General features: G+C 43.0%; 1 non-coding gene across 1 annotated transcript; it reads left to right on the top strand.

Moving 5' to 3' along the window:
- The first annotated feature begins 139,979 nt into the window (after nt 1-139,979).
- Nucleotides 139,980-140,051, top strand: TRNAA-AGC. The gene has a single exon. It is a non-coding gene; the product is annotated as a tRNA-Ala (tRNA).
- Nucleotides 140,052-144,179: the final 4,128 nt, after the last annotated feature.

Below are 144,179 nucleotides of genomic sequence, written 5' to 3'. Positions count from 1 at the left end.
AATTGCAATCAGATATAGTATCATTCTAATCCTAAGTATGAGCTCGTAATAAAAAAGAACCAAGTAGAAAGTCTGCAGAAACCAAAATAGCCTACAAAGCAAACATTACAGTTATCTTTAAAAAGGTCCTAAGACTACAATGCAAAAAAGAGATACTTGTATTTTCAAAATAGGCCTGTGCATTAAGACATGCATAAGAAATGAAGGCAGTCTTATTAGATGTGCAGGAAGCTATAAAAGTGATTTAAGTATTTTCTTACCTGAGCTTTAAAGAGACTTCAAATGGCAGAAGGTATGCATTGTTCATGCAAAACAAATTACTAACCTTTTCTGGGCATCAGTTAAAGCTACTGATTTTGCATTCATGTTAAGCAGGTAAAGATCACTCGAGGTTTACAGAACTAAAGATTAATAACAACATTGATCCATGTTGGGCAGGAGAACATCCATTGAATATTCTAGGAGTCAACTTAGGGCTTTTTGTAAAATGGATACTGTACTAATGTTCTGTTGATCTGTACTAATGTTTGATCTAATTCTTCTGCCTGTCTTTGTTGTAGTCAAATGAAAGTATAGAGAAGAGCTGGTTTTATACCCCACTTTTCTCTTCCTTAAGGAGTCTCAAAGCTTTCCCCACAACAGGCACCATCTGAGGTAAGTGTGTCTGAGAGAACTGTGACTAGCAGACTTCATGTGGGGAAGTGGGGAATCAAACCCAATTCTATGGATTAGGGTCGACTGCACTTTATCCCACTGGCTCTCAGATATGTAATACCAATTTCCTTCTCAACATATGCATTTTGCCATAGAGATAAAGTCTTAATTGGTTTGAATCCTGTTCAATGTGTACAGTTTCTGATATTGTCATCCATAATTTTCATAGCACCATTATTTTTTCAGCACCAACTTTCCCCCGCCATGATTGCTTTTTCTGTAACCTTGTTACAGAATGTCATAAGGAAAAAGTGAATGCACAATTAGGTCTCAAGGTGGATCAAACTAAACCAAGAGGCAATGATGATCCCCACCTACTGCAATGCTGATGTGTGGGCTGGGGGCACTTGCAAGGGAAAATGGTAAGCAGGAAGGGGGTACTAAATCAGGGGAAATGGCCTATGGGAGTTGCTTAGGGGGTTGATGGCATGAGAGGAGCTAATTCCTTCCTCTGTGAAGATAGTTTCAGAAAGCTGCCATATTGGCCTGTGGTAGAGCAGTAGATTTGTGTCCTGTAGCTAGCACCTTAGGAACCAAGATGATTTCTGAGGTATGAGCTTTGGAGAGTCCCTTCTGACAAAGAGAGCTTTGGTTCTTGAAAGCTCATACTCTACCCCCCCCCCCCCAAATCTTGTTGGTTTCTCTTCTTTTGTTCACTGCAAGTTCCCTCCCTCCAGTGCACCAGCTTATCTCAACAATGCACCCTTATGGTTAGAGAATCTAAGTGGACTGTAGAATCTAAGAATCTAAGTGGACTGGTATGTATCATAGGCAGAAAGTAATGGAGTACTCATAAGTTGTTGCTGTGTGCATTTCCTTGAGTCCTCAAACCACATTCAGTGTAAAAGTTAAAAACAAATTGCTTGTTTATCTGAGTTTTATAGAAAAATGAGTATACTGTAGGCTGATACATGATTACTATATATGTGCTAGTGCCATTCAAAAATTTCTAGAAGGGTGAAGCTTTTAAATAAGAAAGTTCATGAGATCAAACCTTTGAAATAAAATGAAGATCTAAACTGAGCAAACAGGAGAAGGCATGATTGTGTGGGTTTCATCTCTGTGTGTGTGTGTGTGCGAGAGAGAGAGAGAGAGAGAGAGGAGAGCCCTCCAGCTGAAAATTGCATAATTATGTTTCTTTTACCTAAGGCAAGTTCTGCCAGTGAACCATCATCAAAGGTATGCATTTAAGTAGGAAACCAGCATTTCTGGCTGGAAAGAAAGGCAGTATTATCTTGAGCTTGTTTACTTTAAGCTGCCCCAGTGAAGTTTTAGCACGAACATTGGAGTTTGTCTCCTGCATGTTAGAGAATGAAAATGAGATGAGGGTGGAGGGGAAGAGATGAAGTCCATATGCCAGCTCTGGAGTGAATGTGTATATCTTCATGATTGGCTTAGAAGGTTTAACATTCATCACTGAGCAATGCTGAAAGATATTATCTCTGGGCCAATAAATCTACAGCTTTTTTTTGTTTGGATGGAAATTAACCTCCTTTTTTGGAATAGCAAGACATTTAAACAGAACAGAACATGAGGCTTAGCTATCATGGTGGGAGACTATGCTTGGCACTAGAGTGTACACTAGAGATGTTAAGTTGACACCAGCCATCACCTACAGAAAAAATTTCAGGCACATTTGGGATACTTCTGCTCAGGCACAGTATGTAAGGAATTTTACTGAGGAAAAAAATATAGCAAAATGTATCAAATAGTTTTCATTCATTCTTCAATTGCAACTGAATTCCGCCTTAGACAAAATCTAAGGCAACCTTGAAGGTTCTTCCTTGAATAAAATGTAGGGAGGAATTTTGAGGGTCTTAGAATCTCCATTGTTTGTCAGTTAATGATAAACAGACAGTAACATAGAATTCCTCCATAATATTTTCCTTTGAATGGTGGGGAGATTTTTAGTGGATTAAGGCTTTCTCACATAATGTATACATTTTAGAGTATGAACAGTTGGTAGGAATTTTGTCTGTATGCATGTGTGTTCATACAGAGCCATTTATGAGTTTTGAAGGCACTCAGTAAAACTGTCCCCAGTAGAAATTCTCCCAGACCCTTTTATGAAACAGAAAGGGCAACAATGGAAATGTTTCCTAGCCTATGAAATGGGAGAGCTTTTCCACACCTGCCTGAATTTTGATAGAAAGGCTTTCTTGGCTGAGGAGGAGTGTGTTTACTATTCGCAGTTCAGGCTTAAAAATGGCCTGATGGGAACTGTACTTCCCAGGAATCCTTGTGAGCCCCAAGGTCTCCTGGGAACTGTAGTTCCTCAGGCCATTTTTAGCCTGTACTGTGAATAGGCCTTTTTTCCAGCCTGAAAAAGTTCTAGGAAAAGGAAAGGAACTAAGGTAAGTGTGGGAAGGGGGGTGGGGGGCGCCATGGGGGTCGGGGGAGGGGGAGGGGCCTGGGGGTGATTTTCCACGCCCACCAGGCATGCGCCCAGTGCATGCACACCCTCTGTCCCCTTGTAGCTTTGCCACTGCACTGGTGGGAACAATATTAGCAGGAGGGATGACTGAAGTGTGGCCCAGGGCCAGTTTTCCTCTCCTTTTAAACTTTAAACTAGCATAGCAAACTAGCATAGTGTGTTTCTGCTACAGAAACCATGGAGACAAAGACCCATAGAAGCATCTACTTCAGGGCAAATATAGCAGGTCCCTTTTGTCTAATTTCAATTAAACTTGGGGTGGATCTTTACTATAGAGGGAGGACTATTCTCAGTGAAAAATTGGTGCCATTAGCTTTAAATACCTTCCCCAGACTCCTGAGTTGATTAGCCCATAGCAAACAATGGTCTGAAATTCCAGAATCTATAAGAACAAAACAAGGAATGGAATGAAAACCTGGTAGGCGGATTCCACATGGGCCAAAAACAGCTCTGTGAAAATGGTGTAAAATGGTTTAAAACAGTGTAAAAGGGTTTATACCATTTTCACACCATTTCACACCACTCTTTTGTCCCATGAGGAATCCACCCTAGAAATCTGGGATTTAAAAAAATGGTCCTCTGAATCTTGAATGTAAATAGAATTTCAGTGTAATATAAATGACACTGAAACATACTAATGATCATGAACATCTGATAAAAAGTCTTAGCATTATTATACAAACATGTTTATGAGAAAAATGGCTCAAAATCCAAATGTAGATTTTTCACAGACAAATCTCTCCACTGGTTTCTGTTGGAGAAAGAGACCCAGCCACTGCTTTTGGTGAGTCTTGGTTGCAACTAACTTTTCCCTGGATTATGGCATTTATATTGTCATCTTTAATGGCTTTTTCTCTGACCTTTTAAGAAAATTGGGTAGTCTGGAAAGAGCAATTGTTGGGAGAAGACTGAGTATGAATCTCTGTCTAGCAATTAATTTGCTTTCCTTTGTATTAGCTTTGTATAATAAATGCAATCTTATTCTTCTTTAGAAGAAGCAATCAACACTGCTTTCAGAAACAAATCTGCTATAATTGGCTTTGGTTTTGTTTGGCTGACATATTTTTATGACATTTCCTTTGAAAAACAACATGTTAAATGAAGGGAAAGAGAATAGTGTGAAAAGGGCAACACAATGAAAGGTCCCAAATGTCCAAGGAAGCATCTTTGACAACCTGCTGCATTTGAATGGTGAATGGCCTCTCCAGGGAAAGGGTGAAAGCAATACAGCTTGAATGATTTTCCACACTGGGGAAAAGGAGTTTTGCAAGCATGACCTGGCAGAATAAGGCATGGTGGAAGTTGCCCTGATCGTCATGAAAAAGCATCTGCTGACAAGAGTTCTACTAGATGACTGAGAAGACTCTGAAGGGCAGTAGTAGAACTTGAATAGCTTGAGACATTTCAAAACTATATGCAACAAAGTATAAGAAAACATGAAGCTAGGAATTGACTAAATATATAAAAATGCCACAAAAGAATCTGCACCAAGACAATTGTATTGATCCAGCAGAAGTTTTATTCCCAGAAATGGTTTAATGTACATTACAGACCACCACTCATTTTCTTGGTATGTCTCATCAGTGACTGTATGTCCCAAAAGAGTGGCTTTTTGATAGCCTACTATGTATACAGATATATGTATGCAAGTCTATTCATAGCATATGAATTATCCCATTTGTAATGGGGGATAATACAGTGGGGAGGGTGTTCAGAAACTCCTTTCTGCAGCACAGTGAGATTACCTTTCCTTCACTGTAGTCTTCACACATTTTCCTTAGCCTCTCCCAAAGCCACGACACTGCAGATCAGAGAAGCTGAACCATTTTCAAATGCTGGCCATTTTCAAATGCTTCCCTTTCCCTGCAAAGCTAATCAGCCAATTAGTGTCACTGTTCTTCTGAATTTTGTGAACTCCCAGAATAGGTAAGCAGGAAGCAACAGGCAGACAAAATCCTGATTGGGGAGGAGGAAGCCTCACAGCAGGAGGCCCCTTTTTAAATGGAGAGCCACAGAGGAAACCCCACAGCAGTAAGTGCACAAAAGGCTAAGGTCTAGGCTTGGATATTTGTGTGCAACAAATACTGGATTCAGCCCAAATCTGAGCAAATTCGGGCATATTTGGGCAAAAATCAGCCAAATATGTCCTGCCCAAATATGAATGAATCTGAATGCAAGGTATTCAGGCTTTGGGGGGTATTTTGGGGTGTTTTTTCACATTTCAGCCTGCAGGGGATGCATTTTAAGGCTAGTGGCACCAAAATTTCAGGGTATCATTTGCAGACTGTCCTGATGATACCACCCAAGTTTGGTGAAGTTTGGTTCAGGACAGCCAGAGTTATGGATCCCCAAATGGGTGCCCCATCCCCCATTGTTTCCAATGGGAGCTAACAGGAGATGTGGGCTACCCCTTTGAGGGTCCAAAGTTATGGACCTTTGCTTCAGGGGTTGGTGGGAGATGGGCCCTACCCTTTTGGGGCCCCATAGCGTTGGGCCCCCTAAAGTAAAGGTCACCAAACCAATGGTGTCATCAAGAGACTCTCTTGAACATACCCTGAAAGTTTTGTGGCTTTACCTTGAAAAATGTGCACCGCACAGCCCTTCCCCAAGAAATTCCCCATTGACTACAATGGAGTCAAGGCATTCAGAGCACAGAATCTGGGGAAATTTCTTTGGGTGACTGTCAGGGGCACATTTTTAAAGCTACTGGCACCAATATTTCAGGGCCTCATCCAGAGCAAGCTTGAGTCAAATCTAGAAACACGGGGACACATAGAGCTGCTAACCTCCTTGGCGGGATCTGGGGATCTCCTGCTATTGCAATTGACTGCCAAGTAACAGAGATCAGTTTCCCCTGGAGACAATGGCTGCTTTGGAAGGCAGACTCTGGGCATTGTATCCTGCTGAATTTGCTTCCCCTCCCCAAACCCTGTCCTCCCCAGGCTCCACCCTCAAAATCTCCAGGTGTTTCCCCACTCAAGGCTAACAAACACAAAAACATGCATATCCACCTAGCTGCTGAAGTTTTTCACATCACTAGTACCTGTTTCTTTTAACTGGAGATGCCCAGGATGAACCTGGATCTAAATGTAAAGCAGATGTGCAACCACAGATTCATGGTTCCACTTATCAGTTCCGTTAACCAAAATTGAGCCTATCAGAGCTAGATGCATCAGTTAAGTGTCTCTCAAATTACTAATGATTCTGCAACATCAATTATTCAGGTTTCAGCACACACACTATAACTGTAAATGTCTTCAATTTAGAACTAAATTTCTAGTTCTATTTGTTTGAAATGTATATTTGGCTCAGTTATTTTGTTTGGTTAACAGAACTTAATGTGTGCATTTGATCTTACTACAACTGGATGTAACTCCTATTTGATATTGGGCAAAATAAGTGCATTCCATATTCCATGAACTCTCACACAAAATTGTACTCTTAGACCCTTATTTTTAAAAGCCTACCCTTGCAAAAAGGAGTACTTTGAGAAATATACCTTTTCTCCAGATTTACCCAAAATTCATTAAACCTTGCTTTGAAAACTTGTGATATATTTTATTATAGATCAACAAACCATTCCTAGCCCACTCAATGCCATTTGCCAGAAATGAATACAACAAGCATATGTTTAGTATTTAAGGACTGTTTTGGAAACTTAAAAAGCACAGTGTGAAGAGAAATATGAAACCTGAAACCTTCCCCCCCCCCTCCAGTTCTCAGACAAGCAGACAGCCACATCATGTGTAGCTGGCTGAACCAGACTTGCACAAACGATGAAAATGTCTGGCAAGATAAAATGTACCCACAGCTGGAGGGAAATGACTCAGGAATCACATGATGTCCCATAGCTGAAGCCTTGAAAATAAGCTGTGAGAAACCCATTCAACATATGTTGATGAAGCAGGGTATTGAAAGCATGAATTTTACAGATGGAAAAACTTAGTATCTCCATCACAGAACTAAGACAGGGTTGGCTATCTTTTGTTAGGCAAGTCACTCACTCAAAGCAGTCATGAATCAACACTAGAAGTCACATCATAATTCTGAAGTTTTGACCAGCTTCCATTTTGCAAAAGGGGAAAGATTCCTTTGGTGACAGAAAGTTATGTTCAATTTTTTTTCCTGATGTGCCAATGATTTAAATTGCTCCTCCAATGCAGCAATTAGATTTGTGAAAGGAAAAAGACAGGTCCAAGCACAGTCTTTTTCATTCTGCTAAATTAATTACAGCTTCGAAAGATCAATTTAAATTATTGAAAAGGGATAGGAAGGAAGAGGTTAACATCTCTCATGATATTTCCTGAATCTTCAAAGCAGCCTCTTCGATCTAATCATGAATCTCAGACATCACATCTGGTTTGACCTCAAATCCCTCGAGCTACTGGAAAACCAGCTGTATTTTCTTGCATCTTGAGGGAACAGAATGGAAATAAAAGGGGGATTTTTTTTGGGGGGGGGGATTTGAACTAACTATATCCCTTCATCATGACCAGCAAGCAGAACACATTTAACAGAGTTTTGTCCTCAAAAGTGTCAGTAACCATATTTCCATTATAATGTTTTGGAGAGCAGTAATATAGGAAGAATAGATGTCAATCAGGCTTGGCCTGCTGGGAGAAACTGCAAAACAAAGGAGTATAACGAGATACCTTGACCAAGAGAAATGCAAAACAATGCTGAAAATCTCATAAAAGCTTCTAGGAAACAAAGGGTTATGTTCAGAGTTATATATTTTGCTAAAGGTACAGAGACTGTTAAGAAATAAAGATGAGTGCAGCAACAATGGAACATGACCAGAATGGAAGGAAACATGGCTCCCTTTGGGATTGTTGTGAGTCAGAACATGACACTGCTTTAGACTGAGTCATTCCATTGGTCTCTCTGGCCCCATACTTTTACTACATCTGACAGCAGCTCCCCAAGGTCTTAGGTTTTTCCTAGCTCTGCTACTACTTTAGCTGGAAATATCAAAGAGTGAGCCTGAGGGCTTTGCATACAAAGCATGTGCTCCAACATGCCACAGCAGTATCACAGCTCTAAAAACAGATCTAGTTGTCCCCTAATCAGATCCGCCAAATTAGGGAAACAGCTGACTCTTTACCCTATGTTTAAGTTGATAGGTATCTGGTTAATATCTGTGCTGGAGCACTTGGTGTGGGTTTTATGTGTATGGATCTTTTTCTTATTTAATCTAAGACAGAGATCCTCAGTACGGGGTCTGTGGGCACCATAGAACTTGCCAATACTTTTCCTATGTACCCTGGGGTAGACCATTTGACCTTGGGATTCAGTAATATGCAATAGGAGTAAGAAGTGGAAAAATATTATTTTAATTCCATATAGTAATTTAAGAAAGGAATGTGTACTGGTTTTAAGAATTCTTGACAATGTTGTTGTGCCAGATTTATCAGTTCTATTTTCATTTGCCTTATGATTGAATTGGATGTTTTCCATGGAAGGGAAAATGGCAGGTTTTCCTGAGCAGATGCTTGTTCACCAAATGATATCAGAATAGCAGGAAACTTGGTTCACCCTTTCTTCTAAAGACTCCATGAATTCCAAGTGACTTGGTAAAAGGGGGCTTGATTTTACAGCCTCTTGAATAAGATGATCTCTCAACATCGTGGGAAAAGAAGTGAAAATAACTTCCAGTTTCCTGGAAAGGTATTTTTTTAATCAACCTTAGTAACTGAAACAGAAAGCAGTCCCTCCAGAGAGTCTGAGTAGTGAGGCACCCTTCCTCCCACCAATTGTATTTTTGAGAAAGAAGAGCATTTTTACATTGAGGTGAGCTTGCATCACATTGTAGTTGATTCGTTGGGAGTGAAGAAACCGTCTCTCTTTGCCAAATAACTTAAGGAAATGGAAGAAGAGTCTGTTTAGACAAACCTAAGCAATGAAAAATACAAATCACTAATTAATCTGCAACAGGTAGAAAATAGGTTACCAGAAAAGCCAACAAACCAAGCAAAGGGATGTTGTGTGGTTTCCAGGCTGTATGGCCGTGTTCTAGTAGCATTTTCTCCTCATGTTTCACCTGCATCTGTGGCTGGCATCTTCAGAGGATGCTACCGTATATACCGGCGTACAAGACAACTGGGGGTATATACCGGCGTACCGTATATACCGGCGTACAAGACAACTGGGGGTATAAGACGACACCCCCCCCCACTTTTCCAGTTAAAATATAGATTTCGGCACATACTCGCCATATAAGACTACCCCGTGGCAGAGGCAGCGGCGACACCCTGTGTGGCCTCGGCCTCAGGAGAGGCAGGCCGATGGTCGCAAAGGCGGGACAGAGCCCCGGCGGCAGCGGCACCCCGGATGGCCTTCCTTGGCCTCGGCGGAGGCTGGCTGATTGTCCTGGGGGTGGGACAGAGCAGAAGCGGCGGTACCCCAGGCGGCCTTCCTTGGCCTCGGCAGAGGCCGACCGATCGTCGCGGGGGCGGGACAGAGCAGCGGCGGCACCCCGGGTGGCCTTCCATAGGCCTCGGTGGAGGCCGGCCGATTGTTGCGGGGATGGGACACGGATGTTTCCACGGAGGCTGCCTGGCTGGCTGGGGAAGAGGGGAGATGTCCCCTCTTCCCCATCCAGCCAGGCAGCCTGAAACCAGGTGCCCCAGCCTGCAGTCCTCAGATGGAAGCTGCTAGCTGGAGCTCCTCTCTTGCCGCGGAGGCTGCCTGGCTAGCTGGGGAAGAGGGGAGATCTCCCGCCAGTCTCTTCCCGGCTCTGAATTTCTTAAAGGGGCAATTCCCCAAAGATTGCTTAAAGGGGAAACTTTCCCCTTTAAGCAGTCTTTGGGGAATTGCCCTTTTAAGAAAATCATAGACAGAGGCTCAGGCTGACTGCCTGAAGGGCAACCTGGAGCCAGCCTGAGCCGAGGGGGATGTGTGGGGCCGGTGGCGGCGGCGGCGGCGGCGGGCAGGCGGGCAAGAGCCGCACAGCAAGCAGGCGGTGGAAAGTCTGAGCAGGGGGTGGAGGGTGCCCGGCCTATAAGACGACCCCCGGCTTTTGTTAAGATTTTCCTGCGTTAAAAAGTCGTCTTATGGGCCGGTATATACAGTACTAGAACACTATTAGAACATGGCCAAACAGCCTAAAAACCACACAACACCCCAGTGATTCTGGCCGTGAAAGCCTCTGACAATACATTAAACCTAAGCAAAAATCCACAAGGAAATACAAGAAACAAACTCTTGAGAAGCAAATGAAAGGTAGAAGATTCAAATAATCCAAACATTAAACTACATAGAACTCAAAACAACAATGAAAGTACTACCTCCTCAAAGCTCCTCCAGTGTCCTAAACTTTCCCCTTTACTAACCTTCCCCCAGTGAAAAGCAACAGAATAAAGGCTAGTTCAGGAGTAGGGAACCTGCGGCTCTCCAGATGTTCAGGAACTACAATTCCCATCAGCCCCTACCAGCATGGCCAATTGGCCATCTGGAGAGCCGCAGGTTCCCTACCCCTGGGCTAGTTAGTAGCAAGCACAGCATGTATGTGGCACAAAGTGGCCACCAGTGTAATGGATGACTGGACTTTAAAATTTCCCTCCTCTCCAGTGGTGTTCCTAGGCAAACTGGAGCCCTGGGCAAAACCTGAGTTTGATGCCCCCCCATGGGTGGCCACCCTCCCCCTCCGTGGCCAAACAATGATTTTTTCCACCAGGTCGTTTCAAAGTTACCATCACATTATAGAACATGCCCCAACTCACAAATCTGAACACAGCAATGGGCCATGCCACACAGCAGAAATAATTTTTTGAAAACATTTTCAAAATGCTTTCAAAATGTTTTATTACTACTATGAAAACATTTTATGGTGTTGTATCCAGTCCGCCCAATTGGGGGAAACAGCATCACTTTCAATGTTATTTAAACTGGGGACCACAGATTCTCCCTTTAAGGTGGATTAAAAAGGAGAATCTGGGCTCCCTAGTTTAAGCAAGTAATGCTGGAATCCACCCCCAAACAGCATCACTTTTAATGGTATTTAAACTAGGGAGCCCAGATTCTCCTTTTAAATCCACCTTAAAGGGAGAATCTGGGGTCCCCAGTTTAAACAACATTGAAAGTGATGCTATTTTGGGGTGGATTCTCCTCCACCCTGAATCATCATCACTTTCAATGTTTAAAATGGGGACCTCAGATTCTCCCTTTAAATCCATGCCGAAGGGGGTGGATTTAATAATGATAATGATAATAGTAACAACAACAACAACAACAACAACAACAACAACCTTTATTAGGCATGGAGAGAATAAAAGAAAGAAAACAAGCATTGGCAGGAAGGGAGTAGATTTAAAAGGAGAATCTGGGGAAATTTAGGGGGTGCCTGCTGTCAGGGGTGCAATTATAACGATAGCAGCACCAAAATTTCAGAGTATCTTCGTGAGACCCTACTGATGATACCCCCCAGGTTTGGTGAAGTTTGGTTCAGGGGGTCCAAAGTTATGGACCCTCAAATGTGTAGCCCCCATCTCCTATTAGCTCCCATAGGAAACAATGGGGGAAGGGGCACTCCCTTTGGGAGTCCATAACTCTCAACTATGAAATGAGATGTACTTTATAGGAAAGGCATACCATTTTTCTCAGTGTACCACATGTACCACATAGGTATTACTTACCAATGTTGAATATTGTATTGAAATATATTTATTTTCAAATGCATAATAAAAAAGCAGAACAAAGCCAAGTTATCTTTTCTAGAATTCAGTCAAATCCTGATCCTAACTAATTTATGTTTTCTTTAAATCAAGCAAAATTACAAGCATTTTTATTCTAAACCATCACGTTGTATTTAACTCTTAGGAAAGGCATTTCCTTAGAACTCTAAATATAGATCCCAGTTGACTCAGATGTCAGGCTGGGTTTATTTGAGTTGAAATTTGGCCCACAATTTTATGAAAACTCTGCACAAATTCAGCAAAAATATTTGGGAAACATTGGGCACATTTGGACAAGCTTTAAGATTTGTAACAAATGTCAAAACCAGGCAATGAGGAAAGAACAACACTGATTCTCTGTAAACTTCCAGAAATATGAAATACCATGTGCCAAACATCAGAATCCATAATTTTCAATGTCCTGTCATCCATCTTTATCAGATCTTTTTTCTCCACACTTTTCTTTTATTTCAGAATAGACAAACATTCTCTTAATTTCAAGATCCCTGAGAAGCCTATGAACACATACGCCTTCTATAGATACAAGATCTTTGTCATTCACTTGAATGTTGACAATTATTCTGTGAATGCAGCATGGATGTGTGTATGGCCTTTTCTGCATGCACAGCTTACCACAGATTTTCCCAGTGATCAAACCTTGTGACTTGGAACAGTTTCTGTGAAATCATTCTGCACATCCCCCCTCCTGTTTTGAGGGGTTTTCCCCCTTGTTTCTTCAGCTGCATTTATTCCACATGCTACTAATGTTAATGGACAGGCACATATTATAATTAGAAAACAAATGCATGCATAAAATGAATAGAAATTAATTTGGATCAGATTCGCATGAATAACTTTCACATTGGTCCTAATAGACCTAGCTTTACTTTTAATACTTAATAATTTCAATGGGAGAGTTATAGCACAATCTTATTAAGGCGGTTTCCACACAGGGAAACAACAGCGCTCTAGGGATAGAAAAAAACGGTCCCTGGGGCACTGTTCACACAGGAGATGCTGCTGCAATCCCCTGAAGTGGTGCAAAGATGCCGCTTCTGAAACTCGCTTGGGGGGTGAGTTTTTTGGAATATGCCAGTTGCCACCCATTGCCAAGCGAATAGCAGTGGGTGGGAGCCGGTGTATTCCCGTGGTGGTCCCGAACAGCTACCTACCTTTTCCCTGCCTTTCGTCTCTCCAAGGAGGGAAGGGACACGCCTCCTTGCCTCTGTTGCTTCAGCTGTCGCTCTGGACAGGGGGCGTGTCCCCTTCCCTCCTCAGAGCGACGAAACTCAGGGAAAAGGTAGGTAGCTGTTCAGGGGCTGCGCAACTGTGCGGAGCGTGCTCCCCCAGCCGCGCAGCCTGTGGGGCCATTTGTGCGAATGACCCCAGGGCTTGTATCGGCATCAATCATGCTGATGCAAGCCCATGAGCCTGAATGTGCAGGAACCGCCTCAGATTTATGCCACCCCAAACACATTGACTTCAGTGTACCTTCTGGGTGTACATTTGCTTAGGATTTAGACTCAGACTTGTGGGGGGTAGCGTTTACCATGATAGCTTATCTTTGGGCAGTACATTACTAGTTTGGGATTCAAATCCATGTTTAGAAGTTTGTGACCATTTTCAATGGAAAATATGCAAAATTTCTGTGCAGAATAGCATGGCAGAAATAGCAGAATAGCATGGCATGGCTTTTGAGCAGAATAGCATGGCATAGCAGAATTGCATGGCATGGCTTTTTGGCTATACTGAGTTTAGATGAGTTACCCAAATGCTGTAAAACCTGACTGACAGAGTCTGAGGGATCCTATACAAGCTGAGGTGAATTAGGCATAGTTCAAAAGTTCAATAAGTTTTTGTGTCGGTGTTCTTTATTTGAGGGTATGGGGCAAATTCAAATCCTAAATAATTTTTTTTCAATATTCAAGCATGCCAGAGGAGCCAAGGAGTGATCATACCTCATAGCTACTTTGAACATTCAGAAAATTCCAAATAAATTTTAACCACTAATTAACTATTCCACACAAACCATTAATAAAGCTTCTGTAATGCATATCTTTACACATAACCTTATTCAAGAGAAAAACCACTTCTTTCAAAATTTGGAACTACAAAGCTGAAGCTGTCTGTGGCTTCAATTTAAGAATAACACTGATCAGCCTTACGCAGTTGTAAAAATTACTGTGACCATGAATGAAGAGTGTTTTGAACAGAAAAAGCTATACAATACCACTACATCTTCTCTCATAATCTTAAAGAAAATCCAACATGCCTGTACAGTGGGAATTACAAGGCTGAGACCATCTATGGCTTTTCCAACTGGCAAATCAGCTTGTCAGTTTCTTCTGAAATTCAAAACACTGCCAATCAGAGGCGGAGCACTCATGGGATCATGTTTTTGGTGTGGAAAACCCCATGCCCCTCCCCTTGGGCCCTTCCCACCAGGCTGCTTTTTCTGCCAGTGATACCTCCACTGGCCGATGGAGCAGCCTGGCTAAGCTGCCGCTGGGCGCCCCTCAGCCCCGCCAGGCTGCTCCTTCAGCTGGCAGAGGGACCGCTGGTTGAAAGGGCAGCCTAATGGGGCCGGGCCATGGGGTGGCCCGTGGCAGGCTCCCGACGGCTACAGTAAGTAGGGCACAGGGAGGAAGCTGGAGCAGGTGTTGCCCCAGGTGCCAATGCGCCATTCCCCCATTTGACCTGGAATCTGTGTTTCTCTCTCTTTCTCATTTCCCAACTTAGATAAGCCTCACACCACACATGTCCATTCATAACTGGCTCCACTTTACATTACATGACTATCTACGGAGTAAATGTTGATCTCCAGACATATTTGCCAAAGTTACTGTATACAATATTCTCAGATGCTGAACGGAATCTTTTTTCTAAGCATATATTTGTCCTTTATGTCTGTCTTTCATTAATTCTTTCTTTTCCCATAAGATTTACACTGCAGTTAGAGGTAATTTATACAAGCGCAAGCAAGTGTCTGCAGCCCATTCCAATCACCAAGATCCAAGCAGTGCAAGTTTTATCAACCTCATCCTGTCAAGTCAAGCAAAACAAAAATCTATCAATAAATAGCAGGAGAGGGAGCACTCAAAATGAAAAAGGAGAGTCCATTTCCTGCTAAGGGAATGGAGCTCATGAAAACTGCTGCCATTTTGAGTCTCAGAAAAAACATTATAAGGAAATGAATCCTCAATGTTACTTCCTAGAGATCTACATAGAGAATTCAGCTCTTTCTTTGGTGTTATGGTAGTCTGCTGTGATATGGTGTTGACATTTGGAAATGGGTCTTTTAAAGAAGAGTCCAGGTCAAAATCAACTGACCTTAAGAGTCACATTTCCATCTGGACTCCATCAGTAATAAATCCACACAAGGATACACTTTCAGATTTTTAAAAGGCCTTTTGTACCTGGGTTTGCCAGTTTGGAGTTCATAGTTAATCAATGTGACCAAATGTTTTCATTTGAAATGTGAAGCAGCTATAAGTATCAAAAGCATGTGCCTAATGAAAACTGTCCAACTTGGAGGATCACTTGTGGGGGGAGGGCAGGGAAAGATGGTGGTGTCTGAAAATGGTGTCTTAAAATGCAGCCTGAGACAAGCTGCAAAGCAGGGATTGTCTCCACCTCCTCTGAGTGTTAGTTGTTCAGTAGCTACATTGGAGGATTGAACCCTTCAGGTTTCATACAGTTCAGCTCTCTGCCTCACCAAGACAGGCTACCCTTGGATACAAAAGAACAGCTTGTAAGTTGCTCTTAGCTCTACAGTACAGCAGGACTTTGACACCAGTCAAAGCCCATAGCCTACCAGGTATTTGGCAGCCTTCCCTAGTTTGCAGTCCCAGCTAGGCAGAAAGAAACAAAAAGATCTGTAGATCTTTTGGTGACACAATACACAGTTGTTCTTCTGAAATCCACTTGGCCAGTAATAAACAGTTCAGGGTGTCCTAAAAATTTGACTGTCTCTGCCATTCAGAGATTTGGGAGCAAAAATAAACCCTTGTGTCAGTGATATTCTATATAAAACTGGATGCTCACATGAAGCACTCTCTGTGAAATCAAGTTGTATCAAGCTACTTTTATGGCTCATTGGAAAGACTCAGCAACTTTCACCTGCCTTCCGGTCCTACTAGCAGCTCTACCTCGAACCTTCAGCCTCCCTGAGTTTCCAACACATTGTTTTTTTCCTGCCTGGATCCTTTAATCTACCTGCATTTCCAGCATGCTGTTTTGCTTCCCGCTGATGTTCTTTCATATACTGTCTTCTTGAACTTTGAACACTGTCTGAAGTGTAGAGTGGAGCATGTTCAAAGATATGTGTGCCATTTGGACCCTACTCCTAAAAAGATTCCCTTGTTACCTCCAGATGTGCCAAAGCTGTCAACACCCCCAGCTTTCCAATAATGGCTTGATCCAGACTGACCTGGCTGTCTGAAATCATCTTTTGAGGTTGCACAAAAAAAGCTTTCTTTCAGTCCTTGTAGCAATTTCCAATAACTACTCAAACAGATATGTAGAGTCTGTGAAACCTCAGAAGATTTAGATGCTATTCAACCATAACTGGCTCCCAAAAGTCAGTATTTTCCACCAAACCACTTTGGTTAGAATTTGGACTGGAAATGTTGTAAGATCAGATGTTCTTATGATGTTTGCAGTGGTCTTCTGAATCTGCCAGCTCCAGTGGACCGTGAGAACAGACTTTTGTATAGTTCTGTGTCCAGACCTTTAGCTCCTGCTCTTGGCTGAAAAACTCACACACTAAAGAAAATCTAGCCACTTTTAAAAACCTTTCCAAAGCCCTTTCCTAATAATTACACAGCAAAGATAAACCACAATCTCATATATATGCTGAGTTACACATAAGATTAACTCATTGCAAGATTGAAACCACTTCCCCTTTTTTCTTTGTGAGACTTAAATCCCATAGAGTTTCATTTCAAAGTCAGCTTCAATCAAAATTGTATTGACTTAGAAATGAAGTTCAAGCTAATTCAACCACTACAGAGTGCCCCACCCCCCATAAATCATACATATATGATTTTAAGAGAATAAGTGTATACTTGTTTCCATACTTTTTCTTTTAGACTCTGGTCTCTCTCTCTCTCTCTGTCTCTCTCTTTCATGACATATTGAGTTTCCTCCCACAAGCATGACCTTCCAACCATTTACTCTTGGGTAAGACTACTGAAATGAACATGACTACTTTGAAGCAGCTGGTTTATGCATTATGGAATAAATCACATATGACCCTTTTGCACATAAGAACGTTCTAGGAAGAGAGTGCAGGCACAGAGACAGAGTTGGAAGCCAAAGTCTTTGTCTTGCACTTGAATTTGTCTAATGTCTGCCCTGACCACTAATAACTTTCTGATTGGAAAAAGGAATTGTGAATACATCTGAGAGAAAAGAACGATAGGAGGGCATGCATTTGGAGCACACCCAAGTAGAAAAGAACAATCTTTCAAAGAAAGATGACAGAAGAAAAACAACCGGGGAGACGTCACTGACAAAAACAAATATCATCCCAAAACACGAAACCAACAGTGTTGCTGACAGTTTGCCTGTTGAGAGCTGGGACACAAATTCTTCTGCTCTGATGAACTTGGTACCCATAACAGAATTGTGGCTTGGCAAGAAAAACCACTGAGACTGCAAGATTCATCAGTCATTTCACGGTGAATGCACAAGGCTGGGTACAAGTTTGGAAAGACACAGGGCAAGATACCCTCAATCAGTTGCCCCTTGTTAAGTTGGTGACCCATCATACCTATATAAACATGCACAAACACATACACAGGCTCCTGGAGATGGGAGCAGAATGTAATTCCTTCACACGTCTTTGGTCATGTTGGTTCTGATAGAGTTTAAAGGAGAAATGATTATTTTGTCCTCCACATGCCACAGCAATAAATGGAAAATTGTGTCTGAGGCCCTTGAAAAGGGACATTCTTCCATTTCTTGATCAGCAAAGCACCACAGGAAGTATAAGAAAATGGCTGCTTCATGCACTCCAATGTTTTCAGATGCCTTACATAGCAACATAAAAAAGCATGACTATCTGATATTATAGTGTAAAAAAGAATTCTTGATAAAACCAAACAGTACAAGAATGTCTGGTCATACATGTTTTCTTGTCAGAATTTCTCCTGGGCCAGATTCAGCCCCAGGAATGGACTTCTCATCAAAGAATGACTTGGAAAGCTTGGGGACACCTGGACCACCAGAAAGCCTTCCTTGCAGACCCAGAGAACTTCTAAAACCTTTACTGAAAGGTCTGCCACTAAAACCTCAGCTCCAGGCAATGCTGCCAACTCTCCAGAACAAAGGGCAAATAATCCTCTTCCTCAAAGGGTCAGATCCTAGCCCACCACTTCGCCAGGTTTCCCCTTCAGCCACCCATAGGACTAGACACAGTAAATCTGTGAGGAACCAGCACAATAGCAACCAAGTGCCAGACTGGTGGCCCATGGTCTTGCTACTGATCAGATCTCCTTAAACCACATATAGACCTTCATAGGATCAGGGATCAGTTAAATACTAACTGGATAAAGCCCAGAAACAAGTAGGACTGATTCAAGCAATGTGTAAGGACAGTGTTATTCTATCTGTAAACTCTGACCCAATTAAACAAGTGATTTCAACTCTACTTTGGGAATTTCTGGGAGATTTGGGGGCAGCTTCTGAGAAAGGATCTCAGTAGGCATGTGATGCCATCGAATCTAGCTGTCAAGCTGCCATTTCCTCCAGGGGAATTGATCTCTAAGGTCTGGAGATCAATTGTAATACTGGAAAAACTCCAGCTCCCAATTTGAGGTTGGTAACCCTAAATGTAACCCATATCGGGACCTTTACTTTAGTGCTCCTTTGAAGGTCATACCCACTATGCAGATACTGTGCTGTTTCTGAGGAGTCCATAGTTCACCTCAGCACCCTGTTTCTGAACTCATATTTCTTCTAGTTTGTTTTTATTCTAAAATGGAATAACCTTGCAGCCAACCATAGCCATCTGGGGAGAAAACACAGATCAATGCAGAGCCGGGCAGAATGAATACTACAGTTGTCAGCACCAGGCTGAGAAATACTTCGAGATTTTGAGAGTGGAACCAGGGGATGGTGGAGTTTGGGAAGGGGAGGAACTTCAATGGGGGTATAATGCCATAGAATCCACCTTCCAAAGAGGCAATTTTTTCCAGGTGAACTCATCTCTGTTGTCCGGAAATTAGTTCTAATAGCAGGAGATCTCCAGCCACCACCTGGAGATTGGCAACTGCAATTCACCCACAATGATTTTCTTCAATGCACTGAAAGTCTCCTTCAAGAATGCTGGAGAATGTCCAGAGCACACCCAAGCACTAAGAGAAGTTCATTCATTACTTTAATGTCACTGTAGAAAGCCTACAGCTTTTTGATTTGGAGGCCCTATTGTAAAGTTAACCTTCAGCAAATCAATATTCTTCTGCCTAAAAGGAAGGAGTGATGTGAGGCTTAAACAAATCTTTAATATTGGACCTAAAACAGGACACAAGTTTAACAAATAAATGTTAATTTGGATATTTGGATGCCAATCCCCATACCTGCCTTGGGAATACCAACCCCTCCAAGACACATTTGGGTACTTCTGAAGGCCAGACACATTTCCGCCTGCATGGGAAGGGAAGAGTTCCCTTAAGTATCTCCACCCATAACTTTCTTCCAGTTTCCTGGCAAGTCTTCAGCTCTGCCAATTCTGTTCCAGGCTTTGTTTGAACAGGAAAAGGGGTCTGAACAGCCACATCCTCTCTTCAGAATCTTAGGCAAGGAAAGGTCTTTTCTAACACCTGCTTGAAACACAAATAGCCTACCTGTGTGTGACCCGGTAGGTTAAGAGCACACAACACACATGCATCCAGGTAAAATTAAGTTACGGACCACAGCCTGTACAAACCAGGTCCAGAATTCTGCTAGTAACATGGGAATGGAGAAGTTCAGGAAATGAAGCAAATATAAAATAGAATCAGAATCTAATTTTCTTTTTAGAAATAAAGGCCAAGAAAACCAAGTGGCACTCAGACAGTGCAGGCTCTCCCTCACTCTTCTCCTCCCCAGTCTCTGGTCCTTTCTGTACAAGTCACCTAAAACAACTGCAAAACATGTTCGATTCCCCCCTTTTTCCATGATGTTTGTTTGCACTCACTCAAAATGCATCATGGCTGCCATGAGATTTTTTTTCTTTTTTTGTGGGGGAAGGTTATTTTTAGAATTGATGTTTCATTGCTTCACTGCTTTCTAGCTGTGATTATCTGTAGCTAAATGTATTCAATAGTTCAAAGATTTAACACCCCCCCCCCCCAAAAGAGAAAAACCAGAAATTATGAAAATAAAGAGGCGAGGGAGAATGGCATGAGCTCAGGGATGCAATAAAATGGCACTGAGGAGAAAGTTCAGGGAAGGCACAGAGGCATGCAAAATGGCAGCAGGAGAGATGAAACTTTTAACATATGCCCACACAGCAAGGGACGATGTCTGTGTTTTGTGCATACTGTACATGAAAAGTACATACATTCCTAAAAAGCATCCATTTTGGGTAGAGAAGACACTTTCTACTTTTGGAACTACAAGGGAGTGGAATGCAGGTTGATTTTGTGCTTGGGACTTGTGAAAAAGAACAATGTTTCTATTTTATCTAACCTGGTATGTGATTGGTTTTGCTCTCATGAGTATACTATTCTAAAAAGAACCAGTGAAATTCTTGCTTATTCAGTAGAGCTGAGGAAAGTGCCACATTACTGTCCCAGACCCTTTGGATTTTTTCCCCCTAAGGTCTCTAAAGAGTCATTTTGTAGATTAAGGAATGTATGAAAAAGAGTACCCAAGAATAGATTCTCTGATGTGACCTGTGATACTCGAATCTGATATCGTAAATCTATGAAGCCCAACGGGGGCTTCTTGCTGGTGAGGAGTCTGTCATGCTTGTGCATCCTCCCTGCGTCACCAGGAAGCCCCTTTGGGAGTGGCAGGACAGGTTGACTGCCTGACCCTTTGCATAGGGCTGCCCACTGCAATGCTGTCATTCATTTTCTTTAAGTAATCTGCCTCCTACCACGCAATCAGTTTGTCTTGTTAGCCATTTGCTGACTGGTGGCACCACTTGTAACTGCAACCCCCCCCCCCCCGATAAATATAGTAAGGATAAATACAGTAAGGCTGAAGTTGCCGCTTATGTAATTAGTGTTCGTTGACCTTTCCCTCAAGGATCTCATGGCATCTTATATTGTGTCCTCCCTTTTTATCATCACAACTCCCTTAGGTATCTGAGCATAAGATATTATGTTTGACCCAAATAAAATAAAACAAATACAAATAATCAATATTTATAACATTTGCCTCTCTCTCTTTATTCGACCGAACTTTGGACAGTTATCCTTTCATCCATTTTATGCTCACAATGCCCAAGTGAGACAAGGTAAACTGAGAGGGGGTCATTGACCCAAGATGTGCTTCATGCATGAGGACTTCAACCCCTCTCTCTCCAGTCCTAATGCAACACTCTATCCAAGGTATCACACAAACTTTTTATAAACTGTAATTTACAAACAACAGTGACTGTAAAAAACAAAACAAAAATGTGCCTCTTAAAATGTAATATACTCATTCACTCATTTGTGAGGTGCAGTTGTGGGTTTTGTGTGTGTGTGTGTGTGTTTAGCAATTTTTATAAAGCTGGACTCTTATCTGCTTAGGTGGAAGGGGGCAGAGCAAATTTAATGCAACTCCCTGTGCATATGAACGGTATGATTCGAAAATGGGTGGCAAAAATAAAAAAAGAATGAGAAATTTAGTGATACAGTGATACAGAAATTTAGTGATACAGTGAATCTAGATCAGCAGTGAAAAAACTGCCAGCAAAAAGTGCAGCTGAAAAACATGAGAAAAAACACAAAAAATAACATGTGTTGGGAAAAAACCCCCACAAAACACAAGTAGTATAATGGGAATAACATGTGCTGGAAAGGTCTCTATTACTTTTTATGGCATTCCTTCCTGTGTCTTTATTTTCTTACCAGTTTCTCTCTCATTGTGATGACTCCGAAGTTACAGTTGTATTGATTGTGTTAAATGATATAAAATGGATGAATGACATGAACATGATGTAAAAGAAACTAAAGAACCATCCATCAGTAGCAGTAACAATAGGCAATCAAGGACAATGATAACACATGAAATTACCAAAAAACAGAAATGGCCACATCAACCCACCTGTAGTCCAGGAGGACCAAGGATCCTCTAATCTAATTTATTTCTGACAGCATACTCCCATACTCTCATCCTGTCTACAGACGTTTTAAACAATTCTACAATGATTCAATTAGTGGTAAACCACAAATGGCAGGCAATGTGAAAACACAGGGGAAGTTTGTCTCAAACACCTTTTTTGGAAAGGATTCAAAGACTTTGTGTCAGGACACAGCCATCAACTTCTCCAGTTCTAAAAGCTTCAGTAGGTCTTATTGGAAGCAAAAATTTGAGCACAGCAATGTCTTTAATGAGTACTTGAGTATAAAATGGAGGTACTGCTGTTTCGGAGTCCCAAGACCAGGATTGGAAGGCAGCTGTCATACCAAAAGTATATGACTAGCCAAAATAATGTTGGAATTAATTAAGCGACTGGTATTTATTAGGAATGGCCAACTGCCAGCAGGTTGCAAAAGTGAACAGAGTGAAGCAAGCTGGCATGTCTATTTGTATCCTGTGGTGGTAATTACATTTCTAGCCACAATAGACTTTTAAAATTAAAATAATAGGGCACTGTAAAAAGTGGAAGTATACCAACGGTTATTTTATTATTATTATTAATTTAATTTAGTTTAATTTAATTTCATACCATTTTTTATCTGATGTCAGTGTAAAGAAATGACTAGTATCCTTCCAATTGTCAACCCTCCATCAATTAAAGGCTTCGCATCATTCTTTAAAGTTTTCATGGTTTTGCACTGTTCAGGGTATATATGATAGAGTCATTGAGATACATGTATAAATATTAGTATAATTAAGGACCAGTTTCATGATGCATCGCTAATCAATGAAGACATAATGACCAGGCTGTACATGCCTTAGGAAGCACAGAGATTCTATCAGAGGTGGGGGCTCTTTGCAAGTCAACTGTGCTGACTGTGCCCCTTCAAGCAGAGTATTCAAGCAGCTGAGAGCCTGGGAATGTTGCTGCACCAAGGAGTTCCCTCTGCATTCAACCACACACGAGAATGATCTTGGGAATGCCCCTTCACCTTTACATGTCTCAGGGCAACTTGCCAATTATGCCCTAGCAACTCACAGTATTGCTACTTCACAAAACAACTTATGTCTTAGTAACCCACATTATTCCTACCACACAAAGGGATCAACTTAGCTACCCTTATCCCATCTGTTAAATGCAACATCATGCAAGCTTTGATGTAGATCAGCCTGTCACAGTTCTCATCCAATAAATGAATCCTATTATTAGTTGTTGTGGGCTTTCCGGGCTGTGTGGCTGTGGTCTGGTAGATCTACCACACAGCCTGGTAGATCTGGTCTGGTAGATCAGCCACACAGCCTAGAAAGCCCACAACTACTAGTTTCCAGCCATGAAAACCTTTGACAATACATTAAATCCCATTATCCCTGCACATATGCTGCATAGCCACTTTGATTTAGAAGTAGAGGACACAAGCTTCCCCTGTCCTTCATCTGCCTTCTTCAGATTCTGATTCACCTTGCTTTTGGCCCACTCGATGTCTGCAGTCTTAAATGCATCTTTCTGCACTCTCCTTTGCAGTAACTCTGACCAAAGAAGAATAGTCGTTAGGCAAAACTCCTTAATCTGTTAAATGCTCTTTAATTCCAAATTCTTAAATTGGATTTTAAATCCTCCCGAAACAGTACTTACCATCTCTGTCCTAGAGGCCCAGCATCCACAGGGCCTAGAAGCCGCTCCTGGGCTGGTCAAACTGGCAGTGGACCTTGGGAGATGTTGCAGGCTTGGGTATGCCAGCAGTGCAGCTTGGAGCCGTGTAAGGCCCAGGGTTACTGCTGCAGTACCAGCTGGCAGCTGTGCGAGAAGGAAGAAAATCTAATCTCTGATCCCTTGCCTTATTCATTTGATGGTATTACGCTAACCAACCCAACAAGTTGCCAAACTGGCAAAACTGCAGGGGTGTGTGCCTTGGGGGGGGGGGTGCAGGAGTTTTTGCTGCCCCCCTCCACCTAGCAAAATTAGCAGCTGGGGGAACACCGGAGGAGTAATTTCTTCCCAACCAACCAATTTGAAATTATGAGGTATGAGAATTGCCATGTACCCCGCATTAAGCTGATAATAGAGGATGGGTTGGTATAAATTGGGGGCAGAAAGAAAAGGGTGTTGATGATTGAAACAGTAGGAGAGAAATAAAGTGTGTGTGAGCAGCGGAAAGGGCATGGAGCTGGTGAAGTAAAGGCAGGGTGGATGGGATGCTCCCTCCCTGCAAGATCTTTGAACATCTCTGCTTGTATATTCTAATAGTCAAGTCAGCCAAATCTGAGGATACTTAAATCCAGAGACTGAACAGACAAGACAGATTTTTCTACAAACCCAGGTTGCAGAAACATCTATTATTAAAAATAGATTGGTAGGGAGGTTTTAAAAAAGCAGCTGTAGCTTTAACAAGCAGATTCCTTCAGTGGCTGTTGCTAGGCAACCATAACAATCTTGGCTACTGTCAGAAAAAGGCAGAGGGTCTTTTCTAGGGATACTTTGGCTTTTTAGGAAAGACTCATTAGTGCTATGCCCAGCGCCAATCACTGGGTTACATGGTACCACCTTGCTTGTTTTATTTCCCCAAGGCTGGCTGTTCTATTTTTCAACAGCAATTTTTCTACACAAACTCAGGTGTTTTATTGTGGTCAGAGTTTCAGACTAGGACCTTGAATTCTCCTTCTGCTGTGTTACCTCACTGGGTTACCTTTAGTCAGTTCCACATTCTCAAGGTGATTTACCTCACAGGCAGGGGGGAATGGTGGAGCCTGTCTGAGCCCTGCACAAATTCAGACAAAACACAGCACCCAGCTAAACCCTGTGCAAGGTGAGGCATGGCAGAACTTATCTGAGCCCCATGAAAGGCAGATGACAGCCTCCACCTCAGCCAAGACAAAGGAACCCTACACAGCCAAGACCCACAGGAGTTGAGATGATAGGCGTGCCCAACCCAGCCAAATGCCATGTAAGGGCCATGTAAAGGCCATAATTTTCCTAGGTTGGGGGTGCCAGAGGTAGGGAAGGATGAAAAACTGAAGATAGGGAGGAGATACAGCTAGTTCAGTTGATGGATGGGAATAAGAGAAGGAGGCAGGAAAGGAGGAGAGGCTATTGGGGCTTTCAAGAAAAGGAAAGGGAAAATAGTGTGGGGGGGGGATAAGATTTACTTAATAAGTCCTATGTTATATTATGCTTCAGGACCATACCTTACTGTACAACATTCTACTGAATAGTTTATGTGAACAATTTGATGGTACTTATCTAACTGGTAAATGCAACAAGTAATCAGGTTGAATTAAGGCTCAGCATGGGGGTTGGATGCAGAGTGTCTGATTGACTATAGAGATGGAAATACTAGAGTAAGTGTCATGGGCAGAGGCAAAGCTACAAGGGGGCCAGGTTGCACGTGTTGCACCGGGCGTGTGCTGGGGGGAGGGGGGGCAAAAATTCAGGTTTGTGGTTTTTGTATTTTTAGTGTTTTTTCAATTTTTGGGCTGCAGGGAGCGCAGTTTTTAGGATAGCAGCACCAACATTTCAGAGTATCTTTATGAGACTCTTCTGATGATACCACCCAGGTTTGGTGATGTTTGGTTCAGGGGGTCCAAAGTTATTGACTCCCAAAGGGGGTGCCCCATCCCACATTGTTTCCAATGGGAGCTAATAGGAGATGGGGACTACACCTTTGAGGGTCCATAACTTTGGACTGTCTGAACCAAATTTCACTAAACCTGGCTGGTATCATCAGGAGAGTCTTCTAAAGATACCATGAAATGTTGGTGCTTCTAGCTTAAAAACCACACCTCCTGCAGGCCTAAAACTTTAAAAACATTAAAAATATGAAAAACACAAAAGAACATGGGGGGAGTCGCAAAACTCCACCGGGCTCCATTTCCCCTAGCTACGCCTCTGGTCACGGGCCAGCCTGGGGGCAGTTACCTGGATTCAGAGGACTCAGATGCAGAACCTGCTAATACTGAGTCCTCAGAAGTGACTCCTCCCGAGGAAGCAGATGCTGACCACAATGTTCCACCAGAGCAGGCTGCTCAGGAGGAAATTCAGCCCTTCCTCACCTGATGCCATGCAGCTAAGAGAACTTGCACAGTCCTCCATAAAGCCCTGTCATCAGCCAGCTGTGCAAAGGAGGCAGAGACAGCAGCTACACAGTCAAAGGAGGAGTTCTCATTTCTCTGCCAGGTATGGCAGAAGGCTCTGCAAGATGGAAACACTTCTTCATACGTGTGATTGGTGTTTGGAATATGCTGCCACAGGAGGTGGTGATGGCCCCTAATCTGGGTAGCTTTAAAAAGGGCTTGGACAGATTTATGGAGAAGTCGATCTATGGCTACCAATCTTGATCCTCTTTGATTTGAGATTGCAAATGCCTTAACAGACCAGGTGCTCGGGAGCAACAGCCACAGAAGGCCATTGCTTTCACATCCTGCATGTGAGCTCCCAAAGGCACCTGGTGGGCCACTGCAAGTAGCAGAGAGTTGGACTAGATGGACTCTGGTCTGATTCAACAGGCTCTTTCTTATGTTCTTAAGCATCTGCATCTGAGGGGGACTGAGTTGTTGCAGGATTGCAGCCTAAGTAACCAGAGCTTCCTATATGAACCTTGCCTTGGGTTAGCTCTGTCTGGGTACAATGAATGCATTTCCTGTGGGATCCTCCTGTGCTTGCTGTAGCTCCCAGTTTGCCTGCCTGCTTGGATTGTTGTGCTCTGGACCTGGGGCTGTCTGCCCAAGCCTGCCCTGACCTATTGGATTGTGACCTGACTAAGCCTTGCCTTCCGCCTGCCTTGACCTATTGGACTGTGACCTAAGATGAATTCCGCACAGAATAATAATAGCAGGTCAATCCATTATTTTTGAATCCAAGTCTATTTTATTTCGTTTTTGTCCTTCACATGGGTGCTCATTTTCTGTGAAGGAAACAATCCGTTTTCTTTTCTGTCCTTTCACACAAACCTGCTTTTTTTTTACAATGCAAATGCACAGGCATAAACATCCCATTTTTCCTGCAGTCTGAATGGCTGTTCCATCACCACAATCCCCCTTCTGCTTGCTCCTGCTCTCTGCTAAGGGAATGTTTCTAATTGGTGGAGAATCTACAGCAATCCCAGGAGCCCAAGCAGGACCTTTCCCTCCCATTTCTACAGTGTGGAAAAAAGTTTAGGGCTTTGAAACCATGTCACATGTAAACATGAAGCATGCAATCTACCCCTGCAATCCCCCACGTTGTGATATACAAAATAAAATCTGCCAAAAATGGAGGAAAGCAATATGCCCCATACACATCCAAAGGTGTGCATCAGCCTTTCTACATACTCTGAGCACCCAAGAAAGAAAGAAAGAAAGAAAGAAAGAAAGAAAGAAAGAAAGAAAGAAAGAAAGAAAGAAAGAAAGAAAGAAAGAAAGAAAGAAAGAAAGAAAGAAAGAAAGAAAGAAAGAAAGAAAGAAAGAAAGAAAGAAAAGGAAATGGGGGCATTGTTGTGAATCCACTGCTGTACACATTTGGGTGAAATGGCACACGCAGTCACTGGCAAGGGGAGAAAACATGCTTGAGGGATGTTTCAGAAATGATGGGCTATAAATGAAAGTGACATAACATAAGGCAAGAGAATGGGCAGCGGGACAGGAAGAACAAAGCAGTTGGGTGTCCATGCCATTCCCTCAGTAGAGAGTTCAACCTGGGATTTTTCAAAAACATTCCAATTTTGGTGTTTAAAAAAAACGGGTTGAGGGAAATACAACAGTTCAATATTGCTTTGGGGGAGGGACCCATGTGAAGTTCTTCCCCAAACTGGGATATTTCCCTTTGTCAAGCTGTTATATCTCTACCATGTGGAATCCATCTAGCACATGATCCCTGGTTTCCAGTTTAATTTGGCAAATATATTGATCTCTATTTTGATGTCCTGTTCCAAGGTCCTGCTCCCCAAAATGGCATAACATTGTGGGTTGACCTTCCTGTAATTAGTGGCATATGCTGAAAACTTACCAGTTCAAAGGCACTGCTGTTGACATTATTACTATGGGTGGTGCATCATCCTTTTTATAGGGTTGTCAGCTGTTTCTGTCAGGGATTTTTTTGTTGTTGCTTTTAAGAGTTATATGATATGAAAAGCTTCTGCCTATTTTGATACCAGAAACAGACACCTCTGCTTTACTAAAATCATCACGGATCTTTTCTCAGAGCAAATATATTTGATCCTGCTAATTAAAAATACATCTCAGATGTCTCCACAGAATAAAAAGTGATACCACAATGCCATTCTATGATAGTCATTCTATGCCATTCTATGATAGCATAATTGTACAATTATCTACAGATAGATGCAGGGAGACACAGCCCCTTCAGACTTATTGTTAGCAAAAACGAACCTGCAATAGGTAGCAATTACCTCCACATTCCATCTATTGAATACTTGTAGGACTTGTTCTTTCTGATTATGAAAATTATACCTGAATTTTGCATTGTGTCAAAGAGAAAACAAATTCAAACCCTCCCTATCTAATTTTAAAACCATTTAAACTTCCGTCAGTATTGCCAAATAGGATAGAAGTCAGCTATTTCCCCACCTTTGACAACAGGAATTATATAAGTATTGTTTTCTTTGACAGAGACTACCTAGACAAAGATGATCAGTCCCATAAGCAATTTCAAGTATGTCAAATGAGTTTGACTTGTGTATAAACAAATCCAAGGTATAAATTATAGAGTCTTTTTGACCATTGAAGGCTGTTTCAAGGGGAATGGCTGATCTAGGAGCCTTTTTAAATCTGTAATTCAGGTTTAGACCTAGTTTTTGTTAACAGTAAAGTGGTACAGGAGGAGTTGTTCAGGCTGGTACAGAATGAGTTGTTCAGGCTCAGATTACTTACTTTTAGATTACCTTCAGCTGGTCACCTCTCTACAGTGGCATGTGTGCTTCTTCAGACTCATGTGTGTCTCAAGCATGTCTGTTTTACTTTAAGAATGGTTGCTTCTCCCAGAAGGGTTGTTTCTCCCCAAGGAGACTTTCTTCTGTTCAAGAACCCCTCAAAGCCACTCTCACAGCAAATTCCCCCAGGGGGGAAACAAAAGGCTGTACTGTTTCTCACCAAGAAGATGACAGGAGATTTGTGAATTAATCTGCCATTTCCTGGACCTTCTTGTTTCAGAATGCTCTGCTTGGGTCCTATAGCTTACCTAGTTTTGTCTCCAAAGCACTAGGACTCTAGCAGAGCATTCTAGAACAAAGGAAGTCCAGAAATTATGGATTAATTCACAAATCTCCTGTTATCTTCGGTGAGAAAGAGTATAGAACTGTCTCCACGGTACCATGGACTTCTGCTAACTCTGCACTCTCCTTTATTATCATACTAATGACTGTGTGGTCATAACAGTTGGAACTGTTTGAGCTTAACTCCATGTCCAGCATTGTTTGGAGGCTGTTGCTGATTGGTTGAGAGCAAGTTGGCTGAAGTTAAATCCTACGAAGACAGAGGTGATGTGGCTGAGTCATGGAGAGTGACCAATGAACTTTTGCCTACCTACTCTAGGTGGTGAGGCATTGCACTTGGTCTCGTCTGTCAAAAGCCTGGGAGTCATCCTGAACCTGGCATTATCCCTTGAGGCCCAGGTTGCACAAACGGCCTGGGTTGCGTTCCATCATCTGCAACAGGCACGGCAACTGGCCCCATACCTCTCCTGTACAGACTTAGCCACAGTTATCCATGCAATGGTCACCTCCAGGCTTATTGTAATTCGCTGTACACTGGCCTGCCTTTGATTATGATTTGGAAGCTTAAACTCATTCAACATGCGGCAGCCAGACGCCTTACGGGGACGTCGAATTGGGGCTGGATCACTCTGGTCCTATACCATCTCTATTGGTTGCCCATCGAGTTCCAGGTCATGTTCAAGTAGCTGGTTTTAACCTTTAAGTCTATAAGCAGTCTTCGGCCTGAATACTTGAGGGACTGCGTCTCCCCATATTGTCCCGCTAGGACCTTACGATCCTCGGAGGAGTACCTATTAGAAGTCCATGGCCCAAAACATTTTTGGCTGGCCTCTACTAAGGCCAGGGCCTTTATGGTGGAACAGGCTCCCTAGAAAGAACAGGGTCCTGCGGGACTTGTTGAATTTCCACAGGACCTGAAAAATGGACCTGTTCCACCAGGCATTTTGCCAGTCGGGCTAAATTTGGTTCCATTGACCAAGGCCTCCAGTGGGGGTGGGGGAAGGGTTTTTATCACCATCTGAGTTTTATTTCTGGTTTTATTAAAATGTTGTACTGTTGTTGGTTTAAATATTATTTAATATTATATTATTAACTGTTATATTGTGTTGTACACCACCCTGAGCCCTCCGGGGGAGGGCGGCTGATAAATACAAATATAAATAAACAAAATAAAATAAGTAATTAAGTGTTCACAAAGCAAACTAGAAAGCCTTCACGTAGACAAGTGAAATGTCATGTCACTACAAATTGAAGGCAACTTATCTTATATCAGTTACAGAAGGCATTTCTTCCTTCTTGATACCGGTATTTAAGGATAATCTATACAGTCAATACCTCAAGAAGAAGCCTATGTTTAATGTAACTGATTCCCCAATGTCTCTAATGTCTCTGCTTCCCCAATGAAGGGACAACAATTCACAGCTACCATACAAGGTTGTTGTAAGGACTACAACCAGAAAATATATGTGAAGCTGTGGGAAGGTTTGAAAATTTGTCAGTACATCCAGTCATGAAAAAGCTGGCCTTGGTTCAGATGATGAAAGCCAAATAAAACAACAGACCATCCACAGACAAGGCAGGTGTTTCTACAATACTTGAAGAACATTTCAGCTAGGCAAGAAAATTTGATTTTGTAAATTAGACAAAAGTAAAACTTGTTTTAAAAGCCACAAAAGGGATAGAACAGAGACAGAAACTGAGCAGGTGTTTAAAAAAAAAAACAGGGCAGGGGAGAGAAACCAGTCTGTTCCAGTACCTGGGAGTTTATAAAATCCCATAGGGAGACACTTTGAGTGGTGAGGTGGGATTTCCTAATTGTCCCTTTCTGGAATTCCTCACAGACCCCTAGATTGTATGAAGGTAATTATTATAATGTCCCGCTTGCCTGTCATGGTGCAGAAACTGGTGGATAATAACTATTGCAAGTCTACGTACGCTTAGAATGCATTTAATCAACAATCTTGCTGGCCTGAAGGAATTTACCATAGTGCCAATTTATGGGTAGCTGATTTTTTGGCTATTGTTTCCCCACTCTGTATGATGCTGTGATAGTATTTCTGGAAATGAAATATGGTTAAACATAGGAAAATAATTGTATAGTAGAAAATGTTCTTGGCAAACCAAATCATGCTAGGATGAGCACATAACAGCCACTTGAAGACCAGAGCTGTTTTTTGTTTATTTTTCCATTGGCAAGCCAAGGAGTATAATGCAGTCTATTATGAACTTTTTTCAATTTATTATTATTTTTTAAAATAAAGGATTCAAATGCAGAATCTTATTTTCTTTTGGGTCCCATCCCAAGACTTCAGACCAAAAGCTTGCTTAAAAAATATTTCCACCACTCTGCAGATGTCTTTTATTTATTTTTCACCAGAGTTCAAATTCATAATGTCCCAACATATTTTTTGTAAAAAAACAACAACATGCACATACAAAGTATTTCCTTATGATAGAAATAAGCAGGGACTTAGATTCTCATGAGAAAAGAAATATAAAATTTACCAAATGGGAAAAGAGTTGCACAATACATAATCTATTACGGTAACTTACTAAGAAGAGATAAATTATTTTATTTTTATTTATACCTGCCTTTCTCCAGAATGCGGACCCAAAGTGGCATATTCATTATCTTCTCCTCCAGTTTATCCTCCCAATTACCCTATGAAGTAAGCTAGGTTGAAAGTGTAAGTGAAGGATTTTCTTTAATCTATACAGATCTGCTGCCCATCAATTTCATTGGATGCACTCAAGTTTTAGTATTTTGGGAGAGGGAGAAAATGTTCTTATCCATTCTCTCTACACCAAGCATAATTTTATAAACCTCCTGTTCCTCCTTAGTCATCTGTTTTCTAAACTGAAGAATTCCAGACCTTTACCCTTTCTTTATAGGAAAAGTGTTCTAACCCCTCAAGCATCTTGGTTGCCCTCGTCTCTACTTCTTACAAATATGAAACCTCATTTTGAGATATCAGTGACCATAACTGCAAATGAGAGTGCATCGTAGCTCTATACAGGAACATTATAATATTGGCTCTTTATTTTCAATCCCTTTCGTAATAATCCCCAGCATAGAGTGTGACTTTTTTCACTGCAGCACCACATTAGATTGATATTTTCTTGAGCAATTGACTGCAACCTCAAGTCTCAGCAAGTTCAGACTCTATTAGCATATACTAAACATTGAGATTTTGAGTTCCAGTGTACCTGTGGAAAAAATAAAATTAGCTTATACACTAAATGCCAATTTATGACATAGCAAATAGGGTTGGTCAATCCCAGCCAGATTCGTTCCAATTCGGATTCGGCCCAGATTCGGATTTTTAAAAATTGGTTTCATAATGTCAGTTAGAACAGCATTGTTTTACAGAACCTAAAAACCTGCAGGTTCAGCAAAGAGATGCTCAAAAAGGGCATGGCATAGTAGTTAAGAGAGGTGAACTCTAATCTGGATAACTGGGTTTGATTTTCCACTCCTCCATATGAGCGGCTAACTCTTAACTGGTGAACTGGATTTGTTTCCCTGCTCTGACACATGAAGCCTGCTGGGTTACTTTGACCCAGACACAATTCTCTCACAGCTCTCTCAGCCCCACCTACCATAAAAAGTGTCTGTTGTGGTGAAAGGAAGGGAAGGAGTTGTACAGGAGAGAAAGGTGGAGTATAAAACCAAACTCTTCCTCTTCTTCTTCATGCAATATACTAATCTGTTGATTTATTGCAGTTGTACCTTATCCTTCCTCTAAGAAACTCAGAGCAAAATCTTGGCTTCACAACAAATTTCAGTGATGACTTAAATTCACTGATGACTTAAATTCACAGATGACTTAAATTCACATTTCTAGTGTTGGAGCCTAGTTTCTCATACAGGGTGGTAACTTTTGATTCAAAAAACAGCTAGGCCTGTTGTATTTTACTACAATTTTCAAGACTCTGCTTTATGGTTGCTTACTTCCTATGCATCCCCATATCATTGTCATGTACCATGTTCATGCTAGCCACCAAGTACAACCTGGAAATCCCTGGAAATTACAGCTTATCTCCAGACTACAGAAATCAATTCTCTTGGAGAAAATGGATAGAGGGTAGATGGTATTGCACCCAACTGAAGTTCCTGTCCTCCCAAGGTTCCATCTCAAAACCTCTCAACCTGGATCTGGCAACCTTAACCCCCATCTTCCTTCAGTGTCCAGGTATGACCTGGACACTTTATTCTGATGGGTAAAGTGGAACACTGCATATTAGACTCTAGAATAGTAAGGTGGATAGGGAACTGGTTGGAGAACTGCACCAAGGAGTAGTTTTCAAAGGCATCTCAGTGGAGCTTTCCAGTGCGGTGCCAAAGGGCTCTATTCTGGACCTGGTATTTTCAACAATTTTTATCAATTATCTGGATGAGGGGGTTGGGAGGACTAATTACATTTGCAGATGACACCAAATTGGGAGCAGCAGTGAACACCTGGGAAGATAGAGAAGATCTGAACACAATGGAAAAGTAGGTGGATGTGAAGAAGATGCAATTCAACAAGGCTCAGTGTTTGACAAGTGCTACATCTGAGTAACAAAAATGAGAAGTGCATATACTGGATGGGGATATACATCTGGGTAGCAGAGTATGTGAGCAAGGTTTTGGGGAATGTGTGGACTGTGAGCTAAATATTAGCAGTCAGTGAGTCCAGCAGCAAAAAGGGTTAATGTCAATAGGGGCGTAGAATCCAAAATGCAAGATGTCATAGTCCTGCTCTACACTCACTGGTCAGGCTGCATCTGGAGTACTGCATCCATTTTGAAGGTCTCATTACAAAAATGATGGGGACAAACTGGAGGAGTGCAGAAGAAAGTGGCGAGAATGCTCAGAAGCCTTCAGACCAAGTGCTGGGATAAAAGGCTGAGGGACTTGTAGACATTTAGTCTGGAGAAGAGGAGACTGAGGAGAGACATGATTGCTCTCTTGAAGCATTTAAAAGTATGTCACTTAGAAGAGGGCAGGAAGCTTTTTCTTTTGACAGAGGAAGATGGAATTCAGAATAGTGCATATAAGTTATGGGCAAAAAGGTACCAGCTGGATATTAGCAGGGAAAAACTTAGAATCACAGAACAGAATCATAGAATCATAGAGTTGGAAGAGGTCACAAGGGCCATCAAGTCCAACCCCCTGCAATGCAGGAACACATAATCATTTAGAGTAGTTCAGCAATGGAATCTTGGGAGGTGATGAGTTTTACCTTACTTGCAGTCTTCAAGCAGTGGATGAATGAACTGTTGTCAAGAATGCTTTAGGCTGATCCTATTGAGCAAGGAGTTGGACGTGATGGTCTGTATGGCCCCTGGCAATCAGTGGCATATCCACACAAAATGGAGTCTGGGGCAAGAACTGATGATTTTGCACCCCACCTCCGCCATGCAAAGGGCCCTCTCAAGTAAACGTGTGCAGAGTGCCTTTGCCTTTCCAAGCAGCCCCCCCATCCCCAGTCCCCCCAACCCCAGGGTATGGACTAAAAGCAGGGTGAGCTTCTAGCCAGTCCCCCACCTCTTTGATGCTTGGCTCCAGAGGGCTTCCTTGGCACTTGAAAAAGCTGCCCCACCCCCGGAGCCCCCTATGCTGGCAATTCCCGCAGCTTGGCGCACTACTCACTGCCTATAGGCAACTGGCCCAGTGGGCACTCTTGTCCTCCATGGGGTCAGCAGATGGGCCACTGTACTCTGCCTGAAAATTTTTCCAGGCAGGGCAGCCCAACTTCACATGTGGCCCGGCAGCAAGAAGGAGCCCAGCAGCCTATTGCCTCTGTGGCAGCTCTTCCCCTGCCCAGGCCAGCTGCTCCTCTAGCTGTGGCTGCCACTGGATGTCCCAGGGCAGGGAAGAAGGGAGCCACCAGACCCAGTCCAGAGTTCAGAGAGGTAGGTTCAGGGGTTTCTTCTGTGTCCACCACCCACCACCTTTAGAAGACTCTGAAGCCTGCCTGGAGAGGGGAGGTGATTCTGTGGCTTTGGAGAGGAGGCTCCCATGGTGAGGGTAGGCAGCAGCAGTGCTTGGCTGGCCAGGTGAGGTGGGCGGGCTGGCTGTGCTCAGCTCAGCTTCACCCTAGCAACATCCAGGAGGGGGGAGGGGGCTGGCGTGGAAGTGCCTTGCCTTGTGGCAGCTGGTGGGAGACTGGCTGAAAGCACTCCTACATGACCCAGACCTTGGTTGCAAGACTCCTCCTGCCTCCCAAGATACAATTCTATAATTCTATGATTCCATCAGTCAACAGTATTGGTTTTGAGCAGCTTTACAGCTGTTTGCAGCACTGGTTCTATTAAACATTGTATTTTTCAGCAGCATTCAATGCTGTTTTTATTATTGGTTATTCAAACATGTGTAAGACTCAGAGAGAAGCTGAATAACATGTGCTTTATAATTTGATTACACCTGCCTAAGTTTTGTCCTGGATCTTCTAGATAGTTCCAAATCATTTGTGCCTGCTGTTCCTATAACTTCCAATAAGACAAACAGAGCCGGGATCGCCCAATCCTTAAACTAAAAGTAGTGATTTTAAAGCTTCAAATGTTGGTAGAGAATATGCCTCTAGTTCAGTTGAAGAACAACTTATGGGAAGAATGGCAGAGGAATGGAAGGGGAACAGTGCCTACCAATCCTGAAAGATAGAGGAACAAGACTTCAACTTCTTTTGTATTACTGTTTTCTTACTTTTTGTTGTAAGAAAGGTGCAACTTTTCTTGATTTTTTTTTTGCCTTATGCATTCTGATCCTAAGCCCATTCATACAGAAGGCCCACTGTGTTCAGTTAGGCTTATTTCCTTCTATGTGTGCATGTGAATTCTGGCTGCCACTGCCAGTAAACATTTGTTCATCAGCAAAGTTATCCCCCCATAAGCACCTGTAACTCTCCCTACTCACAATCTTTATCCAGCATAAAAAAAAAATAGTTTGAACACTGTAGAAAATCAGACAGAAGAAAATATAGCTGTAAGCTTCAAATAACAAAATAGAGATTCAAATGTATTGAATATAAGGAAGGTACATACCTGGATCAAGTGACTTAGAAATAGGAAGCAGTTGTACCCGCCCCACTTCCAAATCAGATGGAAAATCAGCACTCAGCCCTATACCCTACGTGAACTTAAATGTTTTGGAACTATTTATAGTGAGACGTTAATAATTATTAGGCTGTGTCTCAATTACGTGCCATGTAAAGAATAAAAGTACTGAAAATCAGCAATTTTGAATTCCTTACCCTAAAACTGACCCTGCTTAGTAATTTTCCAATCCCAGCTTTTCTTCTAAAACAGCAGTTTAAACAAGCTGTTATTTGCAGGGTTCAGTTATTGAACAAGGTTTGGTGGTTGGTGCTAGCAGACCCTAAAATTAAGGGTGTTTCTTAGTGGAAATGCCTGTATCATTATCCTAAATAAATGCCATGTATTTGTCTTGGAAAGGCTCCATCAGACATCATCGTCCTGGCAAAGCTGGTTATCCACCAACAAATCAGTAAGTAAAATGGTTAGTAAAAGAATTATCTTTTGGCTTATTAAAGAACAAGCAATGAAGGAGGAAATACAAATTAAGAAGTTTAAACATTTTTTACAAGTATTTATTGTTGATAGTGAACTTGATAGGAACTTAATGAGACACTGTGAATAAGCAATTAGAAATCTTCATATAAACTAAGAGGCAAGATCAATATTGCCTACTCTGACAGCAGTTCTCCATGGTCTTAGGGACTGGACTACTGCTTATCCTAGAAATGCCAGGGAAATCTTTGGCATGTGAAACTGATGCTGTAATACTGAGCATTAATTGCTAGTGATCAAATTAATGTGTTACAAGTTGTGCAAGGTTGCCTTATAGCATGCCTGTAAGATGTCTCAGTATTATTCTTACCATTACCACCACCCCACTAATCAGGCTTGCCAAGCCCCTGCTGGTGGTAAGGAATCATCCACCAGCAGGTACTTCCCACTCTCACTAACTGGTCAGTAGGGGAAAATATGGTGGCAAAGCAGGAGAACATTGGCAGTGTCCCAGTGCATTGACTTAACTCCCAGTACTGATGTCAGTGCATCACTGGGGAATGCTGAGAACAGGGCTCAGCTGACTTCCCACCAGCCATTGATAGCCTGGAGCAGGGACATCCAAAGGGGGGAGGAACCAATGTATTGTCGAAGGCTTTCATAGATGGATTTAACTGGTTGTTGTGGGTTTTCCGGGCTATGTAGCCGTGCTCTGAATAGATCTTGTTCCTAATGTTTCGCCTGCATCTGTGGCTGGCAACTTCAGAGGTGTATCACCGAGAGAAGTGTGTTACACACTGCTCACAAGCTCAATTTCATTTCTGTGGTCCCCAAATGTCTCTTTGCATTTTTGAGAGGTTGACTGTTTAGCTTAATATATTTACCAGAGCAGCATAAAAGAGACCGATATGCAGTTAGAACATAAGAAAGAGCCTGCTGGATCAGACCAGAGTCCATCTAGTCCAGCACTCTGCTACTTGCAGTGGCCCACCAAACACCTTTGGGAGCTCACATGCAAGATGTGAAAGCAATAGCCTTCTGCTTCTGCTCCCAAGCACCTGGTCTGCTAAGACATTTGCAATCTCAGATCATGGAGGATCAAGATTGGTAGCCATAGATCGACTTCTCTTCCATAAATCTGCCCAAGCCCCTTTTAAAGCTATCCAGGTTAGTGGCCATCACCACCTCCTGTGGCAGCATGTTCCAAACACCAATCACACGTTGTGTGAAGAAGTGTTTCCTTTTATTAATCCTAATTCTTCCTCCCAGCATTTTCAATGTATGCCCCCTGGTTTTAGTATTGTGAGAAAGAGAGAAAAATTTCTCCCTGTTAATGTTTTCTACCCCAAGCATAATTTTATAGACTTCAATCACATCCCCCCTCAGACGTCTCCTTTCCAAACTAAAGAGTCCTAAACGCTGCAGCCTCTCTTCATAAGGAAGGTGCTCCAATCCCTCAATCATCCTCGTTGCCCTTCTCTGCACTTTTTCTATCTCTTCGATATCCTTTTTGAGATGCGGCGACCAGAACTGGACACAGTACTCCAAGTGCGGTCGCACAGCTACTTTATATAAGCGCTTGACAATCTTTGCAGTTTTGTTATCAATTCCTTTCCTAATTATCCCCAGCATAGAGTTTGCCTTTTTCACAGCTGCCCTGCATTGAGTTGACATTCCCATGGAACTATCAACTAAGACACCCAAATCCCTTTCCTGGTCTGTGACTGATAGCACTGACCTCTGTGGCGTGTATGTGAAGTTTGGATTTTTTGCCCCTATGTGCATCATTTTACATTTTGCAACATTGAACTGCATTTGCCATTTCTTAGCCCACTCACCTAATTTATAAAGGTCCGCTTGGAGCTCTTCACAATCCTTTGCAGTTCTCACCACCCTACATAATTTGGTATCATCTGCAAACTTGGCCACCACGCTACCCACCCCTACTTCCAGGTCATTTATGAATAGGTTAAAGAGCACTGGTCACAAAACTGGTTGGAGGACACCACTTCCTACATCTCTCCATTGTGAGAACTTCCCATTTATACCCACCCTTTGTTTCCTGTTCCTCAAGCAGTTTTTAATCCATAGGAGGACTTCCCTTCTTATTCCTTGATTGCTGAGTTTTCTCAATAGTCTCTGGTGAGGAACTTTGTCAAAAGCCTTTTGGAAATCCAAGTAGTCAATGTCCATTGGTTCCCCCTTATCCACTTGCCTGTTTACACCCTCAAAGAACTCTAGTAAGTTTGTAAGACAGGACTTGCCTCTGCAAAAGCCATGCTGACTCTTCCTCAGCAGGTCTTGCTTTTCTACATGTTTTATAATTTTAGCTTTAATGATAGATTCTACTAATTTACCAGGAACAGATGTCAAACTGACTGGCCTGTAATTTCCTGGGTCCCCCCTAGACCCTTTCTTAAAGATTGGTGTGGCATTAGCCATCTTCCAGTCTTCAGGGATGGAGGCAGATTTCAGGGATAAGTTGCAACCGTTTACAAAGTCAAACTAATATTCCATGCTGTTAAGTATTGTCTATGTTCCCTAGAAGTTGTTAGAAAGCACAACAAAGCCATTATATTTGTCTGGGCTTTTAAAGGGATATAGATTGCAGGCCTTTTTTTAAAAAAGGAAGGATTTTATTTGGGGTATTATACTCATTGTTTTAACGTGGGGTTTGTAAGTGTTTTGAAACACAAAGAAATGTGTTTATTCTAAGCAGATTTTGATGTTTAGCAAGGTAAAATTGTGTTGTTTAGCTAGCAAAGTACATTCTACATATTTATTTATTTTATGTGAATACAGCTTCTATATAAACTATATCCAGTAAGATGTGAAAGCAGTTATATGGGAAAATGTATAATTCAGATTAATTTACTTCGATGTAAGTCTCATCACAATCAATGGCTTCTGCTTTCAGGACAACATAATTAGAGAAAGATCACCAAATTCTTAGCTTTCATATTCACAAGACTGAACATTCTACTGTAATTTGTTGTGTCAATGATGGTTCAAAAGTTTCAGATTTGAATTTCCTGACTTTTGTTTGGGTGTTGCTTAAACACAGGTAGGTTTATGTTAAGAAAATATTTAATATTTATTCTTTTTGGGTTCATCATGTAGGACAATTTGAACATGTATAAATCCTGGGAGTTTTACTGCTTGATTAAAAACATCTTCTCATTCCATATGCTGTTGAGAAACACATTTCTCCAAGGGTTAATTAACAGCCTTACATGTTCTGTATTTAGCTCAGGGTACAAAGCCAAAAACATAAATAATGTCTCAAGCGGAAACAGGAGGTGCAGATGGTTTTTAACTTTGGGCCCTAGTTCATTAAACTGGCCAAAAATATGTATTGCATACAATTGAAAGTATGTCCTCGTATCTAGACTGAACTATAGTTATATTTAAAATGTTTTGCAACTATTAAATGATTTCTTTAATTTGTAAGTGTTGCTGTCATCAATACCACCACTGTGTTTTCAGAAGTCAAGAAGGAGTTCTGCTCTAGGGCTTTCTAACTTTGAAAAGTATTAGCATCCAATATGAAATCAGGCTTCTGTTAACCTTATATCTAAGATTCCTTGTTCACGTGGGGCCTTGTTCTCAACTGAGAAGTCAGTTCCAAGAACTCCAGATCAGTGAGAAGAACCCTGATACTGACTCTCAAGCCAGGACATTGGAGCAATGCTGGTGTAAAGAAGATCTGTGGCATGAGCCCCTCCTACCTAGCTCCATCCAAAGTTCAGCTGTTGCTTTCACAGCTGGAAAGGAGCTGCATTGCTGTGGATCCCTTTCTGTGAATGTTGTTTGATTAGAGGATCTCATGTTGGTATTTTGCAAGTGTCTGTCACAATTCAGACATGAAGGTGTTCTCTGTGCATGCTAATTAGCTACTGAGGTCAGAGTTTTATGGCCAGTTCACTGATTAAGCTATTCATCAGCTAGCCCCGGCATTGCCTATGTGGGACTAGTCACATAGACAGAAATTTATAAAGCAAAGTATGTGTCTTTGAGCACATTGCATTGCATTGCATCACACATGAGGTAGAAACCATGAGGGGGATAGTGTGCAGGAAGCTGAAAGGGAAAATCAAGAGAGTCAAAACTGTCCAAGATGCTTGGAGGTTATTTAAAAACACAGTAATAAAAGCTCAGCTGGAATGTGTTCCACAGGATAGGAAATGAAGCACCCAGCCTAAAGAAAGCCACCATGGTAAAAAGGGAGGTTGAGGAAATTATCAGAAAAAAGACGTCTTTTAGAAAATGAAAGTTTAGCTTGACTGATGAAGAACACAAGAAGGAACACAAATGGTGGCAAAAGAGAAGCAAGTTAGCTGTAAGGGAGGCAAAAAAGGATTATGAGGAACGCATGGCTGAGAACATCAAGACCAGCAACAAACAGTTCTTCAAGTACATTAAAAGTAGGAAGCCCGCTAGGTAAGAGATAGGCCCATTAGATGATGAAGGAACAAAAGGTGTGCTAAAGGATGACAGGGAGATTGCAGAGAAGCTGGATGAATTCTTTGCCTCTGTATTCACCCAAGAGGAGGTGAGGAAAATTCCTGCACCTGAACCAAGCTTCTTAGGAGGTGAATCAAAGGAACTAACAAAGATAGTGGCAGACAAGGAAGAAGTTCTGGCAGCCATTGATAAACTAAATGCTACCAAATCCCCTGGCCCAGATTGCATTCACCCAAGAGTTCTTAAAGAGCTCAAGCGTGAAATTGCTGATCTTCTCACTTTAATATGCAACTTATCCCTGAAATCAGCCTCCATCCCTGAAGACTGGAAGATGGCCAATGTCACACCAATTTTTAAGAAAGGATCTTATGTTCCTTTTTACACTAGGAAACAACAGCTAAAGGGAGCAGAAGGCACCTGAACAGAGAGCAAAAAATGAACTCTGTTTTTTGGGGGTTAACCCTAAAGGTCTGGGGACCCCTTGCAGGGGGACTCAGATGGGGAAGAGGGCATAACTTCGGTCTCAGAGTTTCAGGTGTCTGCAGGCTCTGAGCCTGAGCCTCCTGCAGTACCTGGCCCAGAGGCTCAGACAGAACCTTCAGTAGCCTCTGCAGGACCAGAGCCACAGCAAGGCTCCAGCTCCAAGATGCTCCAGCCTCCTGGCACCAAACCAGAGAGGCTATGCCAGTCTTTTTGCCCTCTTTTCTCCAGAACCCCAAGAGCATCACTGGAGGAAGCTGTGTGCTGGTTTGCAGGGATGATTCAGCAGCAGGTTAGCAGCTCTGAGGAGAGCTAGGCTTGACGAGAAGTCTTTGCAGAAGCCAGACTGCAGTAACACAGCTGCATGAATTGTTTGCATTGGTGAGTGGCGTATCTGCTGCAAAAGGAGCTGGTTGTCAAACTGTGTTGCGGCAGTTAAAGTTGTGCATGGACTTGAAACCCACTGTTTATGTTTCTGGTGCCTGACCCGGTTTTGTTCTTACTTTAGACTCTGGATTCAATTCTGTTTTTCCCTTCTGTACTTGGTGCTTGATTCCATTAAACTACTGACACAGGTTTGAGTTAAAACTCTTCCTCAAAATTCCCTTGCCAGCAAAGATTCCACCTGTCACTTTAAAGATTAGATCTGAATGTTTTCCATTTTTATTATTTAGAGTTTTCTCCCAAGGGAATCCCAAGCTCACTGTCTTAAATGTGCATGCCCTTTCTGCTAACTGGCCTTCCAGTAGGGTCTTCTGTGACATGTAAGCTCAGCTAGGAAGAAATCTTTGAATTATTTGCTGATGATAGAAGTAATCCAGGTGGTTGGCGAGCTAACCTCTCAACAGCCTAGTGTGCAACGTAGCAAAGGCACCTCAACATTTATCGCTGGCTTCTAACAGACTTTAGAAAAACACATCCATCTTAAAATACGTTTTATGTTCAAGTTCTGAGGGCATCGCCCTGCTTTCGCTTTTTCCTCACCCCAGTGACAGCCATGTTGACTAATTGTTGCATGGAACTTTGTCTGAACTTTTGTCTAACCCAAATGCCAGAACATAAATAAACCTGCATCTCAGTCATCAAACTATTAAAAAGTTACACAATCTTTGCTAATGCAAAGAATGGCCTGTAAAAGAAGCCTTACATCTGCTGTTCAGGAAGCAAACAGACTCTGAAGACTGAGTGTGGGCCTTCCCCCATTGTTATCAAATGGTAAATACACTGAAATGGGCAATCAATTTAAGATCACAGCTAACAATCCAGTTTTTATAGATGTCACAGACAGGTCAGTCGCGCGTATGAGTGATCTAGTATGCTAAGAATATTCCGTGTTCCATTAGTCACATAGAAGTGGTGTGTAAGTATGGGTAAGGTTGGCATTCTTGAGGGACCCCCAGGGTTTCTGTGAGCTCTGACATAAAGATATGTTTCTTCCTATGTAGGGCAACTGTGAGTGGGGGTGGGGCAAAAGGACCCACAGCCTTCAAAAGCACAGATGCTACAGAGGTGACGACACATTGACTGTAAGAACATAAGAACATAAGAACTAGCCTGCTGGATCAGACCAGAGTCCATCTAGTCCAGCATTCTGCTACTCGCAGTGGCCCACCAGGTGCCTTTGGGAGCTCACATGCAGGATGTGAAAGCAATGGCCTTCTGCTGCTGCTGCTCCTGAGCACCTGGTCTGCTAAGGCATTAGCAATCTGAGATCAAGGAGGATCAAGATTGGTAGCCATAGATTGACTTCTCCTCCATAAATCTGTCCAAGCCCTTTTTAAAGCTATCCAGGTTAGTGGCCATCACCACCTCCTGTGGCAGCATATTCCAAACACCAATCACACGTTGCGTGAAGAAGTGTTTCCTTTTATTAGTCTAATTCTTCCCCAGCATTTTCAATGAATGCCCCTGGTTCTAGTATTGTGAGAAAGGAAAAAATTTCTCTCTGTCAGCATTTTCTACCCATGCATGTTTGTAGACTTCAATCATATCCCCCTCAGGCGTCTCCTCTCCTTCAGGTCCAAAGCGCTGCAACCCTCTCCTCATAAGGGAGGTTATGAAATCCTCCAATCATCCTCGTTGCCTTCTCTGCACTTTTTCTATCTCTTAGATATCTTCCTTTTTTGAGATGTGGCGATAGGGCTGTTTCCTGGTACTCAAGTCTTGATTCGCTGTGTCCTTTATATAAGGGCATGACAATCTTTGCAGGTTTGGCTACAAGTTGCCTAGTATCCCTGGCATAGAGTTTTGCCTTTTTTCACGCTGCCATGCATTGAGTTGACATTCCCATGGAACTATCAACTAAAAGACACTTAAATCCCTTTCACGGTCTGTGACTGATAGCGCAGCCCCCCCTGTATGTGTATGTGAAGTTTGGATTTTTTGCCCCTACGTGCATCACTTTATTTCGCTACATTGAACTTTACATTTGCCATTTCTGAGCCCACTCACCTAATTTATCAAGGTCCGCTTGGAGCTCTTACGCCAATCACTTTGTGTGGTTCTTACCACCCTACGCATTGTGAACATGTCTGCAAACTTGGCCACCCACTACCCACCCTACTTCCAGGTCATTTTACCTTGAATAAGTTGCACTGGTTAAAGAAAAGCAGGATTGCTTGGGGGACACCTCCCTACATCTCTCCATTGTGAGAACTTCCATTTTATACCCACCCTGTTCCTCAACCAGTTTTTAATCCATAGGAGGACTTCCCCTCTTATTCCTTCATTGCTGAGTTTTCTCAACAGGGTCTCTGGTGGGAGTTGTCCAAAGCCTTTTGAATCAAAGTGAACAATGTCCACTGGTTCCCCTTATCCACATGTGTTTACACCCCTCAAAGAACTCTAGTAGTTTAGCAAGACGGGACCTCACAAAAAGCCATGCTGACTCTTCCCTCAGCGGGTCTTGCTTTCTACATGTTTAATAATTTTATATTTAATGATAGATTCTACTAATTTACCAGGAACAGATGTCAAACTGACTGGCCTGTAATTTCAGGACCCCCTAGACCCTTTCTTAAAGATTGGTGTGACATTGGCATCTTCAGTCTTCAGGATGGAGCCTGGGGATAAGTTGCATTAATGTGAGAACATCAGCATTTCATGCTTGAATACTGAGAACTCTTGGATGGATGCAATCTGGGCCAAGTTTGGTAGCATTTAGTTTATCAATGGCTGCCAGAACTTCTTCAGCATGCCACCACTAACAGCTAGTTCCTCGGTTCACCTCCTAAAATGGTTCAGGTGCAGAATTTTCCCTCCTGCCTCCTCTTGAATTCGAACAGATGCAAGAATTAATTTCAACTTCTCTGCAATCTCCTATGCCACCTTTTAGCACACCTTTTTTGTTTCCCTTGTAGTCTAACGGACCTACGCTTCGGCACGGCTTCCTGCTTTGATGTGAAGAACTGTTTGTTGCTAGTCTTGATGTTCGCAGCCATGCGTTCCTCATAATCCTTTTTTGCCTCCCTTACAGCTAACTTGCTTCTCTTTTGCCACCATTTGTGTTCTCTAACATCCTCGGGATTATACAAATCATCCATCCTTCACAAAATAACAAAGGTACCAAATACAGACATAGTGCTGCCAATAAAATCTAGAATCGTGTGTCCTCATATGAATTTCTATAGCTTCATGGAACTGAGGGTAAGCAAAAAAAAATAGTGAAGGGCCTTTTATCATCCATTGGCTATTGTGCTGAGAAGGTTCCACATGCTTGGCCAAACTCAGGGATTACATAGCTTTTTAAAAACTTCCAATAGCTCTGAAGTTTCCTTGGGCTTACTCACAGTTTCCCAGAATCTAGTCGTTAAAGTAGTCTTTGAGGTATTTCCTTAGCAGTTAAGTATCTATGATTAGAATAAAAGGTAGACTGTAGAGTGACTGGCAAGATCTTCTATACTAACCAGAGCATCACCTTCCTGCCGAGCAATGTAGTATATATTAAGGAATGCAAGGATTCTGCATGTCATGGGAAATATACCGTATTAAGAAAATTACAGAACTTCATACCCAGTTCTGTCATCACTATCTGTAGATCGCAATAAATTTGATTAACTAATTTAAATGAGTATGACCTTTCAGACTTGGAAATTCTCAACAGAAAATAACATCCAGTTCCTGGAGCTTAAAAGCAAGGAAGAACTTCTGAATAAACAGTCTGTAATTTAACTTGGGAGGACAATACATAATCCTTTGCTTATGGTTTTTGAATCTTGGGCTCATTCCGCATGGGCCAAAAACAGCAGTGTGAAAACGGTGTGAAAATGGTGTAAAAGGGTTTAAAATGGTGTAAAAGGATTTATACTGCTTTCACACCGTTTTCACACCACTGTTTTTGGCCTTATAATGATGAGTGAACTTTCCTTGGCTCAACAGAAAAAAATGGCTTGGTAATTATGAATGTTCTTCAGGAGTATTTGGGGCCAAAAACTTTTGTCAGAGTTTTCTTCTGGCATACCAAATTGGAGCACGCACATTGATGATGCCACATACTTGCACGTTATGGTATTGCCCATGGGAATTGTTTGTTTTGAAATGTAATAGTTCATTAGTGACAAGAGCAGAATATTTTATGTCTATTCTGTTTTGTTTGTCTCTGAGTTCCAGCCTTCTGTCATCGTCTAGTGTGATCAAGAAACAGGACCCATGATAAAGCCATGTAGATAAGAGTAGGCTTGATTCCCCTGGTTTGGCTACCAGGGATGGTATCTCAATCCTGAGAACTACAGTGGCTGGGGACAACATGCTGAAGGGGGGAGCACTCAGTGACTGGGGACAACATGCTTAAGGTGGTGCCACATTACCCTCAAAGGGGATTCAGTCACAGCAGAAAGGAGGGCAATTTGAAAACCCTCCTGCTGCTCAAATTGCCCACAGCCAAAACAGACTTACACTGCACTTCTGTGTGGCATAAGTCTGCAAGCTTGGAGGGTGGTTTTCCTGGGCTGCAGTACCAGTGGAAGATGACTACAGTTGGACCCACCTTTGGAAATGCCCCAGCCTGTCCCGCCTGCTGCATTGGCATCTGCTTGGATGCCAGCATAGCTCCATGGCAGTGCCCGTTCCAGGTTTCACTACCACAGAGTTTGGGGTGGCGGAACGCTGGCGTCTTTGCCCTCTCTGCCAGCAAGGGTGTCCCTAACACCAGGAGAGGAAATAAATGCAACAGCCCAGCCCTCTGCCACTCCCAGTGCCCATTCACCCACACACACATCTGGATTGATTGCCTATGTATCTCACAAACCTAATGGGACTTCAAAATAATACAATTGTTTTATCCTATACAAGGCAATGACTAATGTTTATACCTATCCATTCAGAGGACTTCTCATTGAAGACCACAAGAACAGAGTATGCCAATTTCAGAAATTACAGTGAACCATAATATCACCAACTAATTTCTCAAGCAAAATTTAGTCAAAGTTCAATTAATGCTAAGAGGATTTTTTTAAAATGAAATCTTGTGACTCAAGAACCAAGGGGGATTTTCTAGTATTATCAGTGGTTTTAATTCTGTCTAAAAATGGTTTTGAATGGATACCTTTCTGATTTTTTTCTGTCCTCAGCATTCCTAGAACCGTCATCTTGACAGCCAAGGCAGAAATGAAATTGAGCTATGAAGCCGATGGAAGCAGAAGTCAAAAATTCAACGACTCGCTTTTGAGCCTATCTTTGTTTTCTAAGTCCCTGATTAATAGCTGTGATGGCATACAGAATAACTATGGTGGCTTCAGTGTCCCTCAATCTTTTTGCAAGGCAAACCCACCAGGACCCGGCTATCCATCTGCTTTGACATGGCTTATAGTACAATCCTAAACAGAGCTCTATCCTTCTAAGCCCATTTACTTTCGTGGACTGAAAAAAGTGTAATATGTTTAAGCATTAGTCATTAATGATACATGAACATGCTAGAAATGCCATGTCTCCCCGTCTTATGAAAGATGAAACAAATTTAGATTTAAATTTGATGGGATAAAGTGACCCACTCTCCTGTTTTCCCGTTCATATGCCTCTGTGCAGGCAGCAACCAAAGCCCATGGGAAAAAAAAATGCAGGTTGCTGTCATGCCTTCACCCAGAAGTGCGGGTCCCCCGCCCTTACCTCCTTTGCTGCATAGCCATGCAGGTAACTGGCATGAACTCTAACAGCCATGCTGCCATCCCTGCAACTCTGCATGACTACACAGCTGCGAGGCAGGAAGCGTGGCTGAGTAAAACACTTCCCGGGACAGCTGTTTGCTCATGAGTGGCTGCTACCTGCATTAAAACAAAAGAATTGCAGAAAGTGCGATTCTTGAAAAACCCTGGTGATGGTGGAGAATGCAGGGCGGACGCACGTTAGGAGCGGGAGCCATGCAAAATTCCTCCCCAACATGGTTTTTTTCTTATCCCCAGCCCAGGTTTATTGGCCCGTGCAGAAGGGGCCTGTGATGTAGAGAAATACACACATTTTTGAGATTTTGGAACATTGTTAAATAAGCAAACACTTCTTACTGTGAGATGCTTCTGAAGTTACAGGACAAACCATATACAAAAAATACCATTGAGCCCAAGCAGAAAGGAATGTATAATTGCAAATTTTAATCTCAGACAGGAACAAACCAGAGCACCCACAAGTATTTGGATATTAAATGACACTCAAAAATATATACATACCATAGTCAGCAATACCACCAAGTAATGCATTTACAGTCACCAATATGTAGAGACACAATACATTAATCACATGGTATGCCAAAACCCTCAGTCGATATGAACTGAACAGTTTCAAATCCAAGTATACATGGTGCCCAACTTGAGAGACAGGAGAACAAGGTTGCTGGTCAATCTCAACAAAATTCTTGTTCATGGGATCTTCAACCCACTTTGGGCTAAGTGCTAGAGAATCAGCCAAAAAGTTTTCTGAAGGGATGCAGGCAACTTGTGTTAAAGACCCCATGAAATGAGAATTATTTCTGGTTTGTTCTGGAACTTGAACCCTCATATTTGTATGCTGGTTTATTCCTCTGAAGTCGCCTGTCATAGCTTTGGGCAAAATTTTAGGAGAAAAACTACCAGACCATGACCACACTGCCTGGAAAACCCACAACAGCCAGTTGATGTCTTTTGGTTTCACGAGACTGATGCTGATGTTGGACTAGAACCATATGTGCCTGTTTGTTTTCCACCTGCTCTACCTGTATATTTGCTCATACTATTTGATTCAGTAGTTTCATATCCCTCATTCTCCAGAATCTGCCTCAGGCATATATTTTACCAGTATCTTGCCTTGCTATGAAATTGACTGTACCAAACTCTCCTGAAACTTCATACCACAACAAAGAGGCAGGAATGGTCTTAGTGATACTGGTACCCTGGACAAAATTCAGGATGGGGTCCAAGAATCACTGTGGGCTTACTCACATCCTGCATGGGACATCCCAGGCTCAAACAAGGTAGGTGGGCACTCAAGTCAGTTGCTACCCAAGCCCCTCAGTGGGCAGGTAAACAGGCACACATGGCAGCCAGCTGCTGCCCAATTCTCTGAGGTGGCAGGTTGCATATGGAGTGAATAGTCATTGCCTGACTCCCTGAAGTCGTGGGGGATATGTATAGTAGCCAGCCATTATGAGGGGGGCATACTGCCAGCCACCTGATTCACTGACAGGCAGTGGCGTTCCTACCTAGGGACATGGGGTACCCTTTGTCCCCGGGCGCCCCCCATTTGGTCACGTGGGGGGGCGCCAACATTTCAGGGTCGTTTGTATGTTTTTTACATTTTAAAGTGTTTTTTCACGTTCCGGCCTGCAGGGGGGCGCATTTTTAAGGCTAGCGGCACCAAAATTTCGGGGTACCACCCAGAGACTGTCCTGATGATACCACCCAAATTTGGTGATGTTTGGTTCAGGGGAAGCAAAGTTATGGACCCCCAAAGGGGGTGCCCCATCCCCATTGTTTTCAATGGGAGCTAACCTGAGATGGGGGCTACCCATTTGAGGGACAATCCTCGAACATAACTTCACTGGGTGGCATCATAAGTGATTAACAGATGATAACCTGAAATTTGGGTCATGGCGTAAAAATACACCAACTGAGCACCCAAGAAATTTGCCCAAGATTCTTTGTTTTGCAGTGACTTTGCTACATTGTAGCCAATGGGGAATTTCTGAGTGTGTAGGCAGAGCTGCACATTTTTGAAGATAGAGGCACCAGACTTTCAGGGTGGCTCAGGAGGGCATCCTGCTAATTGCATCCAGGTTTGGAGACTTTTGCTTATGGGGACAATTTTATGGGCCCCAAAGGCTTATTTTGTTTCCTTGCTCCTGCACATGACAGCCTGTGGGCTGAGTTCTCCCAGAACTCTCTCCAGCTCCCCACTCCAGAAACAAAGCTCACCAAGCTTGGATGCTATTACTCAAGGTCTGGAGCCGAAAGTCTGTAGTTACTATATCTTCCAAGCGGCAGCTTACACACTCAGAAATTCCCTAGAATTTGCCAGGCTCTTCAGCAAGTTCTGTGGTGGGAAAAATTATTTTTCCCACCATAGACTTCAATGGGGCTATCTGTTATGCCCAGATGGCTCTGTGGTAGAGATTTCAACAGGAGGCACTGTGGTAGGGATGTTACTCTGAGTGGGGGCATTTCCTGTAGGGCTACTGGTGTGAGTCTCCTGAAAGGAACCAGCCAAATTTGCTAAAATGTGTGTGGAAGAGGAAAATGCTGTGGGCACCGAGTTGAAGGTGAACCTGATGTCCACAGCATTCGGCCATCACAGGCAAACTTTAGCAAAGTTGGCTGGTTCCTTTCAGGAGATTCACACCAGCAGCCCTACAGGAAATAAGTACGCCCAGAGAAAAACCACTACCACAGTGCCTCCTGTTGAAACCTCTACCACAGAGCCAGCTGAAGCCCCATTGAAGTCTATGGTGGGAAAAATAATTTTTCCCACCACAGAATATGCACATCATGCAGGCTTGATGGCGGGCAGATTATGGGGAATTTCTGAGTGTGTAAGCAGTGACCACACATTTTTTTGAAGACAAAGCCAGACTTTCAAGGTGGCTCCAAGAGGCCTTGAGTAATAGTATCAGGTGAGGTTTGCTTTTGGGGGTGGGTGGGAGCGCTGATGAGTTCTGAGAGAACTCACCCAGCAGGCTTCATGTGCAGGAGCGGGGAAACAAAATAAGCCTTTGGGGGGGCCCATAAAATTGGACAGAAGCAAAGGTCTCTAAGCCTGGATGCAATTAGCAGGATGCCCTCCTGGAGCCACCTTGAAAGTCTGGTGCCTCTATCTTCAAAAATGTGCAGCCTGCCTCAGAAATTCCTCATTAGCTGCAGTGGAGCAAAGTCACTGCAAAACAAAGAATCTTGGGCAAATTTTTTGGGGTGCCTGGAAGGGATGTATTTTTACAGCTAGTGACACCAAAATTTCAGGGTATCATCTGTTAACTATTCTTATGATGCCACCCAAGTTTGGTGAAGTTATGTTCAGGAGGACCAAAGTTATTGTCCCTCAAATGGGTAGCCCCCATCTCAGGTTAGCTCCCATTGAAAACAATGGGGATGGGGGCACCTTTGAGGTCCCATAGCTGTAAACATCTCTGGATGGTACCCTGAAATCATACCTTAATAATGCCTGCAGGCCGAAAAAACACCAAAAATAACCCCAAATGCCCAAATTGGTCATGGTGGGGGAGGGTGGCCGCCCATACGCCAGGCCGGGGGGGGGGGCGCCAAACTCAGGTTTTGTCCCCGGGCGCCAGTTTGCCTAGGTACGCCCCTGCTGACAGGAGGGGGCAGCTGATTCTTTCCCTTTCTGTGGGGAGTGGAGCAGTGGGTAATCAGAGGCCCTCTCACCCAGCATGGCCACCCCAGATGTCCTCTGGCTAATCCCACCCCTGAAAGAAGACAGAACAAAAAAGATAAAACCCAAATATAGAATATCACCTGATCACTTTGCTCCTGCTGAACTGAGGTGTTAAGACACTTGCCTGCCATGGCTTACAGCAGTGGTCTAGAGGCCTGCTGTCTTCTGCCATTATCTGGTAAGAGATACCAAGTAGGGGGAGAGTTTCTTAAAACTACTTCAAAATCAGCCCGGAGTGGCTAACCTTTTTCAAACAGGAGTTATATGTGTGTTAAAACAATTGGAAATAGCTTGCTTGTGGCAGCAGAATTTGTCTAGAAAATGAACATCACAAGTGCAATGCATTTAGGTTCTGAAATTCTCCTTAAGGGTTCAGAACTGGTAACAATGAAAACATGCATTTCTGCTAGTGACTTGAAAAGTCTTGATACATTTTGCCCTCTTGGTGGCAGTATGGCAGAGGCAGTAAATCTCAGAACAGCTTTAATAAGCACTCATTCACTGTAGATCAGAAAAGTACGCTGCTGATGCCACGACTCTATTTTGACATAAATTTGGAGATATATTTCTTCTGGAGACGAGTTGTGTGAGTAGACAAAAGACCTGTATAGAGACTAGTTTGAGTTCCTGGGCTAATAAGAAATGGTTTCTGCCATTTGCTGCAGTTTGTGTCTATATGGCAGATCATATGAACCCCTCTGCAATATTTAAATTGTAAGAGGAAAGGTAGGAGGACCTTCATGAAATCCATAAGCATGACTCCTTAGCCCTTCCTGGTAGTCCTCATGAGACACACACTTAGGCTAGTTCCCACAAGAACCACAGAGACTGGCTAAAAGCTGGAGAGCTGATGATGACAATTCCAGTGTGGCACTGTCATGATCTCTCACACCACTCATCTGAGCTTGGGAGAGGAATGGATTGTTTTGGTGGGGTGTTGCCTGCCAAAAGCAGGAACATGACATCCCTGGGTACATAGTGGATTATTCCCCTTGCTCACAGGATTCCCCTTACCCAGTGAAATCTGTGGATTAGTCTATTTTCACTGAGACAAAATAACTGTCATGGGGTCTTCATGTAGTTCTGGGATGAAATCCATTCTCCTGCTACCTCAGGCCGTTTCCGCACGGGCAAAAAAATGCCGTCTCCAGGCTGCCATTTGCACAGGGGGCGCAGCTGCATCGCAGCCGCGCCGCCCTCGCACCACCCGCCCGTCGCGAGGCCGGCGTTTCCCCAGAGCGCTTGGAAGTTCTCTTTTTGGGGAAACGCCGCCTCGAAGCCGCTGCTGAGCTAACGGCAGCGGCTTCACGACGCCTCCCCCACCCGGCACTTACCTTGTCCCCGGGCCTCCGGCGCGTCGCCGAGGCCTGGGGACACGCCCCCCTGCCCTGAGCAGCTGGAGCAGGCGCGCAGGGCCAGGGGGGCGTGTCCCCAGGCCTCGGCGAAGCGCCGGAGGCCCGGGGACATGCCGGGTTGGCTGTTTCCAGGACCGTCCGTGCGGACAGTCCCAGCGTCGTCGGGTCGGCGTCGTAAACGCTGACCCGGCCGCTTCCGCCTTCGTGCGGAAACAGCCTCAGTGAAGCCAGAAGGGATTTATTTGTTGCTTTCACTCCCTTCTGGACAGAAACTATGTTTCCTCAGCAGAACCTCCAACCTATATCAACAGGATCCAGTGTTCCTTGGTGTACAACAGCTATTTAAATTGGACTCATGACCGATTTCCCTTTCTCATTCCCATGCTAAAATTCACAAACACATGTGCAGTTCTCCCCCTGGAGATCCTGACGTGGCCCCAATTGAAGGGAACTTTACTAGCAATTAGTGAAGCATGTTCCAGTTGACTGGGGAGTTCTCTCAGCAAGCATATGTGGTAAACTGAAGACACTAATTCTCCTGGCAGGTAGCAAAAGACTTTAATTGACTGGGGAGGAAGAATCAGACCAAATCAAGGATGTGGGGAAGCGGGAGCAGGCCGACAGGCTTCTAAAAAGAGAACCTACCTGGAGTCATTACATGAGCAAATCAGAAAAGAATTAACAGCAATGCACAGCTGGAGAGCAAACAGCTTTCTAAGAAACACCGCCAAAAAAAAAAAACCACAGAAGAGAGATTTGAGCAAGGGGTTCTTTGGGAAGCCCTGAATAGAGATAGGAAGTAAATGATGGCAGCATCCCCAAGGACTAAGTCTCCTGGCACTAAGCCTCATTGGGGACTGCCCTGACATTTTCTGCAATAGCTCCTGGGGAAATGCATACCAAAAGAAATTTAGTGATTTCAGCCCACTCATTGCCACACATAATCAGTTTTTAGGATTATATTATATTCACAAATGTGGATTTCCATGCTTATATTTTCTGTGAGATAGAATAGAGACTGAGGAAATTTTGTAAGGGATAAATGGTAGCTGGGAAGGGCACTTATTCCCATCTATTATCCCCTGAAAATGACTCCTTTTCCCTTTCTCTAAATGTATACATACACAAGATATATGTCATCAAGTGTTTTCAATGCCCTTCCATTGTCTGCATCAGACAAATAGGTTATTTTCTATAGAAAAGAATAAGTTAACATAAATCCAACATTAAAAACCACAACACTTTTTATGGGAGAACATTTTAATTTTCCAGGACATTCCATTGCCGATCTAAGAGTGGCAGTCATCAACCAGAAAAGCACCAAGGAGAGATTACAGCATGGCATTTTCATAATTGAGTTCATTCATATTATATATGCTAATTTTTTGCCCCTAAGTACCCCTTTTGGGTTGCTATGAGTCAACTGCAACTTGACCACAAAAAATGCATTACTACCCTGTGCTAATCAAGCTGATTACATTTACCTCTGCATCCTGACTTCTTTCTTTGCAACACCTCTCCCACCTTCCGGCTTGGATATACTTACTTACTTACTTACTTACTTACTTACTTACTTACTTACTTACTTACTTACTTACTTACTTACTTACTTATTAGTTTTTTATACCGCCCTATCCCCAAGGGGCTCAGGGCGGTTTACAACATAAAATCTGAGGCTCATTCCGCACATGCAGAATAATGCACTTTCAAACTGCTTTCAGTGCTCTTTGAAGCTGTGCGGAATGACAAAATCCACTTGCAAACAGTTGTGAAAGTGGTTTGAAAATGCATTATTTTGCGTGTGCGGAAGGGGCCTAATACACTATTAAAGAGGAGCAAACAATAAAAACAATTTAAATTACTAAAATAAGTGATAAAACCCCATTTAAAACAGCGGTAATATAGTAAAAGTAGAAGGTGCCCAATAAACCTAATATCAAACCCTCCCCTCAGAACAGAAAAAGGGGAAGGACGGCAGGTCCCAATGATATAGGGTACCCTGATGTAAAACAGAGCAGAGGAAAGGGATACATAGGGTACCCTGATGTAAAACAGAGCAGAGGAAACAGATACTCAGGTATCTCTGATGAAGGTAGATTTGACTCTCAAAAGTTCATAATCTTGTTGGTCTCTAAGATGCTACTGGACTTGCATCTAACCCTTCTCTGAAGTAATTACTTCCCTCAGCCACTTCTGTACTTCACTTGCTTTTTGAAAGTCCATCGGGGAGAACCGATAAAAATAGTGGCGGGGGAGGGGGTGTTCACCCGCAGGGAAGAATTTGCAGATGCCTTGGTACCCATAGATTTCTCTTCCAAAAGTCCTCCCTCACCTTTACATTTGCCGGAGAAAGGAGGCACCTATTTGACTTGCAATGCAGTTCCCCCCTTTTAAAATGAGCTTTCTGGTACTGTCATATCCCCCCTCCCCTCACACTGCTTGCATATCTGTTGGATAACACACTCTCACTGCAATAGAGCAATTCTTTGCAACTGGATTTTCCCAGTGCATTATCCAATGATGTGTGCAAGTGTCCCCATCCCACTCCTGTTAGAATCATAGCACTTATTCTGCTGGCTAAGTGATAGCCAGATGCATTCCAGAGTTTGAATTATGATTATATCCAACTCCCATTGGAAGTCTCAAGCCAAAGTACCTAGAGTTCTTCTTGTAAGTGCGATTTTGTAATATTCCCCAAACTCATAAACAGAGCGAAAAATAATTAATAATATGACTAGTTCTCATCAGGGAGAGTTTTTATAGACTCAAAAGATATTCTCTTTTCCCTGCACCAAATGCATGTTTATCAGAAAACCAATAAATAACTATCTTGAACTACAGTTAGTACACTAGGTTACACCCTTGGCTGCTCAGTTTTTTCTCCAGAGGCACAGAGAACATTTCTTCAGTGAAAAAAAAATCAGCATTTGACTTCCTATTTTTAGGTGATTATAAAATCTGAGCGGCTCAAAACAAAGCAAGCATGTTTGACCATGTCATTTTGCTTTTCAAAATATAATTGTCTGAGTTTGGCAATGATGCCAGAAGATATCTTGGGTGGGGTCAGGGGCAGAGAGACTTCTTTATTTATTGCTGCAGAAAATAAATTCAGTCAACACAAGGACACTGCAAATCGTGTCAGCATTGACAGTCAGTAGAAACATGTCATTTATTTACATACATCATCTAGAGATCAGCAATTCAGTGCATGCAGGCAGCCTCAGATCCACATCACTAGTTAGCTGGGAATGGCCTAAAAGCTGCTGCCAAGTGGAACAGATAACACTTGGCTAGATGGACCCATAACTAGGACTGCCACCTCTGTATTGGGAAATACCTGGAGATTTGGGGGGTGGAGCCTGAGGAAGGTGGGTTTGGTGAGGGGAGGGACTTCAATGGGATGCAATTCCGTAGTGTCCACCCTCCAATGTGGCCATTTTTTCCAGGTGAACTGATTTCTGTCACCTGGAGATCAGTTGGAATAGTGGGAGCTCTCCAGCCACCACCTGGAAGTTGTTAGCCCTACCCATAATCTGTAAAACACATCCTTAGCATTGCTTCCTCCCTAAACAATCTCCTCCCACTTAATCACCTTCTGCTTAAGGATTGATGGCCACGAAATGCAACATAATGGAAGAGAGGACCCTCTCTGGTTTCTTGCCCATTCCAAGTATCTGAATTAAAAAATGGTCCTCCATCACTAAAACAGAAAAAAAACCTGCCATTCAACAAAGTCCTCAAAAGTGGGCAGAGACAGACATCATCCTCCAACCAGAAGAGTTACCCTCCTTCTTCTTGAAGTTGGGGAGAAAAGTAATATACAGTACAACCCCAAGAAAAGCTACACCCCTCCCTACCCTATGGGCAATTCTGCTTAGATACCACTCTGCCCAGGCTTCCACCGCAAATAACCCATAGGCCTTTTCTGCATGAGTCAATTAACCATGTATTTTGCCATCAAGGTCATCATGTTATCTTTTCATTTCTGCACACGTTTTCCAATCATTTTTGTTTTTCCAATCATTTTTGTCCATGCCAGTACATCTCCTAATACATCTACCTCAACAGCTATGTGAGAGGCGTGTCCAGATTACACTGTGTTGGCAAATGTTGCTTTCCAGATGTTTGATGAGGCAGAGAACCGACAAGGCTAGTCAATGCAGAGACAACGCAGGGTGTTTGTGCACTCATCTGGTTTTGAGAGTGTGTGTGTATGTATGTATATATATGTGTGTATATATGTGTGTGTGTATATGTGTGTGTGTGTGTATATATATATGTGTGTATGTGTGTATGTATATATATATATATATGTATATATGTGTGTGTGTGTGTATTTGCATTAATGTTCTATCACTAATTTGATTATGACAAACAGGAAAAATTATTTTTGAAAATGAAGGATGAAGGGAAAAAGAAAAAGGGTAAGGGTAAGGGGAGGTTGGGCGATTACATGGGGGCACAGATAAGGGTCAGTGAAATTGGTAAGGCACTGTTGAAGCAATAATTCTACATTACTTCTGCTCTAATTTGGCCCAGAAATGTGGTGGGGTGGGAAAGCTACAGGTATTTTTTCCTTCAGGAAATCATGAAAATTCCAGGAACTCTCCAGGCTCTATTTGGAGGTTGGTAATTGTACTTAGACATCATACACTGGCATAGAGTGTCTTTTCACACACCTCATCTGCTGCGGAATATTTTGAATTGTTGAGGACGTTACTGTAGGACAGTTATGATTTTTCAACAGTATCTCCCCCAATATTTGGTTATTGGATCTGGGGAAGAAAGACTACCACAGAACAAAGGAATGTTCAGACAGCAGGTGGAGCTCAGATCCTCTGGGATGTTTTCTTTAGTAGGAGAACAGAAGTGCTACAAAAATATTCCTTTTGCGCCCAGATGTGCAGAGGTTCCTTCTGGTGAATAACCACAGGACACGTCTTGAAATTAAATTGGGTCGCAGCCAGTGGTGGGATTCAAAAATTTTAGTAACAGGTTCCAATGGTGGTGGGATTCAAACAGTGGCGTAACGCCAATGGGGTTGGACGGGGCACAATGGGGGCGGGGCATTCCTGGGAGGGGCTGTGGCAAGGACGCAGGGCACGCATGCCCCAGGTGCAGTTCTCCTTCGCCCCGCCTCTAAATTCAAATAATGACTGTTTAAAGTATTAAAAAAGCAATATACCGAAAGGTAGTGTATTATTTCTTTTTTATATAATTAGATTGATTGATTTTAAATAATAACATAAGTAAGGAGAGAAACCAAAAACTGTTTACAATTGTTAACATATTACAAACATATCTAATTGTCTATCTCTCTCAACCCCCCCCCCAACTAAAACATCCTATATTGCCTCCCTCCTTCCCATATTTCCCTCCCTCCCTACTTTCTACTTCCCCTTCAGATTCCTATAACAACTTTATCTATTCCACTTGAAAGAAAACTAACAGAGGGAAAGATCCAAAATCCTTAATCTAAAAGAGTAGTTTAAACTCCTCTCTTTCCAATATAAATTTCAAGGGGAAAAAAAAGAAAATGAAAAATCTTTACCTATAATACTTTCCCAACCTTTATACCAATGAACGAAAAAAAATAGAATTACTATATATTGTATTATTTCATACAGTTCATACACACGTGGGAAAGGTGCCATGGGGGGCAGGGGGCCGCAGGGGGCCCTGGGGGCAATTTTGCATCCCCCACTTGACGAGATTTGTTGTACCCAGGGACAGAGATTACCTCCTTGTCCCTAGTGGAGTTAATCATTAATAACCGGTTCTCCAAACTGAGAAAATTTTAGTAATCGGTTCTACCGAATAGGTGCAAATAGGCTCCATCTCACCTCTGGCCGCAGCCCTTTATTGAGGCAGAAGCTGGGTGAGCAAGAGAAGTGCATCCGTTTTGTGGCCGGTCAGCACCCCTGGCTGACCCCAGCACCACACCCCAATCCATATTAGGGAGGACAGGAGGTACTGGGACAGTTTGCTCTTGGCATCGAAGAAGGCCGGAGCAACCACGTGCTGCCTAATATATAGGGAGCGTGCTCCACCCCTGACACTCATATGCATCACATGATCGGGCCAGGTGTGGCTCAACCGCACAGCCAGCCCAGGGCATGCATGCTCACTGCTCTGGAGCTCACCATGTGTCCTGCCCCCTGTCGCAATTATGGCCCAGTTGATTCTGGGGTCGTTATTAATGTTACCAACTCTGGGCTGTTATCTTTGGTATGAAAATAGTAGTATTCCAAGAATATAATCACCAGCCATTTCTCCAGCTGAACTGATCTCTGTTGAATGCAGATCTCCAGCCACAACCTGAAGGTTGGCATCCCTAACTCTGCAGTATAAGATACAGCTTAATATATGGATGTAAGAGCTACTTTATACTGAGTCAGATTACTGATGCATGCTTCCTGAAACTATGGCTTCTCCTTACAGATATCTGTACCTTTTTTTTCCTCAAAGCATAGCAACTAAATACAGAATCTCTCATAATCAAAACAAAATAATTACTGTTGACCAATAAATATGGTCTTTAATTTGAACTAGGGATCATTAGGCCATTTTCAGTATTAAAGCTCATACATGGAGAATGTGAAATAATAGTAAGGAATTCTTCACCATGCTTACGAAGAGTTTTACAAAGAGCTTGCAACATGTATCCACAAAATGACCTCACTGTGTGACTACAGTTAGCATTCATATATCTGGAATCAGGAGGAAGAGCTTTCTCAGTAATAGACATGATTTTTAAAAGTTTGTATCCTGGCACATCTCATTTTAGAAATAAAGGATTGAAGGTTGGCACATTTCCAGATGTTTCCCCCTAATGTTATCCTAGTTTATTGGTGGAAATGCCCCTGGGAATTTTGTTCAACTAGTCAATTGTTTTACATAATTTGCCTGCTTTTAATATTGTCTGAATGGCACATTCTCCCAATTTGATTAGCTAAATAACTAAGAAAAATATTCTTCCACATATCACAATAATAAGCATCTCAACAAAGCATAAGTGTGCATGACTGGCTATTCCTCAGCATCTGCTTTTCATTTTGATAATGGGAAAACTTTGATAATGGGAAAAGGATTCTGGTATTGTGTACACATTTATCTGTCAGATGTCCCATTGGAAGCATTGTGATCTTGATTTCTCTTGTCTCTATTTAAAATAATCTATGAATTATTGCTTCTTGGCAAATACAAGCAAATAAGACATATAAATAAACCCTAGCTTTTGAGATTCCATTCCCTGTTCACATAGGGATTGGGAGGAATTGGGGGGGGGGGGAGGAGGTGCTACTACTGATTTGGATTTGTCCATAAAACCTAAGTTTTAATACAAAGAGGGTGCAGTTACTTTAATTAATAAACATGTTGTATTCTGCTTCAAACTCCAGGAGAAGCAGCTTCAAAAAAACTATAGCACCAATGAAGCCACAAAATGTAAAAGGAATTAAACCATTACTGTAAACAAGATTTTTATCCAATACTTTTAAAATTGAAATTAAGGCTGTCAACCTATATCAGACTTTAACAGATCCAAGAAAATGCTGAAGTATTCAAGGAAAAATCTAGTTTTATTAGAACAAATTTCACTACAATTAGGTTGTGTGAGCTGAACTCTGCCAAAACCTTTCATAGTAAACTGACCCAATTAGGTTACATGAGGCCTACCAGAACTTTTCATGATTAGACTTTCACTCAAATATTTTACAGATGAAACAAGGCCGGTAGGGTTACTAACCTATAGGGGCGGGCTGGAATTATAAGTGATTTCCAGACTACAGCGATAAGAAAATGGCAGCTTCAGAGATCAAACTCTAAGGTATACCATACAATCTAAGGCTCATTCCGCACATGCAGAATAATGCACTTTCAAACTGCTTTCAGTGCTCTTTGAAGCTGTGCGGAATGGCAAAATCCACTTGCAAACAGTTGTGAAAGTGGTTTGAAAATACATTATTTTGCGTGTGCAGAAGTGAAATCCCTACTTAAACATCCCTACATAGGCCCCAAAACTCTAGGAATTTCCCAGGCCAGAGTTGGTAATTATATTCTTGGAATACTACTATTTTCATACCAAAGATAACAGCCCAGAGTTGGTAACATTAATAACGACCCCAGAATCAACTGGGCTGTAATTGTGACAGGGGGCAGGGTACATGGCGTGCTCCGGAACTTTGTAACTTTTATTTCTAAGGCTACAGCACATGGAGCAAGATGAAAAGATGGCTAAGGAACTTCTTCTGCCAAGCTGCCATTCTTTATCTCATTGACTTTGCATATACATTAATCCAAGTGTTTTTGTTGATTAGACAACCAATGAGACATTGAACATTTAGGCAGTTTTCTTCCCAGCTCCCAATTTATTTTACATTTGAGAGTATTAGCCTTCCTGGGCAAAATACTGCAAAACTCTCAAATAGCCGTTTAAAACAAACAATAAAGCCTATAAACAAGTATAACACCTGTTAAATTTTGTTTTTCAAATCAAACATAACATGAATTTATTTAAGAAAAAATAATGACCATGCTGTTAATGATTAATTGAAACTGTGAATGTAGAAAGAAATCTCTAAGAAAATATAAACGTAACTTTCAAATATACAAATCCCCGCTCAAATGTGCAAAACCATTTGGGGAATGTTATATACTTCTTTGTCACTTGCATGATTATATTAGTTGGAGATTGTGGCTGAGAATTAAAAATATCATCGTCATAACCTCTCCCTACTTGCCCCCCTCCCCCATGCAGAAAAAGCTACTATGAAAAAGACAAAATATTACAGACAGATCTTTGTATTGCAGCTGAGGAAACATAGGAAGACAGCTGATGAGATAACTTTGGGATAGGGAATCTGGGCCCCTCAGCTCCATAGTCCGGATAAAATTGCTTTCTGTCCTCCAGAAATACAGGCTGAATTCAAAAAAGGCAGATACAAGGACTCATTGTGAAACCCTTTTTCTTTTCAGAAATTGCTACTATCATGTTTGACAAGAAGGTGGCACCCTCAACCTGAAATTGAGAATAAACCACATCCAGCCTCTTCAAATATGCCTGAATATTTTGATGCATAAAACTGACCTTTGTAGTTCAGTGTCTGACTCATCCAGATGACAAAACTCATACCAATTTGGCTATTTAATACCAAAACTGAGATCAGCTATTCGTTATTTTTAAAACAATGACAGAGGAAAGTCGAGAGCAAGCAAATCAGTTCTCAATGAACTAGGTGAAAGCAGCGAAAATGTTACTGGCTGATATTCAAAGCTCCGTGGGGTTCCAGTGCATATATGAAGCTCCAAGCAAACAGAGTTCACTCTGTTCTCTTCTGTGGTGGTGAATTCTCTGCATTTAAGAGCCAATTGCATACACAAATCATTCCACAGTTTGAAGAGGATAGAGGAAGTCCAAGCTCACATGGTATTTCATAAGTACACCCAAGCTCATCTGTGTGCCTTAATCCCCAACCCCACCCCCACCCCTTCGCCAGTAGATATGTCAGTTGCTGGATAAGTTTCTGTTTTGCTGGAGATTTTTTCATTATCTAGCATATTTTTGCCCAGAATTTCCTGTGTTCCAAAAAGCATGCAATCGTGCCAGTTTTCATTCTGTTTATACCTGAAGTTTCCCAGAAGGGTATTTATTTTCACCTCAGAAAGAGTAGTGTGCAAAATGGCCCCAAACTGGACCAAAAAAAGATGAGGAGAAGGAAAACCCACCAAGTCTGTATGAAAACTGAAGAAGAAAGATGAGAATTAACTATGCCCATTCAAACTTAAAGAGGTTACTAGTTCAATCAATCATTGCATTCAAAATGCAACCAAGCACTTTTTGGCTGAGCTGGTACAACCCATATCCAGGAAAAGCTAAATGTCCCAAATGTTTGCAAGAGATTCTGTTCTTTCAAACAAATTGTCAAAAGTCAAGCTAACCAGTGATCAGAGCTGGATGCAATTACAGCCTCTTTTACCGGACATGCTTCTTTAATTAGGGCCATAAAGGAAAGCCCGCCTTCCCCAGGGATGCAGAAGTAACGGAGCGAAACCAATACAGTGCCATATTTTCTGAAATAAAATGTAGCTGGACATATTTGTAAGGTTTTCTTTCCTTGAACCCAGTTTTCCAAATCAAAAATTGGACTGCTCAGCCTAACCATTCTCACACATTTCTTTTTGTTAGGCTGAGAAGTGTCAAAGTTGTGATTGCAAGCCATTGCACTGGCAGTGTCCCATAATATGAAATCACACATTTGTGTGTCAGCTAGTCGCAATAATACTTTAGTTAATGACAAACTTACCTTGACTTATGGCTTACAGCAATGTACTCTATAGTATTAGTCTCTTGGTAACCTTATAATTCAGGACCAGGAGGCAGTCCAAATGCTTACATGGCAACAACTTTCAATACAAGACAGCTAGTTGTACTCTACTATCTATCTAGCATGTTTACTATATCCTTCTTCTAAGAAAACCAGAGTGGCCAGCACAGTTCATACTTCCACATTTTACCCTCACAACAATCCTGTGAGTTAGTAAGAGGCTGTGGCAGTGCAGACTGACCAAAGTTCACATAGCAAGTTTCATTACTGTGTGCAGATGTGAGCCAAAGTCTCCCACATCGTAGTCTAACCAAATAATGGCTCTCCCAAAGGGCTAACCACAGATCTGATACACTGCACTATTTCACTGAAGTAGATTTTTTTGCTTACAGTACATATCCAGGGGATTGGATTACCTATGTGATAGGAACAGGTTTTCTTTTTAGTTTCAGAACCTCAAACTAGATTTTGAGAGAAATTCGATGAATGTATTTTGCTTGTAGAAGAATCAGTGATCTACTATCTATGCAGTTGAACTGTTGGTCCATGAAGCTGAGTGCTGAGCTAACAACATTGACTTATACCAATAGTCTCTTTAGCACATGTTCTGCCTTGACATTCATTTTGTCGATCTTGGTGGTTAAAACCTAGTCCATATTTTGCGCTGGAACTCAGTAAATAAGATTCTGATCATACAAGTCACAGAAGTCAGAACCATAGAGTTGGAAGAGGCCATAAAGGTCATCTAGTCCAACCCCTTGCTTAATGCAGGATCAACTTATAGCATCCCTGACAAGTGTTTGTCCAGCTGCTGCTTGAAGACTACCAGCAAGGGAGAGTTTATCACTGCTCTAAGCAACTGATTATAGTGCTGAACCACTCTTACTGTAAAATAATTTTTTCATAATTTCTAGCTGGTACTTTTCCACCCATAATTTAAACCCATTATTGTGAGTCCTATCCTCAGCACCAACAGGAATAGCTCCCTGCCCTTATCTAAGAGACAGCCTTTCATCTACTTAAAGAACCAATCATGCTTCCCGTCAATATCCTCTTCTGCAGACTAAGGCCCCTTCCGCACACGCAAATAATGTGTTTTCAAACCACTTTCACAACTGTTTGCAAGTGGATTTTGCCATTCCGCACAGCTTCAAAGAGTATTGAAAGCAGTTTGAAAGTGCATTATTCTGCATGTGTGGAATGAGCCTTAGTCTCTACAAACTTGATCATCTTTATCACTCTCCTCTGCACCCATCCATTCTGTCCATATCCTTTTTGATGTGAGGCCGCCAGAATGGCACACAGTACTCCAGGTGTGGCCTGACCAATGTAGTGTACAGTAGGACTATGATATCTTACGATTTGGATGTTATGCCTCTATTGATACACCCAAAGATTGTATTTGGCTTTTTTGCCACTGCATCGAGTTGGCTGCTCATATTTAGTTTCTAGTCCATCAGTGCTTCAAGATTGTGTTCATACACACTGCAACCCAGAAGTACATCTTCATCCAGTATGTGTACTTCTCATTTTTTTACCCAGATGTAGAACTCGGCATTTAATCTTTTTGAATTTCATCTTGTTCATATCCACCCTGTTTTCCAGAGTGTTCAGATCTTGTTGAATTCTATATCTTATGGGGTGTTTGCTGCTGCTCCCAATTTGGTGCCTTCTGCAAATTTATTGAGCAGTCCCTCCAACCCCCTCATCCAGATATTTTATAAAAATATTGAAAAGTACTGGCCCCAGAACCAAGCACTGTGGTACCTCATTGAACCCCTCCCCCAATTCAGATGAAATGCCATCGACAACTACTTTTTGACTGCATTTCTCCAACCAGTTCCCTAGCCACGTAACAGATATACTGCCCATTGAAAAGCCTTGCATAGACCTGCCCTCCACAGACTGCTTAGTTTTTTCTTACTGCACAGAAAAATGAAGTTGGTCTGCAGAGGGAAGGTCTGCCCAACTTTTTCAATTAGAGGTAGACCTGTTTTCCAAGTGGCTAAGATTCTCGTTTGTGTAGCTACGTACTTTCAAAGATAGCTCCTCGAAAAAGAAATTAAAATAGAAAAACAATATATTTTCAGAATCAGCAGGACAAGCCAAGTGCTTTTTGGGCTGACAAAGCAACCAGGAATGGAGTCTACAGGGAAAACATTCTGTGGTCACCTTCAGCAAATGACAGCGGGGAAAATCCCTTCAGCTGCACACAAAATGCCCGGTGCAAGCTGAGGGTGAAACTGACTAGGGAGCAAAATGGTCAGGTGGGAAAAATAAGACACCTCCTGAGCTCTGCATTCCACATTTTAGGTGCATTTTAGGTGTATTTTAAAGTGTTCTCCAAAAAAGACACATGGAGCATAAATAAGGTATCCTAAGGCCATCTTGGGGGCAAAGCTGTGTGGATCTCTTTTTTAAGGTCCTCAGGATGTCTTATTTGTGCTATGCAGATGTCTTCCAAAACTATAATACCACTGCTTTTCTATCATAGTCCAAGTGAATTGTGCTGTAGGCAGAGAAACTTGAGTCATTCAAGAAACCTCTGTACTGGTCCTACTCAGGCACACTGGTTCCAAATTAAAGCTTCATGACATGAAGAAACTCAACAGATGAAGCTTCCTCCTTAGCTACCTCTTTTGAGTCTTTTGAGTTTCTGCCTGTCAATCCCCTTTATCTACCTTAAAATCAACTTAACACCAGCCACATTGTGTGCACATCAAAGAGTCAAAGTCTTCTTTGCCTTTGGTGTATATTTACCAATCCCTTAAGAGTTTCACAGACAAATAAAATTCATTTTCCTTCTTCAGAGTTTCTTTTTTTTTAAAGGACCCTAAGGGATTGTTTCCCCCCTGTCTTCTTAAGGGCAACATTTGCATCTTTTTGTGGCTGGTATTCACTGTGAGTTTCACACGTCATAAACCTGAGAGTAGGAAATGAAAAGGCTGAAGGTTCTTCTGTTACTGGTCAAATGGCTATTTATAGGCCTCTATAAAATCAGCCCCAGATTTGAAGGCAGGCAGGCAGCTTTAAATATCAAAGTTGTCTTTGAATATGGGGATTTCTTTCACAAAGGCAATGGTTTAATAATCAATGTGAAATGCTATCCTATTCAGAGATCTAACCCACTAGATAATCCTAGAAACTTTCTCTTTAATTAACTGTTGGGAGAAGAAGAAATAAAAACGGTGAAAAGCTGGATCCAGCCTAGCCCTTCCTGACAGCTATATGGTGAGGCTGGTTTGTGCTCAAGAGCAGAGGGGCAGGCAATCTTCCTCCTGAGTGGTAACTACAATGGCACACCAGGCCTTCCACTAATTGCTAAACCCAAGAGGAGTTCTCCAGACATTTATTTAACACTAATTGCATCTGTAAATACTCTTTTGCTTTACAGTGTGTGAAAGTGGCAGGGAACTCCTGCAACAAAGAGCATCAAAATGATACTTTACGGGACAGCATGGCTGTGGCGACATGAAAAGGCTTTCCAATTTTGTGCATTATTCATTAATGCTTAGCTCATCAAAAACAACCCTCTTCCACACTGACTGTCTAATTCAAACTGGATTACACAGCAAATTTTCTCACGCTGGCCTGCTCCAGCAGCTGTTATGTATGTGTGGAATTCTGAGGAAAGGCTCCTATACTATACTGTAAGCAAATAGCAGAGCCCTGCACTGTTCCTTTATTGCACTGGAATTTGTCTCAGTACTGTGTTTCATCCCTCCTTTGCTCTAATTTGACTAGGCATTATGACTAAATCAAACCACTTTTTTTAGTAGTTTCATCTCATTTACATCTTTCCCAACACAGTCCACATTATCAGAGTGTTGATGGAAATACTGAAAAAGCAGCCTAGCAGTGGTTGTATGGCAGCATCAAGAGTTCTTTTGCCTGGTGTCTTATAATGCAAACATAACCCTAAAGGAGCATTCTTCCAATTGTACACTATGATCACACGGGAATTTTTTTCAACAGTCTATCAGGAATGCTGTGAGCTTGACAAAAAAAATGCAATTGACATTTGTTTGCAACATCTATTTTGTGATATTTTAGGACTGTGGTGGCGAACCTATGGCACTCCAGATGTTCATGGACTACAATTCCCATCAGAACCTGCCAGCATGGCCATAGGAATTGTAGTCCATAAACATCTGGAGTGCTATAGGTTCGCCATCACTGTTTTAGGATCACTTCAATGATTTGCTCACAGTTGTATGCAAGCAGCTTTTCAAATCCCCATTGGGAACTGGTCTTGGAGCTATTGATAATGCACACTCAAAATGGACAGGCTTACTTGAAGAATTTGATAAATATGGGCATGAACTGATCCCAGGTGGGGAGGAGCTTGGAGAGGAAAAGCAGCAGATAAGCAAAAGGCTAAGTATTTTGCCCACCTCCCACTTCCCCACTGTAAAATACATGCTTCTTCCATCTTAAACATCCAGCAGCTATCAGCCTTGACTGGGATTCCCAGCCATGTGTCTGTGACCAAATGCCTAGCTTGGCCCCAGTGTAGCAGTGCTCAAAAAACAGCTGTAAGTTGAAACATTACTCTTCATCCTCCCAGCACTTGAATGAGAATAGTAAAACCACTGCTGGCATCCAAACTCTGGGAACAAGCCTAAAGCTGCGGACATGCCTGTGTATCTGAATTTCACTGTCTAGTGTATCTTCAGAGAATCATGCAATAAAGAAAATGATACCCTGCGTGTTCAAAACATATAATAACGTGGTGCAAGTTTGTACTTAGGCTTTTCATTGTGGTGGGTGAGTAAGCTTTAAAAAAAGCAAATTGACATTGGTGGTATGTGAAACAGATGGTTGCACAGAGCAAGCCCAGACTGGTGTTAGGCTATAGGGCAGGAATTACCACATGATCTGTCCAGTTTTTGCTCAGCTTCAAGCCTATTTCAAGCCTACCCAGGTTAATGGCCCTTTGCAAGCAGTTAACTCATCTTCCACTTAGACAGCTGCAGGAAAGTATATCCAGAGTATTTGGACACCACAAATATAAATGAGTTTCAACGAGAATATGAGTTTATTTTATTTTTATCCTATCCTTCCTCCAGCTCTGGGTGGCATGCATGGCTCCCCCTACCCCCCTTCTCTCCAAATAGTAAAATAACTTAAACTGGGGAGAATAGGTTTGTCTAATATCAGAAAAATGAGCTTTATGCGTTGGGTCTCTGGTCCTTGTTTGGAATTCTAACCCTCTGATCTCCCAGTGTGATGCACATCCGAACCATGGATTCTGCCAGATGTACATATAAGTGCCTTTCAGTTTCCTCCCCAAAGCAGTTTCCATCAAAACAAAGAGCCAATCAAAGCAGGAAATACTTCAGAAAAGCCAAGAGCCATTATTTTTGTCTAGCTGTCTCCATTATAGGACTTTCCTAACAGTTTGTGGAACCTCCCAAAGTTTTCTGATTGGATTGAACTCCCAGCTAATATTAGATATTTTTCTCTATGGAGTATGGACCAAGAATGCCAATGAGCAGAAATAAGACTGTTGTGGAGAGAAATGGCCAGTATCTCTGATGACCACCCAGCCCATTCGGTTTACAAAGTCATTAAAAACTGTCCAAGTATGGGCAAAGTCAGGACAGGGCAACACAGAATGACAATGCATTGGTATTATAGGGAGGCCAGTTGATGACATCAGAGCATACGAGTAGCCTCAACCAAAGGGCTGGTGAAACATCTCCATCTTGCAGGCCTTGCAGAACTGTTTAAGGTCCTAGTGTCAGCTGACAAAGAGTTCCACCAGGCTGGAACCAGGGAAGAAAAAGCCCTAGCTTTGGTTGAGGCCAATCACATATCCCTGGAGCCAAGAACTATCAGGGGGTTTTTATTGGAAAATCAGAGAGTCCTCCATGGGCAATATGGGATAATGCGGTTTCACAGATAAAATGGTTCCAGACCACTCAGGGGCTTAAAGGTCAATTCTAGAACCTTGAACCTGATTCAGAAATCCACTGGCAATAAGTGCACTGCTGAAGCACAGGCATTATATGATCTCTCACCAATGTCCCAGTGAGTAGTCCAGCTGCTGCATTCTTGATCAGTTTTAGTTTCTGAGTCAGTCTCAAGGGCTGGCCCACATACAGTGAGTTACAGTAGTCTAGCCTGGAGGTGACCATCACATAAACCACTGTGGCTAAGTCAGGGTGGGTTAAGTAGGTGTTCAGTTGCATAGCCTGTTGAAGATGGCAGAAGGCGATCCTCACCGTATTGTTTAACTTGGGCCTCTATAGAAAGGGAAGACTTCAAAGTCATGCCCAGGCTTTAAATAGATGCGGCTGCATGAAATGCCATATTACCAAATCTCAGCAGCTGGAAATTCTTCATTAGACCACCCTAATACAGCCACAGGACCTCTGTCTTGGTGGATTTAGCCTCAATCTGCTCTTTTCGAACCAACTAGCTATGGCCTCCAGATAGTGTGCCAGAACATCTGAGGTGGCAGCCAGCTGGCCATCCATCAACAGAACAAGCTGAGTGTCATCAGCATACTTGTGACAGATCAACCCAAAGCTCCAAACAAGCTGCACCAGGGGCAGCATGGAGATGTTAAACAACATTGGGAAGAGGATGGCCCCTCGTGGCATACCAAAAACAAGTGGATGTCTCTGGGACATTCCCCTCCCATATGTCACTTGGTGTCCTGGAGAAACAAGGCCAGCCACTTCAAGGCCATACCCCAGATGGTGAGGCAGTGAGCCGGATCTCCACAGTGTGACTGAAGGTAAGCTGTGGCAGCCTTTTTTTGGCTGCACCCAAAGCAGGCCCTTTAAAAATGACCATAGTTTTGGGAAAGTTCATAAGGGAATAGGTGATTCTTAGAGCATGTGGTACTTTATATGTTCCAACAAATCAGAACAGTACCTGGGAAATCTTAATTCCTGTGTACTTTCAGCAAGTAAGTCAACATTCTATGAGCTCTAATGCCATTTTTCTAGAATGAAAAGACACTTGGGTTGGAGGAAATTTATAATGGAGGTACGGTGGAGGTATGAGGAGTGCTTTTTCTTTTCCCCATTAATGTTGTTTGCAGTCCATTGAGCCCTCTTTGCACATTACATAGTCCTGATGTTTGTTGAGCAATGATACAAGAACTTGGAGGTTGGCTGCATTTGTGCATTTCTTAAGTGGCTGCACAAAAGTTTTGTATTGTAGCAAACAGTGGCTCCATAGAACACTTTAAGGAGGAGAAAATAACTGTTTTTTCTGCTCACACATCTTAGCTGTGAGAAGAAAAATGTGGAAGGCACAAACCCTTCACTGAACATCTGATTCAAAGTATTTGTCATGTTGTAAATATGCCTTCTTGCCAGACTTTGCAAACTAGTGTGTCAAATCCAGTTTGGAAAATTCCTGGAGATTTTGGGACACAACTTGAGTATAGTGGTGTTTGGGCAGGTGAAGCATAATGTCATAGAATCCATCCTCCAAAGCAGTCATTTTTACCAAGAGGACATCTCTGTAATCTGGAAAGCACATGAAATTCTGGGAGACCTTTACCCCCACCCTGAGGTTGATGACTTTATTGCAGACCTGCTCTTGGAGTCTTGCTGGGAAAAAAGCTGTCTGGGGCTGATTATGCACAAGGTCTGTGCTGTGTGCGAGAACAAATATTCATCACGACAAGATTTCCCCAAACTCCGCTTTCACTCTCCATTCTCTCCGCAGCAAGTGAGACCATTTGTTGTGCGACCTTAATGTCCTTTGCAAGCAGAGCGGGGCAGATTTGCCAGGGCGCACAGATTTGCCCTGTATATCTTTCATCCTCCCACTGCCAGGCTACTTAACTTCAGCCCTCTCACTCCCTCACGCTGTCCTTCCACACCTTCCCCCAAAACCCCATCCCTGTTGCTGTCTTCCTTTTAACAATATTAAATGCCAGTGCTTCTCTAGCACATTGGGAAAGGGATGATTGGGAATCTGGAGAGCTTAGGAAAAGGCATCTTGCAGTTGACGTGCCACCATTACTCCTCCGCCCTTTCCGCCATAGAAGATAATCAATGACCTGGTGCACCAATGGAAAAATTATGCTTTTTTATGAAGGGGGAGACTTTCTGGTGCTTTTTCTTTGTTAGTGACATGTCAAAATGGCAGATCCTTGTGCCCTCTTAGGCTGATTTTGCACTTTCTAAATGCTCCATGACTTGGTCGGGGAGCATACCTGATGCGGGGCTTCTCACCCTGCTTGTAGTTCCCCACTGCTGCTTGGCTCTTTCCTTTGCTTGAGTCAGGGCTGGTGAGGGAAGCCCCAAACAGTTCCCCACAAGCCTGAGCTTTCCCATAAGCACCACTTAAGCACCACGAGCTCTTTCGTAATCTCTGTCACTCATGCATGGGCAGCCTCCGTTTCCTCCTCCGTTCAGATTGGCTGAATCTTGCCCCATTTCCCCCACTCACTTTCACTATTTTAGTTTTACATGACTCTGAACACAAAACAGGCACTGAGAATCAGCACCCATGCCCACCCCAGTCTAAAATCCTTGCACCCCAGTCTAAAATCCTTGCAAACTCTCCCGTTTGCGACACCTGCACACACCGCTTTTCAGCCCAAGGTTTCTCTTTCCTTTTAAAAACCAAAGTTTCTTTTCACTGCAAGGGGGGAGGGCACTGCTTCTCAGCGCCTGTCCATTGGTGGAGCAGGCCAGAGTGGCGAGGCAGGAAAACTGGCCCCATTTCTACTACGGAGGAGTTTTGCATGGTGGTGGAAGCCTCCAGAGCAACAAAGGGGCATTTCAAAAGGACCTCAACCTTTGCTGTTCAGGAAATCTGCAGAGCAAAGCCATTGCTGTGGGGCGGCTCCGGGGCAGAAACATGACAGCCACGCTGCAGCACCAGGGGCTGTGCAAAACTCCCAATTGCATTGGGGCATTCCCCATGCCAACAGGGGGCAATTTTGGTGTGCAAAATTGGCCATAAACCCTCCAGCCAGCCCTGCTGCAAAGGGGTCGAGAAGCCATGGGTGAGTGGGGGGAGAGGGGCAATGGGTAATAGTAACCAACATGCCCAAATCAAAAGACCCTGTGGTGAATTCTATTTGGGACCACAATGAGCTCGCCATGCATAATGGGTTAGGGAGAATGTTTTGGAGAATTAAAAAAAGAATGAAAGAATAATAGAGCAACATCCCACCCATTCTCCTCTAGTTTATTTTCATTGAAAATGGTTTTGTTATAGATATTTACATGAAAAATGCAGTTAGCTGTGCATTTGGCTTAATCGAGGTTTTCACTTTTTGAGCCAACAAAGTTCTTCTTCCTTGATGGAATAGGACTGGCTTCCCATTGAAATGAATTCTCCAAAGACATTCAGAAATGGTATTCAGAATTCTGATACTTGGCTGCACTTGGGAGAGCAGCCAAATAAAGAGAGGCAGAAAGAAAAACTAATTTTACAAATACATAGTGCTGATCCAGGTTTCTTGTAAAACAAAGTTGGACAGAAAACAGATTGATTTATAATGATTCAAAGGTAGACATATTTAACTCGAAAAGCATTTGCATTCATTTTTTTAAAAAGAAATGCCATCATTTTCTCTAAGGTGTTGCTGGTTAAAAGTTCTGTAGCAACAATTCTGCACAAAAACAGTTCTTATAGGAAAGAGAAGTGATCAGACTCCCAAGGGAAGTAGTGAAAGGGGGAATACAAATGGCATAGCCACAAAAGTCTGAGGCAGGGATTAAAGTTTAATATGGAGTAGAGAGAGGGTTTTTGTCTTTGAACAGACCTTTCCTCCTCTAGAAATGCTGCAAGTTTAGAAAACTTGAGAAAGCTGCAAGACATTTATTTTTGATTTTCCAAGACAGCATTTACTTCTGCAAATCTGAGATGGATTTTTGAACCACATTCAAATTATGGTTTGGTCTTCCCATGAATCAGAATATGCTGTGTAGTGAGATGGTACAGTATACCATGTCATTTTGGATTACATGTATGAAATCTGTGTTCAGGTGTGGAGATAGTTAATTTTGTGGAAAACTTTGTATCTTTTTGGTATAAATGGGATGCCTTAAAGTCTGGTATTTAACAGGTTGCTCAATAGGCATTTAACATTACTAGTACAAAGAACAGAATTGGGTGGAAGCGGTGGGATTCTTAGGTGGGAGTGACCATGTTCTCCTGGAGATTGTTATACACTGAAAAGGTGATGCCAAGCATAGTCAGACAAACATTCTAGACTTTACTGATTTCAGAAAAGTTAGGAAACTACTAGCTGTGATCCCATGGTTAAAAATACTAAAAGAGAAGGGGGTGCATGATGGATGGGAGTTTCTTAACAGTGAGGTTTTGAAGGCACAATTTCAAACACTTCCAATGACGAGGAAAAATGGGAGGTGTCTAAGGAAACCAGCATGAATGTCTAAAGAACTTTCAACAGAGCTGACATTTAAAAGGCATGTACAAGAAATGGAAAAAGGGGGAAATCAACAACGAGGATAGGAGAGATAACCAGGGTATGTAGGGAGAAAGACAGAAAAGCTAAAGTGCATAATGAGCTCATGCTTGCCAGAGATGTTAAAAACAGAAAAGAGGCAAAAGGAAGAAGAATATGATAGGGTCACTGCATGGAGAAGATGGCAAAATGCTAATGGGGATAGAGAATAGGCAGAATTACTCAATTTTTTTGCCTCTGTCTTTTTCCCAAAAGAAAACAGTGCTCAATCAAAAAGAAATGGAACAGAAGATGTAGTAGGGGAAATTCAGCACAGAATAAATAGACAGAACAGGAATACCTGGCTACTTTAAATGAATTTAAATCTCCAGGGCCTTGTTAACTTCATCCCAATGTATTAAAAGTACTGGCAGAAGTAATCTCAGAACCACTTGCAATAATCTTTGAGAACTCCTGGAGAACAGGGAAAGCCCCAGTTCAACAAAGGAAAAAAAGAGGACCAATACAATTACCACTCAGTCAATTTGACATCAATACTAGGAAAGATTCTAGAGCAGAGCATTAAACAGACAGTCTGTAAGCACTTAGAAGAGAGTACTGTGATCACTAAAAGTCAACATGGGTTTCTCAAAAACAAGTAAGGCCATATTAATCCTATCTCTTTTTTTAATTGAGTGACAAGCTTGGTAGATGAAGGGAATGCTGTGGATGTAGCATACCTTGATTTTCGTAAGGTCTTTGACAAGGTGCCCCATGATATTCTTGCAAGCAAGCTAGTAAAATGTGGGCTGGAGTAGACAATGCTACTGTTAGATGGATTTGTAATTGGTTGACTGACCAAAGGGTGCTCACCAATGGCTCATCTTCATCCTGGAGAGAAGTTACTAGTGGGATGTTACAGGGTTCTGTCCTATGCCCAAAGGTATTCAATATTTTTATCAATGACTTGGATGATGGAATAGAGGGCATGCTAATCAAATCTGCAGATTATACCATTAGGAGGGGGAGCTAATGCCACAGAGGACAGGTTCAGAATTTAAAATGATCTGAAGAAAGAAGAAGTAGCTAAAGAAAGAAAGAAAGAATGTAAGAAGAAGTAAAGAAAGAAGTAGAGGCTAAAAGGAGAAGAGAAAAGAAGCTAAAGGCAAGAGAAAGAAAGAAAGAAGAAAGAAGAAGAAGAAGAAAGAGAAGAAGAGAGAGGAGGAGGAGAGAGGAGGGAGGGAGGGAGGGAGGGAGGGAGGTTTGGTTTTATCCCCCCTTTCTCTTGAAGAAGAAGAAGAGTTTGGATTCATATCCCCCCTTTCTCTCTTGCAGACTCAAAGGGGATTACAATCTCCTTGCCCTTCCCCCCTCACAACAAACACCCTGTGAGGTGGGTGTGGGGCTGAGAGAGCTCCGAGAAGCTGTGACTAGCCCAAGGTCACCCAGCTGGCGTGTGTGGGAGTGTACAGGCTAATCTGAATTCCCCAGATAAGCCTCCACAGCTCAGGCGGCAGAGCTGGGAATCAAACCCAATTCCTCCAGATTAGATACACAAGCTCTTAATGTCCTACGCCACTGCTGCTCCTGGACACATTAGAGAGCTGGGCCAAAACTAACAAAATGATAAAGAGTCAACTTCACAATAAAATGGACATAACAGGAGTACTTTCTTATTTCTTGCACAATAAATCAGCAATGAAAGATCATACTAGTGCAATGACCATTTATTTCAATGCTTCTATACTAGTGCAATGACCATTTATTTCAATGCTTCTATACAAAAGAATACAATTTAAGAATAATTTTATTTACTTGTTGATTGATTGCTTGATTGATTATTATAGTCCACCTGTCTCACTTGGACTCAAGGCAGATTACACAGAGTGAGTCAATATTGATGGATAGGGCATTGAATCAATAGTACAATTGGATTAGGCCTAAATAACCAACCAGACATCCAAAAACAGAACTGGAGCAAAGCACAAAGTATTAACATGACACATTAAATTATTCAAAATTCCATAGTAGGATCCTGGTTCAGCAAACTATACACAATAGCATAGGGTACAGTTCCTAATAATTTCTCCAAGTAGCTTGGTGAATCATCTGGTACAGTGGAACACTGTTTCCTGGGTAGAAAAGCCCTCTTGAATAAGGCAGTTTGGCACAGGCATTTTATGGACTTGTGGTCAGCTCTGCCTTGAGTGTCCATCCCCTTCAGTTTGTATTCTCATTTACATACACATTTCAGCCTCTTTGGAACTCACCACACCTCAGGTCAGAGTTGCTCAATGGCTTCTGAAACTGGGCAAAGTGTGACTTTTTTCTCCCCTTTGCAGAGAAAGCAAAGGGAAGGATCATGTGTTTAGCCTGCTTCAGCTTTGCTTGGTTTTTCTACTTCCCCCACCTTATCTCCCCTCACCTCACCCACCCAATAGCAATTCCTACCACTCTTGGGGCCAGCAGAATGTCCTAAAAAGTTTCTTTCTTTCTTTCCTTTTTTATTTTGGCAAAAACAAACAGAAACAGGTGGCAGGCAACATGGGAAGTGGCAGGCAAGCAAAATAGTGACTTCATTGGAGACAAAAAACCATAGGGGAGCCCCACTGCAAGAAAAATAGCCACAGGGTGAGTGGTGCATGCATAAAAGGCCACATTTTCCAAAAGGTCATTAGAATGAGAACTTTCTTCACCCCAGGCAGATCATTCCACAAGATGGGGGCCACAATGGAGAATGTATGGTCAATGGAGAATGTATAGTCAGTTGTTGATTTTGCCCATTTGCAGACTAGCAAAATACCCTGTTCCAGTGAGCAAAGCTGTTGTGGTGGAGCATAAGGGGAAAGACAAAACAAATGAAGAATGACTGTATAAAACTACCCAATATTGATGCAGAACTAGCTCAGTATTGGCAGAGCCATTTAGACATAAAAAGGGGTTTCCTATAGCGTGGGATCTGTGATCTCTATACTGAAGATATCAGGAAGTTAATGACTATTTAAATGCAAAACAAATGTGTTACCATTGAGCCACAGCCCCTTAGAGCTGCAAACCCTAGAAAGCAAGTCTGGGAAAGACGGCTGCCGGCTACCAGTCAGTTAACAGATCTTGATGGACTAAGATCAGGCTCATTATAATGGCTGTTAGTTACTGGCTCTAAGTTGTGTGAAAACTTTGTCCATTCATGATTCTGGAGGGTACCCCACCAGGATTATAATGGAAAGGGGATAGAAATCAAATATATAATACATAACAAGGTGAGACATGGGAGATCTGTGATCATAACTTCCAGCATTTCTAATATCATTTGAAAGCGTGGGTGATTGAAATTGAAGGGTGCTGGAATGAGTGGTTAATCATTTCTCACACTTTCTCTCAAACAGAATTACTTAAATAGCTATTATCCCTACTAGCTGCTCAGGGAAGAAGGCAATCTCTGTCAGAAGACAGAAGAACAAGAAAGGATCACAACCCTTCCCCAGAACCATGGCCTCTTTCCAAATTGTCTCCTACAATTATTTTTATGTGGAAGTACAAATATCAGAAAGATCTGACTGCAGGTCTCCTGTATCTTGACTAAATGAGCCCACAGCAAAGTTGAAGTCAACAAGTTCCATTGATTTCTGCATTGCTTGTCTGTTTACCCATGTTTATATTAATAGAAGCTACTTTTTTTCCTCAGAAGAAGAAACGACAGTAACTACTAAAAACAGAGATATAGGCTGTGGCGAAACGGGCTTGCTTTTGGCTGGCAGGCCCTATTTCGCACTCTGCACACCCCCAGGAGTTACCGACTTTTCCTGGGGAGGGCTAACTTTCTCTTTGGGTATGCTGCCACCACCTGATCATTTGAGGACTGCCTGCTGGGGAAGATCAGGATTTCCCAGCTTCCTTTCCAACTGCACGAGGCCCCTGCCTCAGTTTCCCCTTGGTTCCCCTCTCCTGGGTTCCACAGGGTAGACTAGAGATCCTGGAGGAAAAGCAGCTCAGCCTTCCTCTACCTCCTGTTTAAATAAGCGTGTTCAAGACAGTGGGGCATCACGTGGTACAGAGAACTTTCCTCCACAGCTGAGGTTTTAAAAAGTGCATTTATTAAAAAGAAAAATGAATTACCATATGTTTTAGCACACACCAGGATTTAGCAAGTAAGGGTTACAAAATAAAAGGAGATAAAACGCATAAAATCCCTCTTTTTCCTTCTATCACTTCAATACATACGCTGGCTAAGGATGCTATAAAGGAGGGTAGGTCCTTAATGCTTAAAATGTTGCCATTGGCAAAAGAGCCTCACATACTACCTTGGCTGAGCATTGGCATGAAAGTCCAGAAAATGGCTGCCGCCTTCCCAGTTCAGGCAAGAGCTCTGCTCCCCTCCAGAGAGACCTGAGCCAAGAGACCTCGCCCCTCTCTTCCCCTCAATTTATCAGATCCCAGACCCCACCCTCCTTTGACCAGGTCAGGCTGGGTCAAGAGATATCATTTCCCCCTAGGTCAGGTAGCATTTCCTGATGTTTCTCTGGGATTTCTAAGTCCTCCAAATCTCTGGTACCTGGTTGGAGAAGGAGAGGATGAAAGAAAAAGGAAACGGAAGGGGGGGGGGAAGGAGCCATTTCTCCACATAGGCCATTTCCACAGTTATGACTTCCCCCAAGTACAGTATCAAACCCATGTGTGTAACTATCCTGGGGCAAGCCAGAGCTCTTGCCCTGGGTGCCAGTGGCCTGGGGGCATACTGGCCACCCCAACCCCCATTGCCAGTACCCGAGTGACAGGCAGGCAGGCAGACCAGGTCTGTCCACTATGGCTCATAGTACCTGGCACATATATAACAGGGAAAAAAGGTCTTGTGAGCACTGTATTTGAGAAGAGTGACAGAAAAGTATAGAATTTTGGTGTCTAATATTTGTAGCCAATATTGTGATAATGGTGGCAAAGGAGTGCAAGCCATTGCTCTAGAGAGAAAAATCCTCAGGTTTTATCTTCTCCCCACAATTGTATTGATACATGCTACATTTATACATGATACATTTATCTTCTCCCCACAATGTATTGATACATGCTACAGGCACTTCTATCTGGAGGAAAGGTGGGTATTCTGTGGTAATATTACATCACTTTTTTCTGGAGCAACATAATGCTGGGAAGTGGCTTTGCAGCATTTGCTAAAACTGACCCTGAAAGCTCAGACACATTAGAGTGGCACATGTTGGAGTAGATGCAGCCAAATCAGTTTTGTAATGGTTGTCGTAACTAGTCAATGCATGAGAGGTGCTTGCTCATGCTACCAATCTTGATCATTATGAGTACAGACAGGCAAAAAAACATACTTGGCCATCTTTGTACACTCAAGGCAGTCAACAGTTTAAAAAAGTATAATACAAATCAATTTTAAAGGCAGCAGTGAAAGATTTGGATTGTGATGTTTGTTGGAGGATGCAATTAGTTTTATCAGCCTCTTGTAACTCTTAATTTAAAAAACTGAGTGATGCATTTCTCAGTATGAAAAATAAGTTTTATTTTCTTCTATTAGTACAGCTCCTTTAAAACAGGATTGACTGATGAAATTAAGTGTCCTTCTTTCAACCTGATGTTTTAGCTAACATTTTGACAAGATTACAAGCATGGAGATTTTGCAAAGCTCCAGAAGAAAGTAATCTATTTGATATTACTTTTAACTTTTTTAAACAATAGTTGTTGATTTGGTGACTCTACTCAAAAACACATTGCAGAAAGATAATAACTCCACTATATCAAAAGCTGTTGTCTAACATTTATAGGATTTTTCTCTGTACCAAATTATTTATTTTATTTATTTATTTATTTATATAAACCTTTATATAAACATTTATATAAACCTTTCTCCTTTGTAGAGCTCAAGGCAGCTTACAATCATTCTTATCTGTAGCAGTCTAAAGGAGTATCTCTTTTTCTCAAGTAACCTTTTTCTCAAGTAACTTCTAGGGTTGTTTCCATTAGCCTTAATAATAGCACCTCTAGGGACGATATAAAACAATGCATCCCTGGGGCACTGTCTACAGAAAGTAGGTGCTACTTGCATCACAGCTTGTAAGCCTATGCTGCCCAAGCAGCGCAAAAATGCTGCTTTTGAACCTCGCTTGGGGAGCAAGGTTTTTCACAAGGGCCTCTTCCACCCGTTGCTGTGTGAACAGCAGTGGGTGGAAGGCGGTGTTTTGCCTGCACCTGCCCCAAATGCCTCCTTACCTCCTCCTGAGTTCTGTCGCTCTGTGGAGGCCAGGGGACACACCTCCTGGCCTCCATCCCTGTAGTCATCGCTCTGGCCATGGGGACACGTCTCCTGGCCTCCACAGAGCGACGGAAGCCAGGAGGAGGTAAGGAGGCGTTTGGGGGACTATGCAGCCATGTGGAGCCTGCTCCTCCAGCTGCGCAGCCAGCAGGGCTGTTCATGCGAATGGCCCCAGGGCTTGCATCGGCATGAACCATGCCAATGCAGCCCCGCTGCTCTGGCTGTGTGGAAACAGCCTTAGATTTTTACTCTGAAATACAAGTGAGAGCAGCTACTTGAGCACTTCAACTTACGGCTGTTTTTGCTTATTCAAAGGGCAAAATAATTAAATTTACTAAATTTACCATAGACTAAACCATGGACATTCAGGACATTAAACATGGAATTGTTCACACTATCCTTTTTTGTGCTTGTACAGTTGAGTCCATTACTTACATGATAGGCATTGGACAGAGTACAATGCCTGTGTTTTGTATCTGTCCTGGCAGTATCAATTATTTGTGTAGGACCACAAGGACTGACTGCAAGATTAGATGGGTACATGGACAGTCATCGAACTTAGACACACTAGCAGTAAGTCTCAACTCAAAAATCTCAATATTTAAAACTATGTGCCTTTTAAAGTTAGAAGGCACCGACAACACATGACTGGAATAGAGGAAGCTTTGTGAGGAAGTTTTGTAAGAAAGATACTTTGTGTGAGAAAATGTACAAATAAGACACACCCAAGTTTTCTTGGACATCCAGGCAGCTTACTGAATAATTGTCACTCTGCACACAATTGGTATGCGAGACATAAGCCAAACTAACAGGTGTGTGACCATCATAACTAGATGACTGAATCATGGTCTCACTGGAAAACCAAGTAATCATCACCACAGGTTGATGAAATCAAACAGCAGTAGAGTATTAAGAACATTGCAGCCAGTCACAGTAAGATAAACAAATAATGAAAGACTTGTTCATTTGTTTATCATTAAATCTTATATTGGAATGAAAATTAATTTGCACAAAAAGAAGCATTATATACACACAATTCTTTGTGATAATAATTGTTCAGTGGTAAAAAAAAAAGTTCTAATATTTGTTTCCTTGCAATGAAAACAGAAATATTGGAATGTTTCCATTTGCCCAGTCTGTTTTTGCCAAATGTCTGGATTTTTTTGCAAGCTCTATTTTTAAATTATTGATGGAATGAATCCTCTTGACAGCCTATGCTTTATCTTTTAGCCAAGACAACTTGACATTCTCCTTAAAAAAAAAAAACTTCACCAAATGGCAGATGTATGCCACATAGGTTGTAGGATCAATTGATATTTCAGTGCCATAAGTGAGTCCAAATGCTCCCTATGTGAATGCAAAGTGCATCTCAACCACTCTTTCTCCATAATTGCCCGCAGTGGTATTAAACCATTCATGTGGGTTAAAAAAAAGTTGGGCTTTGATTGAAATCTGCGTTGTCGTTTAAACCTTCTTTGCATCAAACACTAACAGCTTTGTTGAGCCGCAGCAGTGTCAACCTCAACTGCCAGGGAGGTTTTGACTGCCATCATAAAAAAATGTTTGATTAGTGTTAATAATTCATTAAATTGGTTTGTTCTGACATGGCCATCGTGTTGGAAATCTCTCAGCCACTGAAACATTAACAAAGGCTGTCACAATGCTCCCCTTGTTCTGGGTTTACTGGTGAACTACATTCTTTATAGTCTGGTGCTGGTGTTGCAATATGTTCTCGTTAGGACAATGTTAAAAGGTGAATTATGTTTTACTTTAAAAAGAGGAGGGTAAGGCATGCAACACACTGATGAATTTCCATGGCTAGCTCAACTGGAATTAATCATGATTTTTTTCTGTCTTCATAGACCTTTAATTTTGAAATGACTGATATAAAAATGATATTAACAGTGTTCTCACTGTGGTTTTATAATAGCATATTTAAAATTTGCTTTTTTAATGTTCGGTATGTGTGATTTTTTCCCCCCTTGGATCATTCAGCTGAAGTTGCAATTTTTACCACACATAGCATTTTAGAAAGTGCTTTATTATCAGAGAATTGAAGAATTCTTTTAAATGTAATTCTGATTTGTTTTCAGAAAAGCAGGATATAAATATAGAGTGGAAAATTTTCAGCTTGAATTGGGGGGGGCACTTGAACTGATTTAAAGACTTGCTAAGCAGCAGAGCACATCCATATGGTGAGATATATGTTGTAAGCAGTGTTCATAGCAACAACAGTAACCACACAAAGAATAATATAAGAAGCTAACTTCAGCTCATTCCGCACATGCAGAATAATGCACTTTCAAACTGTTTTCAGTGCTCTTTGAAGCTGTGCGGAATGGCAAAATCCACTTGCAAACAGTTGTGAAAGTGGTTTGAAAACGCATTATTTTGCGTGTGCGGAAGGGGCCTTCATATTGCCGAGGATTCCAAGAACTTAAACAACAACATAGTATGCAAGAATCAGAAGGAAGAAATATATGCCCTGACAATATCCAACAAATTAAACTGAAGTCCTGCCCTCACTTCATACATACGAACTCATTGTTTGATCCAGTCACTGTGTCAGTAATAGAATAGTGGTCAGTGGTGGTGGAAAGTGCTGTCAAGTCACAGCCAGCTTATGGAGATCCCACAGAGGTTTCAAGATGAGACAAAAAGAGGTGGTTTGCCATTGCCAACATCTGCATAGCAATTATGGATTTGGATGGTGGTCTCCCATCCAAAAAAACTAAATCCTCAAGCAGCAGAGAGACCTTATCGCTTATCCCTCTTTCCGGAGATCTACTGTGATTGGGCTTGGTCTCGGGATATCCAGGGCTGCAACCAGTCTCAGGGTCTGGTAGGAAACCTAAATACCAGGACCCACTCAGCCATGAAACTCTATACTTTGAAAAAATCATTATCTCTTTGGGATTATCTCCCATGGGGTTGCTGGCAGGCTATGGAGGCATTTACTGTCCTGAACTCTTCCATATGAGGAATGAGATACAAACAGGGCAAGTAAACATGGCATTAGAGACTCCTGTATTAAACTAGAAATGTCATGAGTCTGGGACAGTCTTGTTGGATCAACTTTCAGACCTCCATTCAGAGACAAGTATGTATACAATGTCACTCACAAAACTGGCAGGCATTAAGGGATAAATTTTAGGAAAGGAATCAGGACTTTTCCCCTTGCCTGTTCTACAGAGTAACACTTGCTACCTGCAGCAGATGCCTGGACTGGTTCAGTTATTTAGGAGGTCTTTAGAAGGATGCCATCAAGTGGGCCTGCCCATCTGGTGCTCCCACCCACAGAGAGCATACTCAAGATGTCAGTACACCAACAGCATAGTTAGATGAGTCAGCAAACAGCAATGTCGCAGCTCTTTAGTGCCATTTATTTTCAATAACTCGCCCCTCTGGATGAGCAAGTTGGCCAGCTGGAGCATGTCCAGAGGAGGACAACCAAAATTGTAAAAGGTCTAGAATCCATTCCCTATGAGGAGAGTTAGGCGGATTCCGCATTGGCCAAAAACAGCAGTGTGAAAACAGTCTAAAAGGGTTTAAAATGGTGTAAAAGGGTTTACACCATTTTCACACTGCTGTTTTTGGCCCATGTGGAATCTGCCTTTGAGAGCTGGGTATGTTTAGTCTGGACAAGAGGAGGTTAAGGGGTGACAGGATAGCCATGTTTAAATATTTGAAGGGATGACATGATGAAGATGGTGCAAGCTTGTTTTCTGCTTTTCCAGAGACTAAGGACCCTTTCCGTAGAATAATGCACTTTCAATCCACTTTCACAATTGTTTTTAAGTGTATGAATTGTAAATGTTTCCCTGTTTCCCCCCTTCCCTTCCTGGCAATCTCTTGGGGCCAGCTCTTCTTCAAAGAGGTGTGAAAGGTTCCCAGGTTCTTTGAAGCTCTGTAGAGTGATTGTAGTAGAAACTGTTGTAGCCATTTGGTGTAGGGTGAAATGGAGGGGGTGGGTGGGTTAAAGGATATAGGTCCTGGATCTGAGCTCTCAAGCGCAGATCCTGCTTTGCATTGTTACTCTTCGTGTTACCTGGAATGAACTGCTTTAGGACTTTTCTACGGTCTCTGTTGTTTCCACATTTGAGAGTCTGACAAATGTAGCAGTAATTTACACAAGTAACATCTCATTGAAAGTGCGTAAAGGGCCATTAGGTAACATTCTTTGCTGGAGGATTTCTGGAGCACTTCAGCCTTTGCTTGCAGTGTGAGAAATCAATATGAGAAATGGAACTTAATGTAGCTTAGAGCTCAAGCGCATAACAATAGCCAATGGGAAGACAGTTGAAGTTTTGAGATCCTTCATTATAATTCCCACCGCCATGGTGAAACCATGTGAGAGATAACGGGTAGCAGCTTACAGGAGGAAGAGTGGAGTGTCGTCATCTCATTGCCACATCACAGTGTGAGAACATGATGACGGGGCCAAGCATCACAAACAACACGCCCAGGGACGGCACAGTAGCCAATCAGGACTTCTGTTTGTATTGCATTCCGCGGCAATGCAAACTATCGGGGTTTCTGGAGCAAGAAGAAGATCTATATCAACTGAGTGATGTGTGAATGATGTCGAGTGACAAAACGGCAACAAAAAGGTCAGGATGTCGCTGCGGATTGCATTAATTCCAGAGCAAACCTTGTGTGCGAAAAAGCCCTAGGAAGAGGAGGAACAACATATGAAGCTACAAATGCTGCCTCCTGCCTTCTCACTTCCCTTCCCCCAGGTACAAGTGGGAAAAGGTGCTGTAGTTTCAATGGCAGAAAGTAGCTGCTGCTTCCTTCCACCAGTTCCTGGGAGAAAGCTGCTGTTGTAAGACTCCACTGGAATGTCTTTGTATATATGCAAAACCTCGTCTTCCTCTCTCTGCAACACTGTCAGGCAGTAGAAAGAGTAAGTGGCAAACTGCTTGTCACTATTCAATGGCTGCTGCAGAACGATGTGTCAGTGGTGAACCTGGCAAAACAGACCTTCTTGGAGCCCAGCACTTGGCTTATGGCACATCCTATCCTAAACCTTTGGAAGGCTAGGTTGTAAATTGTGGAGATCTGAATTTGGCTGCAACTTTGACTTCAACAAAGTCATAGCCATATGAGAACCACTATGGTTAATTGACACAGAGAATGAAATGGAAGAGGGGAATACCATGCATGAGCTTCTTACAGGAAGGTTCCAGATAAAAACATATCTGCAATTAAAGGGTGTTAAGGGATAAATTGAATGTGCTCTATAACATAGTCATAGTACTCCTGGTTCATATGACTTAAAATCTTCCTCCCCAGTTGTCTGGGTCAGACCAGTGGTCCATCTGGTCCACCACCCTGTTTCACAAAGTAGCCAATCAGCTTCTCTATAGTGCCAGCAAACAAGACATAGAGGCCAAGGCTTCCAACACTTCTCTGCAGAGGTTTATGACCTCTGGATATGGATGTTGCCTTTAGTCATTTTCATAGTTTCATTGGAGAAAACAAAGACAATCTGAAAAACAGTTTTTGTTGCATACCCATTTTTGCATAAAGCTTTGTATCTATTAAGGGAGTTGCTTAGGCCTATATTAAATAAACATCTGAACAAAGAGAGTTCGAAAAGTAGAGGCACTCCACAGACAGTCAATATTTGGCTTTGATCCTTTAAATTGCTTCAGTGTGGCATGAACACCCATAACAGGAAATGAAGGACTTTGTTCTTTCATGACAAAGATTTCATCTATAATAAAAACATCTCAGTGCTGCTAGATACCTAATATGTGTGTGCTTTTGTGTGTCTTTGTATATATAAACTCATACATCTCCTCTGGAAAGTTCACCTAATCCTTCTATAAAGAATTTACCTTTTCCAGTTGCAATTTTAAAAAAATGAATAAGGTTTTCTCTCTTTTTTTGGATGTTGTCAACTTTCCTTCAGCCTTCACATTACAAAAGTTCCATTTATGGGGCTATCTTTTCAAAGACTATCTTTAACCTGAAGTAATTTACACATTTCATTACTAGGCGTATTAGCTTATAAAGATAGGGGTCCCTTTCAGCACAGCCACTTAAAGTCTCCAAATATTTACTTTAAGTGTAATCATGCCAAGCAGTGTGGCTACAACACTTATATTGTGAGAGTGGGTGGGGCCTGGGAAATAACTCTGAAGTTTTTGAACCCTCGAGGACTTGCTGATAACTGTTAGAAAGAAGATTTGCCACACATTAAAAAAATCACAATAAAGCTTTTGTAGTATAGTTTGAATAGGACACTAATAGCAAGTGGCTTATTACCAACTCCAGGTGTTGACTTGACTCCCCTAATCCTGTAATTTTACTCACTGCAGTTTCAGGAATAGATTGCTTTATGAGGATACGTGGTGAAGGATGAGTAAGACACTCTAGATCCATAGAGGAGTCCTTTGGCACTCGATAATGTTATGGACTACAATTCCCATCAGCCCCTGGGGGGGGGGTGGGGGGGGGGGGGGGTGGGGGGGGGGGGGGGTGGGGGGGGGGGGGGGTGGGGGGGGGGGGGGGTGGGGGGGGGGGGGGGTGGGGGGGGGGGGGGGTGGGGGGGGGGGGGGGTGGGGGGGGGGGGGGGTGGGGGGGGGGGGGGGTGGGGGGGGGGGGGGGTGGGGGGGGGGGGGGGTGGGGGGGGGGGGGGGTGGGGGGGGGGGGGGGTGGGGGGGGGGGGGGGAGGGGGGGGGGGGGGGGGGCGGGGGGGGGGGGGGTGGGGGGGGTTGGGGGGGGGGGGGGTGGGGGGCGGTGGGGGGGGGGGGGGGGGCGCCAAAAAGCGTTCGGGGGGGGGGGTGGGTGGGGGGGGGGGGGGGGGGGGGGGGGCCGGGTTTAAAAAGGGGGGCGGGTGGGGGGGGGGGGGGGGTGGTGACGCCACTGGCCAGGCATCCAGCTTTTTTGAATGGCAATTTCTGATTATTCTCCCATTCTACTACCTCCTTTGCGCCATAGAGTTGCCAGTCCTTTGCTGGCAACCAGCAGGAGGATTTTTGGGGGGTGGGGAATGGTAGAGACTGACAAAATCAACTGAATGGTAGAGACTGACAAAATTGCTCAATGTGGTGTCATCACCATGTTACTCAACCGATTTCTATTATTTCTATGATAAAAATCATAGAGATTGGAGGATTCCAAGAGTATCTTGAGACACATTTGTCACAACTTGGAAGGGAAATCAGTTTTCTCCTCTCCCATTTTTTCCTTGCCACTGGTGTGTGTGGGAGGTGGGTCCTTACTTATATACTGTCATTGGAGACAGCCACTTACAATTTCCCATCTCACCTCAGTAGCTACAACTATGGCAAAAGGCTCATCTTTTCCATAGCCTTAGCCCAGCCAATCCTTAGTACAAAGTAGAATGTATATGCCACACCCATTCCGAGCTGTATTTGTTACTTACCAATTACTGGATCGAACTCAAGGTTCTGGTTATCACTTACAAAGGCCTTGGATGCACAAACCTGCAGGACCTACTATGTCCAACTGTGATGGCTTCATTCACCTGAACAAAGTATTGTGGGCCCAGTGATTAAGGGAGAGAGGAAAGAATGGGGAGGTGGAGTCCCAATAACACAGAGGCTCATTCCGCACAGGCAGAATAATGCACTTTCAAACTGCTTTCGGTGCTCTTTGAAGCTGTGCGGAATAGCAAAATCCACTTGCAAACAGTTGTGAAAGTGGTTTGAAAATGCATTATTTTGCGTGTGCGGAAGGGGCCAGAGTAACCAGACATATCAGCTGAGAGAAATGGCTACAGCTTTATCAGAATAGCAGCTGTCCGAGCCTTGGCACAGCATGGGGCATGGATCCAGTTATTGGGTGGCCACCCTGTTGGCCAATAAATATCAGGCAACCCCTCTTGTTGGCTGATATCTCCCTTCTGCCCTGTGCCAGCCAGCCAGCTGGGCCAGGATGAGGACATCTGAGATGGCAATAAGATGAGTTCCGCACAGGCTCAGGCCACTCAGTGGTTCCCTTGCCACTCGAGTTGGGGGAGGTCCTGACAGTCCCCAAGCTGGGCATGTCCCCAAAGTACTCATCCTGAAATTCCTTAAGGGGATCCCGAAATGAGGGAAAGGAGCATGCAAGCCACTTCCCCCACCAAAATAATGTACCACCAAGTCTGGGCACGGCACTCAGCTCCCCAGGGAGAGCAGAGGCACCTAAAGGGAGCCTTGCAAAAACCCCGACCCCTGCCCTGGAAGCCTTTCAAGTGGAGCTGGATTGGCCAGCTGGCAGGAAGGAAGTTGGCAGCCCTGTTGGGAAGGTCCCCAGGGAAGGTTGCCTGCCCCAGGAGAAAGGTCAGGCAGCCAGAAATCAGCCACCACTCTTTCTACCCAGCCAAATGCCATGTGGGCCACCTGCCTGTGAAAGAAGGTGCCTTCCCCTCTTCCCCCCCTCCATGGGTCTGCAAATGGGGCCGCAGGTAAGTCTGGGGCTCTAGGTTTCTGAAACAATCATGCTGCAGTGCAAATGGGTAAGATCTGCAACTGCCCATTTATCCTCTGTGGTGGCCTCCACCGTGTGGATTGGCCTGCTTGAGGTGCTCAGGAAAGCCCTCATATTCATATCAGTTTGCAAAATGAACAAAACATAAATGTGCAGGAGAGCATTTTTGCAAAGGAATTAAAATGGTAATAATGGAACAGCTCAGGAAGTTGTTTCTATATGGGATAATACTATACACTATTGCAATGTTTACTGTATTTATCACTTCTCTTTACTGCAATTACCTGCACCTTTGTAAATCCCCTTTTTCATTATGGTATATCATGCCATAGTTAGTTTTTGTTCTCTTAGGCAGTTTTTATGAACCTTATGTTCCAGTTTCTATAGTCCCAGTCCTTCTACATGGGTTTTGGAGGTCCTTGTTGTCTGACTGAATTGTTTTTAATTTTTTGTAATCCACTTTGAGTTTCAGTGAGAAAGGTGGAACTTGAATGAAGATAACAATTACAATAATTCTGCCAAACTAAAAAATTAGGAGGTTTATTAATAAGACAGTTATCCTTTATACAACAAACCAGGCTGAATAAACAAAGTTTTTAACAAAGGGTTGGGGAGATAACATCATCTAGCAAATACTAATGGTAATCAATTGATATTTTTCAAATTCTGAAAATTGCAGTGGCCTTATTGGCATATATACCATTTTAAAAATAACAGAACTGTTTGGGTTTTTTTTCTAACAAAAACTGATTAACCAGCCCTAATTTCCCATTTGGCATAATTTCAATTATGTAATAGGTATAGTGAAACATTCTGGGCACTTACAGGCAATATTTGTATGCATCCATTCCCCTTTATATAGCCTTGTTGCAGGGTCATAATTTTCATTGACTTTTTAAAGAAATCAACTTGCAGAGCACTGAGGATCAATGCAAAGCATACCACAGACCTCTAGAAGGCTAACACTGGCACAGCTGCAAATTCTTGGCTAATATAATGTCAACATTGGCATAGTGTGAACTCTTGGCACAGTGTACACTGTTATAGTACCCATTTGACTTTATCTTGTCTGTTTGCTGTCCTTCAAGGGTTCTATGAGATCTCAGTGGTAAGGAAAGTGTAGAAAGAACAGCATTTTACAGTCTGAACAATCATCTTTCTTTGACATTTTCTCTTGGTTGTTTGTTCTGCCACATGAATCTTTTCTGCAAGGCCTAATCTTTTTATTTCTAATATCACTCATCTTCCTTTTTCTTGTTTTAAAATGAAGGAGACTTAAGACTGCATTCTGCAAAATGTCCCTTTAAATATATATTGTAAAATGCTGCTATATACACCTTGAGACACAAATGTCTCTATCCCATAGGCTGTTTCCGCACGGAGGCGGAAACGGCTAGGTCAGCGCCTGACGACGCTGGGACCGTCCGCATGGACGGTCCTGGAAACAGCCGGGCAGCCGGCCCCACGGAGCGCCGGTGCCTGGCCAACCTGGCATGTCCCCAGGCCTCGGCGACGCACCGGAGGCCCGGGGACGCTGCACAGCCCTGTAGCGCCTGCTCCAGCGCGGGGCAGAGAAAACGTGTCCCGAACACAATGACGCCAGGCAAAGGGTAGTAGAAGATGCAATGGGGGAGGCATCGTGAAGCCGCTGCCGTTCGCTCAGCAGCGGCTTCACGGCGGCGTTTCCCCAACAAGAGCGCTTCCAAGCACTCTGGGGAAACGCCGGCTTCGCGGCGGTCAGGCGGCGCGAGGGCGGCGCAGCTGCGCCCCCTGTGCGAATGGCGGCCTGGAGATGGCGTTTTTGCCGTCTCCAGGCAGCCATTAATTGCCCGTGCGGAAACGGCCATAGTGAAGTTGAGTTGCCAACCTCCAGATGGTAGCTGGATATATCCCCCTACTGAACTCAAGGCAGCACTGATCAGTTCACTTGGAGAAAATGACCTCTTTGAAAGATGGACTGCATGGTATTATACCTCACTGAAGTCCCTGCCCTCCCCAAGGAGAACACAGAGCCAGGCAATGGCAAACCACCTCTGAGCATCTCTTGCCTTGAAAATGCTATGGGGTTGCCATAAGTTAGCTGTGACTTGTTGGCACTTCTCACACGTACAGTTCCTTTTCTGAGATTAACAAAAACTGTTCAGATTAGATTTAGATTAATTATTTTGATTAGAATGCAAACGTCTACTTCCCAGTCTTCCATTAACTTTGGCTCTAAACTCTAGTACTTTTGATAAAAAGCCTTTATGAAGCTCTTTTAGCTCTACCTTCTTAAGAAACTCATTAGTCAAACATCACATAGGCGGATTCTGCATGGGCCAAAAATAGTGGTGTGAAAACGGTGTGAAAATGGTGTAAACTCTTTTACACCATTTTAAACCATTTTACACCGTTTTCACACCGCTGTTTTTGGCCCACGCAGAATCCGCCATAGCTAAGCAGTCATTGGAAGTACTGGAGACAGAACTATGCACTCCTTTCACAGATATAAAGGCACAGGCAGTCTTTGGCAGCAGCTTCAAACCCAAATCCATCAGTTCTGAGATTACAGTCCAAGAGCCTCAATTCCTTTATCAAAGACTGCATGTTTAAACAAACTGTTAGTAAAGAACAGGACTCAGATCTTTGGTCCATTCCACACAGCACAAATAAGACATCCTGAGGACCTTTAAAAATGTGTCTTGGGAAGGAATTTCAGCTCAGGACATCTTTTTTAAAAAATGCTTTGAAGTCCACCTTTTTTCCTTAAGGCACCTGCAAGTACGTAGTTGTACTCAGTTCATCCTGTCAATTCTGACAATATATGTTTTCATTATTTTTTTGGTAGTTACACAGACACATGTAAGACACTCAGAAGACTGCTTTGCCTCCTATTGAGAAGCACTGGGTAGATCTGCCCTCCACAGACCATCTTAGTCTTTTCTTACTGCTTTGGGAAAAAAATGTCCATGAAGAGCAGGTCTATCCAATGCTTCTTAATGGGCGGTAAAGCAGTCCTCTGAGTGGCAAATATTTTCTTACGCATGTCAGCATAGCTACGAAGATAGCTCCTCAAAAATAAAAAAAATAGAAACACTATATATTGCCAGAATCAGCAGGGCCAGCTGAATACAACTATGTACTTTTTAGGCTGAAAAGATGTCCAGGATTGGAGTGTGCAGCTCAAATGTCCTGGGACAACCTACAACAAATGGAGGCAGGGAGAATCCATTCAGCAGCACATAAAATGTCAGACGCAAGATGAGGATGAAACTGACCAAAGAGCAAAACACTCAGGCGGGAAAAAGGCTCTTTTCCCCTCTGACATCTTTGCTGTCCAGAACCAAACCAGCAGCCACCTCTTCTTAATATGTCTTATTTTTGGTGTGCGGAGTGAAAAGAAGCAGTCACCTCTTTTTAAGACATCCCTCAAACATCTTTTTTGTGCTATGTGGATCGGACCTTTATTAATACAGTCATAGACCAGCACAAGAGCATAGGTCTGAGAGGAAATCATACAAGTTTGGATCATTATGTCAAAATGTGCATTTACAACAAGAGTTTTCCATTGCACAGGAATGTTGATTACACTGATGAAACCCAAACAGAAATTATATACATTGTTTTGGCTCAGCAGCACTAGTGAACACTCATTGAAGCCATGTGTTGATACCGGTATGTATTGATCAAAAGTATCTACATACATTAAACTGGGCTATTTACATGTTTCCTTTGGAGTAGGCTAGTGAACAGACAACACAATCTACATGAGAAGTACAGTTGACAATCACAGTGGCACTGAGATTTATTCAAGAATTACTTAGACGTATCTCTGTATTGTTATAGCCAATGGCTCAAACAATAAATACTTGACTGACTGACTGACAATTACGTAGATCCTGTCGCATTTTTTAAAAATTAGCATTGTATATACCATGAAGACATTTTATGTGCTACAGTTATTTTGCCTGGATTTTCTATGCAGTAACCACAGTATATAAAGAAAACATTTTTCGGGTTGGGGGTGGGGGAACAAATATACACCAAAAAAAATCCTGCCATGACAAAATAGCATTCATTTCCTATAAAATTTGCAATGGTTCCTTTCTAAGTGTGACTAATATACATTTGTCTCAGTAGACATATTCTGTATGATTGAATTTGAAGAGCTTTATTTTTTTTTTCAAAAATAGGGAAAAAACTATCAGAATCATGTTGGTCAGGACAAGGAACCTTTTTCATTTCTTTAATCAGGTTCTAATTAAAACCAAGAATTATTTTGGCCACTCCAGAGACTCAAAGGCCTCTTACTTTAGCTCTGCTGAAACATATGCTAATGGAAAGGGTACATCATTCTCTTGTTCCACACCAAACCTTACAGAATCACTTCAACAAACATCAGTTTCCAATTTTTTTAAAAAAAGTCCAGACTGCATCCTATCTGTCAACAGATTCATCCCTGTGCTTTGGTGCAACCTGTCTTCCTTGTAAACAAGTTTTCAGAGATGTGGTGAAGACAGACAAATGTCTAAATAGAGAAAACAGAAACCAATTGTGCCTTCGTTAGTGCTCTTGTAGTCTCAGGAATCCATTTTGGCAACAGAGCTGTAAGCCTTTGTTTGAACGAATAAAGCCACCATGGGCCCATTTTCTTTCCACAGATCTTATTAAGTACCTCTCTCCTCATTTGTTACCCTTTGTTTCTTTTTCTTCCCATCCAGTGTGCCACAGTAAGTCTTTTTGATTAGAAAGAGCTGGGGATATTTGGTAACCTAGGTATCAGGCTTTAGAACAACATGGAACCGACAGCCTGTCCAAAGCAAAGTTTGCTGTTTGGCCAGTCTTTTGCAAATACCATTAAGCCAAGTTGTTGGTGAGGCTTCCCCCTCCTTCCCCATGTGTCAATAGTGATGCTCAAAGGCACTTTTTCGTTTAACTGGATCTCCAATGAATTGCAATGATTTACCGAAAGCAGCAGTTTTCTTTCAAGTAAAAGGTATCACGTGTCCATTAATGCGATACGCTCACTCTATAGAAGCAAGAGAGTTTCTAAACCTTTTGAAAGCAAACACTCCTTGTAAACATACAGGTCTTTTCTATAATAAAACGAAGCTGAAGTCTTTAAAAACTAGCAACATTTATTCTAGCAGAAGTTTTCCTGAGTCAGGACTCACACCATCTCATGTACATCTGATGCATTTTCATGCATCTGGTAAAGTGAACTCTGCCTAACAAAAGATTTGAAGGAATAAATTATATCTGTCTTTAAGATGCTCCTGTTTTATTGGCTGCTAACAGAGGCACCTATCAGGAGTTATAATTTTGTGTATGCACATGCTCACATGCACATGAAGAAGAAGAGTTTGGATTTATACCGCCTTTCTCTCCTAGGGCGTTTTCGCAAACACTTTTTGTTCCAGAATAAAAGCGAACTGCATTGATTCCTTGCCTTTTTAATGTAGTTTCGTCGCTCGATGGCATTCGCACATGGCCCTGTAGTCACGCATCTTCCGCTTGCCCACTTAACTCCCGTGTTTTTGCATCCCTCAGGAATGCGGTGCAAACGACGAATCTGATAGGCTTGCGCGCAGTCCTGGGGCGGTCCGGGGGTGGGCTAAATGTTCCTTGCGTCACCCGTGGGGGCGTTGCCTAGTTGTCACGTGAGAATGTGACGTGGGCGGGTGAAAACCCTGATTGGCCTCCGTTAGCTCGATACGTCAGCGTTGATTGAGGCGTGATCTACGTCTCCATTTTATATCATTAGCCACCTCGAGTTCAGCGTTACCAAGGAACCGAGGTATTGCCTACCATAGTTGGAAGGTTTCCCTCACCAGTTATTGCCCCGCTTTGGCTACAAGAACTGCTTTGTGGGCATAACCATCCCGGATGAAGAAAGCCATCCAGATTACCATGTACCTCCACTGACACAGAGGAGACAGAGCTGCTTCTTCTGGTTGTGTTTCTGGCCCGAGACTTCACCCCGGACGGGTCAACCATCAGAGATCTAGAGCGTTCCCCGCGTCCGCATCCCTTACCTTCTCTGCGGGGGGGGGGAGAAGGAGAACCGCACGAGATTCACATTCTTATTTTAACGCATACGATCTTTTGACTTGGGTAGAATGGGTTGCTCCATTGGCATATGTCATCCCACTCAACTCTCCCTACCCCTCCCCCCCCCCCGGTAAAAAACTAAAATTAGCAAAATATCAGGCGTGGCAAGATTGATTCAGCCAAGATTTTAATTATCATTTTAAAAGTGCTTGATTGAGGTTGCCTGATGTTGGGTGATTTATTCTGCGCTACCTTATGCATAATTAAAATTCGGTGGGTGGAGTAATTTATCAATCCTCGTTTAGCCTGCAGAGGGGCAAGGGGAAGAGGAGCGCCGCCGCCGCCATGCCGCCTCTTCCCTGCTCTACTGCTCCGAGGCCGACTCTCTGTTTGTTTTATTAAAGCGCTTTCGGGATGTAGTCCCCAGGCAGAGTGAAACTGATCATTTCTCCAGCTTCGGCAGGAGAGAGTCATTCGTTTGGGATTGTGGGAGGGAGAGAGAGAGAAAGAGAAAAGAAGAAGGAGAGAAGGAGGAGGAGGGAGGACAAGAAGGAAGAAACGCTTCACCGGGCATGGAGTTTTGAAGCCCTCCTCTCCCTGCCTCTCTTCCCTCCTACCTGCCTCCGATCCTTTGATGTTTACACAAAGCCTGTGAGCTGTTCTTTTCCCCTTAGCCTCCTGTCACTTCCCTTCCTGGCCGCTTGCAGGGCGGAGTCCAGCAACTTACTTTATTATTCCAACCAGAGCTTTCGCCTTCTGCCCGCTCTTCATACACCCCTCATTGGATTGATTGTCAAGGTTATTGCTTGTGTGCGGTTCCCTGGAGGCTGCATGTTGAGCCAGGTGGTGAACATCTTACAAGGCTGGAAGAACTAAAGGCTCTCCACACCCCTGTCCCCCAACCCTCCTCACTGCGTGTGTCTCTTTCTCTCTCTTGTTGGGTCGAGCTGCAAGGCTTACACGACCGAGCGGAAGCGGAAGGACCCGAGGGAAGTCGAGTGAGATGCAAAAGGAACAAAGGAATGTGCGCGCGCAGCAAGAACGCCCCGTCGCACTCCCATTGGATAGATCAAATCTCATCACACGGTGGGCGTAAACCCTCGCTGCCGCCTGATCCACTTTCGCTCCACTTTTGTTTCGCAACTAGGCACCAAATTCTGGGGGGAAAGTGCGTTTTCCAAGAAAGTTGCACAAGTATCGAGCGACAGGAAAAATGTGGAACAACGGCTGGAATGTGGCACAAAAAGGGGGTCAGGACACATTTCGGCTTAAGTGTGTGCAAACAGATGTGTGATACTGCGATGACCTCACATGCCAGATCTGCAACATACAGTGTGTGCGAAAACGCCCCTATAGGGAGACTCAAGGTTGCTTACAAACTCCTTTTCCTTCCTCTCCACACAACAGACACTTTGTGAGGTAAGTGGGGCTGAGAGAGTTCCAAAGAACTGTAACTAGCCTAAGGTCACCCAGTAGACTTCATGTTTAGGAATGAGGAAATAAATCCAGTTTACCAGATAAGAGTTCTCCACTCATGTGGAGGAGTGGAGAATCAAACCCAGTTCCCCAGATTAAAGTCCACCACTCTTAACCAGTACACCACGCTGATGTAGTACACTCCACCTAGAAAATACCTACTCTTGAAAGACAGACCCTGGCATCTCCTTGTGTTCTTTTCCTCTGTTTACCAACAGGTGTCACATACCAGCACATTTCTGTGCCTCATGACATCCATGTTCAGAGTCTGCATGAAGCATGCCTTTCACCATGCTTAGATGATGTTTGACTTTAGTAGCATAGTTTGATTTATCTCTTTTATTAATCCCATTTGTCTTCTGACATTTCTCCAAGGCAGTTCAGGGTATTAGACAGGTAACCATTCCACTGCAACATCCCTGGGTAGCATGTTATGTTGAATGATTGGTAAGTGGCATAACATAACAGTGAAAAACAAAAGTTCTTTGCAAAAAAAAATTAATTATCTCCTACTGTTCAGTTCTGTGAAATCCCAAGGAAGCTAATAGAAAGCAGTTTTAATAAGCAATGCCAATTAAAAATTTTAAAAATAAAGACAGAACACATTCAGATGAACAAATCTCCAGCAGGCTTCATGTATAGGAGTGGAGTATCAAATCCAGTTCCCCAGATTAAAGTCCACCACTCTTAACCAGTAAATGGAGCCAGAGACAAAGTGGGATTTCTCCTCAAACCTGACAAAAGTCCCAAGTTTGCAGAAAAATCTGAAATTTGTCTGTCTGTCACTCATCCTCTCTATCTGAAGGGATTAAAACTTCACAAAAATAATAGAAACATCACCTGTAGCTTTATTAAAAGAATGCCCTCGGAGTCCTCATTTGCCATTTTGGAGGTTGCTCAACAACCACAGCAATATTGCTTTTCCTTCCAAGACTTTGTTTCTGTAAATCAAAACCATGGAGTAGTGTAACCCCTATGCTAAGAATGGGATGACCCAGAAAGGGGTGGAGTCTGAAAAGAAGCAGAAGGCTGCAGAACTCATGAGGTTGGAGGAAGCAAGGCTACCAGGCTGGGATCTTGTTTGATTTTTATAAGCCCTTAACACCTTGTTTAAGGTAACTGCAATGTTGTTGGGAACTAGTGGGAAGGAAGTTGTTTTGTTTTTTGCTATATTGTAAATCTTAGAATTTATTGTTTCAGGGTTTTTGTGTATGTAATGGTGAGAGTTTTTCTGGGGACCTTCAACATCTTGAATCCAGTTCACCAAGCCTCTGGAGTCTGCATGAGCCAACCACCAGCAGGAAGAATGGACTTGGCATTATCAGACTGTAATTAGAAGGACATGGAATGAAACTTGAACAGGAGCTTGAAGTGTTAAGTTAAATGTTAATGTTTAATAATTGTCATGTGTTAAAGAAAGTAAACCATTTTGTTTAAAAATTTAGCTGTTACAAACTTCTTCCAAGTTCTGCCCCACAGAATCCACAAGCTGAGGTTATAGTAGCAGGAGAGGAATTGGAAGACAATTCAGCTCTGAAAAGCATCCATTTCCCCTCTGTTGTCATGTCCCTCAGTAGAGGAGAACTTGCAGAGAGGCATGCCTGGCGCCAATCACTGCTAACTGATGTTATCCTTTGGGAAAGGGTGAGGGTACACATCGAATCAGTGATTAATCAATCAAACAATCAATCAATCATGGCTCTGGCCACCATACAACTGAACATGACCAGTGGTTACTGTGCAGTTCAACCAAACTTTTCCTGAAAAAATGCTGCCATGGAGAAAAAAGGAAGGAAAGCTGAATATAGAGTGTTACCAACCTCCAAGTGGCACTTTGCAATCTCTTGCTATTACAATTGCTCTCCAGACATCCAAGATCAGTTCCTTCAGAGAAAATGGCTGCTTTGGAGGGTGAACTCTATGCCGAGTCTCTCCCCTTCCCAGATCTCACAGGTAAAATATTCAGGCATTTCCCAAGCCAGAGCTGGCAACCCTAGGGGAATAGATAAAGGAAGGATTGTTGCTGTGTGGGAGAAAGAGAAGGAAGCAGAGAGAGGCTATGGGAGCTTCCAAGGAAGAGAGAGAGGAAATAGTGAAGGAGGGCATACAAGCAGTGGTGGGATCCAAAAGTTTTAATAACAGGTCCCACCTCTGCATACAAGGGAGACTGAAATGCTCCCTTGAGGTCTTGCGAGTCCTCTGCCCATTGCAGTTTAATCTGTGTACTTGGAATAAAACCAGATTTGACATGGGTGATGTAATTTAAAACAATATTTAGTGGTCTTGCACCATACCACTTCTGATTAGAGCAGTGGGTCAGAGGGGGAAATGTACTACCATTATAGTCCATGTCCCCAGTCTAAATCATGCACACTTCCTCCCAGAACTGATTTGAATATATATCTGTATTCTTTTTTCTGTTGAGCAGCCAATGATAGCTTTAGGAAAAGAATTTTAATCAGGAAAATGCCATATGGGTAAGAATTAAACACCCCCATCCTGACAGTGCAACTTTGATCAAAGTGCGACTGCTTTGCATATTTAAAAAAATCTGGAAAACCAGTCACATTCCAACACATCACATTTGCTTTGAGCTTCAACGTTTCTATGAAAATTAATAGGAAGACTTTTCTGTTAGGTATGCTTACAATCAGAGGTGGGATCCAACCAGTTCTCACCAATTCTCTAGAAGTGGTTACTAATTTTTTCTGAGTGCCGAGAAGGGGTTACTAAAGCAACCTCCCTGCCCAATAGGCGGCGCCACTGTTTGAATCCCACCCCCATCGGAACCTGTTATTAAAATTTTTGGATCCCATCACTGCTTACAATGGGAGGGAAGGTAGCTTAGTATAGCCAGATCTTGTCAGATTTCAGCAGCTAAGCTAGTTTGTACCAGGAAGGGGAAGGCAATGGCAAACCACCTCTGCTTCTCACTTGCCTTGCAAGGTCCCTTGCAAGGGCTGCCATAAGTTGACTGTGACTTGAAGGTACTGTACATGCACACCTGCTTAGGACTGCAGCCTTAGCAAGATGCAGATTGGAGTTTTACTCAAGCAAAACTCTAGGATCCACTTCCATAGCAGACTTACAGCTTCCTTGAAAAAATACGAACTGTCTTTAGACAAAATGACCCATGTGATGACAATACTCTTTCAAATTCAAACTCTTATCATTCAGTTGGCTTTAGGAACTGTTTGTAGAGAGAGAAACAGATTTCTTGACCCAAATATTTTTTAGCTAGACCAGACTGAATACAGCACTTTAAGAGGGAGTTTCTTTTGAATACAGGGCTTCTGAAAATACTATATTTAAGGTAAAATAAATGGTACATCTATGAAGTTTTGTACTTCATATGTTCTCCCTCTACTTTCCTTCTCTTCTTTGGTCCTCCTATATGCTATCCCTGCGTGACCTCATCAAATTCTGCGGTTTTCAGTAGAATTTGTATGTTGATTCTACTCAGTATCTTCTCCAAAGCAATTCTACGTCTTTCCAGATAATTTTACACCTTCAGTTGCCTTCTGATATTTCTGCTTGATGTTGCTGGAGTTCAGGAAGACTCATGGGGCATGCACAACTTGCCACACCTCCTTTAAAAATACTTGGGGTATGTGGATGGAGAGAGTTCTAGCTGCTCTTAGTCATGAATATGAGTGGACAGTGGTACCTCATGTCAACATGGAGACAATGGCAGTGATAGACTGCCACACCCAAAATCTACCACCTGAGGTCACCACCATATGTTACCTCATTGCCAAGCAGCGTGAATTCAAGTGAAACAATGAGATTGCCGCACTGGCCGATAACAAGGTATTTAGATTATAGAAAATACCATAAAGTACTTTCCTTTAATCCAAACAAATAGTTGATTCCTGTAGCATAGAGTTCTTGTCTCCTAATTTATAATCTATTGGCAAACATTGACCAGTCATCAATATAATAAAAGGACTAGCAGTTAGCAGAGGTTAGACCAAAAAAACAAACACCTTAAACATGGAATATTATAAATCTACTTATGTTATTAGTACCTTCTGTTACAGATTAATGAGATAACGTAGGGAAAAGTGCAAATTTGAAATCTGCAACAATAATAATAAATATTTAAGTGCTTATCTTTGGCTGAATTATACAGCCAAATGATTATATGTTGGTGTTGCATTTAAGTGAAGTTGTGTGAACAGAGTAGGTACAGCTATTGCAGCTGTGGCATTTACTATAGTATTGCATCAGTAATCACCAGACAGTTTCTGCACTTTACACACACAAGGGGTGCTTTCATTAATTCATCCCCAGAAGACATATCTATGCACATGCTTATTTTTTTATATGGAAGGAAGATTTCTTTTTATCTTAATTTGCTTGATGGTTAGAACAATTAGGCTTAAGTTGCACCCACACAGTGATTGTGGAGTGCAGACTGTGCCATTCTGGCCTGATTAAATGAATATTAAACTGTCATGCTGGAATGTGTAGAGAGACGATAGTCCATGTGGATATAATTCAAACAGGATTCTCTATAACGGTAAATTGTGTTGCTGGGTATGATACTGTCCCATAGGAAGAAATGGAGAATGAAACAAGCAGTTTCTGCTAAAGCAGTGGTTAAAATAGTTGCTAGATGCCCCAAAGTGCCTGTTTTTTTTTACATTATGCATACAGTTTCCTATTGTGTACCAAATTTGTTCCTAATAAAAAAAACCTGACCTGCCAAATATATATATGCTGTACAATTTAGAAACTGTATTTCGAAAGTTTGCAATTGCATACTGATGTTTGAGATACTGAACATATAAGTATTTTGGGATAGGAGTGACTATAAAACTTAGGGATAGGCAAACCCCCTCAGACCCAGTCTGGGAATAGTCAAGGCTTGTTAGATTATTTTGTTGAATGTCTCCAAATATTTCAGTATGGACAGATTATTTCCAGGCTCGCTGGCTAACTCAGGACCCTGGGGGATGTAGTTCAGGCCAAAACTAAGCTGTCAGTGGGATGTTTTCTGAGTCAAAATTCAGAGAAACTCCCAGTGAGTTAAATAACCAATCCCCTAGCAATCGACTGCTGAAATCCAGATTTTTTTGGATTTGGGTGGCATCAATTTGCCAATTCCCAGTGTCTTGATCATTCACCACTACAGCAAGAAGAGCAAAGAACTGCAGACTTTCCATCTACTTTGTAACAAAAGCTTTGTAAGCTTGGAGCTAAAAATATCTGGCATTCGTTAGCCCTGATTTCTAGCTTCCATGTACAATGTACTATTTTCCTAACAGCCTTTGCAGAATTATTTAAAAGCAGTGGGCGAAAGAGAACCAAAGGGGGATATTTTACATTAACACCTCCCAGAACCTTCATAATAGTCTCTAATACTTTTTAAAAAAATCTTATAGTTATTGTAAAGCAAACTTCCAGACACCCCTGAGATGCCTCTGTGTTTCATCATGAACTATTTGTTTACTACATCTGGAAGAACCAAGACAAAAGTTTAGACTAGAGCAATCAAATAACAAAACACTCAGCTTATCCTTGTTGTTAATTCACTTCTGGAGCTGAAAACAGCAATGGGTACTATATGAAAGTAGTGTGTACATGGAAATCACAGTGCTGCACATATGCTGGTAGAAATAATTGTTTCATGCCAGTTCTCCTAAACTTGTTCTGCCATAAAGCATAATAATGTGTAATAATCATTCATACTTCTTAAAGCAAGAATATGACAAACTTGAAAGCAAAAGAAAAATAAAAAGATCAAGGAAGGCTATCATTTATATTCCATTATAATATACTTTCTTTAAAAAATAACTTTTGTTATTTTTTTCATTTATGAAACATCAAAAATATATTTAAAAAAACAAAGGACAGTAAATACTAAGAATAAGATGCAGAAGATGAAAAGAAACATACAAAAAAGTAGGAAAAGTCATAAAATAAATATTAAATACAATATTTAAACTTTAAAAAAAATAAGGGAAGGCTTACTTTTCCTTAGTTACCACTGTTATACTGATACTCAAATATGTGAACTACTACTGCAATGCATATTCACTTGAATAAAGTTTTACCATTAATTTTTAATAGTAAATTATGCAAAATTCATCCAAGTTAAACTTCATTTTTAACCATTTCAGCACAATACATGAAATTTAGATTCCACTTCTCTTCAGACTCCTGCTTCAGCCTTCTATTTACAAGATTGTATCATTGTATCATTTTCTTTCATTCTTTCTTCCCAATTTTCTCATTCAGGGTAATTCTCCATATTCTAGCTGCAGGACAAATACAAACATAGTTCTTATAATTTCCCTGGTAAGTTCTTTGAAAATATACCAAGTAACATAGTTGTTGCATCCATTTGAAATTTTATTTTGAGTATCCTTTGCATTTCTGTATGTATTTCCTTCCAAAATATTTTCACTTTTTTACCACATCTAAAAACAGGTCCCCACTTCTTGAGATTTCCAACAAATTCCTTTATAGTTTTTATCATTATCATATACTTTCAAACAACCTCTGGTGATAATATAGGCATGTAATTAAAAAATAATTAAAACAATCTGAAATCACCATTAAGTTCTAAACAGTAAAACCAACAAAAAGCCAAAATCTCAAAAAAAAAAAAAACCCTGCCGCATCAGCAAAAACAACACAATATTGCAAAGGCAACATAATACTGAGCTAACTTCCTGAAATGATTTGAATCCGTGAATACCCAGACTCAACAGGAGCAAGGGAAAGTGTCAGCCATTTGTTTAACAGTGTGTTGCATCTGTCCCTTAATGCTTGAGAGATTCTCTGCCAGACAAGGCTCACAGGATCTCTATGCAAAATTCACTGAAAAGTTAAATAGCCATAAAATGTGGCCGGGCAACTAGTTGTATAAACAGCAACACAATTGGAAATACACATGGGACCAAGAGGGGAATACGATCAAGCATAGCTGATGCCGAGACCTTGAAAAGCTGTTGTAAATATTCCCATGTAAAGACTTTCACCTGTTGCTTTAAATCATTCATGGCAAAGGCATCTCCGCCATCAACTCGACCTCAGGCACGGGCAGCAGAACATCAAAGAGAGATGTTAACAGATCAAGTGGCAGGTAGATAGCCTGCTCATGTTGCTGGTTAAAAGGAGTGTCAGTAAGTGACAAAACAGATGGACTTGAGACAATGGCATCTGGATCCATGAGTGGCATCACAAGGATTTCAGTTCTTTTCTCAGGAAAAAAACTATGCCATTAAAGGTTGTTTTGACTCTTGACTCTCAGAAAAAAAAGAGACAATTTCTCATCTGCATGTTCTGATGAGAGTGTATCATGATGTGAAATTGTTCACTGCCCAAAGCTGAACTTAATAACAGAGGCCTTGATCTGACCAGTGTTAGGCATATGAGAATCCAATATATTCCATCACAATTCAGTATTTGAAGAATAGACTTTATACAATCCTGAGAATGGGGCAAATTACATACATATATGGCCAGGGAAGTAACATTAGGAAAGAGAGAAAATGAATACTAGCCTGGATTCACATGGAGCCAACTGTCAAACACAGGTAAGAAAAATGCTGCATCATTTTTCTACCTCAACAAATCTGGCAGGAATAATTAGCAGATGAGTCTACTATGCGTGAAACCAAGCCCACACATATGTAGATCCCCACGTTGCAGCAGATGGATTATTCTGAGTATGCATATTCATACTCTTCTACGAATGCTTGTCCTAGTTAAATGCACACTAACCATTCTATGTGAGTATTGCAGGGAGACGGGTCTAAAAGTCATTAATTAAGGGTTTTTAAGGAGTTTTATTAAGCACACTGTCTCCACAACAGCCACGAACAACAGCAGGAAATACTTTCCTTTTCAGGCTTTCCTTCTTCCCATGATTTGTGAGGGGGGGGGGGTAGTCCATTTAGCTTCACTTCCGGTGGCAACCATTTTGGGTTTGACTCAACACCCCCTCTCAAAATTCCAAATTTCCCACAGGGTCCAAATGGTTGGGGACCCCTGAGTTAGACAAAGGAGGATCACGTTCCTTCCTAGAAAACCAGCTTGGTATGCTTTTCGGTTATGCAATTTTCTGTTAAAATGGCTTGCATGAGACTGGAGGTCTTTTATTAGGGTTACTCTTTTGTTTGGCTTCACATGTTTTAGTTTATATTTCACATGCTAATTTGTTAGATATTATTTTTTGGACATAACTTGAGAAGTCACTCACTTTCTACGTCAACATATAGTGGGATAGAAATTCTAGCTAAATTAATAAATACCAGACTTTTCCACACAGTAGAGCTCTGACCCTGTGGTGTTGTTGGGGTTTGTCAAAATTATTGTTTAACAATATTCTTTTGAATAACTACCACACTTTCCCTTCAGCACTAGTCCTGTGCTGTGGGAACTTTATTTTTTATTTTGGAAACTTGGCATTTGCCAAGCTAACCACAAAGACTTGGATTAGAAGAAAAAGAATGCATGTGTTTTAAAGGACAGCTTCTGATAGAAGTAAATTGCACTGTGGAAATGTTACATTTGTCCCTATACTCAGAATTAAGATATCAACCCTGTAGGTTGAATGTTTATTTTGGGCTCATATATGTCATTAAATATATCATTTTAACTTTTAGTGTAGGTTACTCCTAATGGGCAAAGTAACTGGCTACTAGTGTTTGGACAACGCAACCTGGTTCCATACTCAGCCATAAAACTGTGCTGAGGTATTAAGTTGCCCCCCCCCCCACTGCTATTCCAGCAGCTAAGGGTTTGGCTGATGCTGCTTCAAACCAAGAATGCCCCCTCCTTACTGCTACCCTGTCTTGCACCTGGGCACACCATCTTCAAGCCTTCAGTGTCTCCCATCATGCCAGCACAGCGTAGTGGTTAAGAGCAGCAGACTATAATCTGGATATCCAGATTTGATTCACCTCTCCTCCACATTAAGCCTGCTGGGTGACTTTGGGCCAGACACGGTTCTCCCAGAATTCTTTCAGCCCTCTCTCAGAACTACCTCACAAAGTGCCTATTGTGGGGAAGAAAAAGGAAACTGATTATAAGTCGCTTTGAAACTCCTTAAAAATAGAGAAATGTGAGGCATAAATTTTTTTCTTCTTTGTCTTGATCATCTTGTACTAACAATTCACCTTGCAGAGACTAAGCTCATCTAGTCCCAAAACTGTGAGTTAGGCCCAAGTATTCTATTCCTTTCAAGTGTAAGGAACTAAGGGTATATGCTGGCCTCATAACTGCAGCAGTGATCCTCCTCTTCAACCAGCAGTACAAATGGTCCAGACAAGCAGTTTGATAGGTTTTCCATTAGGCTTCCACTTGCAAAGAACTCAAGGTCAGTGGAGGGGGCCGACCGAGAGGCGGCTCCATGCCGCTCGCACAATATTGTGTGAATGGTCCCCGAGCCTCCACTGGCACAATTCATGCCGGTGTAGTTGCGTTTCCGCGCGTGTGCGAAAAAAGCCTCTGTCAGCAGGAAACTCTAATCCCCACCCCGTTCTCTCACAACTGGGAAGGAAAGTCTTGTTGGTCCCTAGAGTCTTGTTGATCCTTAGAGGTCCCGCGCCCAGCACTCACACCACTGGGTGCAAGGTCATTAAATCCAGCTTCCAAACAAGGCTTTAAAGACATCTGGTAATGCCCAGAGGGGTCAACTATGCTGTCCAGGTCCAACTGCATAACCAGCTATGACTGATACCAGGCCTTGAATCCCACATCCTAAAGAGAGATTAATAGAATGGCAGAGGCTCTCACAACTGCCAGTGTACCTGGCTCATTGCTATACGTGGTCCCTTATAATACCAGCTACTCCGAAGTTTTAACCACACTGTCAGTTTAATGCTTAGATTACATCTGATGCCAACCAGGGATATTGACATCGTCCTCACAAGAAATTAAGTTATATGGCAAAAGCCATGTATTAGTGTCCCTGCAAAAAATTACAGCTGACCCCATAAGATCCAACAACACAGTGCTGCCAACCTCTGGCAGAGACCTGCAAATCTCCAGAAATCACAACTAATCTCCAGACCATAGAGATCAACTGCCCTGGAGAAAATGTTTCGTTTGGGGAATGGACTTTATACTCAGGTGAAGTCCATCCCCTTCCCAAGCCCTGTCCTCTCCTGTTTCGCCTGCAAATTTCAAGAAATTTCCCAGCCCTAAAACCATGGCACAAGCCACCATGCACAAGATACTACTATGTACAAAGCATTCTTCATGTCATTTGCCAAAATGTGAGCTAATCATTCCATGCTAAAAGCACAGTCTTACAAATGGGGTAAACTGTAGGCATATAAAAGTATTTGGCTGTAGGGCAATAGATCAAAAACTATTTACATCATCTCAGCAATTTATTATGACATATTAGCACCAACCTGCAAGATGGTAAATAGTCTAAGATGTATATATATATCACTAATCCTCCAGAATTCAAAAGTCCTCCTTCATAGTAATGACTTATTAGATGTTGTAAATCTTCATAATCCTTTCAGTGAAGGAGAATACAACCTGCCAGCTCTAACCCCTTTTCGATGTTGTCTTCCTCCAACTTAATTCTATATATCCTATATATTAGAGACAAAGTATACTGCCAACTAACTACAATGTATCAAATATATTTAACTCACTATACATGATGACAGAATAATAATACTGACCTTACATATCCAAGAGTACATCAGCAAGTTTTCCATATCCAGATAAGCAGTCATAAAATGCTCCCGCTTAGAGGGCTATGATATACAAAATCAAAATTACATTGTGAATAAATGTCAATAATAATTCATAAGATTCAGCTAATGAGCTAATAATGTCATGCTAAAAGTGAAGTCTTGCTAATGGAGGGTGGGGAATCTGTAGGCTACTACTCAACATAGGCATAAAGAGTGTTCCACCTTCTAGCAACCACCAGGTGTGGTAATTGTAGTAACCTATCCTTGATATATCACTATCAGATTCTGCATTTGTTATCTTGCTGTTCATTGGGAACATCTCCTTGAACTGGGAATGAGGTATTATCCCAGGGTATGGCTTTCTGTAACATACTGGATTGTCAGTTCTCCAGAACATAAGTAGCTGCAAATTCTAAATTAGCCAAGAAAAACATATTTCTTGCTGGGGCATTTCTTTTTCTTGGCAAAAAGGAATCTTTAAATCATTTGTTTTATAAATGCCCCTTGAGCAGCTTTGAAATAATATCTATCTCTGGAAATGATATGTGGCTTCCAAACATTAGGAGGCAGAATCTATGCAATTTGTGTGTTTTTTTAAAAAAACATGTGTTTATATCATATCTCTAATCCCAAGCGTTGTTCAGTTGGGTCCATTTTTATATGGTATACAGACAAATCAACAACTTTCCAATGTTTTTCTGGAACCTAGCCAAATGTCAGCAGAAGATATTGCATTTTAAATATCACAGAGAGCAGGGTGTCACTTTGAGGGGAGGGGGCTGTTGAGCTCCAATACAACACATGTGAGAAGAAAAAAATAAATATTAGGAAAACAGCTTTTAAATCTGACTTTAAGTATATAGTTTGAGATCTTGTGAAATCTGCTCACTGACACTGTTGGCTATGAGGTGGGAAATCCCTGCTTAAACTCTCCTTTTAGTCAAAAACTCTTACATATCCTCAGGTGGCCTTTAGTCTCAGTTTACCTCCACCTCCATCCCTGTTTGCATCTGCAACACAGTATTATTAAACTGCCCCCCCTTTTGATTGCTCCTGTAAAGGATTGTATGCAAAGGCCCCTTCCGCACGGGCCAGTAAACTCAGGCTGGGGATGGTGAAAAACCTGTTTCAGGGGAGGGGACTTTGCACAGCTCCTGCCCCTAAAGTGAGGCTGCCCCGCATCCCCACCCCCATGGATTATTTCTTTCATTTTAATATGTTTGGCAGCTGCTCACAAGCGAATGGCTGCCCCAGGAAGCGCTTTAGTCAGCCGCACTTTCCGGTTTTTAAGTCCCCACCTCATGGCTGCGTAGCCATGCGGGGTTACAAGGATGTCTCGCGGCAGCGCGAGATGTCAGCTTGGCTGGTTTACTTCATTTTCCTGGAGTATTATATTTTTATTACATTTTTATCACAATTTTGTAGCACTATAACAGTGCATCAAATAGGCCTGCTAACATGTCACACATTTAGTGTCTGGCAACTGGTGAGAGGGCTATGGACAGGGATCTAAGGGGGTGCAGTGCTGGCTGTGGCACAACACTGTGGTTAAATCATAGAGTTTTCAGTGATTTATAGAGGTGCCCTTTGTAACTTTCATTGTTTAAAAACTAGAATTGATATGATATTGCACTTGGCTTTACAGGTTTTTAAAATCTCCCCCCCCCCCCCAATTGCCTCTCAGAAGGGTGGTGAGCAAAGGGCGTTAGGCAAGGATCCATTGCCCCAACTAGAGACTTATCGGCTCTGTGTTGCCATGAATACACATACTTCTTGCAATATGTGCAATCTATTTGCAAGAAACAGCCAGCATGCATCCACTTTACAATAAAAATAAGGCCTAATACCTGGATAAATGTCGGGCTTCGATCTGGTACTATCAGCACTGAATGTTAACATGACAGTTACTCAACACATGTGTATACTGTATATAGTTGATATGTAGGGTCACTGTAACCTGTGATCAGGACTTCTGTCAGGCATCTTTTCGCTGCAATTAATCTGATCCTTCTCCTTCCTTACCTCAGTCCCATGTGTGACTTTTCTTGGACCCATGAGCTCAGTAATCAGAAGAGGTTGCAGGACTATGGGAAAACGCTGGGAAAGCTTCATTTCATAACCAGACCAGAGACTTCTTTGTAGTGGCACTTGAAGGGTCTGTCTTCTAGTACTGATTCACCTAGCACCAAGCTTATTGAATTTCACATTTTAAAAAACCCACATAAATACATGTGAGGAGAATTTTTAAGAACCATCTTATTTCTGTTCTCCTTGTAGCTTGGTTCACCTCATTCTTTAATGTTTGTTTATTTTTATTTATTAGATTAGATTATTTATTTGAAAGAAAAACTCATTCAGGTTTATTAAAAGGCCAGATCACTTTTATTGTTCATGAAAACGGATTCAATCTGCTGGGCAGGTGGCACTGCTACTAATCATGTCATAACCAGAGGGAATTTGTTTTACAAGTGTTTGTAATTCTTTTTTAGAATGAATATTAGATTTTCTTGATTCTGTATCTTGGAGCTGGTAGGAGTAGAAAAGGAGAATGGGAAAAATTAACTTTTATGTGTCTATGTTTATTTTAAACAGGCAGAATGGAAGCCAAAACGCTTGAACAATGAGTGCATTGTGGCAACAACTAGCAATTTTTCAGTAAGTACAAACTTTAAGAACAAAACTCTGGTGCTGCTGTTTTATCTTTTGCCATCAAGGGCCTTTGCCAAAATGCTAGAGGTGTGATATAATCCCTTGTAATTACATGTTTTGTGATAGAGCATTCCTTGGCTGTTTAAATGGATTAAAATTGATTTAGAATGCTGGGAGGCATTTCAGACAGGCCGGTAAAGTAATTAGTGATTAATACTGTGCTGCAGTTTAACAGACATTGTTCTGTGATATTGTGGCATTGGAGCATGAATTTCAGCAACTTGTGAATGGTTTCATGTCATCATCTCATTAAGCAGAATTCTCCCTAGCTTTGTGTGTTGTTAGGGATGCCAACCTCCAGGTGAGGTCTGGGGATCTCCCAGAATTACAACTGATCTCCCAATAACAGAGATCAATTCCCCTGGGGGAAATGGTGACTTTGGAGAGTGAACTGTATGGAATTATACACTAAGGAGGTCCTTCTCCTCCCCAAACCCCACCCTCCCTAAGCTCTACCCCAAATCTCCAGAAAGCGCATTTCAGAAATTAAACCCCTTTTTAAAAGAGGCTAGGTTGGAAGTAACACTGAGGACTCTTCTCATGGCATTTTATTTACTTATTTAGGTGAAGAGTAGAAAAGGCTTTGGAGTACAAGGCAGATTTTTCTCTGTCTCCCTGCCAGCAGATCTTCCTTTCAGCTCTAGATCTCAGCCAGAGCTGAGCTGAAGGGCAAGAGCATTTTGGGTCACTCCACAAGTTCGGCTCTTACCTCATGCCACACTCCTGTGCCAATCAGGTTTACAAAGGTTGCATAAAAGAAGTGGATAAGGCAGAGGCTCAGCTACAAGGTCTTACCCAGATATGTATTGGGAGGAAATGGCACCTGGGGACAACACCTGCTCCAGGTGCCCCCCTGTGACCCCCCCACACTTGGAGATGGGGCTTGGGAGCAGGGGCAGTTCATTCTCTTCTGCCTGGGAAGGGCAGAAGCTGGCCTGCAGGGGGCAGGGCACTGTGGCAGATACCTGGCGGGGGAGAGGCCTCCTGGATGCGCAGCTGGATGTGGCTTCACGTGCCAGCATGGCAGGGGAGAGGCCTCCCTGCCATATGACTGGACCAGGCCTTGGGTGCCAGTGAGCGGCCCCCTGGCACAGGGGGAGCCACTGGGTGCCAACTGGGCCACCACGCCAAGGGAGAGGCCAGGCACGGGGACCTGGTCGGTGCCCAGTGTCCCCCCCCCACATGACTGAAAGGCGCGTGCCCAGGGACATGGGTTATTCCATGTCCCTATGGGCAGCTTGCCACTGTTCTTACCCCAGCTGGCTGGTGTTTTAATTCCCTCCCCTTTGAATCTTCCTTATCTCATGCTAATTGCTGACCATTAAACTACTGCCAACAATGCAGTTATAAGAGGTTGGCTGTAAAACTGACAAGTGTGTGTTGTGCTTTGGCTCTTTCTCTTATCACTAGGACTAGCTCCTGGTGGGTGGGACAGTCAGATATTTGATTAGTGTGAAGACCAGAAAGAGGCTCACCAGCTCAGCCAAACTTCATTCTGTGTCCCCATTTCTTCCAGGATAGCAGGAGCTCATTGAAGGCTGTTTATTGATTGCCAAACTAGACATGACCAGGAGATCTATGTGTGTTCATGTGTATTAAGCTAAGATACATCTACTTTGCACCAAAAACAGAACATACTGGTGAGGGGAGCTGAGTCCTGATTCTGTCCTTCTTCACCTAGGGTTGCCAGTAGAGGTGGGCAAAAAAAATGCTTGCATCCAGACTCCAGGTGGGTCTAGGAGGTAGCAGGTGGAGTAGAGTTGAATACTGGTCCCAGCCATGAGTAGCCCACAGTTCAACGCTGGGCTTGGCCTGGCCAAGTGCAACTTTAAATCGTGGACTCAGCCTCCAAATCTCACAGTTTAAAGCTGGAACCCACCAAGGCAAGCACTGAACTGCGGGCTCATCCTGGCTGAGTTCAGATTTATGCTGCTGGTTCTGCCTCCAAAGATCATGTGACCACAAGGACTTTGGAGACAGCATGGGCAGTTTAACATTGGGCCCAGCCAGACTGTAGGTAAATGAGGAAGAGAGGGAAAGTGGAGAGGGTTTTGTTAAATAATATTTTTAATTAATTTTTTCAGTATAATTGACAAACAAAATAGAGAAATATGAAACGGGGGGGGGGGGGGAGAAAATGTTCAAGACAAAGACAAAACAGAAAAAGATAATACATCTACCCAAGAACCATATAGATATTAGCTATAACATGTTGGATCTCAAAATAACAAATCTAGTATTATCAGAGGAACTATTACAAAGTCTTAAAGTCTTCTATCCACTGGCTCGAAGCATCATTATTCAACAATCTCTTATATCTCAATCATTAGCGAGTTAATAATCTTCCAGTTATTATTATTATTATTATTATTATTATTATTATTATTATTATTATTATTATTATTATTATTATTATTATTATTATTATTATATAAGTTCAGCTTCAAATAAGAAATAATGTTCCGATTTCTCATCAATTTCATGTGTTGGTCTATTTACAAGGTTTGTTAATTTAGCCATTATAGTGTATTCTCTGATTTTACCTTCCCAAAGTTCTGTATTAAGATCTTTATCAGTTTTGCAACAAGAACCAATTATTACTCTTGTTGCGGTTAATCTGTGCCAACATAGTTTGTTAAGCTTCTCAAGGTTTTCCAGCAAGATACCCAGTAACATTGTTTTGGCAGCAAAATCTACACTTTTGGGAATCTGAATTTTTTATCTCCCTTTCATTCATTCATTCATTCATTCATTCATTCATTCATTCATTCATTCATTCATTCAATTTCTATACTTCAGGGTTGTTGTTTTTTTCTGGTTTGGATTTACTGAATGCTCACCCCTAGTTACCAGGTTCCACCAGTCACCAGCAGAGTGTAGCAGCAAAAGACCAGCCACTGTTGGTAACATATTGAGAAAGTTAGAAATATGTTTAAAATAAAACAGGGTTACACTTGGCAATAAAAGGTATGCAGAAAATATCAAAGCTAACTCTCTAATTATTTTCTGAAGTCCTGCATAGCATACTTGTCTCTTGAGGCCTTAGGCTGCAAAACATAAGCAAATTTCAATCTAGCAGCACAAAGCTGGAAGGGTAACAAGGAATTACTAACTGTTAAATTGAAGATGCTTTATGAAAAACATTGGTCATAGTCTGGTGACCCCCTTTCAACCAATCACCCCACCCATTAATTTAATTAATTACATTATTTGAATCCCACCACTGGGTAGAATGCCATAGTCCACCCTCCAAATGTTCTATTTTCTCCAGGGGAACTGATTTTTCCAGGATGGCTGCGCAAGAGGCTGCTGCGGCTGGTTGCTTTCCCTCGGTGTCGTATGGGTGTTTTGTGTGTTTTGTGTGGGCTCCTGCTTCTTTTGAGCATGCTATGTGGAGCAAGGAGTTTTTACAGTCGGCAAGTTTTAATACAAATTGGGCTGAGATGTGGAACGGCTATTACAGACAATTTTAGAGATAGCTTCTATTCTAGAGCTGTGGCTATGCTGAACTCCATGGTTTCGTGTTGATGTGTTTGGGGCTGTGTAGGGATGGGTGGAGGAAGGGTAATGTGAGGATGGGGTGTGAGATCTGAAATTGTGTGCATCGGGGAATTCTTGTAAATTTCATTGTGCGTGCACAATGACAATAAATGCTTCTTATCTTATCTCTATCATCTGGAGATGAGCAGTAATTCTGGGGGATCCCCACATGGAGGCTGGCATTCCTATCTTCATCCTGTGTCTCAGTTTTTTCTTGAGCCTTTGGTCGATTCCCCATGGTCCATTAATCACGTGATACTCACGCGAATTATCAAGGTTTCAGCAAGAACTCCCCACTGCTTAACTGCCAATCACAAATTCATCCCGGTTCTGGCATGCGCTGTCCCCTTTATCATGTGTTTTTTAGAAACCTGCATGGAAGTGCACCTTTTTAAAAAACACGTGCTAAAGCTGAATCGGTGGGGAGGTTCAGGGGGCAGAATCTAGGTTTATTTTCCCGCCATAGGCAGTGAAGTGGAGCCTTCCAGCCAATCAGATTGCAGTGTGTAAAGAATTTATAAAATGTTGAAGCCATGCATAAACGCAACTGCATGTGAAAAACAGCTATCATTCCCGCTCCAACACAGTAGCCAATCAGAAGAAAGCTGTTCCCCGCTTAGGCGGAGAAATCCCATCTACACATCTAAGTAATGATGTAGCTGTGCAAAAAAAAGTTTTTTTAAAAAAATCCCGCCCCAATTTATTTATTTATTTATTTATTTATTTATTTATTTATTGAACTTATATACCGCCCCATCCCCAAGGGGCTCTGGGCGGTGTACAACATTAAAAAGACAATATAAGCAATTAAAACATTTAAAAGCAGCGAAAACCATAAGATATTTCCAATAATATAATAAACTACAGTAAAATAGATGGCGTTCAGCAATCTGCTATTGTTATTCTGTCCCTTCCCTAAAGGGGGAAACAGTATCCCATATTCCGATCTAAAAATCCCTCCCCCTTCCAAAAGGGAGGAGTGGCGAGTCTAAGATGACAACTGACCCCGGTATCAGAGCCGGGGGCAAAGGGGCACCATCAACGGCTGGTTCCTCCGAAGGCCCGGCGGAACAGCTCCGTCTTACAGGCCCTGCGGAACTCACCGAGGTCCCGCAGGGCCCGGACAGTTGGAGGGAGAGCGTTCCACCAGGCCGGGGCCAGAGCTGTAAAGGCTCTGGCCCGTGTGGAGGCCAGCCGTATCGCCGAGGGGCCAGGGACCACCAGTAGATTGGCCTCCACTGATCGAAGAGGCCGTGCAGGGACGTATGGGGTGATGCGGTCCCGAAGATACGACGGTCCCAGACCGCGTAAGGCCTTAAAGGTCAGCACCAGCACCTTGAAAGTGATCCGGAATTCCACCGGAAGCCAGTGCAGCTGATGCAGTATAGGCTGGATATGTGCCCAGGTGGCGCTGCCTGTAAGCAGGCGCGCTGCTGCGTGCTGGACCAGTTTTAATCTCCGGATCAAACGCAAGGGAAGGCCCGCGTAGAGCGAGTTACAATAGTCTAATCTGGAGGTGACCGTTGCGTGGATCACAGTGGCTAGGTCCGCTTGGGAGAGGAAGGGCGCCAGCCGCCGGGCCTGACGGAGGTGGAAAAAAGCAGCCCGGGTTGTATGGGCCACCTGGGTCTCCATTGATAGAGACAAATCCAGGTGGACCCCCAGGCTGCGAACGGAGGGGGTCGGCGCCAAAGTGGCCCCCTCCCACACCGGCGGCTGGAAAGACCCTCCCCCCCCTTCACGGCCGAGCCAGAGGATCTCCGTCTTCGATGGATTCAGTTTTAACCTGCTCTGCCAGTTAAATACAACACAACAACCAATCAGGACAAGGAAGAACAGAGCCACTGAGCAGATCGCACACTCGTGGGGAGTGTTGCATTGCTGGAAACCGTCATAGACATCGAGCTCTTCACTAGACACACGCTGCAGTGGGGAGGGAGAAACTGCGATGGAAAGGTGCTGTTTCTTTTGAAACCTGGTTGTATCCGGCTTTAATTTCTTAGTGGGGGAAAGGGTCATTATTCTTTCAATCTGATTTATATTGGAGCCAAATTGGGAAAAAAATTACTTCAAACAATGGAATACAATAAAGAGTAGGTTTAGCTGTTTCCCCTTCTGTACCTCAAAGGCTCCCACTGCCAGGAAAACATGGAATATCATGATTGGCTGGTTGGTTGACTGACTTAAAATATTTATAAGTACCAGATGTGCCATTTTGGATGTCAGCTATACCTATGTTCTGACATTTGCTTTGGTCTGTCCTGTTTAACTGAAGTCACAGCACAGACCATTCCAGAAAAACCCCACCTCATACTTCAAAACAAAAGGCATATATTGATAATATTAATTTTGTTGTGGAAGAATTGCAAGCAGGGTATTATTAAAGCAACGGTTGCTCCAGTCTACAGTGGATTTGAAACAGGAGCTCAGCTTTCACAGCAGTGAACCTTGATTGTGCAGAACAATGATCAGTGTACCATGGCGAAGACCTGTAATGTACTCCCACTTAAAAGAAACAAAACAAAATCTGATCCCTGGGTAACCTTAGAAGCTATTTGCTCTAGCAGGTCAGAAAAGTGCTCGAGTAGCTAAGATTAAAGTGCTTCGCTGCATGTCCAAGGAGAGTACCTCTTCTAAGATGACATCCACAATCATCTTAAAAATTTCCTTCTCTCTTTCTTTACCTCTCCCTCCCCATCATATCAGTATCTATATAGTTATTCCCACTTCATGACTCAACTCCATGGGGAAGGATGCAACATTACACTCAGTTTATGCACATTCACTGAATATTCACAGCAATATAGGCTAGAAAAGGAGCAGTGCCCAGCCTCAAATGAGTGCTCAGAGCCGTTGTCTAATAGGAAATGAACCTACAATGATGAGACATGTGAGACCCTGCAGTGAATATTATTTTTTGCATAGAAAATAGTTCTCCCATACAGTGCCTTGGTTACTGCTCTGTTTCGGTGATTTTAGGCACCTCCTTATTTTAAGTGCCCCCCCATGTGAGAATAATTTATTTATTGAAAACTTTTGCACTCCATTTTCTGCCCAATTGGGGCCCTCAAGGCAATGAAGAACCATTGAAAAATATCAAAAATCAACTTTAAAAACAATACATGTATATAAAACCAACAGTTAAAAACAAAACAGCAAGAGAGTTAGTAAGGGAACTCCAGACAAAAGAAAAGAGTCTTTTTCCCACTGACTGAAGACCATGATTAAAGGGATAGACAGATCTCGCCGGTGAGAGGCTTCCATGATTTTTGTGCCACAACTGAGAAGACCTTTTCTCAGGCTGTCATTTAACTTGCCGCAGAGAATGCTCAAAGCAGTGGTCCAGAAGAATCATAATGGTTCGGTAGGTTCATATGGGAGTAGGTGGTTCTTAAGGTATGCAGGTCTCCGGACATAAAAGCTCAACACACGCTCTTGAATTGGACCCAGAGGCAAATGGGAAGCCAGTGATGATGGAACAAGACTGGAATTGTATGGTCCCAATGATGCTCTTTTACAGGAAGTATAATGCCATCCATAACATGACACCTCAAATACCTTGTCAGTCCTTCTGACCACCAGTAGCACCTCTTTCTTCAGTTTATTGACTTTCTTCTAACCCACCCTACTGCCAGACACCAGTTCAAGATTTCTACAGTCTTTCTTGGATCTGGTAGAAGTGAGAGATAGAGCTGAGTGTCATCTGTGTATTGATAACAGTCCAAATCCCCATATGACTTCTCCAAGTGGTTTTCTGTTGATGTTGAAAAGCATGAAGGAAAAGATGGAATCTTGTGGGACCTCATAGGTTAGTGGGCAAGGGGCTGAGCAGCAGTTCTCCAGGCAACCTTTGAGAACTACCTTCCAGGATGGACCGAAACCACCACAAAACAGTGCCTCCCAGTCCCAACCTGAGAGGCTGTCCAGAAGGAACCATAACCGATGGTATCAAACCATAATGGAAGATATCAAAAGCTGCTGAGTGTCCAGGAGAATCAACAGATTTGCACTCCCTCTGTCCATCTCCCAGCACAGGTGACCACTGTTTTAGTCCCATAACCATGCCTGAAACTCAGTTGGACAGAATCCAAACATTCTGATTCATCCAGGAATAACATTCTGGCTCAATTATGTAAAGCACAATAGAAGCATTTGTGCCTCCCTTGGCATCTTTCCATACCACTCTAATGAAGCCCACTTCACTCTTTAGGAATGATTAGACTAAAGCTCTGTTGTTCAAAGGTTGGTTTCCATCAAATCTGCCAAACCATTCTAACCTTACCTGATCACCAAGTCTCTCCTTTTTCCCTTTCTCATCATTTCCCCTGTAATTTCTCTATTGCTTGTTGACTTTGCTGGTAGTCTAGTTCTTGTGGCTGCATTTCCAGATGATCCTAGTCTTATTTGAATATTTTGATGTATCTAACCACATGAGAATGCATGCTACCTGTAAGTCTCCCAATAAATGTAGTAACCATTTCATCCAAAATGAGTGTTTTTTCAGCTTCAGGGTTTAGTCCTGTACCCACACTATAGGAAATAGGTGAGAATGCCCATACAGTCAGTACAGTGTACACATATAAAGTGTACCATGCACAGAAGCTTTTTCCTGTGGTCTTGTTCAATATATGTATGCCAGCATGGTGTAGAGAGAGCCAGCATGGTGTAGTGATTAAGAGCAGATGGATTCTAATTTGGAGATTCCCCTCTCATATACATGAATGGAAGACACTAACCTGGGTTAGTGTCAATTCCCCACTCCTCTACATGAAGCCTGCTGGGTGACCTTGGGCTAGTCACAGTTCTTTCAGAACTTTCTCGCCCCCCCCCCCACCTCACAAAGTGTCTGTTGAGGGGAGAGGAAGAAAAGGAATTTGTAAGCCACTTTGAGACTCCTTATAGTTGAAAAAAGCAGGGTATAAATCCAAACTTCTCCTCCTCCACTACTACTTCATCTGAATGTACAATTTAAACTCCATATTTATCTAAGTGCTGTTCTCTGATTTTATTTTAAAAGTGAAATACTTTGGTTCATTTTTTTACAGATAGATGTGCACATGTACATGTGTACTACAAGTTTCTTGTAGTTGAAAATACATATGGTGTCCAGTACAGATATAATGGCAACTGCATGTGTCAGCACATCACAGGTAGTATACACTCCTAATATGCATCATTGGATACTATCAAATATAACATAAAAAAAGCATCTGTGCTCCTCATTTGGTACTTTATATGGTGGACTCTGCACAACATAAACATAACATCTTTAGGACAAAAAGATCAGTTCTGAGATTTTGTGTTCCCACAGAATGGGAGCATTGCCAGCCAAAATGGAACTTTTTTTCTGCGTGCTGCACAGGGCTCTTGTCAGTATAACAGTGGTGTCCGCCATTTTGTGTGCTGCAGCTCCATAGAGATTCCCCATGGAGAGGTTCCCTTCACTTGCAGCTTATCCATTTGTTATTTCACTGTAAAAAGTAGATGAATGAAATTTGCTTACCCTAACGATCCCATGCTTGTGTCTTTTTGCTTTTTTTGTTTTGAAGGAGATGTCTGGGAAGCTATGGCAACACAAACATGTGCAGATTGCAGTGTCTCTAATTGTGCTACTGTAGCTTTGCAGACATCCCTTTCAAAACAAAAAAAGAGGAGAAATTACACGTGCACAGGATCGCTAGGCTAAACAAACTTTATTCATCTACTTTTTACAGCAAAATAGCAAACAGATGAGCTGCAAGCAGAGGAAACCTCTCTGGGGAATCTCCATGCTTAATCTCCTGCAGCACACAAAATGGCTAGTGCGAGCAGTGGAAACAAAATTAAGAGGTTTGAGCAGGAGAAATAAAATGTTTCCTGCCTGCTGGCATTTTCTCAGGGATTGTCTTCAACCTGGGATGAGGAAAAAAGGTCACTAGTTTAGCGATATTTGAAAAACCCAGGTTGAGAGGAATATAATGGGTTGAACTCATTTTGAGAAGAGGGCTGTGTGAATGCTATTTATAATGTCCTGAATATGTTATATTCACTTACTTGAAAGCAAGTTATGTCCAACTGAACGTTGACCAGATGGAGCTGCGGAGGTTTTTTCCCCATTAATTTCTTCTTTTCCGCTGAATTTTCTAATGCCAATCCATCTGTAAATGCAGGCAACTAATCATGAATGACCCTGATAACAATGTCTACATCAGTTTATTACTGTTTGCATCAGAAAAAACATCCAATCAGTTTGATGAAGCTTCAAGAAGTATCACGATGCAGATGGAAGTGTGCATCCATATGTGCATCTTCATCAAACATGTATATGAGAGGTTGGATATATATTTGCCTCTCTTCTGCTGGATTAGGGTGAACTAGTCTGAGAAAACCTTAATTTTGGCTGGATTATACACAATGATTTTAAGTCACTTTTGCAATTTACATGAGATGTCTAATTAACCAAAAAGTTGGGCTTTCAGCACAGAGATAAAATTACCAATGTGACTTCTGAAGGCAAAAATTTTGTTCAGTCATTTGTGAAATGTACCTATGGTGTCTAGTTAATGAATGGCTTTGTTGTTGGACTTTGATCACCCTGTGTTTCATGACAAGGTTAACACTATAATAAGGGCTTACAAAGGATGAGCAGTGGCGGGAGAGCAGTGGCGGGACATTCCCTTTCTTTATACTGGACAGACAGACCAGACAGACAGACCAGACAGACAGACAGTTCAAGTTTCTCTATTTCCCACTTTCTATATTTTAAAAGTTCATAACTATTTGGATCTATCAGTATATAGAATCATAGAATCACAGAGTTGGAAGAGACCACAAGGGCCATCAAGTCCAACCCCCTGCCATGCCAGAATACACAATCAAAGCACTTGTGACAGTTGGCCATCCAGCCTTTGTTTAAAAACCTACAAAGAAGGAGACTCCACCACACAGTGTTTTCCACTGTCGAACAGCCATTACTGTCAGGAAGTTCCTCCTAATATATATTTACAGTACTGTGGTTCCTAAGATACCATTTTAAAATATCCATCTCTGTTTCTCTTTTCTTAAACTTGTCAAATGGCATATTTGGAACAAATGATATAGAATTACCACCGACCTAACCACTGTGATCCACACAATGGTCACTTCCAGGCTAGACTACTGTAATTTGCTCTATGCTGGCCTGCCCTTAAATCTGATTTGGAAACTGAAATTGGTGAAAAATGTGGCTGCGAGGCTCCTAAAATGGGCATCAATGAGGGAGCACATCACTCCAATTCTCCACAAATGGGGATCACCCATGTCCCCAGGCATACACCTTTTGGTCACATGGGGGTGCCGGGCTTTTGCCCTCCCCAGGCTATGGGGACAGCAGGAGCTGGCCTGCAGAGAGGCAGGGGTGGGGCTCAGTCCAAGCCCCACCCCCATGCCCCACCCCTGAGCAGGGGGTACCAGGCCACCAGGATGGCAGTGCCCAGAGGAGATGATGTCCCCGGGCACCATTTCCTCTTGATATGCTTCTGTTGGTTACCAGTGGAGTTCCAGATCAGGTTTAATGTATTGGTTTTGACCTTTAAGGCCATCAGCAGCCTGGGACCTACATATCTCCAAAACCCAGAGGCGTACTGGGGGGAAATGATGGCCGGAGACATCCATTCTCTGGGTGCCCCGCCCCCGCTATCCCTGGGGTGAGGCCCATGGCGGGGCCCACCCCTCCGAGCCCCACACCCTCCCAGCTGCCGTCTCCGACCTGGCAGCCGGCAGTCCCTTCTGCCCTCCCCTGTAGGGAGGACAGAAGCAAATGGAAGGCTCCTTGCTGGGGCCTTTGCTTTTATAAGCTTGGGGGTGGGGCCACACCCCCAAGGTGTGCTTTGGGGCAGAGGGTACCCCCTGTACCTAGGCAAATACACTACTGCCAGAAACGCATTACTCCATATGTCCCCCAAGCAAACCTGTGGTCAGCAACTGTGAACCTCCCGGTGGTCCCTGGTCCTACTATTGTCAAATTGGCCTCCACCACGGCCATGGCTTTTTGGCTCTGGCTCCTACCTGGTGGAATGCTCTGCCACCAGACATCAAGGCCCTCCAGAATTTTATTCAGTTCCGCAGGGCCTGTAAGGCAGAGTTGTTCCGCCATGCTTTTCATTGAGGCCTGAAAACTTAATTGCATGAAACTCACATCCCTATTGCTTTAAATAGCACCTGTCACTGGCCTTATTTTAACTCTGATTTTAAATTAAATTAGTTGATTTTAATTCAGATGTATTTAAACTAGATTAGATCAGATTTTAACTATTATAGTTGCTTTAAATTGTTTTAACTAGATTAGATTGGTTTTAACTATTATAACTGTTTTAAACTGCTTTAATTGTTGTAAGTGTTTTAATCAAATTTATGTCATTTATTACTGTAAGCCACTCTGAGCCCTTGTGGGGAGGGCACCACACAAATTGAATTAAATAAATAAATAAAGTAAGTAAGTAAGTAAGTAAGTAAGTAAGTAAGTAAGTAAGTAAGTAAGTAACACATAATGACCTCTGTTGTTGCACTAAGACAATAATAATTATTCTGTCTTTAAATGAAAACCCCTTTTTTCTTAGGGTGTAACTGGGTTTCTCTCAGTTTGGCTGTAACCATAATAAAAAGTTGGGCTACTAGTTCAAAAGTATGGCTTGTGTTTGTTTTTCCTTCCCTCCATTCCTCTGCCAAAGAACAAAATCACCTTTCTATGATACAAACAAGTATCAGATACATATGGTCCCTTTAACAGTGATGTAGATTTTTGAATCTTTATTGCAGTCCCGCACGTCTGTCTGTCTGTCTGTCTGTCTGTCTGTCTATTAAAATTCTATTCCTCCACTTCCTAACACATTGGACTCAGGGTGTCTAAGTGCAGATACTGTTCACCTTTGTATTGACACGTGGTGCAAATATTTATTTTGAACATGTTGATCTGAACAGTGTGGGAACCACAGCTGTGCAGGGTAAGACTCTGAGTTGTCACTGGGCCTAGTCAGCCCTTATGCTGAGGATGTCAGAGTAGACTGCCTTTCATTCTTTTCTCATGTCCCCCTATCTTGACTTGTGGTTCTATTGCTTAAGTCTTTGGGCAGAGCTGTAAGACCTTCATTCCACCTGCTCTTTTTCTCAGCACATCAGATATGCTGTTACAATCTGTGGCCATGGCATTTGTTACTGTCTATTAAGGCAAGCTGCTCTGATCCCCAGCAGAGCTGCCCTGGCCAAGAAGCCGTCAGCAAGGGATGTAGCCATATGGAATTACACACTGTTTCCTTAATGTTATGACAAAGTTTGTTGAGAGACATGTTTCACACCTTCTGTTGTCCAGCATGTTTAGGCTGTGAATAGATTGTCGTTTTGAAGTAATATACTTTAAAGTGATTTTTCCCCAGTAATCTCCTTTGATGATATGATGATGTGCAATCATTCTATTTTTCTCCCACATTCACTCAGTATTTAATATCAGTATTTAACACTTGATAGTATTTAGAATTAACACAGAATGGTGTTTAGCTCTGACGGTATTTGCAAATGAACATGTAGTCATATTTTGCATTTGACTGTTAACGTCTGATCAGACTGATTCATTAAAACGAATTTGCTCCCAGTAATCTCATTAGGGAATATAACGATTCACAATCATTCCATTTTTCTCTGCACAGTTACTGATTATTTGACATCAGTATTTAATATTTGACTATTTGGAATTAACACAGAATGTTTTTTGGACCTGACAGCATTTGAAAGTGAACATGGAGTCATATTTTATATTTGACCATTCATGGCTGACCAGACTGATGTAAACCAAATTCCACACCCACCCCCGCAAAATGAATCAGGCTGCACTAATAGCTTTATACCATGCAAAATTTGAAATCTGACATAAAATTCTGAAGTTCAGAATGTTGCCAGTTTAACTTCTGCCTTGTGTAATATTATTAAAGGCATAGGAGCTCTGATAGAAAATGTTGGCAGGCCTCCATAGTTAGAAGAATACACAGATTGTATAAGTGTGACTGGGAGAGTACATTTAGGATGTAACCTTTAAGAACAGCATGAGAGTGAGAAATTCAACAACTGCAACATTTTGGGTTAAAGAACTGTGGTGATGGGAAAAGTAACACCTGTGGAATTTCTCACCAAAGAAGATGGCACTGTGAGGGAGTTGCTGTGGATTGTTCATCAGTTGTTTCTGTGCCCACCATAATCTCATCTATCCTTACTGATCAGTCTTATGAATGCACAAACGTATCTTATATTGACTCAAATCATTGGTCCACATCGATCAGTTTTGTCTTTTCTGAATGGCATGGCTTTCTACAGTCTCATTCAAAGATCTTTCCTTTTAGATCAGTGGTTCCCAACCTTTTTTCAGTTACATATCCCCTTGGCAACCCATTTCTTTAAAACGGTACCCCATATTTTAAAGCCCATTATTTAATTTTTAATGTACCCTCAAATGCTGTGGCATGTACCTGCCCCCTTAGGTTGAGAACCACTGTTCTAGATGAAAAGCATGTGCTCAGTCACTGAACTGCAGTTCTGCACAGCATAAAAAGCACCAAGATAAACACAAGACACTAACTAGGTGCAATAACCCAGCAGGCTTCAATAAACCTACTTGGTTTACAGCTTTTCTGCCACTTTGAAGTCAGAGAGGTTGTCAAACAGCTGGCAAGCAACTGTGCATGATATGTGAGCTGCATTTAACTTGGTAAGTCAACCCTTGTCCAATTTGACCAGTGAATCTGGTGGTGGAAAGTGCCATCAAGTTACAGCTGACTTATGAAGACCTCCCCTCACACAAGAGACATCTGGAGGTGTTTTTCCATTGCCTGCTGTTGCACAGCAACCCTAGACTTCCTTGTTGGTTTCTCATCCCAAAACTAACTTTTTTAGCTTTTGAGATCTGCTGAGATCAGGCTAGCCTGGGCCATTTAGGTCACGGCAGTGAATCTACCCAGCATAAAATTGCACCCAGAAGACCTCCTGAGCACCCTGGCCTGAGGTTGATGCTGTCCAGATGAAAGTATTTTATTGAAATTACTTGAACTCTATGCACAGGTTTGTATATTAATTGCTTCATGTGCACACTGTGGGCAGCTGCGATTGGCTTCAGTTTCCCAGTACACTTATGTACGCAATATGTAGTAATTCCATATGGATCAATTCCCTATCCTACAATGATCTGATTTCACTTTCCATACAGGCAAGAACTCCAATAATGTCATTCAGTGGCCATCTGAGTATGAAATGAGATGTAATAATAGAAGAGATGAGAAGGTGAGTGGGAAGAAAGATCTAGTTAGTTACAGCTGAGATGATCCTTGAAGCTGCAATGAAGCCCTTTCACAATTAAAAGGAGAGCAGGTTTTTAAGGAAGATGCCACTCCATTGCCCCCAGAAATCAATTTGGGGTTAAACCTTCCCATTCCCCTCAGACATATAATTTGAGCATCATGAGATTCAGAAATAGGTATATTTTAATGTGTACTAGAGTGTGCTTTACAGCAATGATCTAGGAGAACAAGGATTTAATCCTCACTCTGCCATGGAATGCAATGTAGTCTGCTTTGGGACCCTTTTGGGACCCAAATAAAGTAAATAACTAAATGAACTCAAGACAAGCACCATGATGGTTTCAGGGCAAAAGAAAGCAAAGGATCTTCTCACCCACTCTTCATCCCCTGAAACAACCAGCCACTGCTCCAATCTCTCTAATTCCTAGAGAGCAGTTGTCTCTAGGGCCATCTCCTTAGACCCAGTGATCAAGTGTGGTACTGGAGAGGGAAGTTTAAAAAAAATAGTTTGCCCTGTGCCAGTGATGGTGAACCTTAACACCTGAGAGACCAGGTGCCCCAAATTGCAACCCCAAAGCCCACTTGGCTATCGCATAAGTGCCAAGCTGCAATTTAACCTGAATACTGATTTTTAGTTTATAGATAAAGCGGTTGAAAGCCCGAGGCCACACATTACTCGGGAGTAAACTTGGTGGCTCTGTACAACCACTTCGAATGAGTGGATGCGACCTTGGAGGGTTTACTCAGAAACAAGCCCCATTGCCAGCAACCAGATTTACTCCCAGGTAAAGGATCGTGTCCAGGCCAGCCTAGATTGTGTGTGTGTGGGGGGGGTGATTTTTGGGCCTCTCCCACAGGACGAACTCCTATGCATGTGTGCCCCCTGAGAGAGAAAGGGCTCTGAGTGCCACTGCTTTTACCCATGCCATATGGGATTTCTTGCTTCCTATGCCCTACTCTTCTTTGCCCTGCTCTGTTTCTTCCTGCTGTTCTTTGTTTTTTACAGGTTCATTCTTGAAAACAATAATATCTTATGATCTCATTTGGATGCTAACATAAAATGAAATTGCAGTGTTTTGCAGCATCGTGACTACAAGAGCAAGGCAACAATCAGGAGCTGCCACTGCAAAAGCGCATTCCTGAGCCTGTTCGTCTCCATTTTTCCATTGAATTTGAGGCATTACTTCCCATGTCAAGGTATCATCACATTTCAGAGGCATGCAGTGATGGCGGGGGGGGGGGGAGGTTTGACAGTGATGTAGACACACATCCTTTGATGACATCATGGCAAGCAGGCCTAAATATTATAGCTAGCAGATGAGAAATTGACACAAACATGCTGTTTTTGGCAGCACCACCACACTAAGCAGTAGCGTAGCGCCAGTGGGGCAGGTAGGGCATGACACTCCAGGTGGAGCCGCAGCAGAGGTGTGGCCAGGCCACAGAGGGTGCATGGCAGGGGCATTTCGGGGGCATTCTGGGGTGGAGCAGGGGTGGGCAGTGCCACAGCAAGGGCATAAAGCGCCCATTCTCCCCGGGTGGAGTTTTCCCTCGCTCCGCCTCTGACACTAAGCATAACATGTAGTCTTGTTCAGACACTCTGCATTGTTAGCAAATGCCATCCATACCTTTGTGATGGATTTTTATCCCAAGCAAGTGTGCCCAAATCACTTAACACCTACTTCTGAACCTCATTCTATTAATTATGGTTCATGGCCACTAAGGTGTGTTTTAAAAGTCTCTTGAATACTCCCTCTATGGAGGATTTTCAAAGAAATAAATTCTCTTGAAGCATCTCATATTAAAGGCCCAAATCCTTTGTGAATACTCAGAACATCTCATCTGTTTACCCGCCATCTTCACCTTTGTAAGAATGTGACCTGACACCATGTAACTCATTGTAATTTGAGAGGTTCGTATTTTAACAAGTAAATGCACCTGTTGATGTTAAACACCTGTGTCAGGAAGACTCAGAGTGTTTTCCTGAATAGACCTGTGGAGAAACATATCTCCTCCATCTACAGACAAGTGAAAACAATAGCTTCAGTGAGACAAAAGTGCTATGCTCAGAGACTGAAATGTGTTTTTCACTCAGTGTGTACCAGGCAATGAGATCTTGGCTCATGCACCCCTTTCTTAATCCTCTCCCGCATGAGAGCATTTCAGGCAGAAACCTAGTCGAACATCCTGTACTTGCACCAGTCCATGGAATAAAATCTGTAGCAGTGCCAAGCTGTGGAAAAATGCTTCCTGAGCCTGCACCACTGGATTTTAGGAACTAGTTTTAAAAAAAACAGGGGAGAGGGTCTTTTTAGAGGATACAGAAAAAAACATTATTTTTGGTCTAAAAATGACATTGCTGTTATTGCCATTTGAGCAGTTTGAGAAGTGGCCTGTTGTATGATGGGCAAAAATTCAACTGGTTTGATCTACATGTGATCTACAGGGCCTGTGCCCATATGAACCTGCACAAGAACTGAGGTTAAGCAGAGTGGAGCTGTCCTGGTGGTCCCTTCCCCTGCCAAGATGCAGGTAGCGGGAGTACATGGGAGGGCTTTTTCCGGGGCTGACCCCAACTATGGAACAGTATCCCCATGGAAATTCACCAGGTGCCAACCCTTTATGGGTTTCCTCTTCACCAAGGTCTTTGGCCTTTGACCAGTGGTGGGATCCAAAAATTTTAATAACAGGTTCTGATGGTGGTGGGATTCAAACAGTGGCATCGCTGCACACACGCACTTCCAGTCCCTATTGGGCTGGGAGGTTGCTTTAGTAACCCCTTCTTGGCACTCAGAAAAATTAGTAACCACTTCTAGAGAAGTGGTGAGAACTGGTTGGATCCCACCTCTGCCTTTGACCCCCTTGATGTCCCTTCTGGAGCCTGGGGGGTCTGGGTGGGGGAGGGTATGTGGGTGAGTAATACCTGGAAGTGTTTTATGGTGTTTTTATGATGTTTTATATGATGTAGAATTATTTAATGTTGCTTTTATGGTGGTCTGCAATTTTGTAAGCAACCCTGAGGCCCTCATATAGGGTGGGGTTTTTGTTTAGAAAATAAACGTTTTATTCAAGCATGAACACATTGGAGCTGCCTTATATTGAACTGGGTCATTGATCAAGATGCCATCAGAGATCATATTTCACCTGTGTTGCGCCGCCTGCATTGGCTCCCGGTTGAGTTCCGAATAATTTTCAAGGTGTTGGTATTAACTTTTAAGGCCTTACACGGTCTGGGACCCCCATACCTGCGGGACCATCTGGCCCCATATGTCCCAACTCGGCCTCTGCGCTCAGCAGAGGCCAATCTTCTGGTGGTCCCCAGCCCCTCCATGATGCGGCTGGCTTCCACTGCCTGGTGGAACGCTCTTCCTCCAGCGGTCCGGGCCCTCCGGGACCTCAATGAGTTCCACAGGGCCTGTAAGACTGAACTGTTCCACCAGGCTTTTGGGGAGGCCAGCCGCTGATGAGTGCCCCCCCTTGTTCCGACAACAGGAACGCTGTTGTCCCCTCCTAGGGGAGTTTTAAGTTGTAGGATGCCATCTGTTGTCTTTTGTAATGTAATATATTGTTGAAAATTGAATGCTGTATTTTAACGGGGATGGGTACTAAGATGTATGGAGTTTATTTATATATTTAATTGTATTTGTATATTTGTGTTGTGAACCGCCCTGAGCCCTCCAGGGGAGGGCGGTATACAAGTTTAATAAATAATAATAACAATAATAATAACAACAACAACAACAATAATAACAACAACAACACTGGGCGCCATCCCAAAAACACTCGGGCAGCACTTGAAACATCTTCGAATTGACAAAATTAACATCTGTCAAATTCAGAAGGCAGCCCTGCTGGTATCCGCACAAATACTACGCCGATTCATTACAACTTCCAAGGCCTCTGGGTGAGGCTCAAATTGCAATGAAGGCCAACAACCAGCTAAAGATCTGGCAGCTGTGAAATCTACAATAATAATAAAAAGATTGAAAATGATGCTAAATTATGTAGGGTGGTTAAGATAAAAGCCACTCCAAAAAGCACTCCAAAAAGATCACTTCAAACTGGTGTAATGGGTGTTACAATGGCAAATAAGATTTAATGTGATCAAATGTAAAACGATGTGATCAAAAGTGAAGTGATGTATATTGGGGAAATACTCCCAACTTCCATATACGCTAATTGGATCAGATCTGGCAGTGACAGACCAAGAAAGGGATTTTGGGGTGGTAGTAGATAGGTCAAAAAAAATGTCAACCCAGTGTGCAGTTGCTTGGAAGAAGGAAAACTCCAGGCTGGTTGTAATTAGTACAAGAACAGATAATAACACCCCTTCCCCCCTCCACACACACTATTGTACTGTCTTTATACAAATCTATGGTGAGGCTACATGTGGATTACTGTGTACAGTTCTGGTAACTACACCTGAAAAAGGAAATAGTAGAGCATGAAAAGGTGTGGCAAACAGCAACCAGAATAATTGGATGGTTAGAGCAACTGCCCTATGAAGATTGATTAAAACTCTTAGACTGTTTACCTCAGAAGAAAGGTAAGGGGAGACCTGATAGAGGTCTATAAAATATACATGGTGTACTGTCTGTATGCTGCTTAACCTGAAGGAATTGTATCTGCATCATACTGCTTAATAAATTCTCCACAAGATGAAAAGGCAGCACTGAACTGACAAGAAAATGTGATGAAGGGGAAAGACACTGCTGCAATGAAAATACTTTGTGACCAGCAATCTTATACTTCTGCTTTACACTTTGGATGCCAGGATTCTCTGGGCATAATACTGTGAACATTTATAGATTCAGGACTAGTATACCATTAGAGTTGTCAGCACATATTCTGCTTCTCTAGCTTTGTATATTGTATGTTACATACAGATTTGGTCTTCGTGTGTAGTGTGATATTAGATGGTTATAGACAGTGACATAGGTATAGATTTTTTATGGGGGGGTTCGGGGTGAGGCTACGTCCCACCCACCCCTGGGGGCATGACCACATCTCCCCAAGCCCCGCCCCTGGCCTCAGTGCCTATAAAAGAAGCTCTCTGAGGCCAGGGACAACAGACTCCCCTGCCCAGCCCGCCCTGACCCCCCCACCGGTTGGGCTCTCAGCTGGTAGCCAACAGTCCCTTCTCCCTCCCCTCCAGCCAGAGGGGTAGCTAGGGAAAATAGAGCCCAGTGCAAAATCTGAGGTTTGTACCCCCCCCCCAAGGGTGGCTGCTGTGATGCTGGAATCAGCATCACAAACAGCATTAATTTCTATGGTGTTTAAATTAGGGAGCCCAGATTCTCCTTTTAAATCCATCTTAAAGGGAGAATCTGGGGTCCCCAGTTTAAACAACATTGAAAGTGATTCTGTTTTGGGGTGGATTATCCCCCACCCTGAAACAACATCACTTTCAATGTTTAATCTGGGGACCTCAGAGTCTCCCTTTAGATCCATGCCGAAGGGGGTGGATTTAAAATGAGAATCTGGGGAAATTTGGGGGGTGCCTGATGTCAGGGGTACAGTTGTTAAGCTATCCAGCACCAGACTTTCAGGGTACATTTAGGAGACTCTCCTGATGATATCACCCAGGTTTGGTGAAGTTTGGTTCAGGGGGTCCAAAGTTATGGATCTTCAAAAGTGTAGCCCCCATCTTCTATTAGCTCCCATTGGAAACAATGGGGATGGGGGCACCCTCTTTGGGAGTCCATAACTTTGGACCCCCTGAACCAACCTTCACCAAACCTGGGTGATGTCAGCAGGAGACTATCCTGATGATACCCCCAAAGTTTGGTGACGTTTGGTTCAGGGGGTCCAAAGCTATGGACTCCCAAAGAGGGCTACAACTTTGAGGGTCCATAACTTTGGACCCCCTTAACCAAACTTCACTAAACCGGGGGAGGGGGGTGGTATCATCAGGAGAGTATCCTAAAGATACCCTGAAATTTTGGTGCTGCTATCCTAAAAACTGTGCCCGCTACAGGCCACAAACCAAAAAAACCTTTAAAATACAAAAAAAACCACAAACAGGGAGCGGTGCTTTGGACATGCAATGGGGGGGTTGAACCCGAGAAAACCCCCCCTTACCTACGTCCTTGGTTATAGAACAAAATTTGATAATTTTATCACAGCATTGAATACAATAGCATTTTCTTTGGGGTTTGGAGTTGGTTTATATTTATGGTTGGTGTCCATATCTGAATCCAGTTCAGTTCTGGGGAAAATGTTCTCCTGATGTGCAGTGGGGCTTCTCGTAATATGCTCTTGCCTTCACCTTCTGAAGTCTTCTGATACTTCCACTCTGTCAGCCTTTAAGGAAATGACTTGCCCTTTCCACCCGTTGGCATCATTACTAAGAAAGACAGTCCCACAAGGTGCTGGGTAGCTAAAATCTGGCTGATGAAGACAGGGTGTTGAGGAGCCCCCTGGAGGTAAATGCAGTGATACCACCTGGGTGAGTGCAGTTTGCAGTGTGGTGGATGCCCCCAAGGGAATCAAGGTGTTTTCAGTGCCATTTCTAGAGGCCCGTGCTTGGGAGTCACTCGACAGGTACAATGGTGTTCATGGTTTGCATCAGCTAAATTGAGCACACACTGTACTTCTTCCTGTAAAGGATTCAATGGTGTTGATGGTGAGGTAACCTTGAGTGCATTCCACAGCCCGGGCGATGGGCCAGATGCATCGGCGGAGACTTTATCTTTGCGCGGGAGATGAAGCCTCTGTTCCCATGGGAAGCAGGAAGGGGGGATGGGGTGACTGGTATTATAACCTGTGCTTCTGGCGGGAAGTGTCATTCCTGCCACTGCGTGTATTTGAGCTTTCTAAGATGTCTTAATAAATGGACTTTTACTCCAAAAGCCTTTTATTTCTGCTTCTATGGAATTCCTTACATTGTGGCAGGAATCTTAATTCATCTATATTCCTGTGTAGTGGACCTCTTGTCTTGCGATGGAGAGGTTGAAATGTTACATTGCGGAAGGTGCGGTAGCCCCCCAAAGAGGGCTCCGACCTTTCCCTTCTTGATCTGGAGGAACCCGGCAGGAGAACGGGCCTCGCTTTGGTGGCTCTTTCCGTCCTCCATTATCCCAGTTAACGAAGTCTTCGCTTTACTCCGTTGGAACGAGCGACGTGACGACGCACCATGGGGACTTCACATGAGATCGATTTGGGGCTTGCTCTATGGATCGAGCGCCTGTGGATGCGGATCTCTACCCGTTCACCATTATTGTGGATTACAAAACCTAAAGGTGCAACCTGTCATGGAGGGGAGACGCAGACTTGACCCACCTTTCATCGCGGCAACCCAGGAATCCATTGAACGATTCCTGGACTCGTATTTTGGTGATGCTCCCAAAGAACCACCGTGGCACAGCACTGGGGCCCGTCATTCAAAGGACACCGGACTAAACCTGGAATTGGGAGAGGGGTATCCGGTACAACTTCCCAATCGGACCCCCCTAATCCCGGACCCAGCAACCGCACCTGCAAGGGTGCCTCGGGGAGCCACCGGTGGACTCAGCCGGCGTTGCTCACGGTGCCTCCGATGCCTCCAGCCTGTATCCGAACTGACGAGGGAGTCCGAAGAAAGCCTGCCTTCCCAGCCGGGACCGGTTTCCTCTCCCATCGAGAGAAGGACTGGGATGAGGAAGTGGGATTTATCATTTCTGCGAGACGCCCAAAGCTGTGCATGGAACCGTGAACGCCAGCTATGGGAGGAGGAACGGGCACAGTTGCAGCAAGAGCGCTAAAACCTGCAGAGGGACCGGGAACAGCAACGCCAAAGAAGTTCCAGCCTCGAAGGTTGCACCGTGCTAAAGCGGCGCTGGCCTAGCTACAATTGGTCAATGCTCCAGAATCGGTCAGTCCATGATAAAGAGTCCTGGAACGTTCCAGACTGGATTTACAATCGTATGTTCAACAGCGAAAGCGTTTCCGAAGGCTCGCGCACGCAAAGTGTGAGCTTCACTGAAGCCCTTAAACGGGACGTAATCTGGCTAACTTGGAACGAGAAAAGCTGCTTAGCTGCATGCGCACCAGCGGGATGCAATTGGTTCAAAGGAGAGGGATCTGGCTGCGTTGGAGAGTGGAACTAAAGAGGCAGCAGACCGGGAAGCCCCAAGTTGGAGTCTATGCTGTTACTGATCGCATGCCGGTGCCAAGGGGGCTAATGCGTACCTGGGTCCTGCCACCCAAACGCCAGCGGCACTGCCAGCGCCCCCGATTCCGGCTCCCCGGTACAACAGCTGCCTGCCCAATCCTGCTTTTTTCCAACTCCGCGCATAACCACCTCCCCAGCAGGCGCCAAGAGCCGCAGAACGGGGCTACTATCGGCCTCCGATACCAGCCCGTTTTGATGGGGACCGCTTCCAAACTTCCCTACTTTATCTTGCAACTCAATGCCCACTTGGAAGACTATGATGATTTATACCGGTCTGAGCGCGAAAAAACACGCGACATCGACCCAGTCCTGGATGGGGCAGCAGCCGACTGGTTCGTGGACTATTTTTTGGATTTGCATGGATGAGAGGACTCTCATACAGTGCCCGCATTCCTCCCAAGCCTGGTGAGAGCCCAGCTTTCAAGATCCAGGCGCCGAGAATGAAGCTTATCCGCACCATCAAACCATCCAACAAGGCAACCGCCCGTTTGCAGATTTTGCCCGGTGGAATTTACGCGCGGCGGCTGCTCGACTCCCTCCTGGAGTGGCCTTGAACGCATGAAATGCGAATACTTCTCAGATACTGTGGGCTGACGAAGCTACGTGAAGCGGTGTTTTTTTTAATTCGGGTTCCTCAGTTAATTCATTGCAGATTGGATCCAGTTGGGGTCCCCAGAAGTGGCGTCTCAGTTTGGAATATGCTTTCGTCAAAGGAGGCGCTGCCTAAAACCACTACTGTGTTCCACCAAGTCAAACCCCAGAAATGTACTTCCTTACCGAAACCACCTCTGAACGCCCGTCGCCGACTGGGATTGTGTCTTTACTGCGGAGGGCCAGGTCATCCTAGCCGCCAACTGTCCCAAGAAGCAAAACCAACCGCTCCAGGCTCCGGCTGCGACTCCGTCTGCCAAACCACCACGCAGGTCAGGGCCATACCTCCCCACTGGTTCCGTCTAAAGCAGTTACGAAGGCTGCACTCCAGAGGAGGGGAAGCAGCCATGTTGCCTTTCTTCAGCCCCATGGACATGGGGCCGACTCTGACGCGGGTGTGAGGTGAAGGCAGCGCTCCCATTACTGTCCAAGCATTTCTGGCATTAACCCCGCTAAACACACTCGCATTATAGCCTCTCGGCCCTTGCTGGATTCCGGGCTGCTCCCACTGCTTAATCGCGGCCCCAGGTGGTAGAGAGGAGCTTGCAAGGTCTGGACCCGAATTCCCCTGGCTAATGCCCATACCTTTTCACCCAAATGGGCTGGGCAGCCCCTCGGGAAGCGAAGGACCGGCCCAGTACAAAACACAGCCGGTTCTCCTCCGTCAAGGCGCCGACCATTGGGAGAAAATTAGTTTTATTTTTTGGCCAGTGGTATCAAACACTCCATAGTTTTGGGCATGCCTTGGTTATTGTGTTACATGAACCAAAATTCATTTGGAAAAGAAAGGATCCTAGAATTCACTTGACCCTCCCTGCGGTGGAACACATGAATTGGGAAGAAAACTCCAACGTCTCCTGACACATCCCTCCCTGGCTTCCTCAGTGATTTGCTCCGATTCTATTGGCATCCCACCTGCATATCATGATCTAGCCAGAGTTTTTCAGGGAGCAGGAGATGCGATCAGTTGCCACCCACAGTGAGACACTGACTGTAAAATTGTCATACAACCAGGGGCACAACTACCCAAGGGTAGAATCTACCGCATGAGGTCCCAATGAGGAGAAGGAACTCCGTGCCTTCTTAGACAAGAACACTTCTTTCGCTCGGCGGGTTCATGCGGCTGAACTACCCAGAAACACACACACGCTGCTCCCGTTTTGTTTGTCAAAAAGAAAAGATGGGTCTTTACTGACTTTGCACAGGATGCTCGAGGTCTCAATGCGATCTCCCTGTCCAATAAATATCCCTTTGCCTTTGATCAAGGACCTTTTAGATGCACTTTCGGCGAAAAGGGCCAGCATTTTCACTAGAATTGGACTTGAGAGAAGCTTACTACAGAGTCAGAATTGCTGAAGGCTATGGAGACACCCTGACTGCGTTCTAACACAATACAGTTTGGACAGTTTGAATATTTAATAATGCCATTCGGGTTAAGTGGGGCCCCCGGAGCTTTTATGGCCCTTATCAACGAAGTTCTCCATGATTTACTGTACAAAGGAGTTGTTTGTATACTTAGGATGGCGTTTTAATTTTACTCACAAACCATAGAAGAACATGAAATGTTGGTTCGAGAGGTATTGAAACAGCTTGCTTGTAACAACTCTCTCTTTGCCAAACTCTCTCAAAATGCTGTTTCCACCAAGACCTCCATTGGACTATTTGGGTTACGGATCTCGCCCGAGGGAGCTTAAAAATGGATCCTGCTAAAATTGACGCCCAGTCCTCCCAATGTAGCCTGCCCCTACCCAACCGCATAAAGAACTCCAGTCGATTTCTTGGTTTTGCTAATTTCTATCGTGACTTCTATACCCCAATTAAGCTGAACTGGAGCTCTCCCTCTCACAGACCTCTGCAGCACTAAGGGTAAAGATCCACTGTCCGCCAAGCCCGGGGCCCCCCTTTCCTGGTCTGAGGAATGTCAAACAGCCTTTCAACTGTTAAAATCTGCTTTTACCCTTTAGCTGAACCTATCCTAAAGCAATCTCTAGACCCAGATCTCCCGTTTGTGGTTCACGTGGATGCCTCAGGACAAAAGCACTTTGGGGCAGCCCTGTTGCAGAAAAAATAAAGCATGGTAGGCTGGTTCCGTGTGCTTATTTTGTCTAAAAGTTCTCTGGTGCCGAACTCCAACTGGACTATGGGAGACAAAGAGACTGCGGCCATCAAAGTAGCACTCTCCACTTGAAAGCGCCATTTCCTGGCTGGAGGGGCTAAAGCAATCCCCTTTCAAGTTTGGTCCCCAGTGGGATCATAAAAAACCTGGCAGCTCTTTTCCACCCCCCTCAAGATGTCAGCGAAACAACTTCGTTGGGCGATTTCTTTTCTCGTTTCTCTTTTTTTTACAGTCCATTTTTCCCAGGGAGAAACCAACAAACTGGCTGGACAGCTCACCAGGGCCTCTACCCGAGGGGGGTGGAGCTGCCTTTACGAGACACATTCCACGCTGTTCTTTCCCCTCCCAGTTGGGGTTGGCTGTCACCCGATGCAGAACGTCCAGCTTCTCCCTCCACCACCCCATTCCTCCAGGTCTCGTCCTCTCCTTTCCTCTCGCAGTGGAACTGGAGGCCTGAGGGCTGCACGAGCCTCCAGCAGCCGAAGGAGACTTCCCAATCATCGCGTTTGGAGGAGAATGGAGTTTGGCGGAGGGGGCTCATGTTGATACGCGTGCCTCCCCCCCTCCGCTCCATAAGCAGGTTCTTGAGGCCTTGCCACGATGCCGGTCTGCCTCGGGCTGGACATTTTGGCTTTTTGAAAAACTCTGCATTTTAGCCCGCTACTGCAGTTCTGGTATGGCCAGCAATGCATATAAAGACATTAGAGGCATACATTAAAGAAACTGCTCGGTTTGTGCAGAAGCCAAGACCATTCCGGGAAAGCTCCCATGGACTGTTGAAACCTCTCCCGGTAGCCTCCACCCACCCTTGGGAGGTCATCTCCTATGGACTTTATTACAGACTCTGCCCGTGGAAAGTCAGCTGGCAACACAGTTTTATGGGTGAGTGGTAGACTTATTCTCTGGCAGCAAGCTCCATTTTATTCCATGTGCTTCCATCCCCTCCGGGCTTCCCTAAAGGTTTGGCAACGGCTGTTTATTCAACATGTTTTACCGTCTCCATTCCGCCCCCGTTAAAAGGTGAAAGTCTCCGACCAAGGCCCCCAATTCATCCTTCTTCAAAGTTCTTGGAAAGCGTTTTTTTGGGGTATTGTTTAGGGGGGGCCGCCCTGGCCGATCGCCGCCCCCTACTGCGTTCAAAGTGACGGCGAGGCGGGAGAGGAAGCGAGCAGAACCCTAGGAGCAGTATTTACGCGTTGTTACACCAACTACCACTCAAGACAATTACCAGTGCGTAGGCTTATTCCGTTTGCGAATTACGCCTATAACAATGCGGTTTCCATAGTAGTACAAAGAAAACCCCCTTTGAAATTGTGTCTGAGTCGCTCCGCTTCCCGCCCGTTGCCACAATCCACCCACAGCTGCTTTGGACCCCCCAGAATTTCAACAATGGATTTCTATCCCTAGCCGAGGGATGAGTGAAGTCGGTCCAGACCGCCTTCTACAACAAGCAAAGGACTCCCAAAAAAGACTGCAAGCGGATAGAAACACCGCTCAGATTTCCCTCTGCGTGTGGGCTCCTGGGTGTAATTTATCTACAAAAAATCTCCAGAGGCGTGCATAGATATTCCAAACTTGGCAAGAGATTTGTGGGACCTTTTCCAGATTACTAAAGTGATTAATGATGTCACTGCCAGCTTAGATTTGCCTAAACTCCTCTTAGTAACATCCATCCCTGTCTTCCATTTCCAGCTTGCTAGCTTAAAGGAGGCTCCAGCTTCCGGATGCCTGGCCACGACCCACTGGAGAGAGGCCCCCACCGACTATTATTATTGATGGCCTACAAACACTCACGTAAATTGACAGGCTTATCCTGGACTCTCGCTTTAATCGCAAACGCTTGCAATATTTAGTTTCTTGGGTGGGATATTCCTCTGGAGTATAATCAATGGGGTTTTATTCCTTAAAAAAAAAACATTTGAAGCCCCCCCACCCTTATTGCTGCTTTCCACAGCAGCCTTTCCGCACAAACCTGGGGGGAAGGGGACTGCTTTAGGGGAGGCAGAGTGTAAAGGGATTCAATCGGTGTTGATGGTGAGGGTAACCTTGAGTGCATTCCACAGCCGGGCGATGGGCCAGGATGCATCGGGCGAGACTTTATCTTTGCGCGGGAGATGAAGCCTCTGTTCCCATGGGAAGCAGGAAGGGGGGATGGGGTGACTGGTATTATAACCTGTGCTTCTGGCGGGAAGTGTCATTCCTGCCACTGCGTGTATTTGAGCTTTCTAAGATGTCTTAATAAATGGACTTTTACTCCAAAAGCCTTCTATTTCTGCTTCCTTACACTTCCTCTCCAGTCAGCCCCCAACACACTCTAACCATTACTCAGAATATCTGTGCAACTTTTTTGTATCTTGAATCCATTGATCACTGTCCACTCTGGAACCCTGTCCCAAAGGTCCCTCCATCCTAAGCTCAAGCACATTGGGGGAGGGGGGAAGAGCCCTTGGTTTCGAAAGCAATTTCTCAATAGATAATCATTATCAGCATTCTCCTAATGCACTGTGCCATCAAGGCTACAGTATTCCACAAGTAAATACCAGATGTTGTTTGATTTCTCTCTTAGCTGTTTCTCACATGCACATAGAAAAAAGATGGGCTACCACAGATTTTGTAACCCAAGGGCTTCTATCTAATGATACAACTCCCAGAGGAAGACAATTAGGATAAAATGGGATTATGCACTCTAATGTAATCCTTTTGTGGCTTCCAAAGTAAGATTCATTTGCAGGCTGGGAACCTTAAGTGCTTGTCAATCAGATAAAAGAATACCATAGAATTTTAGGATGAGGAGAACAATACCAAAGAACTGTGGCTAAATCATTTACTGTAAAGTGGGTGGTTTGTGCCAGTGACATAATCAGCAAAACCAGGCCGCCCACAGACAAAGCAAAGATTGTATATATTTGGGGATGCCTCAGATATAGAGAAAAATATGGCTTTATAACATAGCTAAAGAGGAAGAATCCCAAATGGTCTGAGAAGGTTTGAGTGTACTCCAAACAGCATGGAATATTGAGGAGTTCAGAAAAGGAAGGAGTAGGGAAATTGGCATGCTTAAGCCCCTGATAACTTATAGAATTGTTGAAGTGGGGATTTGGTTGGATTCCAGATTGTCTACTCTATCCTGCATACCTGTGATTCTTCAAGGGTTGCCAACTGTAGGCTGGAAAATTCCTAGAGATTTAGGGGGGTGAGCTTGGGGAGGCGAGGGGAGGGCCACACAGGGATATGATGCCATAGAGTCCACATTCCAAAGCTGCCATTTTTCTCCAGGGAAATTCCTGCCTATGGTCTGGAGATTGATTGTAATTTTTGAAAGCCTTAGTTTTTTCACAAGGTCCCAACTTGCCCACCTAATAACAAACCTCTGTTGTCAAAATCTTAACATACAAGCAACAGTAGGAATCACATAAGGTAAATATGCTCAGGACTGTTGGTTCTCATTGCTACAACTAAACCTTGATATCCAGATCATTTCACACGAGACACATAGAGCTTCCCCTGAATCCTAGAGGTGCAACATCACTTCTGGGTTGTGACATCATGCCAGTGGGGTCCTCCCCATTCCCTGCCCCTAAAATTCCCTTGGAATGCTGAGAATGTTTTCCAGGGTCTTGAACCCTGGTAAATTTCTCCCATCTCCCTCTGATGGAAGAAATTTACCAGGGTTCAAGACTCTTAGAGGTCATTGTATCATGGATAGGGTGATTGGAGTTGAGAGAGGAAACATTTCTAGAGTTGCCAACATTCAAGTGGTTGCTGGAGATTTCCTGGGATTACAACTGCTTTCCAGGCAACAGAGATCCATGTACCTGAAGAAAATGGCTTATTTGGGAGGTGGACTCCATGGTCTTATACCCGACTGAAGTCCCTTCTCTTCCCAAACCCTGTCTCTTTAGGCTCTACCCCACAAAATTTCCAGGTGTTTCCCAGGCCTATTTATTTCTCCCTCCCCTTCCCAATGATTACTTATTGGCAAGAGCTGTAGATGAGTATTCCTGAGCCTGGAAATGGTTGAGCTATGAATCTGGTTCATAAACTTACTCGGCCTCTTTCATGGTGAGTTATGAGTCCATTCCTTGCCTCACAAACATGTAAGGTCCTATCTGATGTGGAGGCACTACACAGACAAACACACACATTTACACACACACTCACACACACACAACATAGTGAACACCTTGATTGATGTGATTAATTTTTCCAACAAGACCTTGCTTGTGGAGCTGTCCCATTAGATGTTACCTTGTGTGGCTGTTGGAGTGGAGGTACAGGCCTTCCCCATTACTATGCAAAGAAGATTCGCAGTGTTTAGACTGAGTGGTTGCAGATCTATTTGTGAGATTGTGCTGTGATACAGCATACCTTTGCAGTTAAAGAGTTATATCCCGATCAGTTCACATGAGGGACAGTTGAACAAAAGCTCTGGGATTGTATGCATTACTTACATTGCTCAGGTGAGTTTCATCAAATTTCCTAAGGAGCTTTTATGCTGATAAAATAATAATAACTGCCAAAGACTGCAAGCAGAAAGTGCATCTAGTTGGTGATTAAAAGAAAGGAATTTGGTTAATCCTCTTATGGAGATGTTGTTTCATGCCAAAGTCTCTTGATTTCTTCATGAGGCAGTCAATCTGCAATTTAAAAAGAGGGGGGGTGATAAATGAACAATTGTGATTGTCCGCTCTGCAGATATCGACTTTAGGGATCCAATAACAAATTACCTTTCAGTGTGAATCACATTGTGTGTTCTCATTAACTACAAAGTTGCAGTGCTTCTGCCAGCCTCCCCAGCTCCTTAGAGCCAGCCCCTGGGAAAACCAGAAGCACAGCCTTCCACCCAACCTATCTGAGCGGAGAGGCTGCAGCAAAGTCTGTCCACCATCTTATGACAAGTGACTCAGACCTTCAGGGTCTGGAACTTCCATATGGGAGGAACTTCCATAGGGAGGGGCTGTGGCTTAGTGGTAGAGCATCTACTTAGCATGCAGAAGGTCCCAGGTTCAATCCCTGGCATCTCCAGGTAAAGGATCTGGCATTAGGTGATGTGAAAGACCTCTGCCTGAGACACTGGGAAGCTGCTGCCAGCTTGTGTAGACAATACTGACTTCAGTGCACTAAGAGTCTTATTCAGTATAACAGTCCAATCCTATGAGGCAGGGGGTGAGGGAATGGGCTGGTGGAGGTGGTACAGGGCCATGCTGGTGTGTTTGTCCCTACCGCCAGCATAAGGGACATGTTGGCTTATAAAGTTAATATAATTAGCAGAGTAGCATAAAAGAGATCAATACACATTTGCTGCTTTATATAAATGAATTTACTATCTATTGGGAGGGTTACATGGAAAGAAAATAAGAACACTTTACTATTCTGACACTTGGGGTCTCACATGGCGGCTATCTTGCAATGCCGTGGCTTCACTGCTCAAACAAAGAAACATACTTTACTTTTATAACATTCTGTCTACGTGACCAGAGGCTTGTATGCAATGCTGGGCAAAACTGACCAATAGCTTAATCAATAGTGTAGGTCATAAAGCTGTGAACTCAGTAACTAATTAGCATGCACACAGTTAACCTTTTCATGTCTGAAGTGTGACAGACTCTTGCAAAATACCAACAGGACACCCCTGCTGGTGGAAAGGGCAAAGGTGCCAGTGGCTGGGCACCCCTCAGCTCAGTGGCAGAGAAAGTAGAAAGTGGCCATCTCAGCAGAGGAATGTGGGCATCCAATCAGACACCAGCACAGGGGTGTGCAAAGTGTTCCCGAGAGTGGAGCCAATGTTAGTTTGAGCTCATTTGGAGGTTCTAGTAGGGGAGCACAGCTATTGTTTACCTTTGACTGAAGAATGATACACTCCTATCTGGGATGGTCATCCTATTCCACCAAGTGCACAGCTTTGGCAGGGATGCACATGTAGTGGTGAGGAAGTTAGGGGACACCTGCCTATCCAGCCAGATTTGCCGAATCAACACTGGTGTTCAATAGGGTGACACAGCCAGATTGCCCTCACATCCAAGGATCTCTCAAGGGTGGAGCCAAAATTAGTTGGCTTTCACCCAGGCTTTAGGGCTGGGATCATGGCATAATTCCTTTTAGCCCTATTCAGTCAGTGAGTTTTCATTCAAGCAGTGTGTTTTCTTTTCTTTCTTTCTTTTTTTCCTTTTCCTTTTGTTTTGACTGCCTCCTTGCACCACCTGAAAAGCCTTCTGGTGGCAGCATGGCAGCAGTGTTATCCCTGGCCACCCGGGGGCATTTGGATTGGTCTATAAGTCAGCTTCATGTGTTCCTTCTTTCTCTTCCCACTTTGCCCCAAAGCTGTTGCAGCTACAAGATTTTTGGGCTCTTGGGCTGAACACAGCCAGATATGTTCATCAGTTGAACTCAGGAGACCCCTCCTCAATGACAGCATCTTTGCTGAATCTCCTAGCTACAGATTCTTTCTGACAATGCTGTTCTTTTTCATTTCCTCTTTGCAAACATTAGCTAAGGCTGTGATTTGGAACTCACTAACAAATGCCAAATTCCACATCCCAGTTCCATCCTTTCACACAGCTGATCAGTAATCTTCCACTTACTGTGGATATTACACATGGGATTATGACACACAGGAGATATATATAGATACACATGCACACACACACACACACACACATATTCTTTTAGACTCTCCCAAGTGTGATTGGTATCTGCTTGTTTCTTAGTGTTCAATTTATAATTTTGCAACACAAATTGTACCATATATATGGGCTCATACTTTGGGCCTATGGTGAAGATGGGGGTAGAAACACCTTTCAAAGCTTTCCTGCAGAACTTGAAGAGTCACCAGCAAGAAGCTAACCCAGAGGTCAGTATGGACACCAAAATCAGTTGACAAAGTGGGAAGGGGTCATGTCTGCTTGCCCCTGATGCATTGCTTGGATCTGATGAACTGAACCAAACACATGAAAAGGTTGGAAGTGATGCCACAAGTTTGATTCCCATATCCCTCAATGTGTGTACAAATGTTTTGCTGTGTGACCATCATTCCTCTAACTTTCAAGCAGGCATGCAGGCCTTTTGATGCACTAAGTTAATCATAGCTCAGAATATATATACAAGCTTCCATGGTGTGAGTGGGGATTTTAACCTTACACCAATAAAATCAGCATTGGAGCAAGACAAGATCAGCCAGCATAGTTCATGGCTGCTACAGCCATAGTCAGCCTCCTAACAGGAGCAGCAGTGGTGTACTCTAATCTGGAGGAACCAGATTTGATTCCTCGTTCTGCCACCTGAGCTGTGGAGGCTTATCTGGGGAATTCAGATTAGCCTGTACACTCCAACACACACCAGCTGGGTGACCTTGGTTCTTCTGAGCTCTTTCAGCCCCACCTTCCTCACAGGGTGTTTGTTGTGAGGAGGGAAGGAGTTTGTAAGCCCCTTTGAGTCTACTATAGGAAAGGGGGGATATAAATCCAACTCTTCTTCTTCTAACAGAGTTGTTCTTTCCAACAATCTGTTTCCCTCTTCCTTTCCTTCCACTCAGCTCCATAATTTTGTCTACTCAGACAGATTACATAAAGGGGTAGTAATTATTGCATCAAATATCCCTTTGTAAATTGACTACTGCAGATGCTAAGGTTCATAACACAATCTTTTTAGAAAATATGTCAGCAAAATTGATTGCAGTGTCCCCTAGTGGCTCTCATCCAGCACCCCCACATAATAAATGTGCCCCTGCTCTTGTGCTAGGTAAAGGCACAAGGGAAAACTTGTCTTACTGATTTACTTGCTAAAGATTTATTGTGACATGCATAACTTTTTTTAACTATTGCCCACTTCATCAGGTGTGAGAAGTGTGTCCTGTATTGGCACACATATGTATGTGTGTACAAATATAAAAATTAAAATTAAATACATAGTTCAGATAAGGTTCATATGGGGGGCAGGTAGAATCTTTGTTTGGGGACTCATGGTGGTTCTTAGCAGCCCTAATTATTTCCTCACAGCACTGCGGAAAGTAATGAAAAGCTGTCTAGATACTTTGTCAGATGGCATTTAGTAGATACCACAAAGAGATGGAATATGGCTCACTGGAAGAGTCTTTGCTTTGCATACAGAAGGTCCCAGGTTTTATCCCCTGCTTCCCCTGCAGTTAAAAGGACCAGGGATTAGGAGATGTGAAAGACTTGGACCTGAGACTCTGGTGAGGCACTCTCAGTCTGAATAACCAACTCAATCAATGGTTTGATTCAGTATAAGGGTCAGATTCAGATCTGGCAAAGGGAGCTTTGAATCTCAAAAACATATACGTCAAAAACATTGATGGTCTGTAAAGTGCTTCTGGACTCAAATCTTGCTCTCCATGTATTGTCGAAGGCTTTCACTGCCTGATTCAACTGGTTGTGGTGGGTTTTCCAGGCTGTGTGGCTGTGGTCTTGTGGATCTTGTTCCTAACATTTCGCCTGCATCTGTGGCTGGCATCTTCAGAGGTGTATCACAGAGGGAAGTCTGTTACACACTGTGTCCAGAAAGAAGGGAATGTTTGGGATATATATTGTCCATGTCCCAGGGTGGGGAACCAATCAGTAAGTGTTTCGATGGAACTTGTTATGCAAAGATGTGGTTGATAGTATTGTATTGCGGGTGTGGCTTATCAGTCCAGGGCTTATCAGTCCATTCACATTTTCATGCCCTGCAGCTGCAGCAGTATTGGTGAATGCAAATCCTGTGTTTGAGTGGAGTCCATTGTTTATGAACTTAGTATGCCCTTGGTGTTTGCTTTTGAGGTGTACTGGTAGCCAAGTTTTGCTAATTCTCAGAATCTCTTCTTTCCTGTTGAAGTTGTCTTGGTGTTTGTGAATTGCAATGGCCTCCCTGTTCAATCTGACAAAGTAACCTTCTGAATTGTCCAGAATTGTTTTCAAATAAAATGTTGTGTCCAGTTTTGTTTAAGACATGTTCTGCAACTGCAGATTTTTCAGGATGGTTAACCCAACAGTGTTTTTCATGCTCCTTAATACGAGTCTGATTGCTGCGCTTTGTGGTTCCTATGTAGATCTTTCCACAGCTACAGGGTATGCGATAGACTCCTGCAGAAGTGAGGGGGTCTCTCTTGTCCTTTGCTTAGCATATCATCTGCTGTATTTTCCTGGTAGGTTTGAAGAT

Source organism: Sphaerodactylus townsendi, linkage group LG01, assembly GCF_021028975.2.
Source record: "Sphaerodactylus townsendi isolate TG3544 linkage group LG01, MPM_Stown_v2.3, whole genome shotgun sequence".
In the NCBI taxonomy this organism is placed as follows: domain Eukaryota; kingdom Metazoa; phylum Chordata; class Lepidosauria; order Squamata; family Sphaerodactylidae; genus Sphaerodactylus; species Sphaerodactylus townsendi.
This window is presented reverse-complemented; position numbering and strand designations above follow the sequence as displayed.